The sequence below is a fragment of the Eupeodes corollae genome, chromosome 1 (genome assembly GCF_945859685.1).
Source record: "Eupeodes corollae chromosome 1, idEupCoro1.1, whole genome shotgun sequence".
In the NCBI taxonomy this organism is placed as follows: Eukaryota; Metazoa; Arthropoda; class Insecta; order Diptera; family Syrphidae; genus Eupeodes; species Eupeodes corollae.
The window spans coordinates 3648633-3785742 of NC_079147.1; the positions used below are offsets into that span (position 1 = coordinate 3648633).

At 32.6% G+C, this 137110-nt stretch overlaps 4 protein-coding genes, 1 long non-coding RNA gene and 1 other non-coding gene across 7 annotated transcripts; 1 reads left to right on the plus strand and 5 right to left on the minus strand.

Annotated features, from left to right (window-relative positions):
- Positions 1 to 19287: 19287 nt before the first annotated feature.
- LOC129943423 (uncharacterized) lies at positions 19288 to 20139 on the minus strand. Its single transcript, XR_008781241.1, has 3 exons — positions 19880 to 20139; positions 19680 to 19804; positions 19288 to 19593 (listed from the first exon to the last, which is right to left on the minus strand). It is a non-coding gene; the product is annotated as an uncharacterized LOC129943423 (long non-coding RNA).
- Positions 20140 to 39364: 19225 nt separating this feature from the next.
- On the plus strand, positions 39365 to 100564 carry LOC129942429 (acyl-CoA Delta-9 desaturase-like). Of its 2 annotated transcripts, none has more exons than XM_056051354.1 (6): positions 39365 to 39620; positions 88662 to 88966; positions 92167 to 92380; positions 92443 to 92565; positions 92630 to 92815; positions 98358 to 100564. In XM_056051354.1, exons 2-6 carry the CDS (start codon positions 88669 to 88671, stop codon positions 98674 to 98676), a joined length of 1140 nt encoding a protein of 379 aa, XP_055907329.1. In that variant the 5' UTR covers positions 39365 to 39620; positions 88662 to 88668; the 3' UTR covers positions 98677 to 100564. The 2 variants fall into 2 exon arrangements, with proteins under 2 accessions (XP_055907329.1, XP_055907328.1); XM_056051353.1 differs by lacking the exon at positions 39365 to 39620 and adding an exon at positions 82170 to 82234.
- Trnam-cau (transfer RNA methionine (anticodon CAU)) lies at positions 52070 to 52141 on the minus strand. The gene has a single exon. It is a non-coding gene; the product is annotated as a tRNA-Met (tRNA).
- Positions 58997 to 62141, minus strand: LOC129942428 (uncharacterized). The gene is made up of 6 exons (XM_056051351.1): positions 61171 to 62141; positions 60661 to 61011; positions 60336 to 60519; positions 60085 to 60263; positions 59534 to 59696; positions 58997 to 59454 (listed from the first exon to the last, which is right to left on the minus strand). Exons 1-6 carry the CDS (start codon positions 61270 to 61272, stop codon positions 58997 to 58999), a joined length of 1437 nt encoding a protein of 478 aa, XP_055907326.1. The 5' UTR covers positions 61273 to 62141.
- An 11529-nt stretch (positions 100565 to 112093) lies between the features above and the next one.
- Positions 112094 to 113187, minus strand: LOC129942477 (histone H1, gonadal-like). Its single transcript, XM_056051453.1, has 3 exons — positions 113014 to 113187; positions 112385 to 112953; positions 112094 to 112313 (listed from the first exon to the last, which is right to left on the minus strand). The coding sequence occupies exons 1-2, from the start codon at positions 113088 to 113090 to the stop codon at positions 112446 to 112448; spliced, it is 585 nt and encodes a 194-aa protein (XP_055907428.1). The 5' UTR covers positions 113091 to 113187; the 3' UTR covers positions 112094 to 112313; positions 112385 to 112445.
- Positions 113188 to 120163: 6976 nt separating this feature from the next.
- Positions 120164 to 121607, minus strand: LOC129938746 (probable enoyl-CoA hydratase). Its single transcript, XM_056046475.1, has 4 exons — positions 121374 to 121607; positions 121026 to 121309; positions 120483 to 120972; positions 120164 to 120418 (listed from the first exon to the last, which is right to left on the minus strand). Exons 1-4 carry the CDS (start codon positions 121465 to 121467, stop codon positions 120273 to 120275), a joined length of 1014 nt encoding a protein of 337 aa, XP_055902450.1. The 5' UTR covers positions 121468 to 121607; the 3' UTR covers positions 120164 to 120272.
- Positions 121608 to 137110: the final 15503 nt, after the last annotated feature.

Here is a 137110-nt window from a genome sequence, read left to right on the forward strand (position 1 = left end):
CCAGTTAAAAGGTCCGCTTGGATGTTCGTTTCTTGATAAAAAGCAATTAGCAATTTACTATTTAGCAGAGGGTTAAAATTATGGACTCACTTAGTAAATTGCTAACTACCAAATTGTTAAACCCAAACAGGTTCTTTTAAATTTTGCGGAGAAAACTTAACGTAGTTTAAAACAAGTGGTAAAAGGGCCATAAATCGTACGACTGGCCCATTTCTTCAGACATCACTCTAATCAAACTTACAGCCATATTATGTTATTCACGTGGATCGTGCATATATTCCATCCACCCGTTCGATTCCCTTCCATACTGCCTTTGCATTCTGCTATCCATCGGGTGATGGTCCTAAACCAATTTGACATTCACGTAAACAGCTGTTCATATGACAATCTTGAGAATGTTGGATAAATTGTTTTCATTCATACAAAAATCAAGTTTAATCAATCCAAAAAAAAACTAACAGAAATTATTGTTTTAATTTTTTTCTTTTTGTGTCCTTTTCCTTAAAATGTTAATAATCTTTTATTTATAAAAAAATATTCTAAATTAAGCAATATATTAGTTTTTACTTACGTTTTGTTTACAACAATTAACAAAGCAGACATCAAATAAATAATTCTGAATTGTATAGAACAAATGCGTTCACGTGAATAGAAGAATAGAGCGTATTATTAGCGGCTTTACCGACATACTACACAGTTTCACTTCAAATGAATAGAAGAATAGTGATTAGTAAAAATTCAAGAAAAATGTCACCCCAAGAATAGCAGAATAGTGCTGTTTATCTTTAGTTGAATGATCTTGTGTAGATTTTATAAGAACGCTGGTCATTTTCAGTAACGGGAAGAAAAGATATGGCCAACGATTTGTCGATTTTCGCCCGACTAATAACGCATATTTTAACCCACTGAGCCAAAAATGAGCTTCGTCACTTAAGATTGTTATCCTTATCACTGACACGGAATTTGTGTGGAAAATATTTATTTGGTAGTGAAAGGGTGCGTTCAAAAATTAATTTCAAAGTTGTCAAGTCAACATTGGAAAACCCGATAATTTGTCATATTTGTGAGCGTATCGGAATCCCACTTTTTAAAATCCCGTTTTAAAAAATCCCGAAAAAAAAGTTTTAAAATCACGTCTTCTTAAATACCGATTTTTTGAAATCCCGGTTTTTAAAATCCCGCTAATTCAAAATCCCGACCAATTACAATACCACTTTATAAAATCCCGCAAATCTCGACAATCCCGTTCTTTACAACATACGTGTATTAAACTGAATTACAATAGGAGTCAAAATTTCAAATGTTGATTGAAATTTTAGTTGAAATTACTTGACTAATATATAATAATTACAAATAAAACTTATGTATAATACTATCGTAATTTGTTTTTTGTTTACAATATTAATTATTGCACAAACAATATGCATCCTATAGCAAATCTACCTTTCGATAACGGTCTTACCACTATCGTTGACTTTGTTAATTTTTAAATCGAGTTTGTTGTTTAGTTTTAAAAGAATACTACTTTACTTTATATTTTTATTTTTTTGATATGTTGTATTTGTTAAAGGTTACAATAAAATGAATCAAGAAAAATACACCATATTTTAATTTTAATCCAAATTAGTTGTTTAATTTAACTAGTTTTGATTGCAAAATCGGGATAATAAAAAACGGGTTTATAAGAAACGGGATTACAAAAAGCGGGATTATAAAAAATCGGAATTATTAAAAGCAGGACTATAAAAGACTGGATTTTAAAACCGGAACTCGGGAATATAAAGACCGGGATATCGAACCCAACCCGTCATATTTGAATCAGAATCCCGCTTTTTTAAACCCCTTTTTAAAAAATCCCGGAAAAAAAAACATAAATTTGTTTTCGAAAATCGGTCGATTTTTTAAAATTAAAAAACTAGTTTTATTGCAAAATCGGGATAATAAAAACGGGATTATAAGAAACTTTTTTATAAAAGCGGGATTATAAAAAATCAGGATTACAAAAAGCAGGATATCGAACCCAACTCATTTGAACAAATCTAGCTATGTACCAGCAGCTAACAGGATACACATTCGTGGTTTGAATGCAATAAAGGCGTACAATTGATTGTAAAAAAAATATATATTTGTCTACATAATAAAAATAGTCTATCTATTAAAAAGGGTGCACGTTTAAACAATGTCAGTTCGGGGAAGTAGACAAACATGAATCTGTGTTTCGTTTTGCATACGAGGAATGTCAGAAATTTAAATTTTATATGGATTTAAAAAGTTACTTAAAATAAAATAAGATATTCCTTTATTATTATTTTTTAAATTTAGAATAAAGTAAAATGAAATACTAAGATGCATTGTTTAAGATCATTATAGTCATACTTTTAATAAATAGTAAATGAGTATGCAAATAACAAGAATGTAAATTTTAAAATATGCTTATAGGTCCCTATTCATGTGACATAAACACAAATGTTCTTTTTATTACCTTTGAAAAAACTGCGACAAAACTTGTTTTTTCAACTTAATCCAAAATAATATAGACTGAATACATACCTCATTCATTCACATTTGGATTTTTCCAAAAATCCTAAGGCAGTAATGGAAACAGGTGCTGAAGTACATTTAAAAGCTTTACTTGACCGCGCAGTAACTAGAGTAATAATTTCTCAAAAAGATGTTCTAGAAACACTAAGCAAAGAAACCTAAAAAAGTCTTCAATAAGAATGTAAATTGGTATTTGATGGAAGTACTGAACAGATCGAGTACAAGCACAATTTTTTGTGAATTTTTGTGAATCTGACGCGAAAGGCTGTGACTTGTTTGTCACATCTTACGTGCCATTGCAGCTGCGGTCAACAAAGTATACGCATGAGATAATTATTTGTCGTTCAATAAGGTTTCAGTTTAAAAAAGAAATTGCTGCTGTTTCTGTGTCTGAAAAACTTTTTAGAAAAAAAATCATTAGTTGCAACTCTTAACTGTAATGATCGCTGATGTTGAATGGTAAGTCCACTACAGGTGGACGGTAAAGTTTATAACGCCCTGAACGACTCCACGTTATTGAAATGTTACATATGTGGAGCTACTTCCAAGGAAATGAATAACAGCCTTCAAAATGTGGCCAATACCAATAGTTTTTTTGGGTTGTTCCCTTAACTTCACGCATGGAGCTGTTTGTACACATTTCGTACAGACTTACATTTAAGAAATGGCAGGTAAGCTCAGTTCCAAGAAAAACTAAGATTAATCATGGACAGACCGAAACCAGAAGTGCAAATGAACCAGAGTATTTTTTTAAAAAATCCTAAGACTGCAGCTGAAATAACCGGAATCGACCAAACGTTAATAGACAGATGTGCCACAATTAAACTCTAGGTTTAACATTGAAGCCGATAAATTCAAAGTTTTTGCTCTGGAGTCAGATAAGCAGATAACAAAAACCTATCCATGGTATTATTTACCAGCTTCGGTTTACAAGTTGATGTTACATAGTGTATCGGTCTTTGAACATCAAGGCTTTATTTCTATTGGTGAATTGAGCGAGGAAGCCGCAGAGTCCTGAAACAAGGATATACAAAATTACCGACTCTATCGCACAAGAAAAATATCTCGCATTGTCATAAATAACAACTTATTCAAAAGACTTCTATAAACTTCCGATCCATTAATATTAAATTTAAGAAAATTACCTGCTAAAAATTTTTTGTATCTAAATCTGCATTAGAGCTAATTAAAATTTAATTTTATTGATATTTTGTGTTTTTTTTTGTATAATTAATTACGCAAGTTTTGAAAATATTGTTTAGAAGAATTTGTGGAATTCTACCTTGGATTTTCCAAAAAGACAATGACCTCATTCACACTTCGAGGGTTGCTAAAAGTTTAATTCAATCTGAAGACGTGGAACTTTCATTCACCGCACTTTAAAATAATTGAAAACGTTTGACCATGATTTTCTTGTAAAGTTTAAGTGGCAAACAATTCGAAGAACCCTTAATCGAAGCTTTTTGTGATTTCTAGGTCCTAATTTCCAGTGATTATTCCAAAGCGTTTTATAGAGGCTATATCCGAAAATGGCGGACATAATCAATAGTAATATAATTAAATGTTGTTAAACCATAAAATGTAAATATTTCATTAATTTTTTCGTTTTTTGTTCTGAAATTTTGCATGTGGCCTCATCCTAGCAATTTCAAGCAATTTATTTGTTGATCTCCTCTAATATTACTAATTTGTAATGGTGAAATACGTACCTATTCACAGGTAGTAATAGTTTCCGGGTACAACACTTCTACCAGCTAAATAAATAAATTGGGTGGCGCAACAGTCCGTTGAGAACTAGGACGTAGCGACTTACAACTCTCAACCATTCCTGTGTGCGAGTACTGTTATCTTATCAGAGATGGAGGGGACCTACAGTTTTTTTTAGATTTTAGATTTGTCAATAAATCTCAAGAGGCAGTACCCGTGAAAAAAAAACTTTGGATGGCAAAGGCAGGGATCGAACCCAAGATCTCTAACACGGAAGTCCAACGCACTTACCGACAGATTTTTTTTATATTAGTTCATTCTTAAACCTATCTTTAAGCTAGACAAAAATTCATAAAACTAGCCTAATTATCCATAACTTACAACTAACTTAATGGTCCCATATGGACACTCTAAGTTAAACTATAACAATAACTACTAATGCCTTTCGGCCCTAAGATCTATTTTATATCAATTTAAATTTTATTTATTTCTGTATTTATTAGAAAATTTTGAAAAAAAAAACTAATATCAAGATCATTTTTTTATTTTTACTTAAAAACTACTTAAAATAACTTAAAGCTAACTTAAACTACCTATTCTACTTACAAACTACTTAAACCTAGAACAACCACAGCAGCAAATCTAGCTGTCTAACATTTTTCTTTTTCATATTTTGTTATTTTTTTTTATTCCATGTTTTTTTTTTAAATGTTTTTTATTTTATTTTTTGAATTTTTGTTTGTATTGTTTTTTTCTATTTCTTTTTGTGCCACCATGCCTATTCTACTTAAAACTAAATCCTAAAACTATAAAACAAGTATGTAAGCCGGCCAAGGCTTAAAACCCCATCCCGACTACCCACTATCAAGTGCCGATTGAAGCCATCAAAACTGGTTCTCCTGCTTCACCCTATCAGTTCGGTCCCGTTCGGACACAGCCCTACTGAACCGAAGAAGCTCTGCTCCGCCTTGTGTCATGACGTCCCGGTTGTACAGAAGTCACCTATCCACGGTTCTTCGTCTGACGTGGTAGGTTAACGGAACTGCCAATCTATCCTGTATCAAACCGCATTTGTCTAAAAAGAGGAATGCCTCTGGTGGAATGAAGCCGCTCAAGCGTGCACTCTCAAAATACTCTTCGTTCGGATAGAACGCCCCGAAAATTAAATTGTTGGTCGAAGACATAGCTCTGAACGAGTTTTATCACGAAATTGTCAATTCTGTTGATTCGATTGTATAGGACCTCGTTGTAATAGTAATGCACATAAGAAGATTCGGCTGTTCGATATAAGCCGGTACAGCGTCGTAAACACTGCCGCTCGAACACCCGAAACTTCTCTATCTGGGAAGGGGCAACGTTGAACCACACAGGACAACCATAAACGATCATTGGCAATATGAGGGCCATGTAGCAAATTACCTTCACTCTGGGGTCAAGCCGACTGAAGGTTTCGTCAGAGCGAAGGCTCCTCTGGCCCTGGTATGTCGAAATATAAATACTGATCTAACCAGATACCGAGGTACTTCACTACACTTTTGCTCGCTAAGTGAAGATCAACGATAACCATCTTGCGCCAATTCTTTCACGTATCACTCGTGGCCCCAGCCAACGGAGTCCGGAACAGAATTGTCTCCGACTTCTGAACATTTATTTTCAGTTTCCAGTCGTCGCAATATCGCTGAATCTTGTCGAAATCACGCTGCAAGAGAATTCTAATAACCTCAACCTTTCGGGCCGTTCTGTAAGCAATTCGATCTTCGGCGTACGCAATTGCCTTTGTAAGACTACCTATCAGATCGCTGGTGTAAATGCTGAAGAGAATCGGCGAATTCACCGCTCCCTGTTGAAGACCGTTTTTAATTGAGAATGTGTGGTAGAAGTTACATAGCCACAATCCAACGTACTACTCATCATGCCACGGGTACTACTTCTACTTCTACCAGCTATAAAAGGCGAAAATCGATTACAAAATGTGCGACCCCATCCAAATGGTTAGCAGTGTAGTATATGTAAATGTTTTTACATGATATGTAAATATTCATATAATTATTTAACGTTCTTAAATTCGACAGGGTGAGTTTTGTTTGAACTTCTTCAACTTACTTTGAAGTTAATATCAACTCCCTACCTACTTTTTGCTCATGATGTGTCCACTTCTTCCTTGTGTAGCTTTGAAGATTTTAGGTACCATGTCTTACCTACAAGTTCATGAAAGGTAAGCACTTAAACAATAACCTAAAAGTTTGAGTTTACAAATCAAAGATAGCTATGTACTCGAATGTTCCAACCTGATTTAACTGTTTGATTGCCAACGTAGCCCTAAGCTTAACTCTTGACTTGACTTACACATGTCGAAACACAAATACAAACCATTCACAAAAATAAAAAAAAATTTTTAAGATGGAGGTAGGTAGGTATGCCTACAAAGATTTCTTATGTTTTGTTATTATTATTTTCGCCGGCAACAATAAATTATTGTTCCAGCTAAATGTGGAAGTGGAAACCCCAAGTCTGTGAGCGGTTAGGTTTCTCTCTTATTGTGTATACCTACATAATGTTTGTCTGCAGGTAGGACGTGACGTCATTATAATCACGCCACAAAACATGCCACATTATTTTTTGCCACAAACAACCACTTTTTTTTTGTGTTATTGTTTTTCAAAGTAAGAATGAACGTAAAGAGTACACTTAACACACCAGGGATGTGAACTTAGTACTTTTTTAAAAATAATATTTTATTACTTCTATCAAGATAAAGATATGGTGAGAATTTATTAAGATAGATACAAGAATTTATGATTTTGTATTCGTTGTTGGAACAAATATTTTTAAATTTTTCCCTTCAATAACATATACGCATTCTTTTTAATCATATGCGTTTTAGTCAGTCGTAAAATAAGGTTAAAAGTGAGTAGGTAGGTGGTATAAACATATGACTTTAACTTATCTGTAATGTTTTTAAAATTATTGTTTTTATTATTATTATAATTTATTAACAGGTAATTTAAATATAATGGTTTACTCATTTAATGAGCTAAGCTGCTGAGGGTATTGGCACGAATGCTTTGCTTTTGAAAAACCAGCGAAATCTTGTTACAAGTATTAAAAAATATAAGTTGAACAGAATTAATTTGCAATTGATGTTTTTTATTGTTCAAATATTTTCTACATCGTTTAAGCTTTCTTCAAAGAGAAATATTCCTAATTTTTTTTTTACCCATAAATAATTTTACCCATAAGTAATTTTTGTGTACCTTAAAAATAAAAAAAAGAGGCTGGGATGCAACCCACACTGATAACTTCTTATCCCGTCTGTCGATTTGTCTTGCTTAAAAGTTTGCAGGTTTTCTTGTTGGGTAAAAAAGTTGTCAGTTGCATTGTTCTTAAACATTTTAAAATTACCAAACCAAATTTTGTTATAAAAAATAGTTTAGTTTGAAAATCTAGTTTTGTTAAATAGATTTTTAGTCGGAAACTAATTTTTACCACTTTAAGTAATATTTCTTAAATGTTTACAATTTGGACAATTGAAATTAATTTGAGAGATGTCAAGAACCGAACATCAATTTTTACCAAATTTGCTTATTATTTCTTGTAGATTTTATTTTTTTTTATGAAAAACGGACTGTTGGATTTTTATAAAAAAAAACTACTGAATATCGAAAAAAATATTTTCTGTGAAATAAAAAAAAAGTTTAAAGACAATATTTGTAATTTTTGAAAAGCATTATGAGTCGAAAGTAAAGTTTTACCAAGTTTTAGTATTGTTTTTTTGTTAGGTTTTTATTTTTTGTAAAAAAACTCAAAATTTAACTTAATGATGACCACAATATATTTAAAAAGATAAAAGTAGTTTAAAGCCAATATCTTAAAGTTTTCAAAAGTTGTTTGAATATTGAAAACAGTATTTCTTATAAGTTAAAATAATAAGCCATAATCTCAAATTTTTGAAAAGATATTTGAGTCGAAATTCAATTTTTTCCAACTTTGAGTAATGTTTTTTTAGGTTTTTATTTTGTATAAAAAAAAAATCAATTTGATTTTTCTCAAAATTTTACCAGATGTTAAAAACGTTATTCTTCTTGCACAAAATTGTTTTGGAGATGAAATCATTTTGTATTCGTAAAATTTTCGTTAATTGGATTTTTTTCAAAAAAAAAAAAATTTAGTTGTTTGCTATCACGTTACATTATATTATATACAATTTTCTTTAAGCTCTAGCGTTTTTGGTTCGTAAGATATTTAGGGTTAACCGAAATTTTCACCTTTTTTTTAAACTGCTATGGTACAAAACCACCCATACAATTTTCTTGAGTGCCCTTTCTGCCTTATTATCTGTATAAAAAAAAATATTTGAAGTATATATCTCTTCTGGCGAACGTACGGACGTACGGACAAATTGGACCCATTACAAAAACTTCTTATGGGAAGTTAAAAATCGCTAATCGTGTTAACCGAGCATCGACCTTCTATTTAAACTTTGAAACAAAATATAAATATAAAATATTTTTGTTCATAATATTTCTTTTTTATTATAAAGTTTGAACGTTGACACTATTTGATAAACACTCTGCATCATTTAAATAACTACCACGCGAATTGTTGAAAGCATCAATTCTTTTGAGGTAATTTACGACTTTTGACACATATTGGGCGTTACGTCAGCCATAACTTGACGAACGTTGGTTTTCAAGTCCTCAAGATTTAAAGGCTTAACTGCATAAACACTGTCTTACACGTAGCCCCACAAAAAAAGTCCAGCGGTGTCAATTCGCATTGATATCGTCACGACGAGAAATTACGTGGCCAGAAAATGTCTTGCAATAAAGCGATATTCGCTCGAGTTGAGTGGTATGTGGCATCGTCTTGTTAAAACCATATATTCCCCAAGTGGTTATCATATGACCATAACGCTCCGAATCGGACAGTCGTTCCATCGTCGTTTTAGAAAAAAGTAAAGCCGAATTACACCTCCGGACCAAAGAGCGCAACAAACACTGACTTTTTGTGGATGAAATGGACTCTCTTCAATTACTTACGGATTCTCAGAACCCTAAATACGATCATTTTCTTAATTACCAACAAAGCTTCGTTGGCAAAGAAAATTTTCTTCGAAAAATCGCCGTCCACTGCCTGTTGGTCAAGCACCCATTCGACGTATCTACTATGTTGTGAATTGTCAGATGAATTCAGTTGTTGTGTGAGCTGGTTTTTATATGGATAACGCCATAATTTGATGTAAGACAATCCTTATTCCTGAGAACGATGACTATTTATATTCCGGTTTCTAAAATTCCGTCTTTTATAATCCCGCGTTTTGTAATCCCGTTTCTCATAATCCCGTTTTTTACTATCCCGATTTTAAAACTAAACACATTTTTTAAAACTAAACAACTAGGTTTGATTGCAAAATCAAAATTATAAAAAATTAAAACAAATTAAAAAATTAGTTATTTTTCTTGATTCATTTTATTGTAACAAATATAACATATCAAAAAATAAAAATAATAATATAAATTTTAAAACAAAACAGCAAACTACAAAGTCAACGATAGTGGTCCGTTTATGAGAGGTAGATTTGGGATTGGTTTCGATATCCCGATTTTTATATTCCCGTTTCTTAAAATCTTGATTTCAAATTCTCGTTTTTTTATAATCCTTTTTTACTACCCCGATTTTGCAATCAAAACTAGTTGTTTAATTTTATTGCAAAATTGAAATTAGAAAACAAATACAAACATGAGATGTGTTTCTAGATTGATTTGCAACCTTTAACAAATATTCCATATCAAAAAATAAAAATATAATGCAAAACAATTCCAAGAAACAAACGCTAATCAATTAACAAAGTCAACTAGAGCGGTAAAACCTTTATTGAGAGGTAGATTTGTTGAAGGAAGGATGTATTTTGTTTGTGAAAGAGCTAATATTGTAAACAAAAATTAATGTTTATGTACAGTCAAAATGTTAAATTCCACAGCACTCAAGTGCTACATGAATTTGTCTATTTTTCTCCAAAGCATTTATCGAAAAATTTGTAAATTCAACCAAATTTGATACAGTGGAACGTCCTTTCCAAAATCCATGTTGAAAATCACTTACATGTCCCCTTAATAAATCGATAAAAATTTCCTTAACCAGACAATCCAATATCTTTGGGATTATAGATAGTTTAGTTATAGGTCTATAATTGCCAATATTATTTTTCTTCCCTGATATAAAAATGGGATGGGATCGAGATTTTCCACTCATCAAGAAATGTACCGGTAGATAAGGATTGATTAAACAATTCTTTTAATGGTACAGAGAGAATGTCAGCACAATGCCTTAAAACAATGGGGACAAATCCCAGTCGGACTGTTTTATAGGCTCAAGTCCATTTTACAACTTAAGTATTTCAAACATTATTAATTTTGATATTATAGGAATCAAATTTCGAAGGAAGCGATTCAAAATAATATTTATCTAACGTAACTGCACTGGTTGAATTTTAAATAGATTCAAAGTGGTCAGCAAACATATTTGCAATTTGTTTAGGATCTGAAGACGATTTCTGATCGAAATGCATCGTTTATGGAAATCCAACACTTCTGCGCTTTGTGTTGATATAATTCCAACATTGATTTGGATTAGATTTCAAGTTCGATTCAATTAATTGTACATAATTGCAATGCAAAAATTTAGACAAGAAAACAAACTCTTTCCGCAAACGACAAAAAAGTGTATAGTCAACCATAGAATTTGACTGCTTAAAACGTTTATACACAGAATTCTTTGCGTTCTTTAACTTCTTAAGCCTGCTATTATACCACTTAGGACTAAACTTTGTTTTTTTTTTCGGATAAAAGGCACAACATTATTCAAAGTGTCGTTAAGAATATTTTTAAATGTACCAAAATTTCAGATAAATTAGAATTTTTGAACTCAGATAACCAATTTATATCATTTTCGTAAAAGTCAGACATCATGAGTTCAATTTCAAAGTTTATTAAAACTTTTATTTTATGCACGTAAAACGGGATTGTCGGGGTTTGACGGGATTTTAAATAGCGGTATTGTTATTGGTCGGGATTTTGAATAAATGGGGTTTTAAAAGAGGATTTCAAAAAATCGGTATTTTAGAAGACGGAATACCTATGAAACTTTTTTTTCGGGATTTTTAAACACGGGGTTTTTAAAAGCGGCATTCCGATACGGTCCCGGTTTGAACAATTTATATGCGTTGTGCGATAGCTAAGCGATCCATTTTCGTAAAAGTCAGACTTTTAACTGACAAAACAAAAATAAGTTTGACATATATCGAATTAAAGCCATATACTTTTGAAACCGCAAAATGGATAACCCATTACTTATTCAACTTTCAAACAAAGTTAAAAAATATCTAAATTTAAATTTTCAAAGTTTTGATTTTCACCATTAAACTTTAAATATCAATTCAATCGTTTATTAAGTTTATTGCCCATTATCATTATTTTTTATGTGAACTAGTTTATTGATTTATTTTTAATCGTTTTGAGACACCTGTATTGTTTATCTATCTTAAACACTAAAACATTTCTCAAGCACCTACTTTACAAATCCTTTTACTGACATCTCAAGCTTAAGCCTCTTAACTGCAGATATGTAGGTACTTAAAGAACACAAATATTTGCAGCAATAAAAACCTGCTAAATCAATATGTTTGTAAAATTAAACTTGAGATAATTTTGTTTATAAACATTCATCAACCATAAATAAGTGCTGTTCAATATTAAAGTTGTCAATATTAAAATTATCAAACAAACATTGATGTCTCTAGAGTTGCATTCACCTCAGAAAAAATGGATAATGAAATGAAAATGGATGCAGAAAACGAAGAGGAAAGTGGGGCATAATGGGCCCTGTTTGCATTTCCATATCGAATAAAATGGCAGCTTTGAAATGCAATCAACTTGCTCAGACATCGCTCGCTATTGGGGGAAGACCCTTTTTTGATTTGAGATCGCATTTGCTTTGTGTTTTGAGCAGAATAAGATTTTCCTTAGTGTATAATTAATGTTATCTAGAGGCATTTAAAAGTGTATTTTTCTGAAAACTGAACAAATGAATATTTGATTGCATTTATTTTTTATCAAGGTAAGTGAATATAGGTTATATATATCAGTTTTCTTTTCCATTTGTAACTTACTTTTGCAAAGTGTCCATAAAAAGTGTTTTGGGGCAGAATGGGCATTTTGCTCCTTTGTTTTGAACAACGGTCCTATCAGCATTTTACTTATTTTAGATGGTTCGGAACTATGTGAGGAAGACCCAGCGATCAAGCAAATACAGAATGCTCCGAGCTGTTCAAGGTGTAAGGCCAAACAAAAATGAGCTGTAAAACTGCTGGTCGAAACTACGAAATTCCTCGAAAGACCTTACAAAGATTTATATAAAATCTGATCAGAACCCCGACCTTCCACTCGTGATTACAAAAGTGGGAAACTTTAAGTTTTTTTTCAGAAGCTCAACAAAAAGGAGCTGGCCAAATATGTTACAGACATGGAAGGCCGCTTATCTGGCTTCTCGATAAAAGAATTTTGTGAATTGGCATATGAGCTAGTGGAGAAAAATGGATTGGCCAATAACTTTGATGCCGAAGCACGAATCGCCGGAGAAGACTGAGCAAACAATTATTTGAAACGTATAACAATAATTTCATTAAGAAAGCCAGAAGCAACATCTGCGGCTTGGGCTAAGAGGTTTAACCGAGTCCCGGTGGCAAATTTTTATAATTTGCTGGAGGAGTGTATTGATAAATATGGGTTTTCCTTAAGCAGGGTATTCAACGTAAAAGAAATTGGGATCACTATCGAGTAAAGAGGAGGAAACAAGTAGGATTGTTACCTTCTTCAGCGCTGATGGTTTGTATACGCCGCCAATCTTTATTTTCCCTCAAAAAAGAATAAAAGCCGAGCTGATGGATGGAACATCACCATCATGCTCTGCTTTCCACCACATTGCACATATCGAATGCAACCTTTGGATGTGACGTTTATAAAGCCTCTGAGCTCATATTATGGAGATGAAGTAAAGAAATACGCACTACCAAGTAGGACAATTGTTCGGAAAAGCCTATTTAAGTCCTGCTACAATGACAGTTGCGATAAACGGCTTTCGGAATACAAGCGCATGGTCAATAAACCCAAATATATTTGAAGACCATGACTTCTTACCTTGCAAAACCACAGATATGTTACATGAAGAGCTCTCCTTACAAAGAGCAGCTGGAGGCTGAAATCACCAAGTCCAAGCCTCCAATGGGCAAATTGAATGATGCAAAACAAATATTAAATAATTAATTTTTAACAAACAGTCTAATTTAAACCTTCTTTTAAATAAAACATTTTCAGATATATTTTTTTTTTTTTTTTATTTATTAATATCATATTCTCCTAACAATTTTTAGATATCTTATTTCTAATTTAATAATATATGTATTTTGTACACTTAATTAGAGGGAATAGGTTGTAGCATTTGAATTTTAAGTTAAAATTGAATTAATGCCACATTTACAAATTTTTATATTGTGGGGTGGACAGATTATAAATAACGAATATGATTAAAGAACAGATACAGAGAAAAAACTTTTTTATGAAATGATCACTATGATTGATTTGAACTGCATAAACAAAATTTTAATTATTGTATACGTAAATAAACAAAGGGAATAAATATTATCAAATAACGTAGTTTAACAAAGATTCAATGTTATAAGTATCGAAATTAAGAAGCCATAATTTAACTGATTTTAGGAACTGTGGACGGTTTCTAATGCTTCGTAATTCAGCTGGAAGACTATTGTATAATTTGCGAGACACAATAGTTTAAGAATTCCTAAAAAGAGTAGTTCGAAAAATGTTTAATCGTACCGAGTTAGAATTTCTCATATTATATGTATTACCATAGACTAACTAATAATAAAGACGGGACACTTCATAGAAAGAAAAAGAAACCAATTTTAGATTGCCTCCACCGAGATTGCCTCCACAGCATACATGTTTTGTTCGAAGAGCGATAATTTGTTTGTTGTTATGATTAAAAGTTGCAAGTTGCAATGAATGATCGAACCACACACAAGTCAAAATAAAAAGAACACAGCGCAGACGCAGATACGTACATATTCACTTTCACAGTTCGATCCGTCAACTTCACAACAACAAAAACACACGCAACGAGCTCTGTTTTCTGCATCTATTTCATTGTGCTATCACAGCGCAGACGCAGATACAGACATATTCAAAGCGTGATGTACTCGTAGGTATCCACTTCACAAAAAAAACACACGCAGTTTTTTTTTCAGTTTTAATTTTTGTTGTGTCTTTTTTTCAAGATTGCGATATGCCGTTTTATTTGTTTTATTATTCATTAGAAATTCGTTTTCAATTAATACAAAATAATTTTGTATTATTTTTATTTCTATAAGTGGTAAGAAATTACAAACATATCTGATAAACAATCTTAATTATTGTCAAGACATTGGGCTACGGGTCAGAAGTTTAACATGCGATCAAGGTTCGAATAATAGAAGGTGCTTCAATTTTCTAGATATAAGACTAAAAAAGCCGATCTTTTATCACAACTGTCAAGGAATTTTCGCGTTGTATGACCCTTGTCATCTCATTAAAATTGTACGCAATACATTATTAAAAAAAGAGGCTGGGATGCGACCCACACTGATAAATTCCCATCCCGTGTCTGTCGATTTGTCTTGCTTAAAAGTTTGTCTATATGTACTCGTATCAATTTTTACCAAATTTGCGTACTATTTTCTGTAGATTTTATTTTTTATGGAAAAACGGACTGTTGGATTTTTATATAAAAATTACTGAATATTAAAAACAATATTTTTTGTGAAATAAAATAAGTTTGAAGCCAATATTTTTAATTTTTGAAAAGCTATTTGAGTCGAAAGTAAATTTTTACCAAGTTTTAGTATTTTTTTTTAGAGTTTTATTTTTTGTAAAAAAACTGACAATTCGATTTTTTTAAAAATTATACTGAATGTTGAAGCAATATTTTTATAAGATAAATTAGTTTGAAGCCAATATTTCAAATTTTTGAAAAGATATTTGAGTCGAAAATCATTTTTTACCAACTTTTGTTAATTTTTTTTTAGTTTTTATTTTTTTTTTTGTAAAAAAAACTGTAAGTTCGATTTTTCTCAACATTTTTCAAAATGTTGAAAACTATATTTCTTATAAGATAAAATAATATTGAAGCCCAAATTTCAAGTTTTTTAAAAGATATTTGAATCGATATTCAATTTTTACGAACTTTAAGTAATGTTTTTTTTTATTTTTATTTTTTATAAAAAAAAAACTGTCAAAATTTTATCAGATGTCAAAAACATTATTCTTCGTTGCACAAAATTGTTTTAGAGATGAAATCATATTTCAGTCATAAAATTTTAGAGGTGACAAATTTTTTTTTCAGTTTTATTGAATTATAAAAAAAACCGAGGAATTTTTGTCAGAAGATGTATTTTCCCAATCAAATCTTGATAGTAGTTATCAAAACGATAGAGAAAATCCAAATTTGCCTGGAGAAGTCAAAGAAGAAGGTGAAGATGAAGATGTTGACCTTCCAGAATTTAATATTATAGAGGAGGATATTTTGATAGAGGACCTTTCTCTAAGGTATTTCATCGGTGCCGCAATTTTGAAGATGACTGAAAAAATATCTTGTAAATTATGCCCAACTGATATGAAAAGATGTGGGGAATCTATTAAAATGCAAAAGTCTTCTGAAACATTTTTGTTCCACAAAAATTTCTCAAAAACATCAGATTTCGGTAGCATAACTGCTCCAACTGATCTTTTTTTTGAAATCTCTAAGGTTCATGTACAAGTTTTTTAAAAAGTCATCAGCAGCACTCCACATATAAAAAAAATTAAATCCACAATTACAGAAATGTGTATTCTAGAAACTAATAGGATTCCACAACGTTTGCAGTTCTCACCACATTTTAATTCTAGATTATATAATTTTTTTTGCTTAAAAAGTTTAGTGTTTGGGAGAGTGCAAAGCCTACAACGTCATAAAAGGAGCTGAAGCAACACCGGAAGCTAAAAATATTACAAGCATAAGAAGGCTGAAGGGATTTTCTTCAAATTTTGTATATAATGTTGTTTGTCTAATATGCCCAGGCGTTTTTTTTAATTTTTTTTAGGACCAAAAATAACGGTACATACCAGCCATACAATTTTGTTTCGCTAAAAACGAATATGACATTTTTCTCAAAAACGGGTCCGAGGATTTTTTTAAAAAAAATTCAAATGAATTCAATAAAGAAATGCTACTTTTTAATTACGTTTTTATTTTCATGAACTTAAAACTTTGGGTACCTTCACTCTACAGTACAACCATGTTTCTTAATCCAAAAACAACGGTACCTCCCATACAAATGTTGAAAACCGTTAAAATAAAAAACTTATTTTTCTCAAAAATGCCTCCAAGAATTTTTATAAAAAGAAGTATTTTTATTTTTAAAGTTCTTGTTAATACTTTTATAAAAAAAAATATCAATAACGATTACTACGGGACCTGTCATATAAACCGATTTTTTGGTTTTCAAATTTCTCGTCAACGGCTTAACTGATTTCAACCAAAAATCGTATGCGAGTTCTCCTTTACCATTTAAACAATTTTGCATATAAAAATTTTCAAAAAATTTTTGGATTTTTAAAAAATATTGAATTTTTCTTTGTGAAAATTCAATTTCTTGGAAAGGGGCCAATGAATATTTTTTTGTATTGTATGTAAAATTGTATTTTATTAAACACTAAAAGACTTCAACAATTTTTGAAATTATTTTTTCTTAAATTCATATTTATCAAACACATCAGATGGCTTTCTTTATTTTTAGCTCTAAGGTTTTAGCCATTAAAATAACTTAATCAATTTATCTAATTTTATTTCTTATTTTTTTTTAATAATATCACAATATTTTTGAACAAATTAATATGTACTTGTACATCATCAAATTCTAGCTGCGTTAAAGTTGTTAGCTACGAGAGCAAGTTTGTGCGATCCAGTCGTGCCCATTTTTTATTATTTTGAAGAGAACCTTTACAGCTAACGAATGGAATTTAAAATTCCCAAATTCGTATTCTAATAAATTATTTTGTATTAATTGAAAACGAATTTCTAATGAATAATAAAACAAATAAAACGGCATATCGCAATCTTGAAAAAAAGACACAACAAAAATTAAAACTGAAAAAAAAAACTGCGTGTGTTTTTTTTGTGAAGTTGATACCTACGAGTACATCACGCTTTGAATATGTCTGTATCTGCGTCTGCGCTGTGATAGCACAATGAAATAGATGCAGAAAACAGAGCTCGTTGCGTGTGTTTTTGTTGTTGTGAAGTTGACGGATCGAACTGTGAAAGTGAATATGTACGTATCTGCGTCTGCGCTGTGTTCTTTTTATTTTGACTTGTGTGTGGTTCGATCATTCATTGCAACTTGCAACTTTTAATCATAACAACAAACAAATTATCGCTCTTCGAACAAAACATGTATGCTGTGGAGGCAATCTCGGTGGAGGCAATCTAAAATTGGTTTCTTTTTCTTTCTATGAAGTGTCCCGTCTTTATTATTAGTTAGTCTATGGTATTACTCATAGGGCTTTACAAATAACCACTCCTCATAAAAAATATTTTCAAAACCTTAAAATAAAACAAGTGTCGCGGGCAGCGTTGCAAATTTTTCTTAGGACAGTTTTTTGAAGAACTGTTAATTGTTGGATTTTGTTTAAGTATGCACCTCCCCAACAACTGATACCATATTGTAACTTCGAGTGGAAAATACCATAGTAAACCTTTTTTAACGTGGAGAATGAACAATATTTTTTTAACCGATAAAAGCATCTTACGGTTGAAAAAAGATATCGCTTTAAATCCATAATGTGCTCAGTCCATTTTAAATGTTGGTCAATTTTGACACCTAAATACTTAAAATCTCTCACTATTTCTTTATTGATGCATGAACTGCAGCAGTTTGCTTCCGAATTAAAGGTATTTATTAAATGAGATACTAGACATTTGCTATTGAAGAGTTTGAAACTAGAACAAGACGGAGCATGGAACAATAATTTTATGTCATTTAGTCCATTGGTGAACATCATAAGTTTGGATTTGTTTTCCTAACAAATGTTTGAAATTTGTATTAAATATAATCCTTATATGACCCATTATTCCCCGGTTTCCCCTCATTATTATTTATTAGTTTAATTTAAAGCGTTTGCGATAATTTAATGCAGCACTCGGTCCAAGACGAGACTTCGACAATACTTTGGAGACTTTTGATGACTTCACGCGAAAGTAAGGTGACTTTCTCGCGAGAGAACACTGACGTGGCTTTTCGAAATAAGAGCTGAAGTTATAACCTTCCTTCGTTAGTTATTGGAATTGGAGTATCTGTCAGTTATATTTAAAAAAAAATTATTTGAGTGTATCACTTCAGGGAAAGGCAATAACTGTTTTCGATGCCAGTGCCAAATCAAAAGCATTTAAAAATAAAATCCAGTTTTGGGCTGAATCCATAAAAAATCGAAACCTAGACAGCTTTCCAATGCTCAAAGAATTTAAAGGAGAAATAGCTTTGGACATTCCCGATGATATTTTAAATGAGTTTCACATCCATATAGTAGGTTTGCTAGATAGCTTCCCCCACTATTTTCCAGACGAATTCCACCTGAACATTAAGGAAAACGTATGGGTATTGGAAAAACCACCCTCCCTCACATCGCTGCAAGCTGGGTGCTTGTATGACCTGACATCAGATTCTTCGATAAAAGAACTTTTTGCAACAATGAAGTCCTTATCAGAATTCTAGTGTAAGTTAAAAGACGACTTCAGTTAACTGTCAGATAAAGCTTAAATAATTCTTCTGCCGTTTGCAACAACATACCTGTGCGAATAAGGGTTCTCTGCATATGTTGGAACCAAAACAAAATATACATAGATCCCGTGTCGATGCAGAGCCTAATATATTTGATGCAGTTGTCCCAAATTCAACCAGATATTCCAGCTTTATGCAAAAATAAGCAGCCTCATTATTCCCACTAAAAAGAAACTCCATATAATTATAATGCATATAATATAATTATGTAATTCCTTATAAAGTTAAGTTAACAATGTTCTTGTGTTTTTCGTCGTAAGAATTGTTTCCTGAATTCAAGAAAATAAACGAAATTAAAAAAAAAGATATTTAATTTGCTACATGTAACTACGAAAAATGGCCTATGCGCTTCAAAGTTCTCCGCGTTTAATTTCCAACGCAAATAGTGCTCCGCGACTAAAAAAGATCTGATCTAAAATCTGAAAACGGTGGAAAATTTCGGTTAGAAATGAGGTTCCAAGTTATCAACACTAATCGCTCGAAAGTCAACATATTGATTCGTTACCTATTCACTTTCTCACGCTTTATATTCGGGTTGTTGTTGTCCGTGCACAATGTCAGAAACAACATGAGCTGATAACATTCAATTTCAAACTTTTCCACTTTTCTTTCGACCAACAGGAACTGGAACTTTTAAAATTAAATATAATATTAAGTGATTTTGTCTTCTAATTCTAAACCAAAAGTAAGAAGGTAAATACCTACCTATTTTCAATGTATGACTTTTTAGATATTCAAATAAATGCCCCTAGTTTGATATTACTTTAATAACAGCCTTCCCATAATAAGCAATTGATTTATAGCTTACCACATGAATTAATTTATTAAGCTATGAATAATCTTATGCTGACACTAAAATCGTTTGTGATGATGAAATAAAAATAGAAATTTTCCATAATACTACGTTCATATTTATCAATCATGTAATGATGATGATGATTGCAGTCATTGCCCCAACGAACTAGTTTAAATTTTAAATTCAAGTGCAATCAAATTATTCAAAGCTCATCTCATCTCAATCATCTACAATCTAGAATCTTCTTAATAAAATAAAGTGCGCTTGTGAAGCTCTCATAGTCATCGGATGATGACGGACGGTTTCGCGAACATGCCACCAAAGCAGAAACATTCAAAGCGCCAATAACACGTGACTCTTACTGGAAATGAAAATGAAATAAGGCATAAGAGCGCAGTTTTCAAACACTGGAAATAGAACGATTTTCATCATAATAAAAATCAACGTGGCCGAGAGCTAGACGAGCCGGTCACTTTCGACGACGAACGTTGTCGTTGGCGTTGCTGACTGCCTCATATCCCAACCTAATACCCGTGACGGCGGCATGTTTTCAGTTTCTCTCAGCACTCTTGCACATTTTTTCAAGTTGAAGGAAGGAAGCTTGTGATGTGAACAACATAAACAAAGATTGCAATGATCTCGAATAACAGCTGCTGTGAAGAATCAATAGAAATGATGAGGTTATAGTCAGGTAGGTAAAGTTCTATGAGGCTATTGCGAGTGTTTCAGTGCAGGAGTTTGTAAGTGCGATCTTTAAAAAACTTTTGTATAGACTGTCCAAAGCAGTGTTGAAAACTACTGTTTTAATTTAATTTGAAACACGAATGGGTTCTGGAAATAAGTTTAATGCAACAGAAAGAGCAGATGATTTTAAGGACTTAAAACTCTAAGGACGTGAAATAACAAGGAGACGTAATAGAAGCCATAAAGTTTTAAGCAATCATATTACTGATCTACAAAAATATGAAGCAGAACCAACATAACATCATGGGAAAAGAGGTTAATTTTACGACTTGTCTCAAATTCCACTCTATTAACTACTAAAATAAGGACCAACAGTTGCGTATCAGCCAGAATGGCATAGGTTAAAAGGATAATACCTACAAAAAAGTGTTATATGGAGCATCGGATGAATGTTGCAAGAGAGCATGTTACTTGGAGCAGTGAGTGGAAACGCGTTGTCTTTTCGGGTCAAAACCAGTCCTACCTTGACGACCTGTTTTTTAACAACTTGTATTTCAATGATCTGTGAAAGGATAAGCTTATTTTGTGAAAGATATCATAGCCGTTATGAGATGTAATGGTGTGGGGAGCTATAACCTACTATGAAGCAATCGACTTTTAGTTTTTGCGAAACGCTAAACGGGACGAAAAATAATTGACTCTAACGGTCATTGCCAATTTTGAAAAGCATTTTTGGACTTCTGCCTTCGAAGACAATGACCCCATTCACATTTCGAGGGTTGTTATAAGTTGAATTCAACACGTCTAACTTTTGCCATGGCAACCATTTTTCCCGCACTTTAACATAAATGAAAACGTTTGGCCATGGCTTTATCGTAAAGTTTATGAAGGTGGTGAACAATTCAAAGACACCTTAATCGAAGGTTTTCGTGATTCCTGGGTCCAAATTTCCTCTGGTCATTAAAAACATCTATTTCAAATTGGCAGATATAGTCTTTCATTAGTGTGTAAAAAATGTTATAAGTAAATGTTGTTAAGCCATAAAATGTGAATATTTCATTATGTAATTTCAGAGTTTTTTCCTTAAAAAACAGTTTAAATAATCCAAATGTTTTGCCTTCTACAGGACTTTTTTTTAAAAAGTGGATGGGATCCGACCCACACTGATAACTTACCATCCCGTCTCCCGATTTTTCTTGCTTAAAAGGTTTGTGGGTTTTCATTTTTGCTTAAAAACTTTTCAGTTGGATTATTCTTAAAAAAATTTAAAATTACTAACAATACTTTACATCTAATGAAATAGTTTGATTTCAAAATTTATATTTGTGAACAAGATTTTTAGTTAGTCGAAAACCAATTTTTAACAATTTTAGTAGCATTTGCGTACTGTTTTTTTTTTAGATTTGCATTTTTATGAAAAAAGAAATGCCTGTTGGAGTCTTATTAACAATTTACTTCATGTCGAAAACAATATTTTCTGTGAGATAAAATTAATTTGAAGCCCATATCTTTAATTTTTGAAAAGATATTTGTATCCAAAGTAAATTTTTACTTCGTTAAAGTTTTGTTTTTTTTTCTAGGTTTTATTTTTTGTATAAATACTGTCAATTCGATTTTTCTTAAAATTTAACCAAATGTCGAAAAGAATATTTCTCATAAGATAAAATAAGTTTGAAGCCATAATCTGAAATTTTTGAAGAGATATTTGATTCGAAAATCAATGTTAGTAATGTTTTGTTTAGGTTTATAAACAAAAACTGTCAATTCGATTTTGTTCAAAATTTTACCACATGTAAAGTTTTTCTTTATAAAAAAACTGTCAGTTCTATTTTGCTCAAAACTGACCACATTAAAAAAAACGTTTTTCTTCGGTGCATTAAATTAATTTGGAGATAAAACCATTTTTTGTTCGAAAAATATTCAGGGTGACAATCATTTTTTCTTTCAGTTTTTTGGATTAAAAAAACAACCGTTAGTTGGATTTTTTTCCAAAAATATTTTTGTTTGGTATCATGTTACAATACAATCTAATTCAAGTCGCTAGCGTCATTGGTTTGTGACATATTTTGGGTTAACTATAATTTTCATTTATTTTAGCAATTCAATAAAAAGATGAAAATTATAGTTAGACAATTATAGGTATAGAAAACCACCTATATTTTTGAAAGTCATTTCTGCATCTTTCTGCATTATTATCTTTAGGAACAAATTTTAATATTTAAATACGATATTACTACTGGTTCTTGAGCTAGGAACTCCGAAAAAACTTCTCGAACGGACGCACGGACGTACGATGAGGGATTTCTTCATTTTTCTATTTATTTCTTTATTTATTCGTCTTAAAAGCTACACACTGTATTTTTATTAATGAACTGAGATTTCTCGAAAATGTCACAAAGCTACATTTCTTATTGTTAAAATAAAGCGCATTGATATTTAATTAATTTATTTAAATCAATTTGAACTTTTTTTGCATCGTTAAGTGAATTTATGGAAGTGAATATTTTCAAATCGTCAGCAAATAGAAGACATTTAGAAAAAGTAAGATTCAATGGTAAGTCGTTAATACAAATGATAAAAAGAAGTGGTCCAAGGTGACTACCTTGAGGGACACCCTAGAAATTTATAATTTCCTTAGACAAAGCATTATCAATTTTAACCAACTCGTTTTAACCACATTAGGAGCTGAAAGTGAAATCTGTAGTAGTAGACATTTGTAGTAGTGGATCTACATTTTAAGAAACCATGTTGGTAAACTGAAATGTTATTGTGAATAAGATTCTAAAATTTGTTTTTTAGCACAGCTTCGAAAACCTTAGGAATTAACTGCAGTATTGCAATTAGTTTTTAATTTTCAGTCGAACTTTTTGTACCTCATTTATGAAGGGCAGTTATTATAGAGTATTTCGATTCATTTAAGAACTCACTATTACTTAAAGAAAGGTTAAATATTATAGAAAGTGATGAAGCAAGTATATTACCAGAAGTATTAAAAAGAATTGGTGGAAAATTGTCTTGTGAAATAGAAACCCTTTTTCTAAGATATAAAAGTACTTGTAGAGATCAACCATATGATCTGAATATATTTTGTAAGCATAGTCTAATTTGAGATTAATAAAATTAGATTCAAAAAACGACGCGAAGTTATTGCAAATTATATTAATTTATCGGACAATTATTATAAGTCATACTAGATGGAACCCCATTTGAGTTTCTTTTCGTGTTAATAAATGACCAACACTCTTAGAGTTATTCTTAATATTCGATTCAAGAGACGAGATGTATTGCTTGTATTAATAATAATAATACTTGGACTTGTAAAGACTTTATATTTTTAGCTGATCGCATGCAAGTCCAAGTATTATTATTATTCATACAAGCAATACATCTCGTCTCTGACACAATTTCATTCAAAATTTCTCACAGATAAGTAGATGTTATGTATTGTACTCGTATCTTCTTTTAGAATTTGAAAACCCTACACGCCAAACTATGACACTATTTCTGGTTTTGTCTTCCATCTTCCTGCTTGGTTGAGGATAAAAGTTTGGAGAAAGTGGTTTTGTAATTTTTTGTCTTCTTGTAGTTTTTCGCAAAAATAGTTTCAAATTATTTATAATTTACATTACATAACATCTTGATATCTTGTAATGTGTGTTAGTTGGAATAAAAGTACATAGTATAAGGTTAATTAAATCTGGACCGACACAAATGCCATACAAAATTGGTACCTAATGGATACGCCTAGTCTCTTTTTATGTGCTCATATGGAATAACAAAAATATAGCAAACAGCAAATTGATTTTAAATGCATTTAAAGATAATGATGTATTATGAGTTTATGACTATTTAAAATTATAGCTACAAATGTCCAGTACATTACACTATTCAAAACTTATTTCGTCTTTATACCTATTATATGAATGTACCCACTGCTTTTTCTTAATTCAGTGAAAAATATTAATTTCAAAAGTAATTTATATTAACGATAAGTAATATCGTAAATGAACTTTAATCTTCGACCTACAGACTATAGATAGATAGATTTTGATTAGATTGTTTTGTTTTTATTTTTAATTTCGATAATCGAAAATATTTTTATTAACTGATGTCTGGTTTATTTTTGGCATTTTAAATATTGATTGAATAAACAAAACTGAAACAAATTTAAACAAGGAATTTAATTTATAGAATTTTAGCAACATTGATTGCCATATAAATGAAATATTGACAAATTGAATTGACAAATCCTTCAAGAGTATTTCTTGTCAGAAAAGTTGATTTTATTAGCCGTTCGGATTAGGCATACAAACCGTTGGTCCCCTACATCCCTGACATGGCTCGCGCTCAGGAATTATTGAGATTTGTAAGTCACTAGACCCTAGTTCTCTACAGACGCCATCAATTTTGTTGTCAAAATAATTTAAATTGTTCGAGTTTTTAAGTTTTCAAAATATAGAAATAAACTTCAATGTTAGAGTTACATTGTTATTATTTCTTTCGAGTTTTCTAATGTACAATGCACGTTATTTAATGTATTTCATTGAATACATGTCCATAAACATAATTTGAAAGAAGTTTTTGACGTTGAAGTGGATTTCAAATCTAGGAAGTCATTAAAATATAGTTCACCTTGGGCTAAGTCAAATGGGACTCAAATTCAAATTAAGTACATATAGTCTTAATATTTTGTTAACAAGTTGTTTTATCTTGACATTTTCCTTTATAAATCAACACTCTCTTATTTTTAAAACTATTTATATTTTTGAAAATCTTTGAAATCTGTAACACAAAATTGTCAAATTTCCAGACGGCACGGTCAAGGCCATAATCCAACGTTTTGTTTTTGAAAACCGTGTGAAAAATAAGGGAAGAAATGCCCCGAACAAAATATTTACTGCGTCAGATGAAATATACATTGTGCGCAAAGTGAAGCTAAACCCCAAGTTGTAGGCACCAAAACTGACTAGTGAGCTGGAAAACGAGCTCGGAAAGTCTTGCTTTCCCGAAACCATAAGATGCATTTTGAGGAATAACGAGTTTAATGGAAGTTTTGCTCGAAAAAAGCCTTTCATTAACAAGAAAAACCGAGATAGTCGTTTAACACATTAAAAAGGATGCTAGCTTTTGTGACCAAGTTATATTTGCGGACGAATCAAAGTTCAACATTTTCGGATCCGACGGGCGATCTTATGTCTGGCGCAAACCAAATACAAAGCTCCAGGACAAAAATCTCAGAGCAACTGTGAAGCATGGAGGTGGTCATGTTATGATTTGGGCCTGCATGTCAGCAGCCGCAGTTGGGAAGCTGGAGTTAATCGAAAACCAACTAGAGTACAATGGATAAAATAGTGTACCTCAATATCCTCCAAAAAATTTGCTCCGAAGTGCAGAACAATTAGGCATAAGAAACTCGTTTCGGTTTTATCAAGACAACGACCCGAAACATACTTCAGGAATTGTCTAAACATGGCTGATTTATAACTGTCCCCACGTCATTAAACCCACAGCACAGTCTCCGGATTAGAATGTTATGGACCTGTGGTCCATTTTGGATACAAACATTCGAAAACGACACATTTCAAACAAAAATTACCTCAAAACTGCATTGACTGAAGAACGGCCAAGAATCACTCCAGAAACAACAAAAAAATTGGTGGATTCTTATCAAAATCGGCTTAAGGCAGTATTAGAAGAAAAGAGTGGACATACAAAATATTAAAACTAACATTAATTTGCGTAATCTTTTTTTATTAAGTGTTTATTTAAAATGGGTCAAAGAAGCTATGACGCTGAATAATTGATTTAATTTTGTTATGGAATTTTAATTTTAGTAAAATAAATGAAGAGATTTGTTTACGTTATTAACTCACTGGACATTTCTGCGTTTTTATTTTTCTGATACCTTTCAGTTTCAAGCCACTTTTGAATGTGTCGTTTTTTTTTTGCTGTTTTTATTTGAAGAATTTTCGTTTCCATGACTTTGGGAGCACAATATTATCTTTTCTTAAAGTTAAAATTAATAAATAGTGGTATTGTGGGCTACCAGGAAAGTTTAATGCTAATCGGCTGCCAAAATATACCACAATATCACAACACTTCCCCTGATTACAAAATGTATGTAAAAGACGCTTTGGTTGCAGCCTTTTGCTGCTGCATTTTTCAACTTAAAACCCTGACAACTTTTTTTAAAATACAAGGTCAAAAATATAGTTACATGTTGAAAAAAAGTTACGAAATGTTCAATCAATGTTTTGGACATTAAGATGGATCGATGATAAAATTGTTAAACTAAAATGGTTTAACAGAATTCTGGCCCCAGAAACCATTGAAGATTTCTTTGTAAACGAAAATGAAAATGAAACACATTTGGCTTTTTTCTTTTTAAGTTCAAAGCAGAGCTCGAACTGTCAACAAAATAATTGTGTTTCTTTTTGAGCTCTGATCGTTCAGAGCTTCAAACTCGTGTTCCTTATTTAGTTTTTCTAGAACATGTTCAGAGCGGGCTCTGTGAGCTCAGAATTAATTAACAGAGTAAACGGAGTAAAATGCTGATCAAAAACAATTTAATGTTTGAAAGCAGAGAAATTAAAAAAAAAAAGAGGCTGGAATGCGACCAACACTGATGACTTTCCATCCCGTCTGTCGATTTGTCTTGCTTAAAAGTTTGTCTATATGTATTCGTATCAATTTTTACTTAATTTGCGTACTATTTTTTGTAGATTTTATTTTTTATGAAAAAACGGACTGTTGGATTTTTAAATAAAAATTACTGAATATCGAAAACAATATTTTCTGTGAAATAAAATAAGTTTGAAGCCAATATTTTTAATTTTTGAAAAGATATTTGAGTCGAAAATCAATTTTTACCAACTTTTATACAATTTTGTTTAGATTTTTATTTTTTTGTAAAAAAAACAGCCAATTCGATTTTTCTCAAAATTTGTCTGAATGTTGAAAACAATATTTCTTTTAAAATAAAATAAGTTTGAAGCCTAAATTTAAAGGTTTTGACAAGATATTTGAATCGATATTCAATTTTTCCCAACTTTGAGTAATGTTTTTTTTTAGGTTTTAATTTCTTATAAAAAAAAACTGTCAGTTCGATTTTTCCCATATTTTATCAGATGTCAAAAATATTATTCTTCGTTGCACAAAATCGTTTTGGAGATAATATCATATTTTAGTCGTAAAATTTTGGAGGTGACAAATTTTTTATTCAGTTTTATTGATTTATAAAAAAAACCGTTATATTGATTTTTTTCAAAAAATATACCTGTTTGGTATCACGTTACAATATATTATATAAAATTTAATTCAAGTCTCTAGCGTCATTGGTTCGTGAGATATTTAGGGTTAAATAAAATGTTCACCTTTTTTTAAAATACTTTGGTAAAAAAAAACTACCCACGCAATTTTCTTGAGAGCCCATTCTGCATCTTTCTGCCTTATTATCTGTAGAACAAAATTTATTTGAAATCGATATCTCTTCTGGTTCTTAAGCTATGGATGACAAACAAATGTCGCGAACGTACGGACGTACGAACGTACGTACACACGCACAGACATCTTTCTAAAAATCTTTTATTTCGACTCTAGGGAAAACGTCGAGAAATGTAAAAATTTTCAATTTGACAAATCGTCAAAACAATAAAAAAGGTGAAAGAGGCTGGTCGCTCTAGTGCAGAAGGAAAGATAATCTAGAAAAAATAATTGCATACAGCATTTTTATGAATCAAATTTATTTCAGGGGTCAAATATACCAACGTTTTTTTAAATTAATTTAATGAAAGAAAATTTTGAACGCCTTCAAGGAGACGACATTTTAAATCATGACAGTTTAGTGCTCAAGTTGTTTCATAATTAAATCCGAGAGCTCTGAATCTGAACATACTCTGCTCAGAAATCTGCTCTAATCTTCTCTGTTTGCTCAGACTCTACTTAGTGCTCAGCTCTGAACTAAAAAAGAAAAACACCAATTAATAGCGAAGACATGACTTCGAATTCTTCATCCGATGAATCAGATGCTGAATGATATTAAGATTTTAAGTTAAAAATTAATTTAAAAAAGCGTAAAATGCGTTATTATTCAATGCAACACGAGTAATATAAATCAATAAAACTCAATATTGCTAATGTTAAAACCATTTTTTGTCTAACTTTTTAAAATTCAACAAACCTGCAGAAGGCAGGTATATTAAAAGTCAGGCTTTTTAAAGACTAAATAAACAAATCTTTTACCTTTTGTCATATAAAATAGACACACGTTTGGAGTTTTTAAATAGATTTTTAATTTTAAAGCACAGAATTGCATTCGAGTGCAAATTACATTAACATACATAAGTGGCAGCAAGTTCAATGGCATAAAGTTAATGCTCTGCAATAAACGAAAATATAAAAGTAGATATCCAAAGGTAAATTGTGACTAATAGGCTCAACAAACTTTTCAAATAAATAATGTATTTGAAAATTGTTTTGCATTTCAATCAAAGGAGTGAATTTATGTTAATGTTGTATTTCGGAATTCAGACATTTTAGTAAAAATAATACATGAATTACTATTTGTACCCGGCAAAACACTTAAAATTATGAAATTTCCCACTCTTACATGTAATGGTTAAGTTTTTCTTAACATCTCTAGTAATTTAGCTACAAATTCAAACTTTCTTCGACAGACATTCTATTAACAATGTACCCAATTGAATGAAATGAATCAGCAACAAAAATACTAAAATAAATTATTTATGTACATTTATTAACACTTTATACTTGTCCATATAATTTACATTGTGACTAAAAATGCATTGGAAGAGCGTCTGACTTTAAAACGAAAAAGAAAACTTGCCTAACCTGACCATTTGTCATCAAACTTAATTGAATGTCTATCTTGCGATTCATTGTACATCATACGTATTAAAAATATGAACAGCAATAAATAAATAGAATGTATACGCACGAATGTTGTTATTACACAAAGTATGATCATTGTTGTTTGATAACAATTCCATTGTCAAGGTCAAGGCCGTCGTGATGTCAATAGAAAAATATATGTTCTATTTTAAAGAGCAAAACAACGTCAAGAAATAGTGTTGCCGGGTTATTGCTTTCTTTTTTTTAATTTTATTCTTAATATTCCTAAAGTACCCGTGTTTTTTTGGCATTCTACAAATAGTATAGTAGAAAATTCCTGTGGTGTTTGTTCTATCTAGCTAATTGTTATTATTCTACTTTGTAAATAATTGTTTTATATTCGATTCTCTACTTTTTGACATTATTCAATTTTGTATTAATTAGTATTATTCGACTTTTTGATTTAATTAAATTAACATCTTATAGTTTTAGTTTGTTTAATAGTTCTTTGTTTTCTTTAAATATACAATTATTTGACGACGAGAGAAAAAAAATAGACTCCAAGCAATTGCATCAAATTTTACAAGCTTTCCAGGATCAACAGAAGGTGATAACTGGCCTTGTTGCACAGTTGCAAATACCTTCAGGTCATTCAAATATTCAATCTTTTGAAAATTACAACGCCGAAAAAGAAAATTTTTTTAAATTATCTAGAACGTTTTGAAAATTATTGCAGCATAAAAAACGTTGCAGACGAAGCACAACTGCTATGCGTTTCTATTGGTTCGCAACATTACAATAACCTAGCTGTAAAGAACCTAAATCTTAAGGACCTAATCGAAAACTTCAAAAAGATGCTAATTCCAAAGATGAATGTGGTGGTTTTTCAACATTACTTTCATAATGTTTTTCAAAAGTACAATCAAAATATAACTGATTTTATATCCTCGCTACGAAAAAACATTGTTGAAAGTGAATTCAACGTGACATGTGAATGCCAAAAATCTGTCAATTTATTCATGGTTTGAGATATGATTGGCTACGCGAACAGGTTTTACAGTCTGAAAAGATTACATTCGATGAAATTCTACTCAAAGCAACGGCTTTTGAAGCTTCAAAAATCGAAAGCAAGGAACTGCGACAAATTTCAAGAATTTCCAGCTCACACACTGACATCAATACAATTTTTAACTCAAGAAGCAAGACAACTGCAAAGAGTCATTCGAATTCCATGTGTTCTTCAAACAACAGCCAAAAGTCATACGGCTATTCCAGTTCAAAACATCAATTTATCAACTACAAGAACCTGGGTATACAAAACTGCTGCTTAAGATGTGGACGAAACAATAGCAAAGTTTCCTTTTGCAAGTTCAACAAATCACAACTCAAGTGTAACTCTTTCAATACTTTTATCTTAAAATAAAAATTCTAGCAAACATTGTACAAATGCCGTTAATGTCCAAGATTGTGCCGACGAATTAATTGAAGACGGAATAGTGGATTTATTCGAAATCAATAATTGCGACAAATACCTCATTGATGTGACTCTCAACAATAAGACTCAAAAATTCGAAGTAGATTTAGGTGGAAAATACTCACTCCTAGCCAAAAATGATTTTCGACATCTTAATTTAAACCTTCCTTTGACCAAATCCCAAATTGATCATACTCAGGAAATATTATCAAACCATTAGGAAAGCTTTCGCTAAATGTTGCTTACGGAGGAAAAGAGATGATTGGTGAGTTACATATTGTCCATGATGGTCAGATGCTCTTCTAGAAATCGAATGGATTAAAGGTCTAGGTATCGAACTCAAGACAATTGATTCAAATATGTTAAACCCGTCAACCGTGTTTCAAATTCACCTAAACAACTCAATCGATGACATTCTCAAACCATTTTCTGCAATATTTGAAGAAAAAGTCGGTTGTGTTTCAGATTTCCAAGTTTCTCTTCAACTCAGAGATGGTGCTAAACCAATTTTTACTAGAGAAAGAAACGTGCCCTTAGTTTTACGAGAACGAGTCGACAAAGAACTTAATTCACTTGAAGAAGATGGAATGGTTTCTGCAAGTGACTGGGGTTCTCTTCTGGTGATACCGAAACCTGATGGTGTAGTACGTCTCTGTGGGGACTACAAGTGTGGCGTTAATGAACGATTAGTACAAGCTAACCAATAATTTCGACGAATTCGACTCTCAATATTTTTGCAAGTTAGACCTGTACAAAGCTTACCTACATTTGAAAGTCGACGAAGAAAGTAGAACAATTCAAACCATATCAACACGAATCAAACTATCCACTTGCACTTCATAAGAAACATCGAAACACCATTTGCATTTTAGAAAGTGCTGTCATACTTAATCATTTTTAAATCTTCTCGTGCGTAGGAAACACCAAAAAGATTTATTTAATCTAAACTGAGGTAACCCTTTAGTGGAAACATAGCAAAACTTTATTATCATTTCTATTGTTTTCTATTTCAAAATAAGCCCAGTTAGTCCATTTGCATTAACAAAGCTAAATAATATCAACAGTGACAGATTGATTTTTTTTCGCCAATGGAAAACACATGATTCCAAATGCACAACTACTCAACAAACACAACCATCGAGATACAAATGCAAAATCAATCGTACCAACATTTGAAAAGGAAATCACATAAGATCCATTCAAGTCTCGTATAAATGTCGAAAACAAATTCGTAGTAAGATTTTACTTTAACTTTTATCAGTAGTATTCATACTACGGATATTGTTTTTGTTATTTGTGTAAAATCCTACTATACTACTACATTTCGATATTTGCGATTTTCAAGTGATTTGAATTCGACCAGAGTTTGTGAACCCAATTTCATTCGATTTTCAATTAAGATTTCGATTTCATTTCACTCGATTTTGGAATGTTAGCTGTTTGTCTTTTGAATTATTTATGTAAAAGCAAAATTGGAAAACTGCAATTAAAGTTTTAATTAAGTCTAGAAACATTATGTGTGCTCTTAAAACAAATTAAGTTAAAACGTATTTTCTATTAAAAATCATGTTTTAAAGTGGTAGCGGAAGCGAATTGGTGGCATAGTAGATACAAATTACTTTTTTTAATTATACAGCTCTTGAAAAGTTCAATTTTCCACAAATGGCTTTAAAATAAACTTGTAGGCAACACAATTTAAAATGACGTACGTTGATTCATTCCGTTCAAATTTAACTTTTTTGTCAAAATAGGGACTATACGCATAGTCCAAAATGTCTCCGTACAGCAAACTTATTTTAGGCTTATTTTGTAAAAAGTACTAGAAATAAATGTTATCACCAAAGTGGTTATATTGAAAAAAAAAGTTAGTGTCCACCTTGACCTTTGTACCAAATTTTTAAATATTGTGATTGTGATTTTTAAAACCTGTTTTTAATATATTATATTGTTATAATAAATATTTAATCTCAGAATCAACAACAAGAAAGCTGCTGTACTGAGACTTTTTGGACTATGTGTAGATTTGGTGTTGTTTTGTAAAAAGTACAAAAGTATCGTAAAGTTTCAGATGTTTCCACTTACCAAACCTTTTAAGTTTCAGTATATTTTTATTTAAGGCTTTGAGCATGCATTAACCATCAAGTTAAAGTAAGAAACTTTAATTTATCGCAGTTGGAAACACTGAAATGCAGTTAAAGTTGTTATAGTTAATTTCAAGGGTCGTAGTTTTCCTTTACACTGAACCTAGGGTAGATACAACAATAATTATCTTTAAATGAATCGCATCGCCTGACATATACCGGATTTAATTCGGATTAGAAAATGACCCTTTGAACTACTGTGCGTGCACTTAGAAAAGGTTCGCTTTTAGTTAATTGAGCTTCATTTGAACAGTGCGCAAATGTCTAAATGGAGATAAGAAAATTAATGCATTATGCAAAATAATTAGCCAACAAAATAATATGTGCTTGCAATAATGGAGACAGTGAAGTCAGTATTTAGATTTAAATTGTATTCACAGTGGTTATCGATATTCAAGTTATAGATTTTTTGATTGAATTTTTCACGTTTATTTTGATTTATTTATTAAATTATGTAAAATCATAAAATTGCTACTCTAACTTTTAGTATTTGCTAAGTTTTTGAACTTTCTAATTGATAAGTCCATTCGTCATGTTTTCTATTCTTTTTTGAACATTTGTTAACCAAGGTTGTTATGTTGTTGGAGAGGTTCAGACTATACATGGGATTTGAAAGTAAGACAAGTTTGTAGTATTTGGCTGGCCAGCTGGAAAAAAAATCCCTTGCAATTAAGGCAACTTATGGCTGAAACACAAACACGCTTCGAGGTTGCTTTGAATGACATTTTTAAAATGGCACTTTTGTCACTAACAGCTGTTATTTTTTCTCAAAAGTTAGTTTTTATTTTTCTTGCAGTAAAAAGTATGAATTTTCAAATCGAAAAAAATAAATTTATCGCAGTAGTAGTTAACACTGCCCATAATAACCGATGGGAATCCCTCTAAAAGCAAATGTATTTTGTTTCTTGACTTTTTTACAGCTTTTGAGCTGACAGACAATAGAAATGTTTAGCAGATTTTAACTAGAGCTTCCGATTGGAGTCACAACGCAACATTAAGTTATTTCCTTACGTTTGTCAAATGAAACGTGAGGTCGAAGCTTCATTGTGATATAGCATGTATTGAATTCCTATGGCTGTGTGTTTGTGTTTCAGCCATTAATTGGAAAGTTAGTGAAACTCTCCCTAATTATCAAGTAAAATCTATCTATGTCAAAATGACAGTTGATCATGTTTGTTCATACAATTGCAAGCTGAACTTTATTACTCTTTTTATTTATTTAGGTTCTGCACCATTCCATTTAATATTTTGCAAAAAAGGGTTCCTTTACAAACTGAAAAACAAATAACTAAAATATCTTTACAATACAAACTATAAATCGTGATGGACTTGTACCTTGCCTTCAAAGTGTTTTGTAGACCATAATGTATTTGGTACAATGAACTGAAGGTAAAGGTTAGTGCAGTAAAATTCTGAGACTTTGAAATTAAGTTGTAGCAAATTGTTAGGAGATAGTAAGATGTTAAATTATTTAAAATTAGGTAAATCATCTTTTAGGATTGGGAAATTGCTAAAAATGGTCTCAAAATTTTACTAAATCGTTTAAATCGTTGTTTTCTCCCAAGCCAAAAAACAAGCAATAGCCTGTCTGACAGTTTAAAACTTGCATTGTAACTATTAGAAACTTCAACAAGGCGATGAAGTGATATCATATTGTTACAAATAGTAACAATTTTGATATGGAGGAACAACAATAACTTACACCTGTCATGACCCTAGAAATTGACATAAATGACAAAAACGGACAGTGTCCTTCTCCACTTAAGTCTACGTTCGTAGGGGTCATGACCTCCCCTAGGAGATAATTTGTTTGCTTTTTCATAGGAATTCTCTTCAATTCAAATCTAATCGTTTTGCGTTAAATAATATGACCCCCATTATATTTTGAATTATTTATTTTTTGTATATGAAAACAACTTTTTACTGAAGAATGGACCAGGAACATAATATGAATCGCATATTCTTGACCAATTGACGATCCAGGGGGGGGGGGGGGTCATATGAGCCAAAAAGCTTATACAGTTAAGTTGTATAAGTAAAGATTTATTAGTAATTTAACGACATTCACCCAAAAGTGGTTTGCTGTCAAAAACAACTCAAGTTTTGATTTTCGCTCAATTTAGAACGCGAAAAAACTTTAGTCATGCTATAAATTATTTTTTCTTAAACTAGCCTTAAATTTTTATATTACATTTGTTTGACACACATAAATAGTGATTATTGACGTGATTTTTACTGCGACATATAGGAACTATATAGCAAGTTTTGCATTAGTAAACAATTTCAAACTAGAGTTTTTAATCAAATATGACATTACGAAGAAGTCGAAAAAAGTGGGTACCTCGATTCCTTCCTTCCGTCTGTCTGTCTTTCCTGGCCCCTAAAGTCCAAACAATTGTGTTAATTGAAATTAAAATTTTCAATTTATTAATGTAAGGAGTTTTTACCATTTTATTAATAAAAAAATAACAGAAGTCCTACACAATTTTTTTGGTTCAAACATGTGATTTTTCTAAAACTTTCTCTTTCTACAAGAAAAACATATTTTCGTATTGCTCCAGAAGGGTACCCCTCAAAAAAATCTTTATTTTGTTTTTAAGTTTTCTCAAGAACTAATGGAACAATTTAAAAATTCTTCTTTTTCTGTGCAAGCTCTCGGCAATGATCAAATTGATGAAGATTTTTTATGATCAAAAATGTATTTTTTTATTTTTAATAAAATACTAATTTTGTTTACAAAACTCAATATCTCAGATAGGGACAACATTTTTTACGATATTTAAATGTTCATATATTTATCAGCTCTTAATTAAGTGCTTATAAAAAAACTATTTTTAAGACAAAATTTAAAATGATCTTCGAAAAATATAAGTTAATCTAGATTTTTTGACAAATAAAATGGAATTTAAATTTTTGAGAAGAACTTATTTTGGATGCACATTATTAAATCTTAAAATAAAGGCAAACCAAACCTTTTTGTCTCTACAATTTTTAAGTTTTGTTGACGCCTTTATAAGATCCAAATACGAGTAAGCAGATTGACAACGATAGTAATAAGAGACTCCCGGAAATTGAGTTAAAAAAAAACTACGTCAAAAAGAGCCCGACATTTTAACATATCAGATCCTCTCTCTTTTTTTTTTTAATTTTTTCAGCGTTCTTCGCATTAATAGAAATGAAAACAAGAAAAGTGTGTTTTGTTTTTGAAAAAATGCAACGTTTCAAAACAATTTCCTATATTTCTGCGCGAAATGCACCAAAATCCATCTAAGCTATTGTATTTCAGCTCTTAAATATGGCATATTTAGACAACTGTTCAAATCTTGGAATGCTTTCGTATGAGTCATCCAAATTAAATAGTTAGACCATAACTTGCAGGACAACAGTGTTCTAAATAATTTGATAATCAAGCAATTATAAAATTTTATTAGGATCCTTTACAAAACATTAAAGAACATTTTTAAGCGGTGAGTAAGAACTCATCTAAGTGTGTGACTCCCCCCTGATGAGAAGTCTGGATCCGCCCTTGATATATGCATATTTTTTTAAAGCATAAAGTACATATTTTTGAAATAAAAATAAAAATTCTGGCTTAAAGTTTTATAATCGCTGTTTTTCGGCCCAAAAAGTTAGTGCAAGAAAATATAAGAATTTCAAAATTGAAAAAAGGGTAACTTTGGAGCCCTGAATCTTTACTTCTTCTGAACAAAAATTGCTCAAATTTTCAAAAATCATGGACCAACTTAACTGTATCTAATAAAAAGTTCATACTAACACTTTCATTTTTTTGATTTTTCCGCATTTAAACAACTGTGCGACCTAAGTTGGACTCGAGTTTTGAATACCAAAATCAAATAGGTACTTACAGTGCCAGTCAAAATAATAGCAGTGTAACCTCCCTATTAATATATTCTAGTACGATGCAATATATGAACAATTATTTACATTCTTTAACTACTTTTTTTGGTACTAGAACATTTTGTCTTCCATTTCCGGAAAAAAAAATTCCATGACATAACGGTTTTTTCCCAAATGTTACTCGAATGCTCCTAAAGTGTATATTTAGCAAGCTTATATTATTTTTATATTGTTTTTTGATCCTGTTTAAATTATAATTATCTCAAGTTTCAAGGTAAGCTTTCAATGCCTCATTCTATTATCATATTTATACTCAGATACACTTACAGTATGGGCCGTAGTAAACACTGCACTCCGGAGAAACGCCGAATCATTCGCCAACTTCTTTTTGAAGGAAAAACTTATACGGAAATCCAAAACTCTCTTCAAATCTCGGCAAAAATGATTTCGAATGCAAAAAATATAAAGAACAACCTGAAACCCGCGGCAGGAAAAAAGTTTTATCTCCGAAATCGATAAGGAGAATTGTAAGATGATCGAAAGCCTTACTCTACTTGCCTGCTACTGAGATAAAAAAAGAATTAAATTTGAATGCAAGTGTAGGAACATTTAGAAGAATTTTAAGAAGAAATAATCTCAATTCCAGAAGCCCCAGAAAAGTTCCACTTTTGACAAAAAAAACACATTGCCAAAAGAATTCAGTTTGCCAATACCCATGTTCATAGGCCCCTTCAGGATTGGCGAAATATCTTATGGACGGATGAAAGCAAAATCGTTTTGTATGGCATCCCTGGTTCTCGTAAATATGTGCGACGCCCAACAAATGCTGAATACGTGCCTAGGTATACGCGTAAAACCGTTAAACATGGTGGCTCTAGCATTATGGTATGGGGTTCCTTCTCATACCACGGTGTAGATCCCATATACCGAATAAATGTTGTGATGGATCAGCATGTTTACGTTGACATTCTTCAGGGAACCATGCAGAGGAGGAAAAGCCAATCAGATGGGTCTTTCACCAAGACAATGACCCGAAGCACACCAGCAAAAAAGCTAAGGAGTGGTCTCGGGTCAATAATATTTCTGTTTTAAATTGGCCTCCCCAATCACCTGACCTCAACCCAATAGAGAACCTTTGGGCAGTTGTTAAAAAAAATGGTTGCAGCATCAAAACCGACCAACAAGAATCAGCTTTGGATAACAGTTGAGACTCCATGGAAAAGTATCCCATTGGAGAGATGTCAGGCTTTGGTTGATTCTATGAAGCGACGATGTGACCCCGTTATAAGCAATAAGGGGTCTACAACCAAACATTAATAAATTTTCTTGAAATTTTTATCAACATTTTATTAATTTCCTTAATTTTTGTGAATACTGCTATTTTTTTGACCGGAGCAAATCTTTACCTTGAAGGTAAAATTTTTTTTATTTTTATTTATTTGATAAAATCCAAACTTTTCTTGTCATAACCTGGATTAAAATTAATGTAGCTTAATAAATATAAATATTTATAGCGATTAAAAATCATTAGGTATTTATTAGGTTCAATTTTGTCAGTATTCCCTTCTTACTGCTATTATTTTTACCGCAGCTGTAAGTTTTTGATAGCCAAATATGTGTTCTAGTAAGGGTTCGAACATATGAGAGCTTTAAATTGACAACATCGAATATTTGACCATTTCATAAGAAATCATAACTAAAAAACACTAAAGTTTTAAACAATGTTGCAGAAATTAACAATACTTTTTTTCCCGCATTAATTCATTAGCTGATCCGTTTTAAGATTAAATAAATAAATCCAAGGTACATATGAACGTACAATGTACAAAATTACAAATAAAATATGTTTATGAGGATCTTTTTTATTTATTTTTTTGTTTAATGCGTTAAACGACAATAAATGAAACAAAAACAAATCTGATGCCGTCCATGGCCTCTAAATTAATAAAATTTATAATGTTTATGTATCTCTTCTATCTATGAAAATGAAGTGACGAGAAATTGCAATATTTTTCTTCTTGTTTTTCCTCCACTTAATAAGCTTTCTAATTTCTGTCAATGGAAATGGAATTGATGTAATTTTCTAAAACGCTTTTTTCTCTCTTGAAATCTTGCAGATTTAAAAAAACTCTCTTAATTTAATTTCTGTAGAAAAAAAGCACATCGAAATGTTGTTGTTATTGTTTTATGGTTTTGTGAGAAGTGAAGTGAAAAATTACTTGATTAACTACTTTTTCTCCCTCTTTTTCTTTTTGTACTGTATTTGTTTTTGTATTCGATTCTCTGTTCTGTTCTCTTATTCGAATAACAACAAAAACAACAACGAAAACTCAAAAACAGCTTTATTAGAGATTTCTTAGAAATTCCGCTTTTGCATCGATAGTTAGATCAGTTTGAATTTAAACCGCGACCCGTTTACGTTAACTCTGAACTGTAGGTCCGTGCTGTGTGAGGTGAAACTCAACTCGAAGCCGAAGCAGACTCCGAGAAGAAAAGAAATAAAAATCTTTATTCAAATGGAAATATTTATTCATTTGAAAAATACATTTTTTTTAATTTAAAAAACAAATTTTAAATTTGCATCGTACCTACTGGAAGGAAGGAAGTTTAACCCCCTAAAGGAGAAACGTCATAAGGAAAAGGGTGGGTATTTTCTTTTTGCTTTTTGTTTGTCCTTAAAATATAAATGATTTTTTTTATTTTGTGTACCTATACCTATATATAATATATTGTGCATGAAATCATACGATTAAAAATTCTGGAACAAAATTTGCCAAGGAACATCGCAACGGGAGCAAATTAAAGACTCGCCAAAAAGTGATGATTTGATGACGAAGTCAATGTTTGCATATATACCTCTACGTTCACGGCTCTACGCTCCACCTGCCTTTTAGTTGGACAAGCCATGGAATGGATAGAAATTGACTTTGTTCGCCTTCGCGGTCGTTCGTGGTTTCCTCCTCCAATAATTGCGTTGCGATGGCGATTCCCGAATAAAGAATTGTGCCGCTAAAAAGAACTGTTCTTTCGCAATATTAATAATTATTATGCAATAAGCGTGCAAAAATATTTTGTTGTTGTGCTCGGTTGACCATTATTTTTGGTGTTTTACTTAGAATTTGTTTTACATGAAAAGTGTGAGCAGAAAAGTCAAGGTAAAGGTCAAAGTTAAGATGTCCCAGACTCATAAATTCTTCAGACTGATGAACCTATAGTTGAGTTGGCATACATATTATTCAAATTCAAGTGCGAATGTCATTGAAGCATACATCGTGGTGGAAAAAGTGGGATACACTTTTCGTGCCGATGCCGACTGCGACTGCTATGTATTTGTTAAAATGCCTAATAGAAATAGTGACAGATGTTTTGGCTCATATTCGATGGGATGGGTACCTACCCAACCAACTTTTATTTATATTTTCTCCCCTTGTTGTCCATTTGGTTTGTTTAGCAAAAGTAATGTGATATGTATCTATATAGCACATAAATGGGGAGAGAATTACGTTCTAATTTGTATGTTGAGTCATTTCAATTTATTCTACGTCTTATATTACTTTCTGTGCAACTCGACTTGCTTCGAATTATATTTTCATTGCGAACTTATAACGTTAAGCTATAACTATGGCTATGGGTTCATAAACTTTTTGTTCTTCTCTAGGAAAATTGTTTAATGCAACTTTCCCGGAACGTGACTGCATTGTACCTACGTTCTTTTCCTATACCTACAAAGTAATATGTATCAAGTGAAGTGACGTAGTTTGTCGATTAAGTTGTTGTTGTTGTTTTTGATGTTGTTGTCGGAACCATTTTCAAAGAGAAGTAAAGAAAAACATACGATTACATTTTATTTACCTGTCATCAATATTCTGTTCCAGTTATTTCGCACTATATTTTTTTCTCCTACATAAAGTACAGTACATAGAACCTACAGTGAGTCAAAATCAAACACGTACATCACATACCAAAGTACTACCTGCGTACTTGTAGGTATGGACTAATTACGAAACGCTTTTCTTTTGGTATTTGATAGATTTGTGCAAATAAATAATAAATTTAGCAATTTCAGAGCGAGAAAACATTTAGGTATTTCTATTTTAAATTAATTTTTAATGTTCACTTTTGCACATAAAAAAGACGCAAAAATGGTTGATTTTGACATTTTCGTCTATTTTTTGGTCAGTGCTGACATTATTTATTTTTTTTTTCTGGAGATTTCTTTGATTTTAGTGCCTAAATGCAAAAAGTACTTTGCATATACTGTAAAGTGGGATTACATTAGTCGTGTTTTTTTTGTTGGCATTCTAGTATAGTAGAACATTCCCAAGAAAACGCATCGGCAGTAGCCAGATTTTTGCATTTAAAAATTGGCACAACTGAAAGAAGATATGTCAAAATAATAAAAAAAATAGAAGAAAGTTTTGTGAAAATTAAAATTAACTTTAGTAAATCAAAAAATAACTAAAACTAATAATAGGGTTAATTTTCATGAAGAAATGGAAAGAAAACATCTGGAAATTGAGATTCTATAAAAATAGTTCATTTAACAATTGCAGCTTTGACATAAACTAAAAACTTCAAGAAGGGCGTTTGTTCGTAGACTACTATATTAACATGTGGTATTGAAGCGAGCTTGAAGCTCTTCTCAATTCTGTATAATAACTGAATCAGCGTTACCACTTTACTTCAATTGAAGTAGATCTACTTCTTTTTTTTTCAAATAAATTAAATATCTACTTCCTACTTCGCACCATCATCAAAATATTGAAATCTACTTCATTTTTAAGATCTGTGTTTCTACCTACTTCAATTTTTATAAAAATAGACTGAATTTACTCCTTTTTTCTATTTATCACTTTTACATGTATGTAGTCTCAAAATTTCTAGGGAATTAAAAATCGCTTGAGTATTTTCATTTGCGGTGAGGTTCCGTTTTATCATATATATTTTAGTTCAACCCTTTTGTCATTTTTACTTTCGACATAAAGGACCTGCATAGCAAGTTTTTCATTCGTAAACAAATTCGAATTGATTTTTTTCAAAAACGAACCGATAGATTTTTTTTTAAATTCTTCTAAAATTTGTGTTCTTGTTTGGCTTCTTTCAATACAAAAAAATATATTTGTTTTGCTTCAAAGGGTACCCCAGATAGAACAGTTATTTTGTTTTTAAGTTTTCATAAGAACTAAACTATTATTTTCTGTCAAAAATGTAATTTTTTTTAATTTGATATCTTGAAAATAGGCCATCATTTTTTACAAAATTTAAATGCAGGACGTCTTATAATTAGTTTAAAACTATATACCAAAAATATGTGTATAGGTACTTAAATTCAAAAACGATTTTCAAATACAAATTTAAAAAAATTAAGGGTTTCTTGTAAATCAAATGGCGTTCATAAATATTCTTAAAATACAGAAAATAGTTTTAAACAGATTTTTTTTGATATATGTATGTATAAGCGAGTTCTCTTTTGTTTGCGTTGAGTTGTGCTCTAGTGTCATTTTGGTTTTAATTTTTTGTTTTCAATATGAAAAGATATTTTCAAGTTGTCCAAAACCAAAGGTTTGTTGATGAATTAAAATTGTATTACGAATACAATAACTATTTCTTGTAGAACTCGTCCTTTGCAATCAATTCATCCTAAAGTCATTTCATTTTACCAACACGAGCCCATTCTTTGCGTTTTTATTGCCAAAAACCAAGAATTAATTTAAGAAACGTTACATTAACTATTGAAGGCTTAAATAATTCTAGTTTTTTTTTTTTATTTTTATATTGAAATAATTTAATTTAAAAATATGTAGAATAATACGGAAAAGTTTATTTTTGAAATCTACTTCCATTTTTCTCATTCTACTTCACTTTTTTCCTACCTCCACTTTTTTTTGAGAAGTGGTAACTTTTTTTAGAAAGTGCTGTCAAACTTAATCATTTTTAAATCTTCTTGTGCGGTGGAAACACAAAAAGGTTTATTTTATCTTAACTGAGATAAACCTTTTTCTATTCTTGCAAAATAAGCCCAGTTAGCCCATTTTCATTAACAAAACTAAATAATATCAACAGTAACAGATTTATTTTTTTTCGCCAATGGAAAAAACATGATTCCAAATGCACAACTACTCAACGAACACTGCCATCGAGATACGAATGCAATTTTAATCGTACCAACATTTAAGGACGAAATCACATAAGATCCATTCGAGACTCGTATAAATGCCGAAAACCCATCCGTAGTAAGATTCTACTTAAACATTTATCGGTAGTATTCATACTATTTTGTTTTTGTTATTCGTGTAAAATCCTTGACAGATTTTCCAACAAAACTCTGTTTTTTGCACTATTTTCAGAATCTCTTAAAAGTTGTGCTAAAATAATTTGTATCTTTTGTTTTTCAATGCAGTAAGTTGGAAAAGAATGAAAGGTCTGAAAATCGTTTAAATAATATCTGAAATTCTTTTTTGTTTGTGGTTGAAAAGTGGGACAAAGTCGTCCAAGGGATGGAGTTACTTTGCTATATTTGAAAGTTTTGACTATATTTTCTTTATCTAAAGAGCTGGAGAAAGGTTTATATTTTATTTAAATAGCCCTGATCAAAAGGATCATATCTGCAAAATAAGGAATTCAAATTTCAAGCAACTTTTTTTTAACGTAACAACCTCTTTTTATTCCTTCAAAATCTTTAAAATTAAAGCTTAAAAAAAAAAAATAGTATTAAAAAATTGTTATTTTAGAAAAAATATTCGCCAGTATTTATGGGAAATCCATAGTCCGACAAAGAAAGTAGACAATCCACAAATTTCACCTCTTCTTCTGAACTAAAAACAGGCCGTTTTCCAGGCTTCTTTAAGAGTTCTCCCTTGAGTTTGTTCATGATTGTACTTCTTGGAATTTTATATTTTTCTTCGGCCTTCCAATGAGAAATTTAACCCCTTCTAATTTCTTCTAGACAATATTGGAGCGTTTTGTGCGAGTAGTCGGCATACCGCCTTGTTCCCAGTCTCCTTTTATAATTCCTTAGAATTTCTAGATAAAAAAGTAAACAAATTTCAATAAATATAAACATAAAAATGCAGTAATCGTCAATTGTATGCCAAAATCAAAGCGTTTTTTTCAAAAAAAAAAAATTATAAATAGTATTCATTAACTAAACAAACAAAAGCTTTGCTTAAATTATTGCAAAAACAATATTATAAATAAAAAATCAGTACTAACTTCTTTGAAGTTCACCCAACTGTTGCACGACACCAAATTTTCCACTAAAAAAATCTGACGTATTTTCTGCGTCAAATTCACTCGGAAACTACTTTTTATTAAATGCAGGTACACGGTCCGTTGCAACATGTAACTTACATTGCGGCAGATTCGGTTCTTAGAATGTAACGTACCTGAGCGCGAATGAAAAAAATAACTCTTTTCGTCATTGGCGCAAAGTAACCCTTTCGGGGGCAAAGTAACTCCATCTTACTGTACTCACACTCGCACCAAGCCCCCTCTTAAATATCTAGTTTAGTACGCCCGCCGTACTATTGATTCAACAAAAGCTTGTTTTAAAATCAAAAAACGAATTACAAAAAAAGTAGGATCAAGTCCGAAAAAGAAAATATTTGTTTGTATAACTTAAAGGAGTTTCCCTTAATATTTAAAAAGTATTCTATTCTAAAAAACAGAAAGACATTGTTGCTGCTGTAATGGAAAGTCACCCCGATTTATTAATTTTAAAATGCTAAATTTTGCAAACAAAATTGAATAATCATAACTTGAACAAAATGTAGCAAGACGATCAATGCAATACAATTCAAGTTCATGGAATTACTTCATTACAGAATAATTTAAAAGAACAACAGTTTAACTTCCAAACTTTTTGTCTTTTAAATAATGCATAAGTAACAACAAATACATATTCTTGATTTATTTATTTACTTCATCTGTCGACTTACATCTATCAGGCTCACATTGAATCACTTGACTAAAGTCGATTACATTGGAAATGGAGTTAAACGCAGTATAAGATTTGACTAGTGCCATTACGGGCATAGTTTGTTCTATGATACTCAATAAGTGCATAAATATTAAAAAAAAGAATGGGAGGACATACAATATGGTTCATAAGAACATCTCTAACGAACATTATTAAAAAAATATTTTCTTCTAGATTGAAGATTTATTAGCCCGAGAAGATTACATCGGTCTTTATAAGAAGGAGCAAAATCCCAATCCAGCTTTCCGAAAGCATAACGTGTAAATCTATGACTCTAACTAGATCAGAGTTTGTGATAGAATATTTAAATAAAAATGGATGACGAAGCATGAAAAACGAGAGAACATTACATTTAGAAATATTAATTTGCAATCTATTAATAGCACACCAATTAACAACATTATTAAGATCCTCTTGAAGAAGACTGCAGTCATCTATACTTTTTAAAGACTTAAAAATCTTGAGGTCATCAGCATAAGGCAGACACTTTGAATTCATAATATATAAAGCCAAATCATTTATGAAAAGTAGTAAAAGTATAGGTCCTAAATGACTTCTCTGAGGAACTCCAGATCGGTTTAAGATAACCTTTGACGTTTTGTTACAAATTGCCTTCGTCCAATCAAATGACTGGACAACCATGTGAGCAAAGAAGAGTGAAACCCCATTAATTGTAATTTTCTTATAAGTATTTGATGTTGAACCCTGTCAAAGGCCTTTGCATAGTCACATCTACCTGACAACCATTCTCTAATTCAGTTCTTAAGAAATTAGAAAATAAAGTTAAATTTGTGGTGGTAGATCGACCGGTAAAAAACCCATGTTGCGGTTCGCAAATGTAGTTCTTAACTTCATTATAAATTCTTCGTTTAACAATTGCTTCGAAAAATTTCGGGATCAATGGCAATTTAGATACAGGGCGATAATTAGAAATATTTTGACTTGAAGCTGATTTGAATATTGGCGTTATTAAGGATACTTTTCATGAATCCAAAAATTCCCCAGTTTGTAAAGATTAGTTGAAGATTGAAGTAAGTGCTATTGCCATAAACTCAGAACAAATTTTGAAAAATAAAGGTGGAATGTTTTCAGGACTACAAGCATGGATTTGTTATATTATTTTCACCAAGATATGTTATATTATTTCCCCTATAAATATTACCTTTAAGGCTTGAAGCGTCTAAGTCTTTCACAAAATTTGACCGAAATAAAGAACTGAACATATCACAAATATCATCCTTTTTTTTCGATAACCTATCGTTTTTCTTTGACTATTAAGGAACAACCAGAATGCTTTGAGGTTGGATCTTATATTTGATTCAACTGAGAAAAGATACTGTTTGTAGAAGAATTTTTTTTTAGAATTCATATTCCTTTTTTTGTTCGCAAATATTCCGAACGAATAGATGGATTGAATTTACCTTCTTATATTTTTTATTCATAGCATTCTTTGTCTCTTTGTCTTTTTTATCGGCACATAGTTAACAAATGCAGTGTTAATTGTATTTAAGAGGAAATTAAAGCTTGCAAGTAAGTTGCTATTAAATACAATATTCCATTCTATATGAGAAAAAAATTGATTAATCGCACTACTGCGTAAAGATGTTCAGCTACGCAAAGTTAATAACAATATGAAATTTATATTGACTACAAAAATACATATCATCCTATAGCAATATTAGTGGAAACAATTTTCGAAAAGATGTAGTTCTTGAAGTATTAAGTCATGTTTTGTGATAAATTTAACCGCAAATTAATAATATAATTGGAAGAACTTAACTTTTACGAACATTTTCACGATACTCCAAATAAATTTGTATTGATATTGAATATATTTAAAGCAAGAGAATGACTGATTTTTTAGAGGGAAGTGGCTTTATAAAAGTTAAAGCATGTTAAATTACCTGTCTATTGGTCAACTATCATTTAAAATACATATAAAGTTCAATCTCTTGCTTTGGAAAACTTAAACAATTTTGTTTGCACAGACACAGTGTCCGGGAGTTTATTTCAAATTAAGTGTGCTAGTATCGATGCATTTATCCTACATTCTATATTAAGATTTTTAATAAAATCATTACTTGACTTTAAGTATAAGTGCAACTCTTTTACCTCATTTTACTTTGTAACTTACAAACTATGATTTTAAAAATGTTATTTTGATATTGTATAATTTTTTATATTAACATTGTAATATTGAAGAATTCCCATACGGATTTTTATGTTTCTTTGAGATTTTTGACTGTTTAAAAATGTAAAATAAGGAAAATTAGGACAATTTTGAGAAGCATTCCTGTTATATTACTTGGTTTTAAATTTCATACATAAGACTATAATATGGTATATTGGAGTTTCAAATAAACTCTTAAGCTCATGTATGTCAAAGGTTAAATTAAGGTCAAGGAAACATTGCTTCCAACTTTCGTAAAGCATTCGTTTTGATCATTGTTTATGCACAGCCATTAAACAGTGTGAACTCAGAATTACAAAAAAACAATTGCATTGTTTTTCTGAGGCGTGTGAAAAAACGTATGATGTTTTTTCGAAGCTGGAAGGTTTAATACTTTTATTCTTAACCACCAACAGATTATCGAATGTTAACTTTTCAATTATCATTTTTGTGCATTAAGCCAATTTTCATTAAAATAAAACTTCGTTGGTTTGGACATTAAATAAATTTAGTGGCATTTTTGTTACGTTTTTTATTTTTTTTATTTTACCAAGTGTTAACACGAATATTTTTTTTAAGATGAAATAAGTTTGTAGTCAAACACTCAATTTCATTCAAAATATATTCGGGTCCAAAATCTATTTTTACAGTATTAAAGATATTGTTGTATTTTTCAATTTTTTTATTAAATATTTTAAATCATTTGAAAATAATCGAAACCATATTTTGTCAATGAAAAATTCAAATAAAATTTAGAATTTCCTTTCTAAAAATGTATACGCACAGGTGGATAGATTTGTTCACAATTCCAAAAATGCTCAACAACAGTTTATCTTTGTTTTTTTTTTCAAAATCCTAATTTCCAAAAAAAAAAGTCTTGGATGCGACCCACACTGAAAACTTTTCTTCCCTTCCCGTCTGTCAATATTGCTAAAATTTTAACAAAAGATTAATAACATTTACGTGTGAGATAACAAAATATGAAGCCAATATCTTTCTTTGTTCCCATTATATATATCGAAAACCATTTCTTATGAGTTCTATTGTTATTTTTGTAGGTTTTCTAAAATATGTAATAAAAGTTACCAACAACCTTTTGCATTTTGGTCGAAAATGTTTTATCTTCTTTTGTTTTTCGATAAGACCAAATAGATCACAAGTAAGTAAGTAGTAGAAATTTGTGATCAATTTTATTAACAAGATAATCACTATGCAAAACAATATATTGGCACAAAACGGACACCTTAATATTCCTATTCACAAAATGTTTAATATAATCTTGGTGAACTCTTGATCCAACCAACTCATCAGAAATATACATGTAAGCTTTGTTCTTTATCATGTCATGGATACCTAGAAAATTTGTCCAAAGCTGCCTCTTATAATAGCACATACCCCTTGAAATGACTGGAGGTGGCAAGGTTTTCATAAGATCAAATGCAATTACGGAAATGTCATTACATTACTCTGCTTTTGCCGCATCATCTCTAATGCCATTTCTAGCAGACTCCGCTTTTCTAAGATGCAGTTCATGTTTGATTTCGCTTATTGTACAATTTTGGTGCAGAAATGGAGTATGTGTTTGGAATTGATTCATTTAAAAAAAATGCCATATTTGCCGTACGAAAAATTGCGTGCAAAAACAATATTTCAACAATTTTGTGTAGGTTTATGAACAAATATAAGCTGCGCCACTTCTGCATAGAAAGAAAATTTAATGTTGGTCATGTAAGTGTAATAAACTCAAAATTGAAAAAAATGAGGTTAACGCCACTACTGCTCTCAATGCCTCCTGTAGGCTTAAAAAATGGAAAAAAATGTTCAAATCGAATCAGCTCAAAACATTAATTTTCGAATTTGAAGACCAAATGGTTTGGGCCGTAGGGGCGGGGTCCACTTTTTTCGACTTCTCTACCATCGAAACATCGTGTTTGATTAAATTCTCGGGTTTCGAAAGTTTTACGACTACAATACGAACTTGCCTTATGGTTCCTATATATCGCAAGTAAAAAGTGAACAAAATGAAAAATTACTTTCAAAATACAGGGAAAAAGATCCCGAAATTGATAAACAGCTAATAATACAGAAATGTAATTACTTGCGCACCAATTATAGAAAAGAATTTAAACTAAATTCGGATTCTGGAATATTGAACCGTTTGGGGCGTCTAGCCAATAATATTGTGGAATATTTAGGGGCCGGTTATAACTATCAGTAAAACTCATCAATAAAATTTTTGTTTTTAGTTTTTGAACATGTTACAGATTTATTTCTGGCAAAAGATTGATGCAATACGATGAATCCTATATTCAAGTTTTTTTTTTTTCAAAAAGAAAGAATACATTAAAGTTTTATTTAATTTATAAATCCATTTAATTTTTTTTTGATGATGAACTTTCATTTTACTGTACAGCTGACTGCCAAAAGTAAAAACAAATTACATTTCGTTTTACTGTTGGTATTCCAATTTTTTACTGTAGAAAGCAACAGTCAAAAAATGTCCAGGCGCAAAGCTCGATGTTATGATCGAAAAAAACAACAAATTAATGACGTAAATTTACTGATTGCTATAAATGCTCATCAGTAAAACTTTTCAGATTCCACCTGTTTCAAATTTTACCGATGGATTTTACTGATAGCTATAACCGGCCCCTTACCATAATAATATGGACCGCTTTAGAATCTAACATCAGTTTTTAGCATTTTTTCATAGTATTTTTTAAAAGATTCTTATTTTTTATTGAAAAAAAGTATCACTTGGATTTTTCTAAAACATTTTAATACATGCAGCTGCGGTTAAAATAAAAGCACCATTGCGAATCAAAAAATCTCTTTGAAAAATAAACTTAATTCTAATACATAAAGAATCATTTTGAATGTGTCATAGAGTGAAATAAAGAAAAACACTATATTACAAAAAGAAATAATTTTTTATTTAACAATTTAAGAAAATAGCACCACTGCTTTTTATGCAAATTAAACCTAAAAAATAATAAAAATTCTATTATTTTATAAAAATTATTTGTCTTAAACAAGTGTTCATTTCATTAATATTTAGTTGAATAGCTTTTGTTGGCTTCACATCGCCTGGTCATTGAATTGATCAATCCTTGACACCTTTGGACTGAAATAGTCTCCCAAGACATCTTAACTGCATCCCAGAGTAACTGATTGCTCGTTGGTTTAATTTGGGAGACAGATTTCTTCACGTCAGCCCATACATTTTTAATGGGGTTTAGGTCAGGTGATTGCGCTGGCCATTCCATTACATTAATTATGTTGTCCGCAAACCATTTTTGGGCTTTTCTGCTTCTACGTTTGGGGTCCTGTTGGAAGACCCACAAAAGCGGCAATTCCTCCTCAGTATAAGGGAGCATAACATTTGGAGAATGTCAACATAAACATGTTGATCCATAACTGTCTTTATCCAATGCATGGGCCCAACTCCATTGTATGAAAAAGATGCCCATACAATTATGCTTGCTCCCCCATGCTTCACAACTTTGGTTGTGAATTTGGGGTTATATTCGGCTTTCGCGGGTCTTAGCACATAGGAACGAGACCCCTTTTACTCTCGTCCGACCATAAAATGTTGCGCCATTTTTCAGTTGGCCAATTTAAATGCTTTTTAGCAAAATTTAAACGAGATGAAAAAGGGACTTTTCGTGAACTGCATGCCTTAAATTGTTTTCCCTCAGTCTAAGTCGAACAGTTTCCAGGTTTTCGTCCACGTGTTTCACCTTTGGGAGCATATATTATTGCGTTGCTTATCATTTCGTTGGAGCACCCCACTAAACGCCGAACTTCACTGTAGGATTTACCTTCTAGAATAAGTTTTTGAATGAAAGCTCGTTTCTCGTCTGTGCAGTGTTTTCCCCGACCCATTTGTTTTTTTTTTTTAAATAAATTTTGATTTTGAAAGACAATCAAAATTTGATATTTAATAGCCTTACCTTGAAAAATAATAATGAAGAAAGTATTTTTCTTGCGGAAACTCCATCGGTGCTATTTTTTGTACCAACAAAAAAACAAATTTTTCGTCAATATGGTCCCATACACTTCAAGCAATAATATATTTCGGTAAAGACCATAAATATTTTGCTTGAATTTTGTTTGTATGCTTAAAATAAAACTTTGACTAGTAAGTTTTCTTTTTTTTATCTACAACAATATTAAAGGCAAGATCTTTAATTGTTACTTCGATATTCGAGTCGAAAATCAATTTTTTCAACTTTAAGCAGTTTTCTGTTTAGGTTTTTATTTTTGTTAAAAAAACATCAATTTTTCTCAAAATTTTCTTTGTCGCATACAATTGTTTTGGACGTACAACCATTTTTTGTTCGCAAAATATTCTAAATGACAAATATTTTTCTTTTCAGTTTTTGGAATATATACCCATTTTATATCACGACACAATGTATAATATAACATTTAATTGAAGCCCCTTCCGTTATTGGTTCTATCTATATTTGGCAAACCACAACCAAATTTTTCACTTATTTTAAAATAGTATGTTAAAAAAGCACGAACCGGAATCGTTTAAACGCCCTTTCCGCACATCTTGATATTATTATCCGTAAGACAAAATTTATTTGAAGCAGATATTTTCATTCGTTCTTGAAATATGGAAGACAAAGAAATGTATTCCATGCGTAGGAACCTTGCAAGACAAATTTCGTCGAGTTAGAAAAATTAAACATCTCAAAACAATAAATGCCGCCATTCTTATGTAATATAAGGAAACATTTATTTATATAGAATAGAATAGAATTAAAACTAATATGCGCTAAAACATTAAAGTTCATAAAAAAACATTGTAATTTAAGAAAAATGAATGCCATCAACCTCCCTAAAATATTATTCAATTTCGGCAATTTAGGATCAAGAAAAAACTACCCTTAGTATTTGTTATAGACAAAAAAGCAAATTAAAAAAAAAACTGTTTAGCAGAACATGGTTTCGATCCACGGACCTCTGGGTTATGGGCCCAGCACGCTTCCACTGCGCCACTCTGCTTGCGAAAATTGCTGCCAAATTATCTATAAATACTTGAACAAATACCAACATGGCAAAAAGCTGCAGGTTTTGCCTTTGGCTTTAAATTGCTTATCAAGAATTAAAAACGAAATTAATTTAAAAATATAAAAAAATATTATTATCTTATTTCTTCTGGCAAATTCAAATTATGCAAAACCTATCGTATTATCAAGGTAAACATTATGTTTTTTAATTTGAATTTTTAAGCATTTGCATGATTATGTGAAGGTATAATCTCTTAAAATCTCTTCAATTTAATGATTATTTATTATGCTTATATTCAAAAGTCCATAAGTTCAGTCAAACATTTCCACTTGTTATTCCATCAATGGCTATAAAAACCGGCTAAACGATTCTGTGTTTGTTGTAATAACTCAATATAATGCAAGTTCATGATCTTTGGTACCTTCACACTAAAGACTAATTATTGCATCAGGTTGTTTTCAATATATTTTTGCCTTAAATAATAACTTTAATTAAAAATGCATGAGTCGCTTTTGTAATTATGATAGAAACTTTGGAATAGACTCTTTAATATTTATTCCTGTTATTTTTCGTATTATTCAATTATTAGAAAGTGGATCCAAAACTTTTTCACTTTTTTATCAGGAGCTTATTTCATCAAGCTGTATTTTGTTTAGAACTGCTTGAACTATTGAATGAAACCCCTAAACCCTCTCTATCGAGGTTAAAAGCACATCCATTGGCTCAAAGTTAACGAAAACTGTTCAATTCTTTTAAGCATGACGTGGTTTTAATACTTTCTGAGTAATGCTCATTTTAATTTTGAACTTCCAGCGTACTCGTATATCCCGTTGAGTACTTCTTGTTGTTTTTATTAGATCAAATAAAAGTATGGCATATTCTCTAGATTTGAAATACAACTAAAATTCCTTCATGTTTCTAAATATATATGCATATAAGATTTTATGACAAGTATAAACTTAATGAATTATACATATTCAAAACATGCAGTTTTTACTCTCTTACTTAAAACTGAAACACAATTAACCTATTGTTAAACTGATTTGATTAATTTTGAATTTATAAAACAATGCTTGGCTTTGAATCGGCCTCGCTTTAAAGGGTCTCTAAGCAGTTATGCCAATGCACATGGCTTAAATAAAGCGTAATTAAAGCAACACAAAAATGCATTAAATTTGAATAACAAGTGCTGATGCTTATTAAAAACAAAAGACGTCACTTAAAAGCAAAATCGCCGCTATTTAAAGACGTATAACAATTTATAGCGTCATTTATTGACGAACACTGCTTCATCACCAAACAATGGTTTAATATATTGAACCTGTCGGTATATTTTGTTGCATCGATTAAAACCGTCTGTGTCGTGTGAAAATTAAAATAGTTATGCATGGATCTGTTCAACAATATCTACCGCGTTTGCAATAATTAAAATAATCTTAATTGACACAAAGAGTCGCCCTGAGTTTTTCGTTCCTTTTTTAAATATGTACTTGCTATAATCAAAATATTAATTTGTCTCTTGCATCACATTTTCTTTAACTTGTTTTTGATTCATGAAATTGTTATGCAATATACTTGATGAATAAACTTCCTAACTTGCCTGCTGTAAGGTGCTAATATTGGTTTTACGATAAAAAAGTATACAATCAGAATCAATTTAATATTAATTGTGAAAAAATGATGTTTTTGCTTGTCGTTGAATTAATTATTTGAATAGCAGTGTTGGTTTTTAAATATTGAATGTTTATTTTAGTATCACCTATTTTTGAAAATCCATTAATTTTATTATTTAAACAGTTATATAAAAACTCTGTTTCTTATTTATGCTTACAGTAACCCATAACACTGTTTTTGAAAGCTTAACTTTTTGTCCACTTCTAAGGGTGCTGATCATGTTGAGATCATTGTAATTTTTCTTAATTTTGTTTTATTGAACTTATGATAAATTCACGTTTGTTGGCACATAAGAGGCCCAACGTCAGTTAACTTAAGCCCAGTGTCTTAAGTTAAAAAAAATTATAGAGATATAAATTACATGTCAAAAATAAATTTAAAAAGTCAGCTGATTTATCGTTTTTTTGGAAGTGGTAGAAAGCTGGCCCAATGCCAGTGTAGAACGAGACTGCTTCCCAGTTGTCCATGATTATGGTGTCATCAAGAGTTTCCTTCACACTAAGGTACCTTTGGCGCTGGATGGCGTTCGGTGGTCGATGATGTTCCGTACAAGTCTCTTCGCCGACAGTACTAGGTATTTTTCAAGAGGGATTATTTTGGCTTCAGAGTATAGATGTTTGTTCCTATAGTGTTTCCGTCGCTGCCGGTCGAAGTAGAGGCCGGTGCAAATTCTGAGAATTTTCCTTTCGAATACTAAAAGCTTCATCATGGCTGCCTTCGAGATTGAAAACCAGACTGGGAAAGAGTAGTTGATGACTGGTGTTAAGAGCTGCTTGTAGATGAGTATATTCGTTGGTTGACTTAGGCTGTGGAAGGCCAAACTGTTTTTTTTAAGAAAATTTTTTGAGTGTTGGTTGAACCTTTGCAACTCATTGTAGTGGATTCCAAAGTTCTTCACATTCTGTTTGGCAGCTATGGTGGATCCATCAAGTAGTCTCAAGACCAGGTTCCTGCAATTCGCAGCGGTGCGGCTACCTCTACCAGATGAGGGGCTCCTAAAGCAGACAAGTTCCGGTTTATAAGTGTTGATCAGAATGCACTATTTCTTTTAGAAATTAAAGACTCAGCTGATGTGGGTCTTCACTTTTCGGAGAGCGATGAGTGGTGACATGGATGGCGCATAGGTAAGCGAGTCATCAGCATATAGGACGTTCTCGCATCCAATCGCTACGGCTTGACCGGATGTCATCAGGCTGTAGAAGAAGGGGCCAAGTTTTGAGCCTTGGGCGACTCAGGCTCTTATGTTCTTCATGTTTGATTTGCAGTTGTCCAGTTGTACGAAAAATTTCCTGAAAGAAAGAAAAGAAAAAAGAATTTTTAATAGTGGAGGAGGTACCTGTAGTAGATGAAGTTTATGAATTAGGTCTTCTATCCAAACGCTATCAAATGCGTTCTCAACATCCATAAAGCAACCGACACGATGACTGTTGAGGAAGGTAGTGATGTCATGTTGGAACTTCATTAGAGGATGCAACGTTGAGTGCTTTTCTAGAAAGCCGAAGTGCATGTCAGCGATGATGGAGTTTGCACTGCAGAATTTCTTCAGTCTCCGGAGGATTACTTCTTCCAGTAATTTTCTGATATTATTGAGGAGTGATATCGGCTTGTAGTTGGATACTAGGTTGGAGGCACCTTCTTCACAATCTTCGCTGTGTAACAGTTGTTGAGGATGATTGTGAGAAAAATCATTACTGCTTGTGAAAACCTTTTTAGGATGTAATTGGAGACACCATCTGGTCCAATTGATTTTTTTTGGCTTAGAATTGCCTACGATCTCTGCTACCCCCTCTAGATTGCATAGACACGGAGAAAAAAGACTTGCTAAAAACAATTGGAATCTGAATTAAATTAAGTGGATTTCTGCATGGTTTTTTGCCAAGCGGACTTTCGGCTTAAAGTAATTGGACAAATCACCTTGATTTCGGTAAAGTTATATTTAAGGTGAATCCGTTTAGTTTTATAAGAAAATCATTCTCTTTTGAGTATTTTATCAAGTCGAAAACATCTTATTTTGAAATGCATTTGCATACAAATAATGTATCTTCCACGTTAATACAAGCCGTTTTCCGATTGATTTTATTCTAATCACATTTTTTTAAGACTTTTTGAAAGTTGATATTAAGTGAAGCATATCTTAATTTTAAGTGCGTTCAATTAAAACTAAAATTTTTCGCACTTTGGTATCACACGTTTACGAATATATTTTACAAGAAAATCTGTTTCTTTTTAGACTTCTCCTAGGTAAAAATTAAATGAAGTTTTTCTTAATTTCAAGTTCATTCTTCTTAAAGTAAGATGTTCACCACTTAAAAATCATAAGTTTACCAGTAGATTTTACAAAAAATAGCTTTTTTTTTAAATTTTAAAAAAGATTATTTAATTTTGCATTACCATAAAATAATATATACGGAACTGATCTTTGTGTGCCGAATATCTTTTTATATGGGCATGAAATTTCGTTTCAGTTTCCTCTTCAACAAAAATTGAACAAGTCTTACCTTTTTAACCATTTAAAGTTTGGAGTTTAAATTAAAAGATCACAGCAGCAAATCTTCTAAGAAAATTAAGCTTTTGTGAATTTAGTACTCTTAAAATACAAACAAGTCATTTGTAAATATATTGTTCATAAGCTGCAAAATTTCCAAAAAATAAAAAGTAATTTTATAGTTTAAATAGTGTTTATTTACAGTGTTTATTTCTACAGAATATTTTACATTTTCTTAAAAATAAAGCTTAGGGCGAACAACTTTGAGCCCGTTATTTAAAAAATAAAAATGAATAGGTGGTCCATCCACATTTTTGATATTGATTGCAAAATAATTTTCATCTAAATCCCCTACTTCAAAAGACAAATAATGATTGAGATATTTAATTAATTTCCACCTTTTACAAATTAAAAAAAGTTCTTCACTTTTTGGTAAAAGATTTTCAATTTCATAAACAAAATTAGATGACTTCAAGCATTTTGTTAAAATAAAACCAGGTTTATAAGTAATGCCTTTGAAAACAACCTGATTTGCTTGTTCCATTGGCAAATCTGATATGTCGCAATCGTAACAAATTAAATTTGAAAAATAGTCTTGATCATTAATATTAAACCTGATAGGCTTTGAAGCGTTTAATTCTTTTGAAAAAAAAGAGTTTGACATCTTAAGTGCAGCAAATTTCAAAGCTGCTTTCTTAGATAAAGTTATTGGTATATTAAGTCTACTTGTTATATTGCGAGCATAATTTTTATAAATCTGATGCACTGCTTCATATCTAAAACAGGACATATACTTAATTGGTCCTAAAAACCGAATGACTCTAGGGTAGTGTACCAAATTATGAAATTTGGGCTTAAGACTTTCGTTAAAAAGGATTTGAAATTGTTCGTTGTGGGCTTTTATAAGAGCTTTTAATTCGTTTATCTTATTTTCATCAAAACAAGAAGTTAGTAAAATGTCTATAAGATTAATCAAAAGTTTTAAAAAGCAATATACTTCATCATCTTCCTTGATAAGGTCACCTATTATGAGTGGCAAAAAATGTATGAATGTTTTCATTTCCTTCGCAGTCATTTTAAAAGAAACATTTTGGATATGGTGTTTTTCAATTCTGAGGCTCAAATTTTTCATTTCAGTTTCGCCATATTTAAACAACTGTTTTCTTGAGTTAAATGTCTCGATTGAAAATAATTTTTGTATGTAAATGAAATAATTCAAAATTTTAGATAAATCATATTTACAAACTCCACAGAAAATATCGTGCATCATGTCACAAGTTATATTATCTGTAACGTGAAAATCACTTAACTCATTGAAAATAGATATATCAATTATACCAGTCATTTTCGTGTCGTTTTTAGAAACATCTGTTGTATAATTAGATCTGTTTCTTAATTGATCTGAGTATTCAATTACGTCGGATTGACTTTGCAACTTATTTCTACAACAAATTCTGCAAAAATGATTGGAATTAAACGATTTGGTGTAACCCAATACTTCATTCAAACCAAGATTATCGCCTAATATTTGTGCCATTTTGAAAAAAACCTTAACTTCGCCATCCTCTGCCTGCAGAGTTATACCTTCGTTTTCAAGTGACTTAATTTCATCAATTAAAGGTACGAGCGAACGATTGTATCCAAAATTATCGATATCTTTTTTCTTTATAAACCCTGCAACGAAAATGTTACTCAATTTAGAAAGATGTTGAACTGGTATAGTTGGGAAACTATAGTATATGCCACAAACGGAATGATGGCCTGATTTTGAGCCTAACGGATCATTGACTTCGAAAGCATCAAAATAAATAAAAAATGGTATAACTATTTTCGAACCAAACGAGTGTTTACTCCAATACTGGCCATTCAAAATGTTATTAAGTTTATTACAAGTTTTTATATTTTCCATATTGGCCAAAGTTAGTTTGAGTATCGAAGGACATTCAAAATATTTAGTAAATTGAAAAGTGAGACTAAGGAAACAACCTTCAACTTTTGAAGCATTAATTGTAGGATTTCTATTTAAAACTCTTTCAGATAATTGATTTGATATTGTAAATTGTATTGGTTCCTTGTAAACCCCTAACTTTTCTAGATGTTTTAAAAATGTATATTCTGTTTTAATGAGGTCAAAAGGATTACTTATACATTCTAGTACTTCATTTGAATTTGAAACAATAAATTCAGAAGGTTGACATAAAAAATCACGGATTAATTCAGAAATTGGCGTTGTTATGTGAATTGCTGTAGCAGTTTGTATTTCATTAACGACTTTTCTTGAAAAACTTGAATGTGAGTGTAACTCCAATGTAAATAAAGTAACCATTTCATTGATTTTTTTTTTTAAATCATACAACCAATTGGCTCTAAATTCATCGGGGAGTTTATCTGCTGAATTATTGTGCAAACAAATATTTTCCTTACTAACTAAATCAACATTTTCACTTAAAATTTCTAGTTCAGTATTGTTGTTTTCTATGCTTAACAATTCAACTTTATTAATAGTTCTTTTAGTCAAGTGTTTAATTAAATGTTTTTTAAAACCATAAATATTATTAAATTTTTGTTTGCAGTCATTTTGTTTACATTTAAATGTAAAAATCGCAGGTACTCCATGAAATATTTTTAAATGGTTTATAATTTGTTGTGCAGTGAAAAATACGTTTTCGCACATGAAACAAGTTAGCCTGTCACACATTTTTATTTTTGATTTTTAATGCGGTTAATGAGATTTGCAATTTCAGAAAATTGTTCGGAAGACAAATCAAAAAAATATTGCTCAAAAAAAGCCAGACTAACTTGCTTGTGGCCGAAAACTTTAAATCGAATACGTACGTTAACTTAATAACTATATCAATACATTTGATAAATGTAGCTGGTTTGTACTTAATACCATCACAATAAACAAAAAAATCGGTGAGTTGAGTCAAATCAAGACCTACCGCGATTATCCTTGGTTGAACTGTTGACTTGTTTTTTAAATGTTCATCCCTTAAAGTGTTCAATTTTGGAACGACATCATTAATATTGAGAACATGTAAAATGAAATCACTTTGAGCGTCTTCAATTGTAGGCTTTACTCCTGATTTAATTCTATGTGGTTTAAGCACAGCGTGTAGTAAAAGTGCGATTACGCAGTCTTTTGAATCTAAAATAAAAGGTATATATGTAGTCAATAATAAAAGTTTTAGAATGAGAAATATTTAATATTTTTGAATAGATATTACCTTTGTTAACATTTTCGTTTTTTATTTTTTCAAGAAGCTGTTTGCTGTGTTTGTCATTAAGTTCCAAAGCGTATAACTTTTCAATTTTTTCAACAAAAATGTGATATTGTGATAACAAACAATTTGACTTGTTGGGATATATTTGGTCAAAATCTATATCAATCTGTAAGAACGTGAAACAAAACTTGGAATTTAGCTAGGTTCAATGTGGATATACATATATGTATGAACAAACATTAATTGTAAACATTATTGTTAATGAAAATTAATGAAAAAAAAAACTTTTAAATATATTTTTTTTTTTAAATTGTATAAGTATTAATTTATTCAGTCTTCATTAAATTTAAATTGGAAATTATTCAAATCTGTATGAACATTTCAAAAAATTCTCTTTTTTTTAAGGATGAGTTTAAATTTTTTATGGAGATTGAATAAATAATGCATAGGACAGAAATGTTAGAACAAGAAATGTTGGATTAGAAAATCAGTACTTATAAATCATTGTTATTGTGCACTAGTATACACAAGAAAAAAACAGAATATCAACATACCAACGAATATCCTAATTCATCGTTGTAACGCGGCCAATCCTTAAGCAATTCGCCTAATGATTTGTCATTATTCTTCAGAGATTTAATGCGAAGGTTGCTTGTCTTCTTCCAGTTGTCAAGGACAGTTTCCCATGGAGCAACATGATTCGCTAACCAGACAATACATTGGTCTAACTCATCTATAAATAAATATGAAATTAAATAAATATATAGTTGGAACACTTATATATAATAATTTAAAAAAAAAATACCGTCTTCATCACGATTGTCTTTATCAGAGTCGGAAGTATTGCCTTCTTTGTGGGATGTGGACGCAGTACTGCTGGGCTTAGTTCTCTTCACAAACTTAATGCGAATTTTACTATTCGCCCACTTGGAATGAAGTTTTCCAGTTCGATTTTTTGAGCCTTGCTTCCTTGGCATATAATATGTCTCCTAACAATTGTTTGTTTAAATATCAATATGATTTTTTAAGATATTTAAGAAAAAAATAGGCATGACTGGATCGCTTTTTTACGAATCCAAAACTTGCCCTCTAAAATACGTTGTTTATCGCAAGTAAAAAATTATACATACCTTTTTCTCCGTTGGAAAAAGTCTAACAATACTTTCTGAAATTTGTTGCATTAATTTGTAATTTAAGACAACTCTCTTGTTTAGGCACTCGTCTACTATGCATTGGACCAAGTCCTTTTGACATTTATTATCCAAGATGTTATTTTTCTTGTAAAACTCAATTATGATCTGCCCCTTTATCGTTTTTTGTAACACACTTTCGATATTCAGTACATCTATGAGATTCAGTGTTTCAGAAGAAGAAGTTAAGGGTGATGAAGACTGGTTTAAATTATCCAGCCAACTTGTAACAGATTTGGACATTGAGAGTGTGTCTCGATCAACTAAACTTGGTCCTGACAACGGTTTGCCCTTAAAACCAGATAAAAACAAAAATATTGTCAAAAATGAATAAAACTTTCGAATAAAAAAATAATATTTTTGTTAGATCGCACCACCACACCCCTCAGAAAGTAAAGCTATTTTCATAAAAAAAAAAGTATTGATAAAATGGAAACTTTTAATACTTACCTGTGAAATGCGCCAATTTAACAATCCGTCTTTAAACAAAATATATTCCCGAAAATCTAAATTAACCTTTGAAAAAAGTACTTCAATATCATGACGCTCCATTTTGCAGAGTATATTTTGATCGACTCCTTGCGCATGAAGCAGTGCAATCGAATTTTCACATAGACCCCATTAAGAAAGAAGGCCTTCGATTGCACTATCGCCAGTTGTATAAACAAATTGATATATCATATTTTCTTCATTGTTTTCCGACATTTTTAGTCACTTACGTTATTTAATAAAACTTCAACACTTCACTGGAAAAAGAATAAAAACACAATGCGTCTACTGAACGAGTATAAGATGCAACAAAACTAACAAAAACAATGAAATTGTCTTATAAAAAACGGAGTCACAACTTAAATTAATGTGGACATCTGCTTAAAATAGAGAGTCACCACTTCATTTAATGAAAAATCCGTTAGTTTGTCTACCGTACCTACATACACATGAACATGCACACTGTTGCAAAGACAAAACCAAAAGCAACCAAAAATTCTGTTTTAAGATGTTCGCTTTAGTTTAAAATGATTCTCTTCTTAAATTCATAGGTAGATGGGTTGATTGGAACTGTTTTTTTTTGTTGTTGCAAAGATCCTCTTGCACGGTAGCATGGAACGTTTTTATCACTGCATGTATGTATAAGTGGTGACTTTTGTTTAAGGAGATGTTCAATTTAATTTAAAATGATGCACCTTTTCAAGAAAATTTTATTGAATCAATAAGTTAACACATAGAATTATTGAGAAGTCAGTTAATTTTAAGCGGAAAAAGTATGGTTTGTTTTAGCAGAAAATTCTCTTGAGAATGAAATGATGAACTTAATTGAATCTAAGAGCGTTTAAACGGAATCTATTTATTTCGATATGAAGTCCAGTTGTGTTAAGTAGATTGGTATTAAGATTACCATCACCTTATTTTAAAGTGGCTGATTTTTCTCCGTGGATGTGGACTATCGGTAGGATCACTTGCTGGATTAGTGTCAACGAACTGATTATATCCGGGTTTGGCTGTAGGGTATGCTAAATTGATGCCTCTACTTTTTGTAGGAACGTTGGTTCAGCAGGTGGATTCGGCTTGAAGTTTCCTTCGAAGTATCTATTTGGCGAACGCTTCCACTTTGTTCTGGGTTGAGGTTGCTTCAATGGTGTTGCTGATGACGGAAACGGGAATTTGTGGCTGTTCGTTTTTATATTTAAATAGCAATTTGATTATAAACGCTAACTTATGAGTTAGACCATAAAGTCTCTAAAAATAAACTACGAGTATACAAAAATCTTTCAGATCAATGTTTTGCTCAGTGTTAGTTATTTACATCACCTCAACATTTAGTCATATAAATAAAATAAACCATCTCAAAACCAGTGACGTGCGGCAGTCCATTTGACTGGGTAGACACAAATTTTGATTCATTATTTCGCATTGTAATAATGAATTAATAGTTATCTTATCTTCTATAGGTACCATTGAAAATTTTACATTTGTATCTTTTGAGAAATACTCAAAAATATCATCATTTCCTGAAAAATCCATTTTACAAATATGTATTGATTTACGCAATACAGGTTGGCAATCTCAAAAATTTACAACCTTAACTTGTCCTGTCAGAGTTCAATATCAAAATGAAATGAAAATAATTTAATTCACATGTAAGACGCAACGTCTTCCGACAGAGCTCAATATCGATAATTCGATTTATTTTCAAAAACAAACCGATAGATTTTTTTAAATTCTTGCTAAAATTTGTGTTCTTAGTTTAGCTTCTTTCAATATAAAAATATATAAAGGCTATCCCATCCCAGCTAAAACCGTTATTTTGTTTTTAAGTTTTCTCAAGAACTAAACTTTTTTTTTCTGCCAAAAATATCATTGGTTTTTATTTTTAATTTAAAAACAAATATTATTTTTTTCGAAATTTGATTTCTTGAAAATGGGTTATCATTTTTTACAAAATTGAAATGCCAGTCGTCTAATAATAAGTTCAAAATTATATTCCAAAAATATTTTTAAACTAAAATTCAATAACTATTTTCAAACGAAAGTTTAAAAAAATTGTATTTTTTCTTGAGAAATCAAATGGCATTTACATTTTTGAAAACAATTTTTTTTGCAGGTACATTTTAATTTAATACAGGAAATAGTTTTAGACAGACATTTTTGAATACATGAGCAAGTTCATGCGAACCAGTCGTGCATTTTTTTTTTTGTTTGTTAGTTTTCAGTTATGCCCTAGTATTATTTTGGATTTGATTGTTTGTTTTCAATATCAAAAGATATTTTCAAGTTGTCTTAAAACAAAGATAAAAGGTTTGTTGATGTACTAAAATTGTATTACGATTCCAATAACTATTTCTTGAAGAACTCGTCCTTTGCAATAAAAACATCCTAAAGTCATTTGATATTACCAACACTATCCCAATCTTTGCTTTTTCGTTTCTAACAAGCAAGATTTAATTTAAGAAATGTTACATTAACATCTTGAAGTATATGATATGAAGCCTTAAATAATTAATTTTTTTTTCTATTTTTTATTGAAATAATGTAATTTAAAAATATGTAGAATAATTAAGAAAAAGTTAATTTTTGAAATCTACTTCACTTTTTTCCTAAAATCTACTTCCACTTTTTTTTGAGAAGTGGTAACACTTGCCTGCTGCCGCTGCCGCTGCGTGCTGCGTTGATCACATTCACTGTGCTGCTCCTCCTGACTGACACTCGTTCTCTTCATGAAAAATTCGAATTAAGAATTTACTTTCAAAACAAACAAGCGATTAGACAGATTCAATTATGTCTACTAGCTTCCATACAAAATCAGTTTTTGGGAATGATAAGCTAACCTTTTTCCCTTCATATAACTTTAAAGGGAAACAAAGACACTGTCTTCGTCTTTACTCGTGTCGTGCCATTCGTACTTTCGGTATTCGGTGTTCGTTCGGGAGGTTAGTTAATAGAAGTCAGTCATATATGTAGAGCCAAGCTATCCATCATAGCATAGCATGATGTTGGTATATGTGAGGTAGTGATAAATAAAAGTAGAAATAGGTGTGAATGTAGATTGTAGATACACATATAAATGGGTTAGACAAAAAATGACAAGAAGTAGGTACTATGGGATAGGAAATATTATTCTTAATGAAATCAAAATAGGAATTAGTATAATTAGGTACAAATTTTTGTTTTTTTTCCATGCATATCATTTTTAAAGTTATGTATTTAGGTACTGTAGAGAGTAAAGTATTGTTTCAAATCTGAAGGGTAGACACTGTCTAAAACGTCTTATTGACGCACCGTCACTGCTCAAAACTCAAATTCGTCAGAGCAGATCTCATTTAACCAATAATCGTCAACTTTATGTACAAAGAATTCACTCTTGATATATTTTCTTCTCCGAACACATACTTGTCCCAATTGATAAAGTAATAATTGCTTTTTAAGTTCTGATCACAGTTAAAAAACTGTAAACATTACTTTTTCACTATCGACAAACCTCTATAAAACATGTTAATTGAAGATTGAACACGATTTTAAAAACTGTGCATAAACATTAAAGCTATTTCAATCAAATGCATACACGTGTTTGTGGTGCATTTATTACCAAAGTGTATTGGCACAAAGCTAAGTTCCCAGCCGTTTAACGAGTTCCTAACCTACAGTACAAAAATGAATGTTGTTGTATACAATTTTCTGATTATTAATTGAACAACCATGGTGAAAGCTTATTTCTTGGCTGATTAAAATTCAATATAATGCCTTATTTTTATAAATTTAAAATTCAAGTCAAATACTGTACCGTAATAAATTATTAAATTGATCATGAAACATGTTTCCTTGTCCTACTCTCTATACCGTAAATGAAATAGATTTTATAAGTTCACTGACTTATCTGTCATACCGGTTTCTTTTTGTTTCAAAACCGGCATTTGATCAAAAGTTTTTGTTTACTTTTTTTTTTGTTGTTTTGAAAAGGGTTGTTGACTTAATCTGCGAAGGCAAACTGTCATCCATTTCAGGTGAGCTTTTTGTCTATTTTCTGAAGAAGAAAAAAACATCCACATTTCTAATTAAATGATGTGCCTACAAAAATGTTTACTTTTTAAATATTAAGTTTGCAAAAACTTTGAGAGCTTTCATTTTGTGATAAAAAAAATGTATAGTTATATTTAAACAATTGTGTGAATGTACGTTGTACATGTGTAGATAGCACCACTTTCCTACAAAAAAGTGAATTTGAATTTTATCAGTGTTTGTACAGACAGTTTTTTTCCATAAAATCTATTTTTAAATATGTACATATGTACATACATAATACATATTTACAAACGTATGTATATGAAGAGACATATGTATAGTCAAATAAAATATAGGTTTTATTCTTTTTGGTTTTTATTATCTCAAAATTGCATTGAAAATTTTCTTTGCGGAAAAAAGTGATATACAGTGAGTGCCATTGATATTCGTGTTTTTTTGTTTCTTTCCATAAAAACACTTTACTTTTCACTTTAAACTTTAAAAAAGTTTAAAACCAGTTTTTCTTTAAAATATTTTATATTTAACAATTTCAATATACAGTACATAACGCTTATAAGAAACTCAAAATTTGCACAATATTTGTTTCTTTTAACCGAATTTTTCTTATATCCTTACAACGGATATAAGAAACAAGTTCCTTATACGGATATAAGAAACAAGTTTCTTATACGGATATAAGAAACAAGTTTCTTATACGGATATACTCTGGAATGCCAAACATTTATCCTAGGCTAAATAATTGACTCAATTCAAACACGGTCTTAAAATTTATTAGTATATAAATTAATTTTATTAAACGAAAAAACACAAAAATAAAACAATTAAGTCTATATGTCGCACCTCCGGTGCAATAATGACGTTAATGCAATTTTCTTAAATGTTCAGGAATCACGGTTAAAGTTTGCTTGCTTATTGAAAATACTATATCGCCCTAAATTAGGCCTACAGAATCGACTTCAAGAGTCCTAAAAATAGCTGACTATCCAGTGAGTTAGAGTTCATATTCTTACCTTTTATATCTTTCACCTGTTTCTTTTTTGAGCTTGTGAAGGGTTTGAACTATTGTGGAGCGCAAGGTACATTACGACTTTGTTGCTCCGAAAAATTGTATATTTTAAACTTATGTGTCAAACAAAAAAGTGGTCTCTTTTGGGCACTTCCAAAGATACAATCACGTCAATTTTACCACGGATAAAACATTTGGGACATTATGGCGTTCTTAACTCAATTTCAGAAAAAATTGCAATTGCGTCGATATTGCACCGGAGGTGCGATGTATCTACCTAACTTTTCAAAATAGATAATCATCCATTGTTGTTTGAATCACGTCTTCCTTGCGCTTCTTGACAAGAATATCTTCGATGGTATGTATGATGTCATCATCACCATCTAAATATCATTTCAAAACGAAAAAGCACGCAGGGCTTCATTTCTTGTTGGTTTTGGCAATGGTATTTGGACGGTATCGTCCATCTCCCCAAAGCAATTTTCATTTTCCTCACCATCAAAATTTTCACCGAAGTTAAATAACTGTGGTTATGGTTCATTGCGCTCTATTTAATTTTGAATTGAAAACTCATGTCATAATCCAATTTAGATGATGTAACAAAACATTGTGCATACCTTGGTCTTCTTCGGTACTTTTAAAAATTCCAGACTTTTTATAGCAATTTTGTATAGTTTGCGGGGTAACAAGCCACCAAGATCGTTTTACAATCTTCAAAGCATTCAGTAAATTAATTTCTCGTAAGAAACTTTTCATATCACCGAGTTCTAGAGCAAGAATTTGCTTCCTAAGCAAACACTTTCGGTAATGTGATTTGAATGAGTGAATGATCCCTATTGCAGGTGTGCAGGTATGACAAACAAAATAATTTGTTAAAAATAATTATGTGCATAAATGACATTTGCATAGTTTTTTTTTTAATTTTTCATGTTTTTTTTTAAATTTTGTGATTTGTTTGCAAGTTTCTTATATCCAACCAACTTTGCATGAAAAATAAAAGTTTGTGTTTGAGAAATGTTTCTTTTATCAGTGTATTTCTTATAAACGTGTTTCTTATAAACATACAATTCAACATTAAAATATATGGGAAAGTTCACGGTGCTTTTGTTGAAGTTTCTTCTAAACGAGGTTTTCTTATAAGCGTGTTTCTTATAAGCGATAAATACTGTATATACATTTTTTAGTTAAAATAGCAAATTAACAAAATAAAATAAATAAACAATACGACAATTCAAAAAGTACACTTCATTAATATTCGTTTTTTATATATTTTTATATTAACTTTTTAATTAATCTTTCTTACCATTGATTTTAATATTTTGTACGTCGCTTGGGCATATTTTTTATAATTGTTTGAAGGTATTCATGTCTATTTTGCATCATTCTTCTTGAAGCCATTGCTTTAGTGCACTTATTGAAGAGCCAAGATTTTCGCGAGATCCGTGGTCCAATTCATTCCACAAATTATCGATTGGGTTAAGGTCAGGAAATTGTGGAAGTGTTTGAATAACTTTTGGACAGTTGTACAGAAGCTATTCCCTTACAACATACGCGTTGTGCTTCGGGTCGTTGTCCTGGCAAAATTTTAAATTCCTTAAAATGGCCATTTTCTCAGCACTTTGTTTTAAGTTTTCTCTTAGAAACCTCAAATAGTATTCCTTTTTCAATATACCGTCGATGAAAACTAAATTTACCATGCCTCTTGCCGAAATTCACCCCAAACCATGATGTGCCCGCTTGCATGCTTCACTGTTTGCTTTGAGTTCCTGCTTTAAAGCTCTTCATTTGGCTTAACCATAACTCTTCCATTCGATCCAAAGAGGTTGAACTGACTCTCGTCAGCAAATTTGCATCCTTATTTATGTGTTACCTCGCAAATTTGATTCGAATTTGCCTGTTGCGCATATTGGTAATTGGCTTTTTTCGGCACACGACCATTTTCTTTATGGTTCGGCGTACCGTTGATGCAGATATTTTCTTTTTGCATTCCAATAACACTTTTCCCACAATTTTCGGTGCACTTAAACGAGGATTTGCTTTAATTTTTCTTACTGTAAGGCGTTCTTCTTTCTTTGTTAACTTTTTTGGTTGACTCATCTTCTTCTTTGGTTCGATCCTTCCTTCTCTCCGAAAGTGTTTGGCTTCATGTCTAAAATATCAGCAAAGTTTTTTTGTATGTTTTACCTTTTCATCAAGGTCTGCATTTTTTCCTTTGCGCCCTAAATCGCTTAAAAAAAAAAAACTTCTAGCCAACATTTTATTTTAACGGTACTCTTGAATAGACAAACTGTTAATCGAAGCAAATGTCAAACTCAGCAATGAAAACAAAAAAACAAATATTAATGAAACGCTTACATGTGTCCTTTTTTTCTTTGTTTATCGTATATCTTAATGCAGTTAAGTGATTGCAAAATTTTGTTTGATAAAATATTTAGGAAATAATATACTAATTTATAAAATAACCAAATAATTAACATACCTAGTCCAGCCATAAGTTCTGTTACATTTTAAGAGCGCAATGAAAAAAAATCTAGTACATTTTATATCATTAAATTTATTTTTTAATTAGTTCACAATATTAGTTTTAAGAAAAAAAAAGTTTTACTCAAAATGGCCGCCTTTAGCCTTAATGCAGGCTTTCAAACGTTGTGGCCATTGGTCTATAGCGGCACGCTCTGTGTCGTTGGGTATCGATGACGCTGCTGTTAACAAAGCAGCTTTTAGGCTATCCAAATTTCGATGGGGAGTCTTACAGGCCATGTTCTCCAGTTCGGACCACAAACTGTAATCCAATGGATTCAAATCTGGACTCCCTGATGACCAATCTGCAGCTGCAATAAAATCCGGGATATTTGTTCTAAGCCACTCTTGTGTCGTTTTTGCCTTGTGTGCTGGAGCAGAGTCTTGTTGGAAGATCCATCTTTCAACGTTGAAGAGAGTATTTGTTAATCTCTAAACAACACCCTCGAGAACATTCTCCTGATACACTTTTGCACCGGTTTTCACGCCTTTTTCACAAAAGTGCAGTGATGTGACATCTTTATGGGAAACCCCCTACCAAACCATTACTGAAGCGGGGTGGTGTCCACGCTGAACCCTTGGAACAACTTTTTTGGCTTCTTTGGATGACGTCGCATAAATCTTATCATTTTGTTTATTATAAACTTCTTCTATTGTGAAGATTTTTTCATCCGTAAACAAGATATTTGTATGGCCATTCACCGCGTGCCACTGCAAAAGCTTTTTGCTTCTTTTAAGTCTAATTTTTTTAAGACTTGGAGTTAAAAGATGTCCTGTTGCTCGACGATATGCTTTCATGTGAAGATCATCTCGGATCAGCCTTGACATGGATCTGTCGGATATATCCAATTCTCTGGACATGATCTTCTGCTTCCGAAGAGGATTCCTACGAATTCGTTCAAGCACAGCTTTTACTTTTGCGCTCGTTCGAGCGACGCGTGAACGACTACTTCTTGGTCTGTCCTCTACTCTTGACAGTTCATCAAAACGTTTTATAGAGTGATACACAAACATTCGCGATAAACCAAGTGTTTTTAAAAGTTCGAAAATTTGATTTGAATTTTTTCCACATTTATGTGATGCGATTATCGCGACTAGATTTTCTTTAAGGCCCCACTCCATGACTTCCGATCAAAAGCTGAAACCAAACAAGCTTCCATTTTAACTTATAAGATCAAGTATATGCACAACGTATTAAGAATTACTTACTAGTGGTATAAGTTGTTACAAGTGATATAAGTTGTTGCTAGTGATATAAGTTGTCAATTACGAATATTTTAGCTACGATCATAAAGGGTGGTTTTTTAGCAACTATCTTTTTGGCAACACTGGTTTAAATAGCTGACGCACGTTTCGTGTTTTGTTTCACTGTCAAACATCTTCAGTTTGGTCTATAATTTAACCATAAATTGTCTTACAAACGAACAACGCTTGCAAATTATTGAATTTTATTATGAAAATGCGTGCTCTGTTAAGAAAGTTCATCGCGCGCTTTTTACCGAAAAGTTGTGTTCAGCGACGAAGTTGATTTTTGGCTCAATAGGTACGTAAATAAGCAGAATTGTCGATTTTGAATATCAGCCAGAAGCATTGCAAGAGCTACCAATGCGTCCAGAAAAAGCAACAGATTGGTATAGTTTATGGGCTGGTGGCATCATTGGACCGTACTTCTTCAAAGATGATGCGAATCGTAAAGTAAATGTGAATGGAGTGCGCTACCGTAAGATGATATCCAAATTTTTTTTTGTCCGAAATGCAAGAGCTTGACTTGCATGACATGTGGTTTGAACAAAACGGTGCCACCTGTCACAGCACGCGCAACAATAGACTTTTTGAGAGGCGAGTTCAGTGAACATTTAATTTCACGTTCGGGGCCGGTCTATTATTCGCGCCTAGATCGTGCGATTTAACGCCCTTAGACTATTTTTTGTGGGGCTATGTTAAAGCTCATGTCATTGAAAGACAACATTGAAGCATTTATTTGTGGGATACTGGCCGAATAGTTGGAAAGAGTATGCCAATATTGGACTAAGCGGATGGACCGTTAGAAGCGCAGTAAAGGTCAACATTTGCATGAAATAATCTTGAAACATTAAATTATATGGACCGTACTATCGATTCAAATAAAGATGTTATGCATTTTTCTGAATTTTGTGTGTATTTATTGGAAAAAAAAACTTTCCTAAAAGCTTTTAAAAAATCTTCTTTTATTAAATAAAATAAAATTACTTAAAAAGAACCTAATCAAACATATGGTGCTTCCCCTTGCATTTCCTTCTAAAGCAATAAGAAAGTTCTTAATTCAATTCTTGTTATGTCATCCTCAATAACAGCATTCCAATTTTGAGAGGAATGACAACACTGACTTTAGAATGACTACCAATAATTTATTTTTTGGCTTCCCTATTTACATGTCACCTAATGCTTATGTCATTGAGGCTTTTTATGTTTTATAAATAAAAATTCTTGATGTTTTGGTATACCATTCCCTTAACGTAAGTTAAGGAAAAAAGTTATCGGGGTGTTAAGTTGAAAAATGAATGAAAAAAAGCTTAAAATGCGTTTGGCAAGCAAAAGACTGAAAGCAAAATGGCTTAGACACACATCTTTGTAATCATGGGATTTGACGTGTCACTCATGTGGTTATCATTTCGACCTCAAGATCGAAAACATTACCTTTTTTGAACGCTTACGGCTAAAAACAAACCCGCCACAAGGTAAGATTTAATATAATAGTGATTTTGGTTATCGCTCCATTCCAAAAATTTGCCGCCGGATCTAGGTCTAATAGGTACATACATAATATGTGCGGTAAACCATAAATTTTATGCAAATGTGTACTAAATTTTGAATTTTTGGAATTATAAACAACTTTTTAAAGCTACCATATTAATTATGACTTTTGCTACACATTTCTTAAAGGTTAAAGCTTGGGGCCTGAAGTTGAAGTTGCTAAATATGAACTAAGTTAAGGTTAAAATTAGTAATTGGGGTAAAAAACAGTTTCAGATTTTGAGACTTTTTAACTTCCCATAGGAAGTTATTGTAATCGGTCCAATTTGAGGAATTAAAAATGTTATCTAAAATCTAAATAGAGGACTTTTTAGATAGATGTCTTTGTGTGCGTGTGTATGTATGTTCGTACGTTTGTATACAAAATTATATAAAGGTTAAAAATAAAAAAAAAAAAAACATTACCTTACTTTTTTTTAATAAATCAAAAATATAAAAAAAAATTGCCACATCGAATATTTTATGAACAAAAAATGATTTTACCCCAAAAAAAGTAATGCAACAAAAAATAACGTTTGTTAAAAATGGTGAAATTTTGACAAAAAACGACTTGACACTTTTGTTTACAAATACAATTAAAAAATTGATCCAAAATTATTTTTGAATCAAATATCTTTTCAAAATTTCAGCAGCTTTTCTTACAAAAAAGAAAAACCTAAACATATATTACTGAAACTTCCTAAACAATTATTTTCGACTCAAACATCTTTTCAAAAATTAAATACAAAATATTGTTTTTGACATTCAGTAATTCTTTTATAAAAAATCAAGCCCTCACTTTTTGCAAACAAATACCTTTCTAAAAAAATATTATGCAAAATTATTGATATTCGATTTTCGTGATTGTTTGACTTCAAAATGATTTCATTATTTATGCTAAATTTTATATAAAAACAATCCAATTCAATTTATTTTCGAATATAAACCCGTCAACAAAAATAGATTTTAAAATCAAATTACTTCATTATATTTAAAATATTGTTGTTAATTTTTTAGAATAATTCAACTGACAGCTTTTTAAACCAAACACGAAACGTACAAAAAACTGATAAAAAAATAATTTTCGACTCATGTATTAGGAGAACAAAGAAATATTTTGACTTTAAATTTTTTATCTCACACAAAATATTATTATGAATATTTTAAAATAATATATTGTTATTATATTTTATTTTTAAAAGGCATAAACGATTAGAAGTTATTAGTGTGGGTTGCATCCCAGTCTCTCTTTAATAGTTACATAAGTTCGAAAAAAATAAAAACGTATGCAGATATTTTCTTTTAATAAAATATGAATATTATTTAAATTAATTCTTAATTTTAATTATTTAAAAGCTTGATAGTAAAAACGTGAGAAGTTCAATAGTTTCTTAAAATATTGAATAGGCTATAATTTCTTAGCAGATGAAGTGAATACTATTAATTTGATGGCTACTTAACATACCTTGCGAAAAAACAATAAAATGTTAATGTGCCATAATATAAAATGAATACATTTACATGCTATGATGTAATACAAAATAACGTATGTTAAGAAGAAGGATTAACCCATCCTTAAAGAATAATAATAAAATTTTCTAGAGAAACAATTTTATAAACAATTCATCAAAGTGTATTTAAAAACAAAATTAGAAATGTAAATTTGCCACATTCTTGGTTGTGACTCACGGGCCTGGTGGTGTGGTGTTTATATCATTTTAAATTTAAATATCGTATTTGTTTTTATTTCTCAATTTGTTTATCTACTTTAAATTATTTTCAACTCTTACAAAACAAACAAATGATGCAAAGCAAATTAGAACCAATTGGAAAATGTATTACTATGTTTATATGCATATGCATATTATAATGACAACAATCATCAAAGTAAAACAAGGCTTTAATATTCAATTCGCACGCAGTGCTCAATTTAAGATACTTAAGAGACATCAAACTAATTCGTTGAGTGAATTTAGATTTGATTTTATTCATTGCCGCATAATTTAGTTATAATGCAAACAACAAATTCTCTAAATTAATCTATATGTTCTGAATATCATTATGGGGTTGGGATGTTTGTGGATATTTATTATCAATGCAAACAGTGAGTTCAAAAATTGCGCATTACTTTTGTTGTTAATTTATTAATACATATTTGTATCGGTTTAATTTAGGGAAAATATATAGGTATGTAATAAAAAAACAATGTTTAACTTAAATTTTGTTAAGGACGTGACAAGGCAATAGCTGCATTCATAAATGCATTACAAATTTAATAAGGTTCTTGAATCCCAAATTAAACTACGAACTTAGTCAATCCGGAGCTGTCACATTAATGACAAATGCGAATATACCAAATAAGAAACATTTGTGTTTTGAGAACTTTACATAATCTTAACCGATAAAACCAAATAAGATAAAATAGGAATTGACAAATCAACCAAGATTGTTGTAAGTCACTTGGCCCTTGTTCTCAACGGATTGTTGTGCCAACTAATTTTGAGTTTTACGATAAAATATAAGTGATTTATATTTGTACTTAAATACTTAACGACTCATTTTATTATAAACATTTTTGTCCTTACTGAGCAGCTGATTTTGAATATGCCTTGGCTACGTAACCACTACCTTCGTGAATGCCCTCAATTACTCCTAAGCAACAAAGTTAAAATATTGAGAAGGCACGGAATTAATTTGTTAATATCAGAACGCCCCATTTACTTTCGTAATAATTGACTTATCGATTTCTTTTTTAACCTTAGGAATCTCTGAAACTACCAATTTATTTTTATAAATAGTGTTGCATTGACAATGCTAAGTGCAGTTTCCCCTTAAAACCATTTAGACGTAATACTCGACCTCCAGAAGTGCCCATCAGTTAAACGTTGAACTTCATTTTGAACTAACAGAAAAGTATAAAGATTCTTTTTCCAGATTGGAATGAAAAAAAAAGGTCTTAAGAACATTGGTATTTCAGAATTTCGGGCTTAAGTGAGATTGGTTTATAAGACGAAAGAATTTTGTGCCTTGCAAATTACCTCATATTGGCTTTTTTAAAGCTAAGTAGTATCCACTTCTGTCAATAACTGACCAAACACAATACATACAAAATTAAAAGAAGTTAAATCATGGAATGTTGCCAAATTCAAAGTGCAGGTTAACCCAACTTTACTTCTTGCTTATATATAAGCTTAATGTCATTGTCAAATGACGAAATGTATTGAACGCTCGTTTCAATACTTTTTTATTAAGAGCACAGATAAGAAAATATACAGATTTCTCTGAAAGCTTTTTGACGGTTGATGGCCAAGGAGCAGTGGAAAAAATATGAGACACTTTCTTTTATGGGGATGAGACATCTGTATAGTTTCTTATCTGTGATTAAGAATTGTCCACAGTGTCTTCAGATTGTGCAGGTTCAGACAGCATAAGGGACTTTCTTTGCAGTCGCATTCTTTGAACGTATATTTTGACCAAGGCAGCTAGTTACTTTTTCAAGTGTCGTAAATTTGAAACTTGAACTTTATTTCACTAATCTTACTTTCAGTTCATCGTACAACTATCAAAAACATTATTAAAGATTTTTAAAAGCTATAGGAATTTTTTTCAAAAAAAAAACATACGATTCAGGAAAAATCATGAAATCTTTATTTGAATAGATAGTACGGTCCATATAATTTAATGTTTGAAGATTATTTCATGTAAATGTTGACCTTGACTGCGCCTCAAATGGGCCATCCGCTTAGTCAAATTTTGGCATACTCTTTCCAAAATTTCGGCCGGTATCTCACGAATGAATGCTACAATGTTGTCTTCCAATGTGTCAATTGAAGCTGGCTTGTCTCTATAGATATGAGCTTTAACATAGCCCCACAAAAAATAGTCTAAAGGTGTTAAATCACACGACCTAGGCGGCCAACTGACCGGTCCTGAACGTGGAATAAAATGTTCACCGAACTCGCCTTTCAATAAGTACATTGTTGGGCGCGCTGTGTGGCATGTGGCACAGTTTTGTTGAAACCACATGTCATGCAAGTCAAGCTCTTGCATTTTGGGCAAACAAAAGTTGGATACCATCTCACGGTAGCGCTCACCATTCACACTTACGTTACGATTCGCCTTATCTTTGAAGAAGTACGGTCCAATGATGCCACTAGCCCATAAACCGCACCAAGCGTTGTTCATTTTTAAGACGTTTAATGGTTAAATTATAGACCAAACTGAAGATGTTTGACAGTGAAACAAAAGACGAAACGTGCGTCAGCTGTGTTGCCAAAAATATAATAGCTATAAAAATCACCTTTATTAAATGGAATTGTGCAGAAAATAAATAAACCATAGAGTAAGTTTCAGTGAATAAAAAAACATGATCAATTGCCTTTTGACTTGATAGTTTTGGAAATTTTTCTTGACTTACTTTCCAGTCAACTTTTGCCTTAATTGGAAGGCAACTTTTTGGCAGCTGGCCAATCAGACAGTAGAAACTTGCCTTGGAAGTCCAAGTCCCTTATGTCGCCTAAACCTACCTATTTTGTGTGCAGACATTGCCAAAAAACGTCATTGTTAACATTAACCATAACCATTTCCAGATGGACTTTTAAATTTTCAGAGAGACTTTTAGTTAACTACATTTCTTGAACGCAAAATTACACTTAGGTAAAGCTGATTCATTTTTTAAGATGTCATTAATTTCAAACATTTTCCTTCACTATATTTTACCTTCAGTAGACCGTAAATAAAGTACCAACAACATTATTAACATTTAAAAGCAAAAACTTTTAACACTAGGTTCAAAATAAGTTGTATTCTGCATTGTAACTTTTCCAATATGTCAAGGAATATTTTTACACTAAGCTTGCAGTAAAAAATTAATCACAGAATTATAAAGTTAAATACATTTTCACATTAGTGGGCTTGACTTGATTTTAAGGGAGATATATTTTGACTAAGTTTCCAGTCAATTTTTTGGCATCTGGCCAATCAGATACTATCTATACAAGCTGGTTATGTCGTATGAACCTACCCATTGTTCGAGACTTCTAATAGCTGCTTGCATTTTTTAAAATTTAAATCCTACTACTACTCTACTTTTAATTTACAATTCCACCAAAATTTCACACAGTCTGTTTTGACTCACTGTACATTTTACTTAGATATTTATTTTACTCAAATAAAATATACCAAATGTACTTATAGATACCTACCTAGCTTTTTGCGAGTTTACTGATGATTATGTTTGTGTGGTTTTTGAGACGGTTCTCCAAAACAGAAACAGTGCCAAAGCCAAAACGTGTTCACGAAGTCAGAGCGTGCCACACAATATTACCGGTGCCTAGTATACACAACACTCAATACCTAACCTATGTATCTAAAAAGCTATACAGCATCAGCTGTTGTATGTGATTTTTCTGGGTGTTCTTTTTATTTTCAAAGTACGTTCCACGTAGCATGTTGTTGGTCTTTTTTTTTACGATTTCCCCACATCGGACGATGTTTGGCTTGGCTTTCCCGCTCTTTAACTCTGGTAAGAGAGTGAATGCTTTCTGGTTTGGTCTTTCGTCTTTGGCTGCGCTTCCGTCGAAGTCAAAGCCGATGATGTCTGGTGCTGGTCTGATGCCGGCACAAGCGCTTTGGCTTCGTCGCTTTGTGAGCATTTGATACTTTTGTTGTCTTTTCATTGCACTCTGTGGCGTTCTTTTTTCTTTTCTTTTGGATTTCTGTCAGTCGAGAGAATAAATCTTCAAGCTTTCGGACATCAGCTGTTCGTTTTGGTAACCGCGTGTTTAGTTCTCCTTGGTTACACGTTGTTGGAGCTTTTTCAAACAGATGATGAAATTAGCACTAAGAATGATGGTTTGATGCAGGAGGCATCAGCGCGGCAGCGGCGAGTAGAGTAGCGTAAACGACACTAAGAATGTGGCATGATTTAGAGGGGAGAGTAGTAACACTGCCAGGTGTGCCAAATAATGTGTATGGTAGTCTTAATGTCATGGTTTTCTTTTTGGGAGGCACTTGATAGTTTTTTTTCTCTAAAAACGAACTTAAGCCATTGACCTATAGAGCAATAATCACGCCATACCAATTATCTCGATTTCAATCTGTAGTGGGCTGTTCGCGGTTAATGATGGTGGTGTTTAAATTTCTATAAATAGGGAAGGTCTACTGGATACCTAGTTAAAGCAGGCAAAGAGATGTAGAAATAATTGTGAACATATAATTTGTGAAATTTACCTATAGGTACTTTGAATGAATTTCTTGTATAAATTCTGTAACTAACTACGTTGCTTAAATAATGTTTTCACAAATTTATTGACTACAAATTATTGACTTTATTTTAAAGGATTAAGGTGCCTTCACTGAATGCCGCCTGAAAATGTATATATTACATCATTTTAAAATATGCCCCTTTAAAAAAGCTAGCGAAAATCAAAGCGGGGTTTAAAGGCTAAGTTAAAGCACAGCATATCCCTTAAGTTATGTGATAATTTTGCAAACTACAAATCTAGATACCTACAGTTTAAATTATTTGTTCATCTTACTTAATTTCTGCAAAAATTTCGTAAGTTATTAGTCCTTATTTAACTCTATAATGAAGTTTTTAGCAAACCTTCATTTTATTCTTGATTTAATGCTTTTATATTTTTGAAGTTGGGTTTTAGTGCTGTTTGTGAATCCTAATTTCAATGTAAACCGTAATACTCGCGATTCTAGGAATGCTCATCACTAACCCTGGAGTCCAACTTCGTCCGTACTGTCAAATACAATGATTCGTTCCTTAGCCGTACTACGAGAATGTGCAATGCATTACCACAATCTGTCTTTCCTAGTCATTGCAATATTCAGGAATTCAAAACCAATCTGTACCGATATCTCATCTTAAACCCTCTCTCCTCTTCCTAGTGCTCACACTGTTCCCCTTGAGTGCGTGCTTATTATAAAAAAAACTATCTGCTCTAATTTTAAAAATACAGTCGTCTCTCCCTTTATCTACTCTTATTTTTTTAATTTTAAAAATATTTCAAAACTTGTACAAAACTCAAAACCGCTTTACCTTTTTATGTTGAAAACATTTTAGGCAGAAAAAGTTGGATGTTTCCTAAAAATTAACTTGAGACGCGTCAAAACCGTTTGAAATTGTGCAATTTGATTGCCAGGAAAAAAAACCATATGCGATAGGGCCTACCGTACGCCCCTGATTCAAAGTCGCGACCGTGTCTTGTAAGAATAAATTAATAAAAGCAACTCAAGCTTTCAATTTGGACAGACACGGATTATTCCCGTACCGTTCGGTAGAATACGCTGTCTATGATAATGGAGGATTAGCGACCGTGCCTTCGCATACTTATTACTGGTCTACGTGATTACAGGGATTTTAACCGTCATCATTTGTGCCACAGGCCTTAGTGTTACGTCACGTGACGGATTCCGTTTCATAGTTTGTAAATATTTGTTCCCCAAAATTGTCACATACCATTATTTTGGTTGTAATTAAAGGTTAATAATTTTCAAACGCCTTTTTTTTATAAATAAAAAAAATTTTAAGAATCGAATTAAATAAAAACAATATATAAAAAAACAATGAAAAAATTTTACTCCTTGGGTGAGATTGCGATTTTCGAAAAATCACTTTCCGGTTTTATTCATCTTTTTTAAGAACTTGCATTTTATATGTGGCTACCGAGGTCTTTGTTAGTTAAAAATTCATCGCAAACTAATAAGTTAGTGAAATGTTTCGGTACCGAGTTCAATAGCTTCTTGATGTTTGTGAACTGAGTTTTTAGCTCACGGCTTCAACAGCTTTATGGCTGAAACACAAACACGCTTCGGCCTTGTCTGCGTTACGATAGGCCTGCTACGATGTTGCTTCTGTCAATAGCAGCTGTTAATTTTTTCCTAAAAGTTTGTTTTAAAATTTCGTGCAGTAAAAAACATGAATTTTGAAATCGAAAAAATTAAATCTATCGCTGAAGTAGTTTACACGGCTTATCGTGGGTATGTTCAGCTCATAGAGCAAGAAGAAGCGCAGAGTGAGAGACGTCTGTGTTTCCGGGAGCTCAATCTACGGAGTTCTTCAATCTATGAGGAGTGCTTCAAAACTCATTTTAATATTAATAACTTTCCTTTTTTACTATTCCCATTAACCACAGAAATCCCTCCAAAAGAAAATGTATTTAGTTAGCTGATTTTTTTTTACAGCTGTTGAGCTGTCAGACAAAGCAAATGTTCAACAAATTTGAACTAGAACTTCCTTTTGTGTTTGTGTTTCAGCCATTAGAGTCACATTACGTAACACTACGTTATTTTCCTTACAATTGTCAAACGAAACGTGAGGTCAAAGCTTCACTGTGATAGCATGCATTAAATTCCTATGGCTGAAGTCGTAAACGTCAGAGGAAGCCGAAGCTGAAGCGTGTTTGTGTTTCAGCCATTATTCTTGTCTGTGTACACCATTGTTAAAAGTTATCCACTAACAAATTAGTCGTACGAACATTTTGCACAAACTTGCGAACAGCAGGGTGCTTCATTTCGCACAAAACTTTTTTTTAACACTTGTTAGAACTACTCAGCACTCATTCTGAAAATGAGTTTTCATTGGCCGAATTGTCAAAAGTCTTCCGATAGCATTTAATTAAGTGAGAATTGGCAACTTCCTATCAAGTGAAAATTGTCCTTTTATAAAGTTGGTTGATTTTATCCAATTATAAGATAATTTTTGGTAAAAAATCGGCTAACGATTGTCAACATTTGTGTGTCTTCCAATTAATGATTGTCTGTTTCAATGGTTGGAAGACTTTAAAAAACAAACAAATTGGTAGACTCATTGGAAGCCATTTTCTTAAAAGATGACAGAGAGTTTAAAAGTTTATTATAGAAGTGAAAACAATTATTTCTATGCTGTTATTTTCCCAAATGATGACTTCTTTTAAAGGTAATTTATTAGCTATTATCTTTTTGGCAACACTGGTTTAAACAGCTGACGCACGTTGCGTATTTTGTTTCACTGTCAAACATCTTCAGTTTGGTCTATAATTTAACCATCAATCGTCTTACGTATTATAAACGAACAAAGCTTGCGTGCTCTGCTAAGAAAGTTCATCGCGCGCTTCTTCCATTTTATGGTCAGTTACGTAAATATGGTCAGGGTACGTAAATAAGCAGGATTATCGATTTTGGAGTGAATATCAGCCAGAAGCATTACTAGAGCTACAAATGCATCCAGAAAAAGTCACAGTTTGGGCTAGTGGCATCATTGGACCGTACTTCTTCAAAGATGATGCGAATCGTAACGTAACTGTGAATTGTAAGCGCTACCGTGAGATTATATCCAATTTTGTTTTGCCCAAAACACAATAGCTTGACTTGCATGACATGTGGTTTCAACAAGACGGTGCCACATGCCACTGCGAGTTCAGTGAACATATTATTTCACGTTCGGAATCGGTCAATTTTTGCCGCCTAGATTTTGCGATTTAACGCCTTTAAGACTATATTTTGTGAGGCTGTGTTAAAGTTCATGTCGATACAGATAAGCCCGCTTCAATTGACGCATTAGAAGCCAACATTGAAGCATTTATTCGTAAGATACGTGATATATGGACCGTACTATCAATTCAAATAAAGATTTCAGACATTTTTCTGAATTGTATGTGCTTTTTTGTGTAACTTTCCTGTAGCTTTTAAAAAATCACCCTTTATTTTCGATGTTCGTAGTTTTCAAAATCCTGTAAGCTTTTTGTGTTGTTTCCTCCTCAAAACCTTTCTACAAATTGAAAATTGGATGATGTTTTTTGAAACTTACATTTTCTAATATCACAATAATGGACAATTGTCCAACTATTTGAAACACAAGAATTTGGGTGTTTAAACGAGTACAATTGATTGCAAGAAGTTAGCCAATTTTTAGATAGAAAATTTACCTAAAATTGACAGTTTTTGTCATGGTTTATAAAAATTGGTTAAAGTGTTAAAATCTGCTAATATTTAAATATCATCCAGTCGTTTATACTTAACTTTATATCAATGATCGGGAAACAGCTGTCAGTGTCAATAAAACCACTAGATGGCCCCATTCCCTAATATGATTTACAATGAAGTACTCTACAAGTTTGGCGAACAGACGGCCAGTTTGGGAAATACATTTCCAGCCTATTCTAGTGTAAGTCAAAGCAACTGTAAATTAAACGCATTTTATGACATTTGACAGTTGGTTTGACAGTTCTCCTTATCGAAAGTGATATAGCTCTTCGAAAAACAACTGTTACATTTAAATCCTTCCAGTCCTTTAAAATTAAGAGAAATTCTCTTAATCGTATGTACCTACCTTAATTCTCTTTGTAAGCGCAGGACTCAGTTAATTTTTCAATACTGTCTTTTTCCATGTTATCCTTAATTTTGTTTTTCGATGTGTTTTGGTAACCTTCTTCAATTCGTATTGAAGCTTTCCCTTCAGTATACTTTTTCCGACCGAATGCATTACAACAATCTAAAAAAATCGCCATTTTTCCGAACAAAACAGTAAAGAAAACAAAAACAAAAATACAAACAATTTTATTGCTGTCTTTATAAAAATAAAAATATTTAGATTTTTAAATAAAATCATTTTAATTAAAAAGTGTATTTGTTTTTCGAAAACGCTTCTATATGTAAAATGACCGTTACACAAACAACCTCAGCCACAACTGAACGGAAAATTTTAAGGTGCGTGAAGAATGTTAAAAAAACAACAAAAACAAGTTTTTTCAAAGGACTTACTTTTTTTAAGATTTTTAATGAGCGAAAATATAATAATAATTTATTAATGCTTATAAAACTTATTTCTTTGGTATCACGTGGACATTAAAGATGCGCACGTGTACAAAAGAACGCAGTAAATGCTCAAGAAGTGGGATAAATGTGTGTTACTAGGGCTTCCAATTATCAGGATTTGAAAGAAAAAAAAACAAAGAAACAAAAACAATCTTTTGGATAACATTTTTGTATTGATTAATCCTACGACAGCGAAAAGTATCTTTAGAAAAATGGCTCAAGCTGTCGTCATCCTTTTGCCTCCCTCTGTATGTTGTTGTTTTTGTTATTGTTAATTAAGATAAACATAACCTTGTGAGGGTGAAATGTTAAAAGAAAAAGTGTCCTTCCCTTGAACCAAGCAACTTGGCATTATAATTTCATAAATTGAGAAGCCTACTTTTCCAAGGTGCCTCTGCCCGTCCGTATACAACTGTTGAATTTTATTCGGATTCTTTTTTAGTTTGTTGTTGGTAATTAAAAAGTTATTGTAAACATAGTCGGGCCGGCATTTTGTTGATGCTTAATGGGGTTCTTTTTAGTAATGCGTTTATTGATTTGTTAACATTTTATTTTTGTACATTTTGTGCAAAGATACATATTTACATATGTATAGGTATGTATATTGTTCTTGAAAGAAAAGAAGATACTTTATGTGTCAGTCTTAAGTGGGTGCCACAAAGCATATGTCTATATGGATGGAGTGATTTGTGAAATATTTTATCATAACTAAATCTGATTTAATCTTAATTGGAATATATAAATATACACATACGTACTGAACATTTGGAGACATTGCGCACTCTGTTATGAAAAGAATTGTCAATACAAGGATTCATTATCCTTTGACAGACAAACAGAAAAGGTCGGTAGGTAGGTTAGGTACGAGTGTATGGAAGAGTAAAGTGTCTGATTAAAGTTATAAATAAATCCATTGTGATGGTTTCTCCTTTGTGATTTATGATTTATTTTTTCGCAACCTATTCAGAAAACTTGATGAAAACCAAATTGCGTTTTAAAAGTGTTTGTTGTTTGTTGATAGAGAGCAAAAGAAAAACACAAAAGGGTCTTTTTCTTAAGAAGTAAATTAATTTTGTTGGATAAATACGAGAATACAAAACAGTTTTTTTCGAACAGTTTGATACAATTTGATAACTTTGGAAACCTTTGTTATTTTTGTTTTCTTCTCTAACTTTTGACCTTATGTAATTGATATTTTCTTGTGCAGTGTGAGTTTGTGTTTTAAATTGAATTTGTACATACTTACTTTTGTGAATTTAATCTATTTTTATTTCATTCAATTTATAATACAATGTAAGAGTACATTTTAAAAGTATGTGTTGTTTTATAAAGAAGAAGATATTCTGGACAAAAATTAGAAATGATAAAGATGCATCACTAAATAATAAATTATTAGAACTGCACGAATGCCAATCAGAATTTGCATTAAATATTTGTCCCACAGTATTGACTTAAAATTAATAATGGAGATACCCAAATACGGAAGATTACAATTAAAAAACTGAAATGCTAATATTTTAATGAGAATCGGGAGAAGTATCACTTTTGTCTTTGTTTAAATTAAACTTGATTAATTCAATACCTTTCATGTGTTTCGTCTCCTTTAAAAGAGTTGTTATGTATTTATCGATTCGGTCTAGTCGGTAAATACAATGTTTGTTAAGTGTTTTCAATATGCAGCTTTAAATCTTTTAAAAATATTTTAATTTGATTGAGATATTTCACTAAGCGAAGCATAAATAAGATTGTGTGACAATGTCATGCTTTTTATTTAAATGTATTGATTTATATTGACTTAGTTTAGTTTCCGTTCACTATGGCGTATGTGCGATATTTTTTTTTTTTGCGAATTTCCTCTTTGTAATGCAGAATGGTAATAATTGTCAGTTTGTGAGCAAATATAGGGTCATTCAATCGTTGTTTCACGTTGGTCATAAGGTATAATGTAGTTGAATGACATTTACCATTTGAGAAAATGGATCGGTGGACAATTAAACAATATTATTATTAATATATTCTTTATTTCTCGATAATTGTTTACATTTTGTTTGTCAGAAAAAGAGATTTAAATTTAATTTAACCATTATTTAATCTAGTTTAGAATACAATCGATGAAACTGTTACGGTAACCTAAGGCATGATTCACATAGAAGCAAAGAATGTTCCAAGCTGAGCAACCATTTAAAAGATCCTTTGTATCTTCAAGTGCAAGGAAACTCTTTGAGAAGTGAAGCCTGTGGATTTCTTGTAAGATTGGGCACATCGCTAGAAAATGATAGGTCAGGTTAGGTTTAGGGGCTGACAGTTGATGTATTTACCGTCACACTAAGATCAATACAGATCCATTGTGATACCCGTGAGTTTTGCTACTCAAAATAATAAAAAAAACATATGTGTTTAGTTAGCCATTTAGAGGCTTAGACGAAGTTCAGAATATTCGTACCTAGCGTACTAGAGCTTCTAAATCCCCAAAGAAATAGTTGCCAAGCAGTTTCTTGCTTTGATGGGAGAGTGCAGAACAGTGACACAGAAAGTGCGGAGTGTCTTCATGCACCTTCTCGTCACCGCATCCTCTGCATAGATCATTTGAACTGATTCTCATATTTTTCATATGATAACCTTACAGATTATGTCCGGTGATTATGTTTACAAGAGATCGAAGTGATCCCTTGTGTAGCTGCATAATTCTTTCCGTTCTTTGTTTGTTAAAACAGGGCCAGATCTTTCTTGTAGTGCCGCAGGTGTCAAGAAGGTTCCACCTTTCATCGGCCTTGATACTTATTCTTTTTGAGATTTCCTGTTTTAAATAACAGGTGGGGGTGCTACCTAGCTGAGCTTGGCTTACGTCAAGCATTGACCCTAATCTTGCTAATTCAATGGCTTTCTCGTTGCCTAGTATATCGCTGTGGCCTGGGACCCAGCAGAGTCTAATGTTGTGCTGTGCGCCAAGAACCTTAAGCTCTTCGCGGCAGCATGAAGCAAGCTTGGATTTTACCTCAGTTGCAGTAAAAGGTGATATCAGCTCGTGGTATCGCCATCATTGATACATTTTTAGCAGATGTTGTCACTGCCAGGACCTCCGCTTGGAAGACGCTACTGTTGTTTGGAAGCCTAAGCTATGAAGGATCTGGGCATGTCCTATGGAACTCTTTATCCAGATTATAGTTTTACTAAGTTTCAGGACACTTTTGGCCGCAGATTCTTGAACAAGGAGGTCTAGGTTAATTAGATTGAGTATAACTTCCAGTCCCTCAGTTGGAGTGGATCTCATTGAAAATGATGCACGTTTTCGGTTTCATTTCGGTTGCACAAACTACATATCGGGCGAAGGTCAGATCTATGAGTTCTATAATTTAAGCAAAGCATTTCAGTCCTTGCTTTAAAGATAACACTCATTTGATTAAAAGAGTTTTTCGTTTAAATAATTTCGAATAAAAAGTGTGTGGTTTAATTCTTTATATATAAGCCTAGTTGTCAATGTTTGCGCTCTATTCAGACATTGCAAATACAGGGAATCATCTATTTTAGCTATACAGCTGTAGAATAAATCCTGCCAATTAGTATACTTACTAACTTAAGGTGGCGCTACAGTCCGGGGCGGACCTGAGCCTCAACCAACATGCGTCTCCAGCCAGCTCGGTCCCTAGCTAGCTGTCTCCAGTTTCGCACGCCAAGTTGGTTGAGGTCCTCTCCCACCCCCGCTCTACATGACCTAGCCATCTAAGCCGTTGGACTTTGATTCTGCTAACTAGGTCAGTGTCGCTGTACAGCCCGTACAGTTCGTCGTTATATCTTCTCTCCATTCTCCATCTATGCATACGGGTCCAAAATCACCCGAAGAATTTTTCTCTCGGAGCATCCTAAAACGCTGCCAATTAGTATGGGCTGTTTTATTGAGGTCGAATTCTAGGCTGTGTCTAAAACCTAGATCACTCCATTCTTTGAAAGGCGATATTTGACGTCTAAGTGCATATTTTAATATCTGATTTGAGTAAGGCCATTTCATAACTTTTACTATGTTATCAACATTTGTTTTAGATTTTTTTTTAAATACTTGTGACTTACCGGATTCAGTGTGGATTGCATATGTAGGTGTTGAGTTGTCTAGTTCAAAGATGAGCTTGAAAAATGAGCGTTGAATTACTTGAAACTCTTCTAAGTTTTGACAGCCAAACACTTGATTTGCATAGCACAGGCATGTTTTAAAAGATGCATCAAACACCAAATTTAGCAGTTGCATCTACATACTTGTTGCAGAAGAAACTACTCCACGTAAGATTTATTGCCGTTTTGGCAGCTGCGTATTTTTCTTTTAATTGTGTGCGAAAACCAAGGTTACGAGTTATCAAAAAAACGTTCACGTTCCAAAAACCATTTCTCTTGTTAAGTTGTTGTTCGTTGAGTATTTTCAAAAACCATGATTTTCGACTTTGCAACATTTATACTTAAATCCCATAAATCACAAAAACGCTTGAGCTTGTTTATTTGTAACTGCAAAGCTATGGGATTATCAGGCAATAGTACAATGTCATCCGAGTATAGGAGCATTTTTATTAATGTTTCACCAACCTTAATACCACCAGGGAAATCTTTGGATATATGTACGTCATCAACTTATAGTGAAACATTAATGAACTGAATCCACAACCTTGTGGAACACCCTTGAAGTGAAGAAATTAGACATTCTACTTCGATTCCATACTGCAGTAGAGGTATCGGTCATAAGAAGCTTTTATAAGTTGAGACATTTTTTGTTGATAAGCACTCCTGTTAACCGTATCAAAGGCCGCTTTTAAACAAAAAACGTAAAGTTTTTTTTTGTTCTTTAAAAACATCTTGACTATAGTAGTGAGTGCAAAAATATGGTCAACAGTTGATAGATCCGATCGAAAACCGACTTGGAAAATGTTAAGTAGTTGATTCTCTTCAACCCATTTCGTCAACCTATGGTATAGAAGATGGGTGAATATTTTCCGAAGGCACGGTAAAATCGATATGCCCCTGTAGTTGTCTAGGCGCTGGAGATCACCTTTTTTAAACATTGCGCAAATACATGCTATTAAAAAAGATTTCGGAATAGATTCTTCCTCAAAAATAGCCTGTTAAAGAATAAATTCATATGAACCAAACAATTTTCTGATGCGGTTTTGTAAAATTCAACGGGAATACCGTCAATTCCCACAGACTTGTCATTTTTCATTGATTTCAAAGTATCTTGCAACTTTTTCATTGAAATTGGCCCATCAAGTTACGGGATTTTCACTACATGTAGAGCATATTCAAACGTTCGGTGAACCGATAACGGGTCCAGACGAACTTTGCAGTGATCAGCAAGTTTTTCAACTGCCAACACCGAAGATGCCACACTTACAAACACCTAACAACCTCACCTTTGACCAAAATGTTTTTGATAAGTTTCCGTTTTTGAACTAAAAGCTGTTCATATTGTTAGTTCGCTTCTAAGTAAAGTGTTTTAAAAAACACGGAATTGTTCTTCCTAAAAAGGCCGAAACACTTTTTGCGAAATTTCATGCATTCCCAGTCAAACCATTCAGCCACGAATATTACGGCCATAATCGAACAATATTATGGCCATAATGGTCGACCAACTTGAAAGAAACTGCAAAATATTAAGGCCATTCCTTCTTAGGCATATTCCTCAATTAAACGATTCTCTCTTAAGTGGAAAACTATGTCATTTTCGTGATGTGAATGTGGTTGTAGTAAAACGTTCGACTAATTTGTTTTAAATACAAAATTTAAAGTGCCACCAAAAATTTAAATATTGAGAAAACATCGATACGCATCGTGGCAAAAATCAAACTAAACTAAACTGAATCAAGTAAATTTCATAAGATTGTCGATGACTGGGAAAAATATAAATTTTTCTATTTTGCCTGAAATTACAATAAAACCCACGTAAATAAAAAGGCATACGATAAAGGTTATGTAAATACAGTGTAGACATACACTCAATGACGAAGTGCATAAGTTGTAATTTGATGTCACTAAAAATGTATTCGTGGAAAAAGCTAATAAATTCAAGTTTTAATCTTTTCCAATCATCTTAATAATTCTAAATTGGTCAATAAAATTGTTTAAAATAAATTTGACACAATTTTGTCCCTGCTTATTATCTCAAAACTATAAGTTAAAGTATTATCGTCATCCTTTGAAGTATATTGGAAGTAGATATAAATAATTATATTTATTATAATTTAGATGATTAAAATTTAGATGTCACGCACGCAAAATGTTATATAGAGACCTCTCAAACTAAGAATATTTAATTTATTTTTATTTTTTATTATCATTTCAGTGATAACATGGCCCCAAACGCAACATCAGCAACACAAGTTCTAGGCGAGTCGCTAGCATCATCCTGTGGAGCGGGAGGTGAATCGGCAAATAGCAAAGTTGAAGCAACAGGAGTTTTATATGAATGTGATGCTGAGACAACTGATGGAGGACTAGTGAAGGATCTGGAAAAGCTTAAGCACGCCGATAGGCGAAAAATAAAATTAGTTTGGAGAAATATTATCGCATTCACATACCTGCACTTGGCGGCTGCTTATGGAGCTTGGTTAATGTTAACATCTGCCAAATGGGCTACAGTTGCCTTTGGTAAGTTTCATTGTATATAATATTATATTGACAAACAAATATTTAAGTTATTCGATATTTTGATTTGATTTGATAGTAATTCAACACTTCTCCTCAGCTTAATAATAAATGCTTAACTGCTTTCGTAATTCTGTAAATTGAGCTTTAGGTAAAGTCTTTGTCATCATACCTGCTATCTGACTCTTCGAAGGTATGAATGATATTTTAATTTTTCCGAGTTGAATCTCTTATAAAATTATATTTTATGTCAATATGCTTCATGCGTTCATGCTCTCTTGGTTCTTCTGCTATTTTGATGCATGGTTGGATATCTTCGAATTTGTGAACTCTGTCAACTTGTATACCAAGATGACAAAGTAGTTCTTTTAGCCAGATTCCTTCAGCTTCCGTTGAAGACAAGCTAACTGACTGTTGTTTTCTGGAACACCAAGAAACTATACAATTATAAACTTTGAACTCATAATCTGAAATACGAGTAGATTTTCGGTCAGTTGTGTCATTTATACAATCCGCATCAGCGTAACCTTGCAAAGGCAATCCGTCATCTGTCTTCCAATACACCAGTCAAAATCTATGGTTTTCTTCATATATCTTAAAACGCGTTTCAAATGTTTCCAGTGAGTTTCTCTGTAACAGCTTAAATAGCGACTGAAGTAATTCACCGATGCACTCAAGTCTGGACGGCAAGACATTATCGCACACATCAGCAAGCCAATGAGTTCTCTGTAAGGGTATTTAGTGTCTATTTTGTCACTTTTGGGCATTTGCAAATTGTATTTCATTGACATCTTGCATTTTAAATCTTGTCAACAACTTCTTCTAATACTCCTTTTGAAAAGGTTCCACTTACACTTCGTTTGATGCCAAGGAAATGTAGAACTTCATTGATGTCTTTCATTTGAAATTCCTTGGATAGAACTTTCTTTTCGTCGTCTATTTCTTGCAAGTCTTTTCCAACGATTAATAGGTAATCGACATAAATCAATATGAACAATTGATTTTCTTTCTTTATTCTTTTATAAAGACAATAGTCTGAATTTGTTTTTCTAAAACCAATTGAAATGATAAGTTTATGAAATCGCTCACTTCTTGAAGCTTGTTTTAAACCATACAACGATTTATTTAATTTGCAAACGAGGTGGTTGCCTGTTTCAAAACTTTCCGGCTGTCGCACATAGACTTCTTCATTTATGCTGCCGTTCAAGAATGCCGACGTCCATCTGATGAACGTTCATGCCAGTTTTGTTCGCTACAGCTTAAAGTGCTCGTACAGTCGTTAGTTTTGCTACAGGTGCCTATGTTTCGGTATAGTCAAAACCAATCCGCTGGGCAAACCTTTGACAACCAAACGAGCTTTGTACTTACTGATATTTCCAAATTGATCCTTTTTTATTTTGAATATCAATTTGTTGTCAATAGCTTTTTTTGAAACAGAAAGATTTGTTATAGTATGATCTTCTTTCAAAGATGTTAAGTCCTCCTCAATGACACTCAAAAATTGTCTTGATACCTTTCGATTACAGCAGTACTTTTTTTCTCATTAGCGTACAAATTTCCTCCATTCTTTGCAACTGATATTTGAATTGGATGTTCTAATGTCTTACACTTCATCAAATATTGTTCGTCATTGATCAAGTGGTCGGTTGCTCCGGAATCGAAGTAAAAATGCAAATAGCTTTGAGCTTCAGCTTTTAGACTTATTTTTGAATGTGCAACAAAAGTCAACTTTTCAGCATCAGTTGTACTTATTTTGGCTTTTCCAACATATTTCTTTTCATTTTGATGTCTTCGATTTATGCACCCAAAACGCTTGTGCCCAAGCTTTCCGAAATTAAAGCATTTTATTTTGCTCTTCGTATACATTGCCACTGATTCTTGATTTTCTGGATCTGATATTTTTTCAGTTTCATCCAAGATCCGACTTTTGCAAAATCAATTGTCAAATTCTCTACTTCCATCGTCAACAGTGTGTTGAATGAAGGGGCATTGTACGTAGTAGGTGACCAACAACGTCAGCATTTTCTAAATTTGGTCCTGTTGAACGCAAATCTCGAATCATTTTGTCAAATTTAAGGAGATGTTGATGCATGTCTCCTCCTTCTGAACACTTGAGGCTCAGTAAGCTGTTCCGTAAAAAAACCTGCGAAGCAATTCTCCTCCTCTCGAAAGTTTATTCAAAGCTTACCAAAATGTCCATAGCCGTTATGGATAATCAGATAATCCATGCGATGGATAATCAGGGATTTTGCATTTCTTTTCTCTTCTTTTAATTGCATTTCTTTTTCCTGTATCTGCCGCTTCCAAATATTTGAAAAAAATTCTTCGAGCAATTTATAGCAAGTGTAATTATTCAACAAAGTATCCTTTTGTAAGGCTACGGTTTTATTGAAGCGCTGTAAGACTCTTGGAATTTCACGTAAATAGTAGATAATGTGCATAATATTGCCTTGTTGAACAGTTGTGTTTACTGATTTCAATAATTAAGTAAACTTCTCATGAACTTGATAACTAATTCAATTAACTTAAATCATTAACTCTCAATCGTAATCATCACCTCATAATAAAAATATGAAATATCAGCTTTCTGAGATCTATTCTGACATTTGACAAGAAAACTAACCCATTGCACTCTGTTTTGCGCTGACTCTTTATTTTTCAATTGATTGAGATACTTTATCATACCTATCAGCAACAGCCGGTGAAAGTCACCAGATCATTTTTTTATTTTGTATATGATTTAATAAAAATCTTCCACGAGCCACAATTCAAATAATGATTAAAAATGTCGACCTTTGTAAATGTTTTTAAAGTAAAACATCACGGTTCGAATAAAGCTCAATGCATGTTCAAGTGTTCATTCGGTTCATGCTGTTGTTATCTTCAATAAATTTCTTTGTCATAAATTTGATTCGCAGACATAATAAGTAATTTGTATGAAATTGATAAGATAGTAATTTTATTCGCGTGCCATAATAATTGTATATGTACAAAACACAATTAGCAATAATTGTAAAAATGTATACTTTTATTGGTCTTGTTTTTTCGGAACTTTGTTCTTAACTTTTTTTCTTATACGGAAGTACAAATTATAACATCATATGCAAATTTATTAAAAATGTTTTTTTGATTTCTTACCAAATTAAAATTTGTTAAAGAAATATCAGTAATAAGGTAAATGTTTTTTTTTTTTTTAATTTCAGCATTCTTCTTGTATATTGTATCAGGATTGGGCATTACAGCTGGAGCACATCGTTTATGGGCTCATCGATCCTACAAAGCTAAATGGCCACTACGAGTCCTTCTTGTTCTTTTCAATACAGTTGCGTTCCAAGATGCCGCGTATCATTGGGCCCGTGATCATCGTGTACATCATAAATTTTCAGAAACCGATGCTGATCCACATAATGCTACAAGGTAAGACCAAATTTGTAAAATGTTTTAAATTTCCTTCAAATTGTTGTTGTTTTTATTTTCAGAGGCTTCTTCTTTTCACATGTGGGCTGGCTGCTATGCAAGAAGCATCCAGAAGTTGCTGCCAAAGGAAAAGGTGTTGATTTATCGGATCTGAGGGAAGATAAAATCCTTATGTTCCAGAAGAAGTGAGCTAAAAACTATTGATTTGATAAAATATAAACTTATTCATTTTTTTTTGTAATTCTTTAGATACTATATGCTTCTTATGCCAGTTGCATGCTTTATTATTCCAACATTTGTTCCAATGTACTATTGGGGTGAATCATTCCTTAATTCATGGTTTGTAGCAACTATGTTCCGATATGCATTCATCTTGAATGTTACATGGCTAGTTAACAGTGCAGCGCATAAATTCGGTGGAAAACCATATGACAGGTAAGTTGTTCTTTCTATTTGTATTCAAAACGTTATTCAAATTGATTTCGAGAAGTTTTTGTAATTTATTTATTACTGTTGTATTAAATTTAAATGTATAATACTCTCCTCGTTCTGTAGAAAATAGTTTGGTTAAATTTAAACCAACAAGAACATTATCCTGGTTTTTACAGTTAAAAAACTGCAATCACATTTGTGTTTTCTAAAACTTATTACAATAGGAAATGTAGTAAATAGGTTTAAAAATAAAAGATGAAAATGCATTTTGAAATTGAAAAAACCGGCTCAGTGAGTTTCTAACTTCCTGGAAATGTATTCAGTTTAGACATCATCACTCGTATGTAAAAAAGTCATATGACCTGCTTAAAAATAAATTTTAGATTTGTTTTTATATATATTTAAACGCATACTAAATTTATTAGTCAGTATATTTGAACATGTACTTTGGAAAGTTCTCCTTCAAACTAAAGCTAAATTATTATTACATTATTTAATTTGTTAAAAAATATAAGTTTAACATGTTTTTGAATGAGTTTCTACTCAAATGAAAATTAAAATCTATATTGTGAGTTACATTTTTAACCTCCCTAACACTGCGAGTTATGGGTTCATTAAACGCATAATTTACTCAATGAACGTTTTCCCGGAATAAGGTTCGAACTCTTAGTTCTCTAGAAGGAGCGTAAAGATTAATAGTAAATAAGGACAATCATTATGATATAATAAAATATCACGGACAAAATTTATTGCAAACATCTTACGGCGGTTTTCTAATGTCTGCATACCAATAAGCTGACATCTAACGTTATATGAAGGCATTTCAAAGTTCCAGCCTAGTTTGTGTGCTACAAATGTTGTAAATTTTCCATTCTTGAAATATGAACATTGTAATGACGATTCCACACTAAGCAGCAATATTGCAGGATTGATCTAACATACGCCAAATAAAGGGCTTTTAATGAAAGCATACAGCTGTACAAAGTTTAGCTTGTAAACAAAAATGACTCCAAGGTCTTTTTTAATAGAAACTCTATCAAGGACATGATTTTGCATATTGTAATCGTAAACGATAGGTAACAAACGACGGGTAAACGAAAAACATTGACATTTGGATATGTTAAGGGCTAATTGGTTTATATTACACCACTTGATAAGATTTGTCATCATCATTTTGGAGCAGTGTACAGGCTGTTAAGTTTTTACACGTCTAAAAAATTTTAAATCATCCGCAAACATAAGACGCATTGAGTTTGTAGGACATCAGGAAGGTCATTAATAAAAATAAGAAACAGCATTGGACCTACATAAATGACTTCCTTGTGGAACGCCAGAAGTTACAGAAAAGAGATGTAAGGTAATCGAATCAATTGAAACAAGCTGAATGCGTCTTGTAGGATAAGCTGTCAGCCATTTTAGTATAATGAATACTTATGTTCTCTAATTTGTTTAATAAAATTTTATGATGCACTCTATCAATCGCTTTTGCAAATTCGGTGTAGATAACGTCCACTTGGTAACCCTTTTTTAATGATTGAGAATTCAATTCGTGAAAATGGTTAGGTTAGTTTAAGTTGATCTACCGGATAAATAACCGTGTTGGTACGGGGATATGGTTTCTTTTGATAAAAAATTCAATTTATCTCAAACAATTTTTTTAAATACTTAAGGTATTGCGGACAATTTACTAATAGATGGGTAGTTTGTTATTTGCTGTTTTGGATCACATTTGTGAATAGGAGTAATGAAGGACGTTTTCCATTCTGGCAAAAATACACCATATGTTAACGAACTATTAAACACAAAACATAAAACTCTAGACAGAGCGACGGAACATTTTTTTTTTAAAACAATAGGTGGAATTTCATGTGCACGTTGAAGAGTCTTTTTATAAGTTATGTATGTGCGGTCATTTTTAGAATACCGCTGCATCATTTGCAATCGTTTTTATAACATCCATAACCGTAGAATAGTAGCAATTCAAAAAAGATTCACATGATATATGTTTAATAAATTAAGGTGAACATTGAAATGCCCTCTTTCATTGTACGATGTCAACTTATTGGTATTCAGTCACTAGAGAACCGAAGGAAGGTGTATGCGGTAACTTTTATTTATGATATCTTTTCTTACCACATAGACTGTCCTTTTTTTAGCTATCATAGATCTATACGCTCCTTCACGTGGGTTGCGAAATCATTTCTTAATTCGCGAAAAAGGTCATAGAGTGAGCAATACCTTCAACGAACCATTAACTTGAAGTGTTAGAGAAATTAATAACTTATCAAATTATATTGACTTTACTTTTCAAATTGAAAGAAATACATTCCAATATACAGTAGCGACAAAATAAATCGCACATATACACTAAGATCTGTTTCATGAAAGTTTTTCGCAGTTTCTTAATTTCAAACAACTGTTTATTAATGAGGAAGCAAGAACAAAGATATATTTGATTTATTAAAAAAAATGTATTGAATTCATACAAAAAAATAACAACAAAATCATTAATACAGTTCAAGATTTTCTAGGACAAAATAAATATCACATTTCATAAATAACGAAACAAAATAACAAACATTTCCACACAATTAAAAGAAAATAGCTAGTATTTAGTTGTTAAACCTTTATATTTAATCACAGCAGCACACCGGCGGCGGCGGATCACAGATCAAACAAGACTAAGGCATCGTTCAACAGGTACTGAGTACCAAGCTTGTTGAAGCTCCTGCCAAAGTTTGTCCAAATTTGAAATATCAGATCTATTTATCGCTTTTTCCACGTCACTCCATAAATTCTCAATAAGATTGAGATCTGGGGACTGGGCTGGCCATTCCATAGCACTGATTTTTTGGGCGGATATCCATTGCTTAACAGACTTAGTCGAATGTTTAGGATCGTTATCCTGTTGAAATGTCCACTTCATCGGCATACGATAGCATTGTATCTCTAAAGATTTGCTTGTATTTAATCTAGTCCATTATACCCTTTATACGATGAAGTGGCCCCACACCATTCCAATGAACACAAAACAAAAAAGCTACCCCCACCATGCTTAACACTCACATTCCTGGTTGATTCCCCGTCGAACATATTTTTTACCATCTGACCCGAAGCGATTGAATTTGGATTCATCCCTCCATAAGATATTTCTCCATCAATTTGGATCTTTTGAAATATGTTCCTTTGCAAACTGCAGTCCAAACTTTAATACCAAGATCTTGTTCAATGGAATTTTTTATTTTTGGAGCAGTCATGAATGCATCAGCTTTGCTCAGGCGGGCGATGGCAATATCAGTTCGAGGGATGTTTTTTTTTGTCCGATTCTTGCAAATTTTATTTTGAACACTCCCTGCTCGGCAATGTTTAAGGGCATTAATTACCTTCTTCCTTGAACATTCTAATTTTCGCGATACCTCCGAGTTTGTGTGTCCTTCTTTCTTAAAATCAAGAACTTGTAGCCTGAAGGCTTTTGTTTAGTGTTTGCCACGTTCCATACTATAATTTATTAATTCAAATTAAAGAATCTACCAAAAAATTTATAAAAAATTCTGAACTTTATCAACTTTTTAAAAAGTAAGAATGTGTATTAAAACAATTTGTGTTTTTAAATTGACTTAGCTTGATTGCACCTTGGTACCATTTGAGTTCCATTTGGCTTTGTTTATAAAATTGTTTGTACATAATTGATTTACCGTAACTTTACATTGAAAGTACATAGACAAAAACCTCTTACTTTATTGGCAGTGATAACTGCGCTTTCTGTTAGAGCCATAAAGAGAATTTTTAACATAACTATTTATTGGTTGAGGTCCTCATCCACCTGAGTCGCGGTCTTCCCCTACTGCGCCAACCCTCGGGATTGGATTCGAAGACCTCCCGGGCTGATGCGTTGATGTCCATTCGCTCTACATGACCCAGCCATCTAAGTCGTTGAAATTTTATTCTTTTAACAATGGCCAGTATTACTTGACAGTTCTTTGTTGTATCGTCTCTACTCGACGTCTATGAACATGAAGACGGAACCAAAACATCACCCGGAGAATTTTTTTCTCTAAGCACCCTAAAATGCTCTCATCTTTCTTGGGCAGGTACCAGGCCTCGGCGCTATAAATGAGAAACGGGATGATAAGTGTCTTAGGTCTCACTATGTAATTGCCATATGAGTCCAAAGAAGCAAAGTATTATTCTTCGTTTGATTTCAGCGCTAGTGTCATTGTCTGGATTTATAGCGGTGCCTAGGTTAGGTAGACAAAGTCCTTAACTACCTTAAAGTTATAGCTGTCCGTGGTGACGTTTTATCCAAGACTTCGTCGTTCAATGCCCTTTTTTTCAATGCTCAAAAACGTGTCAATATCATCGGCGTATATACGAGTATACAGTTTTGACGGTTGAGTTTAACACAATTCTTTCCAGAACGATGTTGAATTTAGTGAAGTAAAGCTTCATATTTGATGTAATGGACACATCATAAAGAATATCTATTGTAGTCAAAATTTATTTGTTACAGTTTTTCAGGGACTTTACTATGTAACTCGTTTCTACAATGAAATTTCTCGAATTCGAAAAATTGGTAATATGTATCTATTTGACTACTTTCAAACTAACGAGAATTGAATAGTTCCAGTAAAGCCAACTATATTTTTATGAACTTTCAAATAGACAAGGAACCACGTAACTCGAAAGTAGAATTCAAAACATGGTTAAATCAAAAATAATCACTACATCAAATGTGCAAGAGATTTTCACTCATAGCCGGGCGAATCAGTTGAATATGAGTTCCGTCTACCACCCCAATTACACCGGGAATTCGTGATTTTTGCCAAAAATAGCGTTTGGACTTTAATTTTTTGTCGTCATTCATTTCAAAATTCATCATTAGTGGGCACATGACTCTTTCTTGAAGTCAAAACTTCGGTAATTTTTGTTGACATTGTTGCTGTGCAAAAGAATAACTTGAACCTAACTTGACTTACATTTACATTCAGTAGTTCGCAAAGAAAACACCAACATATTTCTATCTAAAAAAAACTCCTCACAGAAGCCTTAACTCTATTATATTGTACGTTTATTTTTATTTCTTTTCCAATTTTACAAGGAATCCTTATACAAATTTAAATGAAAAAAGTTGACCAGTTGGCACAAATTAAGAAAGATATTTCTTGACTAACATTCCAATAAAGTTGCCATTATTGAGTGGCAATTTTCGGGTAGCTGGCTAACCAAATACTAGAAACTTGCCTTACCTTTTAGTTAGTTTGTTATTCAAGTTTCTATTCCAACTCAAAAATGTACAGATTTAATTGAAAAATATCTAAATAATTTACTAGCTTAGCAATAGTTAAATAGTAGGGTCCCTGATGATCTTAACAAAGTCACTTAATGGATAAAATTGCATATTCTGTTGTAATCGGGAATTTGAAAACACCTTATGAAAAAAAAAATATATCACTTGCCACAACTAACTATTTTCATTTTTGTATATTTTTTAAACTTTTTACAATTTTAAATATCGCCACTTAACTCTCAAATTCAATTTTAACAGGTTCATCAGTCCATCAGAAAACCAATCTGTTGCAGTTCTTGCCTTCGGTGAAGGTTGGCACAATTACCATCACGTCTTCCCCTGGGATTACAAGACCGCCGAACTGGGAAATTACCGTCTAAATTTAACAACAGCCTTTATTGATTTCTTTGCCAAAATTGGTTGGGCCTACGATCTTAAATCTGTTTCGGCCAACATCATCGAAAAACGCGTCAAACGAACAGGAGATGGAACACACGCAACTTGGGGCTGGGGTGACAAAGATCAACCCAAAGAAGAAATAGAAGATGCATTAATCACGCACAAGAAGGATGATTAAATCTGCGAGTAGTTCCCAAGAATCAAATAAAAATCTTATAATAATAGTCTAGACATGGTCCGGTTGAGACGTTGAACAATACAAACAAAAATTAACGTTGCACCAAGTGTGTCTATTCTATTCTCTCCCTGACTGTGTTAAAAAACATCTCTTTATTTTTTTTTTCTCTATAAATATAAATATTGTTAAATGTAAAATTACACAACTCATATTCTCTTCATTTTATTATTTTTTGTACTAATAAATTATTATTTTTTTAAAAATTATTTCGGCCAATTAATTTTAAGCTTTTTTTCGGTTTTTTTTTAAATTAAAATTATAAAACTATCATATTATTATAGTTTTGGTACGGATATAATCTGAAGAGTGGTTTAACATCATTAAAATAACAATTATTTTTTTTAAACAAATTTAGTATTTATATGTGTGTTAAATAATAAAATTAAAAGAGAAAATAATAAAACAAAAATATCTATTAAGTATTCTAGGAAAGAAATGCTACGATGAAAATAAAAATTGATAAATGATGATGGCTACCTTAATTTTGAGTGTCAAATGCACTTTAACAATGGTTTTTTTTATTTTTGTTTAAATGTTTTTTTAAGAAAGTGATGTGCATGAGAAGAGAACTGGTGATTGAATCCCTTTATAGCATTAAATGCTTTTTAAATATATATTTATATTATTTTTTACTGTATCCAAAATTGTATAAATCAAAAGCATGTTCATAACTGCAATATTTTAAAACAGCGGAAATATCTGCTACACATATTTATCAATCGTACCTAGTTTTAAATTACACAGAAAGTAGTAAGATCAATAGGGTATTGCAAAAGCAGAAATATCAAAGAATGTTTTAAAATTTACTTAAGTTTTTTTAAAAACCACACATTCGAATGTATATGATCTTGTTTATTTCGCATGTAAGTACGTAATATCCAAAACATATTACTTTTGAAAACGTACCCTACATTATCACTATAACCTAACCCCAAACCTCGGTTTCTTGCGTACAAACAGAGCTTAAACATCTTATATGTATATTTGTTGCAATAAATACAAAGAATAAAATGTTGTTCGGAATGATAAAACTAACTTTATAGTTAATTATTCTATTGTTACCTTATTAAACAAAAACAAATCACTGAATAAGCTTTTAACTAAAACTTTAATGAAGAAAAACAACTACAAAAAATATTACTTACTACACGCCTATTTTATACTTAAGAGGAACAGTTGTAAATTATATTTATAAAAAAGAAAAAGATCTAATAAAATAAAGTTACTGGATATACATATATATTTTTTTGAAATACACAACAATTTTTATTTTAAGAACATAAAATAAAATATAAATTTGTGGAAAAGTATGCGTCTAAAAAAATGTTTCTTATAAAATTCGGCATATGTATATTGTATGTGTCCTGACTGTTTACAAAAGTACGAAGTATATTTTACTTCAGAGTACATTTTTTGATATCATTTTATAAAAGAAAACAAATAAATAAATATATGTATATGTTTGAATTCTGTAAAACAGACAAGAGCATATAATATGAGAATAGATATTAATATTGCTTAAATATTAATAAACAGAAATTTTTGTTGAAATAAAAAAAAGAAAACAAAAACAAAGTGTAACTATATTAACGATAAAAACTAAAAAAATAACAGAAGAGAAAATTCATGTAGCCAAAATCTGTAATTTAATATGTGAAGTTATTAGATTACCTTTGTTTATTATATATGCTTATATAAATATAACGAGACAATTTGATCAAACACACCTTAATCAAAAGAAATTGTAAGAAGGAAATACCAAAAACAATAATAATAAAATTATTAGGTATACTAACCATGAATCAATTAAATGTGAAATGGAACAGAATCGGTGTTTTTTTTAAATTTATTTGTATAAATATAAAAAAAGATTTCAATTCATGTCTAAGGGGCCAGTCTTATTCCGTCTAATTCTAAGTGTAATAGGGTTCCTTGTCAAATTAAAAAAGATATATGTAAGTAGTATTCCTGTACATTACAAAATCCAAATCGTGATGGGCTTATAACTTGCCTGAGTGGTATTTTGTAGACAATAATGTTTTTGGTAGTTTTTATACGATTTTCTTAGAGTAGAAGTTATTGAAGTTAAATTCCAAGTTTAAAATGTATGACACTTGAAATCTAACTCTTAGTTCGCTTGTACAAAATGTCCTTTCAAAGAATTCAGTTGACTGCAAATGAAGTTCCTTATGTTGTTTGAACCTGTTTGTTTTTTAATGACAGACACAGACGCTATATACAACCTGTTGACCAAAATTTAAATGATGGGGCAGGTTCAGAGGACATAAACGATTTGAAAGTTATGCAAGTTTCTGGTATCTGATTGGCCAGCTGTCAAAAAATTACCTTCCAATTAAGGCAACTTTAATAGAAAAAACGATACATTCATCAAGAATGTCACAATCAAAGATTGCTTGAATGGGAACACTACAAGCACCACTACAGCTTAATCAACCCCAAGAAAATTCAGCCTAAATTCTCAACCGGTGTACCCAAATCTGACCTTAGAACATTCATCCGACTACGCCTTGGTCATACCGACTTCACTCACCAACACCTGCTCAAAAAAGAAGCCCCACACACTTGCCCCAGCTGTTTCTTATCAGGACAACCTCAACAACACAACAACAACTACCTTAACATTTTGGAACTTCTTAAGGAACCGAAGCAAAGCAATATTTCAAAACTAAAAGATATATTCAATAACCTTAAAATTTCTATTTAACTTAATTTTTAAAACTAGAGCCGAAAGCCTTTGCTGCTGTTTGCTCTTAGCCTATACATATATTAATAGCAATTTTTTTCAATTGTATATTGATATTTTAATAAATAATTAAATAAATAAAATAGTCAAGAAAAATTTCCCTAGCTTTAAGTCAAGTCTACTTATGTTGATAATGTTGAATGAAAAACTGAATGATGAGGTGGAATCGGCTAAGGTGATAGTTGACTATCATTTTTTTGATAGTCAAATTGACTATCGTTTTCATTCCATCTGTGTAGGATGATTCAATTCAATTCGATTAAACAATCTCAGATTCAAATTGCCAAATTCGTTGTTGCCTTGGTGAAATTTTAAATTGATTCTTATAAAATTCTAAAAAAGAGTTTCAAATTGGATGATTTTGAATAAAATCGTTACTTTTCTTGCTTTTTTCAAATGTCGTAAGTAAAGTGAACTAAGAAAATTTGTCAGTCGTTTGTGTAAGTTAAAGGACGTTCTTATCCCTCTACCTTCCCAAAATCATCATCCATTCCCACATAAACAAGGCATACCGGCCTACGCTTATGTCACCAACTCCCATCCCACCTCCCACGTTTGTAATGGCGAAAAAGCTAGCAACGATCCTATCTCCTATACTCCTTCTCACTCTAGGTAACCTAGCTGAATTGCTGTTACCGAATCCCAATCTTTTCCTTACAAGTCAGAATGATGAATTAACGTCAACTGACTCCTCACCCTTTCTCTTCCTCCCCACCACCTCTCATCATTATTGGGCTGGATCTAAGGTGTTAAACGACCCGTGCCGATGATCAGCCTGGCTGGGGGCCCAATTCAAAAATAGCCCAGTCTCTAACGGAGTATCCGGATACCTGGCGACCTCCGGATTAACTAGCCTTATCTGTACATGCGAATCTCTGTGCAGATGGACCTCTTTTCTTCGCATCTCGTGGGACCAAAATGAACAAAACCAACAACAAAAACAAAAACACATGTGAGACCGGTATCACTTCAGGACCGGGCGGCAGCTTGGTGTCAAAGCCTGCTGTCGTATCTCTTGCGGCCAACACAGAGAAGGGAGTAGTGGCTAACCATGGACCCTCCTCTGCTGTTGGTAGCAACGAGAATAAAAAGGTAGCGATACCTAATTTCAGTAGTGGCAGGGTTGTGATAAATGGCCCTACCACTACTACTGAGAACACTTCCAGAAATGGAAAAATCTCTAAAGGTCTTTATAAACAAAGGCGGCATGCGGCGAGAATCTTGAAGGCCTCTGGTGCATCATCGGGGGCTGAAAAGACACCGCAGCAAACCGCTAGCGTCGAATGGGCCAAAAGCATAATTGCTACAACTAGATCCAATAAGGACTTTACGTCCAAAAGAGAAAGATCTCTTGAGGGGGCCGCACCGACACCAAAACGGCCTCGGGTGCATAACACGAGCACCCCCCTCAAACCCATCAGGAAACAATCTAGTTTCAGTGACGTCACGAAGGGCAAAGTCGTGGTTGCGGTCATTGACAGGAGCGATGATGATGGCACAATATCGGCTGATCGTTGGCAGTTGGTCAAGGTTAAGCTCTCGGGTGGCTTTTTGAGCATTTTGAGAGAGCTTCCAGGACCACTTCCTTCCATAAGCGATGGGGGTTGGCATCAAGGTTTGTGGCGACCAGAGATCTTGTGACCTTTACAAGCTTGCTGTCAGCCGGTTAGGTGAAGTTTGGCCAGGTGCGAAGCTCGAGGTTGTCGCTGTGGAAGACATTCCCAGCAAACCTAGAGCCCGTATCTGGATACCGATTGAACCTGCTGGTATCGAGGACATTCTCGAGATGGTCAAAGTGTGTAACCCGTCCCTTCCGACGCATAACTGGAAAATAGCCAAGCTAGAGGAGGTGAAGGCTCTTTATAGGAGCGCCATTGTGGTACTCAATAAAGAATCCTTGGCTCCTCTAGCCCTAAACGAGGGCTCCATAAACTATGGTTTCGAAACCATTAAAATTCGAATATATAAAAAAGATGAGGTTAACGCGGAAAGCGGGCCTCCAAAAACTACCGAAGGTGAACTAGCGGTTGGTGAACCTGGGACGTCGTCTTCTCTCCTAACAGAGGGTGACGATGCACTCTTGTCCTCTCCAATCGCGAATGCACCCTCTACAAAAGTCGTGGACAGTCCATCCTTAATGGAGACTGAGGACGACCTTAACATGATCCTTCTGAGCGAGGACGAACTCTTGGGTTCATCCTCAGACACAGAGGATCAAAACAAAACCGTGGTGGAGGTTGATCTGCCTAATTGTAGCCAAAATGCTGCAGTTAGTACAGATTAATCTCCAACACTCCATAAAGGCCTCGGCCTCACTTCTTCTCCGTCTGGCGACTAACGGGGAAGATATTGTCCTGATCCAAGAGCCATGGGTTGCAGGATCCGTTGTTCGAGGACTCAGGACTCCTGGATACTACACACTTTGTGTGACAGATAAAGGTGAACCTAGATCTTGCATACTAGTGAAACGTAGCATTAATGTATTTTTACTCCATCGTTTCAGTGACAAAGATACCACCGTAGCTAGGCTAGAAACAACCAAAGGAAGTTTCTGGCTGGTATCGGCGTATCTTGGGCATGACCACCTTGGCCCTCTCCCTGGAAAAACCCTGGAGAAAGTCGTCGCTGAAGCGGAAAGGCAAAGGATCCGCCTAATTATTGGGAGCGATGCTAACGCTCATCATACTGTATGGGGCAGTACGAATATCAACGACAGAGGTGAGTCTCTTTTTGATTATATTCTTGGTACTAACCTCTTAGTAAGTAATGTTGGTAATGAACCAACCTTCATAACTAAAACTCGACAAGAAGTCTTGTCTCAGATAGTATACACCATATGATCTTGGACTGGAAAGTATCCAAAGAACACTCGTTTTCTGATCATAGATATATCCAGTTCAATATAAATGTGGATGATAACCCGAGTCCATTGACTTTTCGAAACTATCGGAAAACTGACTGGGCTTTATACAGGAACTTATTACAGAGTTTACTAGAACCTGGACTATCTAGTCCTTCCTCTAACGCTAACGAACTTGACAACAAAGTCAATTACCTTACCTCAGCTATGAACAGATCGCTAGAAATTTCTTGTCCACTTATACACATAAGAGGAAAGAGGAAACCACAATGGTGGGCCTCAGAGCTTGACTCGCTCAGGAAGGAATGCACTCTTACAAAATGCCTTGGACAGACTAATACTCTGGGCTGATCGGTGTGGACTGGGTGTTAACCCACACAAAACCGATCTGGTCTTATTTTCGAGGAGATACAAAATTCCATTTGTCAACCCTCCTTACATTAAAGGAATCCAATTAAAATTCTCAGACGAGGCCAAATACCTAGGTCTTGTCTTAGACAAAAAACTAAATTGGAAACGCAACGTACAGGAAAGAGTCAAAAAAGCTACTGTAGCTCTCTTTTCTTGCAAAAAAGCTATTGGTAATAAATGGGGTTTACAACCCAGAATCACGCATTGGCTATACACATCGGTAATCAGACCGATTTTAACGTACGGTGTGGCAGTATGGTGGACTGCTTTAGAGAAAGGTATAAACAGGGATAAGTTGAATAAAGTTCAACGTTCAGCCTGCCTATGTATAAGCGGATCGCTTCGCACGACCCCGTCTGCGGCACTGGACACCTTGCTCTACCTTACACCTCTTGACATATTTAGTATAATAGCTGCAAGCTCTGCTATCCGCCTCAATGCTTCGTTGCAGTGGACTAACAACAACATTGGCAACTCCGTAATTCTAAGGTACTTAGAATCAATTCCAAAGCACACAGACTACACCATCCCCCAACTACAATTCGATAGGAATTTCCAGATTTCTATACCTACCAGATCTTTTTGGGAGGATAGGACATTCTTAGAGGATGAGTCAATCCACTTTTACACAGATGGCTCAAAGACCAAGGAAGGGGTTGGTGGTGGTGTGTACTCTGAACGACTGAAATTAAGTCTCTCATTCCGCCTTCCCAATCATTGTAGCGTGTTCCAGGCGGAACTTTTGGCGATTAAGGAAGTCTTGTCTTGGCTCAAAGAAAACGTGATATCAACATCTGATATCCGTATTTTCTCCGACAGCCAGGCCGCTATCAAATCTCTGGACTCAGTCTCTACAAACTCTATAACAGTCCATAACTGTCGATCATCTCTAATGGAGATGGCGCAACAGTTTAATATTCACCTTTGCTGGGTGCCGCGCCATAGAGACATTCCAGGTAACTGTAAGGCAGATGAACTCGCCAGGAACGGTACAGTACAACCCATCCTACCACGTCTGGCAAGTACTGGCATACCAATCGCTACTTGTAAACTGCTACTAATGCAAGACGCTGTGAGGAGGGCAGGCACCAGGTGGACCAACATCACCACGTGTCAAGCCACAAAAAACATCTGGCCAACACTGGATTTAAAACGTTCAAGGTGCTTGCTCTCTCTAAGCAGATCGCATATAAGCTCGATAATAGGTGTCATAACCGGACACTGTCTAATAGGAAAGCACGCCATGAGACTAGGCGTATTCTTAAATGACTTTTGCAGAAGCTGTATGGACGAGGAAGAGGAAGAAACGGTTCTTCATCTTCTCTGCACATGCCCTGCTCTAGCTCGAAAACGCAAGAATTACCTAGGAGAATTCTTCTTTAACGATCTAAACGATCTAAATCATATCGGGATAATCAGCCTCTCACGTTTCGTAAGAGACTCTAACTGGTTTCATTGAGCTTAGGAGGAAGCCTCAAGATTCATGTGGTATCACAATGGGCCATTAAACTGGCCTAAGTGTGTCCGTTCCATCTTGGACAGCCACTATAACCTAACCTAACCTAACCTGTGTAAGCGTCTGGTAGCTCTATTCGGAATAAACATATTTGTTTAAAAACGACTATCAATTGTGATCAGAGATGGCAGAAATGCGATTTTTTGTGATTTACTACATTTGCTACGTCTGCTACATAAATGAGGTAGTTAATGGTCGCATTCGAAAAGCTAGTGGCTACGTAGTCAAGGGGTTCTGATTGGCTAAATCTAGCTACAAAAGTAGTTGAAATTTCCCCTCCGACGTAGTGTAAAAATTTCAGCTAAAAAGTTAGTTGGCACTGATTTTGACGTTTCACAATCAGCTGTTGAAAAAATTTAAAAAAGATACAAACATTTCAAAATGAAACTTATTGTGCAGTATTTAGAAATAAATTACGAAATAGAGGCAGATGAAGAAATTTGCAATAAAATCTTAACAGGTAATGTTTTTTAAGTGCAATAAACAAAACAATTCACTTAACAATTTTGTTTCAGATCCAGTGTATGCCGCAGCATTCATGGAACAAAATTTGAGTGCACAAAATGCAGAACATACGGAGGAAGGTAAATTTGAGTTATTTTGAAAAATCTTAAATTATTTCAATGTAGTAAGCTAAAAAATATATCTAACAATATTATTACAGATTCAGTGTCTACTCCAACAAATCTTGATTATGCGCAAGAAAACACAGGCAATATAGAGAAAGGTAAAATTAAATTGTCTCTTATTTAAAAAAAGAATACCCTATTCATAAAGATTTAATTTTTTAGAATCTTCTTGGGAGCACCGCACCGTTCACACTTGAGATTTCCAATCTTTGTCATAAGATCCTTTAAAGAACTAATTAATAACATACTTATATAAACAAAAAAAAATTACCGAAAAACAACTTCGACTCATTCGAAAATGGCACCGGAATTCTTCTAAACTGTAATCTGGAATTACTACTTCATAATAGTTCGTATTCCTTACGCGATCTTCTTTAATGTTTTCTTGAAGTTGGTCAGATAAGGAACCCACTGCGAGGAGATCGTTTACGACAATCACAGCTCTAGCTATTTGGCAAATATATGAAGTGTCTTAAATTGACCACAATTAAACTATTTTACATACCTATGACTTCATCTTCTTCCGAATCGCTCATTTTATCTAATTTTTTGTATTTGTTTTTATTTAATTTAAAAATATTGTTGTTATTTGTTTAAAATTCTTAAAACTTTCTCAAATGTTTCCGATTTTGCGTTTGTTTACTTTTGCATCTGTCATTAATATGACAGCTCAGGATTGACTAGCTTTGTAGTGAAGTTTTGCATTCACAAATCTAGTTGAATTTCGACTACGTAGCCACTAGCTTTTCGAATGCGACCAATGTAATTAAATGTAGTTAACGTAGTTAAATGTAGCAGACGTAGCGATAGACGTCAAAACGTAGTTTGAAATGTCCATTCAACCACCAAATTGACAAATTGCATCTAAAAGATAACCGTGTAAGTGTGAAAAACTAACTCTCGTTTAATTTGCTTTTTTCTTTCATAAAACTTCGAATTACTGGATTTAGTTCATTTACGCAAGATATTTGGTTCTTATGTATAGTTCAGTGTTTTTCACTCATTAGTCGTTACTTATTCACTCGTTTTTTTTTAATTCTTTTTGAAATTTAACGTTTTTTGTGAAGGTAGCACACGTAACAAATGTAGGGTAGTTAATGAAACAAATCAAACTCGTAGTTTATCTAATTAACTACACGTAGTTTACCGAGTAGATTACCTGACGTAATCTACTCTGCCATCTCTAATTGCGATCAATTTGACGATCACCTTATGTAGATCAAATTTGATCATTTTGATTGTCATTTATCAACAATCACCTTTGCTGATTCCACCGCTGATCTTTATTATTCTATGACAACTTCATGTAATGCTTTCTGTAAAAGTATTCCTTGTCAATTTGGAAAAGAAATAACTTACAGCCCTATTGTCAATTATCAATACTCTAGTTGACATTTTTCAATGAAATTGATGAATTGGTATTATCGTTGTCAGCAATCAAAGTTTTTGATAAACTGTGAACGCTCTTCAGATATTAGATCTATTGTGAATGATTCAAAATGACAGTCATGGTATTATGGTTGTCGAATTATTTGTTGATTATCAAATTTTCAGTCAATCACAAATTCTTTGTTGATAAAATATTTTACGAATCGCGAAAGACAAAAGCATGTCTACTATTGAACTATTTTATTTATAAATTTATAAATTAAGAAACTTAAACAAATTCATAAAAAATCAAAAGTAAAAACTAATAACATAAATAAAATAATTCATACATATGTATTTGTGCTCTGCGAATCCCCTCAGCGACTTCCTTATAACACCATTCAGAAGCAACTCAGAGCAATTGGACAGTTCAAAACGAAAAGCATTCAATTTACGACACAGCAGATATCGAGTAAGAGTGGAACATTGCTTCGGCCTACTAAAAGAAAAATTTGGCAGCCTAAAAGAACTAAGGATGCGCATTCACAACAAAAACAGCCACAAAATGTGTTGCAAGTGGATAATAGTATGTTGTATCATACATAACATCTTGTTAAGTGAATCTGATTTGGAATTGGGTAGATCTTTTCAAAATGAAGACATTGGAGAGGAAGAAGATTGTCCTTATGAAAATAATACAAATAAGAAAAATTCTGAGATAAAAAGGCAAGGATTGTATTATCTCATGTTTGAATAAGCAGTACCTATCTTTCTGTTTTAAGGTATTTTCTTTCTTGGAGACAAAAAAAGTGAAAAGAAATTAAAAATCGAATTCATTTGCTTTTTTATTTTTTATCACATTTGTGAGTTATTAAAATTAAGACAAAAAAAATATAATAATAATAAAATAATAAAAAAAAATAAACCTTTTTTTCATTAATATAACTTATGACATAAATCAGTTAAAAAATAATTAATATTAACAAGAGGTAGGTACACATTTTGTAAATATTATCCATTTTTGTATTTCAGTTCAATTTCTCTCAATGCAATTCGTTCATCTTTTTCAATTTGGAGCTTTCTTATCTCAAAATCATTTTTTATCTTTTCTTCTTCGAGTTGAAGTTTTCTCTCCTCTATTTCTAATGCTTTCTGCATTTTTTCTTTTTCTAGATTAAGTTTTTTTTCTTCAAAATCGGCATTTTGAATGAGTTTATCGGTTTCTAACTTTAATTTTTTTTCCTGGAAGGCTTGTCTTTCTGCATGAAGTTGGGACAGCTGGTTGATGGCTGTTCTTGGGGCAAATTTCCGAAGTTTATCGGCACATTTACGAGGATTACTCAATGGCTCTTCACCAGATTTACCGTTTTCTTGTGTAGTTGGTGTGATTGGTATTGGTGGCTGTGGTACTACACAAGAAAGCTCAAATAATGGACTAGGAGGAGATTCGATGGACACAATTGGATCATTTGAGGTTTGTTCCTCGATTATCTCAATAATCTCATATCCAAGTTGATCCGGGGTTTCTTCGTCTGAACAAACGAAATCTGGAAGCTCATATGTTTGGAAAGAAGTGCGGCCTTCGGTTTTGTCACAAAAAATCTCCTTCAATCTGTCGTAGTAGGGACAGATTTTAAGAACTTTTGCTAATAAGAAAGAAACACAAAATTGTTAGGAACGTATACAAAATTGTATCTAAATCTCAATTGTTGTCTCACCTTGAACAGTACCAAGTCCCTTTTCTGTTTCCATGAGACCAGCACCAGTTGATTTTTGCCACTCTGTAGCTTTAGAAAATGAAGTTTTCAGGCTTATCATTTTCCACCTGATCAACTCCCAAGTGGCGTCTAATGGCTTCTGTTCTAACAGTTTTCTGTAAAATATTTGTGCTGTTGGCTTCTAAAATAAAATGTTTTTTGAGCAAAAAACATTTTGAAACATTTTGATTATATCTTACCTCGAAGTTTCCAGCTTCTTGAATGTAATCTAATATAATTAAAGTTTCTTTTTCCGTCCATTTTTTACCGCTTTGTCACGTCGACGGCACTTCTTTATATTCCTTAAATCTGAATCTTTTTTTTCCATTCTTTTTTCTGATTTTTGTCGTTGGCATAAATGCGGCAATAACTTCAAATTCAATTTAAACTTAAAGCCCACCAAAATTTCTGATAAAATGACAGCTGCCAAACTGTCAACTACAACAGACAAATTTTGCACCGTTGTATTTTTGTGTTGCAATAGGGTTCGGGTATAGCAAAAGTGCAAAAGTGTAACAAAATTGCAGTCTGTATATTTTGTTGTTTTAGTGCAAGAAAATGTTACACTTTTGCAACGATACAAGACCACTTGCATCGAATCGTGAATACCCCTTATATATTCTTTTTTAAATTCAAATTTGAAGATACAGTTTTTCTTTTTTAAGTTTAAGTATTTCTTTGTTTTTTTTTTCATTTTTTAAATTATAGTTTTTCTTAGTCTATGTTGTTCAAACTCTTTTTAATTTCAGAAATATTTTGTTGCGCACTGTTCATTATTTCAACCATAGAGCTATAAAATTTGTCCTGTGCAGTAGTTTGATTTTCCAAGAGCTTTAAGCGATCGCGATCGATATCATTTTTTTCTTTTTGGGTCTTACGTGTTGGAACTTTTTGTTGGCAGAAAGATGCAGAAAAGGCTCTCAAGAAAATTGCGTGGGTGGTTTTTTTACCATAGCAGTTTATAAAAACGGTGAACATTTTGATTAACCCTAAATATCTTACGAATCAAAAACGCTAGAGACTTGAATTAAATTTTATATAATATATTGAAACGTGATATTAAAGAAATATATTTTTTGAAAAAAACCATTTAACAGTTTTTTTTATAAATCAAAAAATCTGAAAAAAAAAATTTGTCACCTCCAAAATTGTACGACTAAAATATGATTTCATCTCCAAAACAATTTTGTGCAACGAAGAATAATGTTTTTGACATCTGATACAATTTTGAGAAAAATCAAATTGACAGTTTTTTTTACAAAAAATTAAAACCTAAAAAAAATTCATAAAAGATGCTAAAAATTGATTTTCGACTCAAATATCTTTTCAAAACTTTGAAATATTGGCTTCAAACTTATTTTATCTTATAAGAAATATTGTTTTCAACATTCGATAAAATTTTGAAAAAAAAATTGGATTGGCAGGTTTTTTTTTACAAAAAATTAAAAACCAAACAAAATTTAACAAAAGTTGTTAAAAATTTATTTTCGACTCAAATAGCTTTTCAAAAATTAAAAATATTGGCTTCAAACTTGTTTTATTTTATTGAAAATATTGTTTTCGATATTCAGTAATTTTTATATTAAAATCAAACAGTCCGTTTTTTCATAAAAAATAAAATCTACAAAAAATAGTACGCAAATTTGGTAAGAATTGATACGAGTACATATAGACAAACTTTTAAGCAAGACTAATCGACAGACGGGATGGGAAGTTATCAGTGTGGGTCGCATCCCAGCCTCTTTTTGTTTTCATTATATCTCCATCGAGGTAGATTGCACACTGTTCATTATAATAACGTGTCCGAAATAGTCCTTCTTCATCGTAAGACATGCATGTCTCGAAATTAGACTGATAACATGAACACAACCATTGCAACGAACTAGCAACAACGATATAAAAAAACAGTGTTGAAAATTAAAACAAATTATTTATTCAAAAAAAAGACTAACAAATAACAAAATTATGTACAAAATATAAACAAAAAAGTTGTAAAACATATAATTTTACAAATTTCATCAATTTTGAACAAACAAAATGAACAGTATAACTTTCTCAGTGATAAATAACATATTCAAACTTATTAAACTTAACAAGAAACTATTAACAATTTGTTTTAAACCAAAAAAATATATACTTAAATATGTTATCTGGTTCATTTCTTTTGTGAAAAGACAAAATTAATGAAGATAACTCAAACATATCAAATAATGAATAAGAATTAGCTTCAAAAATATGTTGCACCAAATTCAATTTTCTTAGACACTGTTTCCTATAAAGAAAATGAAAAAGTAGTCTCCTTTTAATGAAATCCATAATAATGTACTTTAACTTTCAACTTACCTAAGATATGAAGGTGCTTCGCAATTATTTCTTATCTCATATAAAGCATTGTTTTTGTTTATTAGACCCTCATCCGTGTTACTGAGGTCTTAGTTTGTCGGCTGTCTGCTTTTGAAAGCTTCTGCTCCTCCTCCTTCTTAGTCAGCTTCGAAGATGCCAGAGTTGCATTTTTGAAGGAGCGCGAATTGTATACCCTGGAAGATCGCTCCTTCTTTTTTTGTAGCCTTTTTTGCACAACGCTAACCAGAGCGAATGTACCGTTGGCCCCAGACCCTGTCATCTGTCTTAAATATCCGCCCTTAGCCGTAGCCTCCCGGATACATCTGCAAATCTTTTTAGCTGACTTTTTGACATCGACGTCATATTTCCTTTCAATAAATTTCTTTATGGTATGTAACGAAGCGCCCTTTCTTTTCACGTAGTTCTCGAAAACAGCTTCCTCGATCATTTTCTTATAGGTAGGCCGATACTTGCGTTTAATGGTAACTGATGTTTTGTCTATACTTCTCGAGCCATTAAATTGACTTCTTGGCGTTTCAATAATGGGCGATTTTGGTGTCCATCTGAGGCTGTTGATGTATGATATAATGTGTACAGCTTTATATTTTCTTCTTATTAAATTAACTTACTCGGATTGTACTTGTTCATCAATCATTTTATTGGATAGGAATTGAGGAGACGGTTCTAAAGGCAATGATCGGGTCATATTAATAGATTTTCTTATATAAAAACGAAGAAGAGAGACGCTCCTATTTTCGCTAATTTCTGTTATCCCGGTTCATAATATAACTAAAAACAAGAGACTTAAAAGTGACAGGTTTTTTGGTGTTTTAAGCTCCTGTCTTTCGCGATACCGTTAATATCATTGTTTTGGTTTTCCCAAGTTTGGAGTTCTAAATTATTTTTAAGCATTGCACACACCACAGGCGGCGGCGGTGGTGCGGCGGTTAGAAATGTGATCATGGCAAATACGTGGACTGATTTCATAATTACACTCAAAATTACTTTTTTTTCAGTTGTACAAAAAAAAAAAACAATACTTTTTTTTAAATGATTAAGACGTTCTAAATTTGAAACTTGTCTTAAAATTCTTGAACGTTAGACAAGAAGGCATAAAGTCTAAAATTGTTCACACGGCTTCAATGCACTTAAAATTTGAATATCAAAATCAATATTATTTGTTTGTTTTATTTTAATTAATACGATATTTGGCAGTTGTTTTAGACCTCAATTAATTAGTTTTAAACGAAATAGCTAAAAAGGCCGTTACACCAAATCCAAAACCTAAAATGCAATTTCTTGACATAAGATCTTTTTTCATTACTAAGGGTGGCGCTATAGTCTGGGGCGGACCTGGGCCTCAACCAACATGCGTCCCCAGCCAGCTTGGTCCCTAGCAAGCTGTCTTCAGTTTTGCACGCCAAGCTGGTAGAGGTCTTCACCCACCTGCGTGCGCCACCTGAGATGCTTTCTCTACTGCGTCGTCCCTTTGGGACTGGATTCGAAGACTTTCCGGACTGGATTGTGTAATGTCCTATCGCTCTATATGACCTAGCCATCTAAGTCGTTATATCTTCTCCTTCATTCTCCATCTATGAATACGGGACCAAAAATCACCGAAGCATTTTTCCCTCGAAGGGTCCAGGCCTTAGCGCTATAAATAACAACCTGGATGATGAGTGTCTTATAGATGATAATTTAAGATGCTCGAGAGTGGACTTTACTTCTCAATTGCCTTCTAAGTCCAAAGAAGCAGCGATTTGCAAGAGTTATTCTTTGTTTGATTTCAGCGCTGATGTCGTTGTCTGTGTTTATAGCAGTGCCTGGGTAGACAAAGTTCTAAACTACCTCAGAATTATAAATGTCCATGGTGACGTTTTGTCCAAGACGTCGTTGTTCAGTGTCCTTTTTTGATGACAACAAATACTTGGTCTTGCCCTCATTTACCACTAAACCCATCTTCTTCGCTTCCGTCGCAATGCTCAAAAACGCTCCACTGAGATCACGCTTTGATCTTCCAATTATGTCAATATCATCTGCGTATCCGAGTAATTGGATAGACCTTTGATAGATTGTGCCTCGGCTGAGTTTTGAACAATTCTTTCCAGGACGATATTGAAGAAGTCGCTTGACAGTACATCGCCTTGTCTTGAACCTTTTTTGACATCAAATGCATCGGTAAGATCTATTCCGACTTTGATAGAGCAACGTGCATTCCCCATCGTCATTCTGCACACGCGGATAAGTTTGACAGGGATGCCAAAACTAGGCATTGCTCTGTAGAGCTCTTTCCTATAGATGCTGTCATACGTGGCTTTGTTGAGGGACCTAACAGTACAGATCCAAAGTTCGTTGTCCTTATTTCTTTTCCGTGGATTGTCAACAATAAATCCGTCCGTATCTGAAGTTCGTTGTCCTTATTTCTTTTCCGTGGGTTGTCAACAGTAAATTCGTCCGTATCCGAGGCTTGTTGGTGCTTCGCAACTAAGGTATTTTCTACGTGGTCAGGAATTCACCCCGACGACGGTACAACCCTCAACCTGGAGGCCCAGATTCTTAGTATAACTCCAACGACTGGGAGCCGGATAAATCGCTCCTTATAGGCTTCGAATAAGTCGTAGAAGCACTATAAGGTGTTCATTAAGTAGTTCTAGTTCAGCCTTAAGGAAACTGTAGACGCCACCGTTGATTCCATCTCGGGAGTTCCTCCGCTGTCGTCTGGAGAGGAGAGGTGCCTTAGTGAAAACAGCTCTCCCCCTCTCTCGTTTGCTACCCCAACAACTTTATACTGGGGTTGGAACCCAATCTCCAGTTGAGTTACTAGGCACCCGATGTTCACCGCGGAGAGATGAGAGTAGGAGTCAATAGACAGAGGTGGGTTTTGAGAAAAACCTGTTGACGCTTGTGTCCTCTTGAATGCAAAATGGGATTTTGAAATTTATAACTCAAGAAATCCCTAAACAATGATAATCTGATAATTTTGCAGAGTGCAAATCTTATTTTCTAGATACAGTTTATGTATATCTTTTTAGAATCTTACTTAATTACTGGAAATATTCTCATGAATCTTTATTAGACTCTAAATGAAGTTTTAAACAAACCTTGAATTTAATACTTTCATAGTTTAGTAAAACATGTTTTGCAGTTAATTTTAAGTGCTGTTTGCGAATCCAAACTTTAATCTTAACTATCTGCTCAAATATTAAAAATACCCCTTTTCAACTTTGTTTTTATGTCTTTTTTTACATACCTTTTTTCAAAAACTTGATATAATTGAATTATTTAGACGACGGATTTGTTGCAAGGATAAAAGCTGCCTTTAAACCGCTTTGGTTTTTTTTTAAGTTGAAAACCATTTAAGCCTCACAAATGGTTAAGCGTTTCATACAGATTGTATGTAAGACTGGTGAAATCTAACAACTAATGAAATTTTGTCGAAAATTTTATGAAATACTATGAATATTTTTTGAGGAAATTTATTATTGATTTGGAAAACCATCACGAATTTAATTGACAAAAAACTAGTTTATGAGTTTAGATAGCCTCAAAAAGCTTTTTATACGTGTTTTTCGAATTTTAAAAAGTATTACCTGAAAAACCTTACGTGAAGTACTCGTATTACTTTCGAAGTTATATTTTAATTAATTAATAAATCAGTTTTAGCCCTTGCACTTTTTCGCTATAAGAGAGGGAATCAATTAGGGGGCAACAAATATGATCTTTATTCTCTTATTTAAAATATTGTTCAAACTGTCAATGCGCCCTAATGTTCCTACTGTGTTTGTCACCCCTATCAAGGCAATAAACATAGTGAGCAATTTCTAATCGGTAAAAAGTTTCGATAGTGTTCGTATACTTCCCTTAAAGTCCCAACAAAAATACATTTTGTGAAAAAAGTTGATTTGATTGTTTTGACATTAAGTTTGGAAATTTGGCAGGTTTAGACGACATCACGGACTTCAAAGTAAGATAAGTTTCTAGTATCCGATTGTCCTGACTAGCTTAAAAATGAACTCCATAGCTCTTTGATTACATTTTTTAATGACAATTTATTTAAAGTTTTTTGAAAAGGAATAAGGAAGTTTTTTTTTACAATTCAAAATACAACTTATGATAGACTTGTACTATGTACATGTGTAAGGAGTGTTTTTGTAAAAAAAATGGTTTTGGTATTTCTTGCAGGTTAAATACAGTAAGGTTTGAATTATGAAATTAATGAGATTTGAAAAATTAACTTACTACCTTGGTCTTATTTTGCGTAACCGTTGAATTAAAATTAAGTCACTTATCTTGTCTAATCCCGACCTTCAGCTCATTCAATCTCATGTTGAATAAGCTATCCTGTATAGGTGAATTTTTAGTAACTTTTTAAAAGCCGGTTAGCTAAATTTAGAAAGCTGCTAAGGAATAAGTACTTTTTAAAGCTGTTCAACCATAAAAAACATATAAATTTGGAATCAATTTTCAGACTTCTTCCTTCAAATTCAACTATATCTTGAATCACGGGTTCACCAGAAATTCTTAGATATCAGTTGTTCTTTTAATCTCAAGTGCGAATTTTTAAAAACCCGTTGATATAACTAATGTCACTTAAATTTTCGATTACAAATTACGAAACATATTTCGAAACTCGTATAATCGTTTTTGTTTGTTTTTTTTTTGTTTGTAAATATTATCAATATTAATTATTTTCATTTAGTCTTTTAACCAACCCCAAAGTCCCTTCTACAAAAAACCATTATCAATTTTTGGCGCGTTTTCATGTCCCACTTTTACCCATTAAATTACAAGTACTCAAAAATTTTGCATTGCATCTCATTAAAGTATGTATCTTAATATCAGTGTCCATATCCAAGAATGGATTTCAAGTTATAATTACATTTATCAAAAAAGTAAAATCGGCTGCCACAATTTAAAAGTGTTATTTTAAAGGTAAAAATTGATTTTTTTTTAATTTGAACATATTTTAATGTTTTATTTATCGTTTTTAGAAATGTAAATTATATATATTTTCAGTATCTTATTTTCATTTCAAAAATGTTCACTAGTTTTCAGTTTCAGCCTATTCCACAAAATAACTTATCAACTTTTCACATTACAATTATTAAATTTTTGTTTATATATTTTTTGCTAAATTTCGCTTCACACGGTCTCTTATGCAAAGTGAAAAGTAAATATTGCAAAAAATAGGTATACTGTTTCGTTCCACAAAAACTTTTAATTCCATTTTTGCTAAGCGAATTTTTATAAGTTTCGCAAAAGCTTAAAGATGAAATGATCGCTTTGCAAATCCATACTATTCTTATTATCAAATGTTTCAAGTTTAAAATGTAAGTTTTTGTTTGACAATAATTTTCAATGATCTGCAGTCGGTATTTCATTTCCTTATCCAAAGTTTCCCTTGGATACTTGTTAGAGCTCTTTCTCTTGTTTGGAATTAAAAGTTTGGTGCCGAGGTGTTTCCTTTATCATATTTAGAGTATTTGATTTCTAGAAAAATAACTTTACCTTCCTCGAATTAAACGAAAACAAAATGGACTTTCTTAAAATGTGGCTCAAATAACTTTGATTCTGCCAGAATCATTAATGAAAAAAATAATGATGATAAGTACAATTTTAAAATGGTATCTTATTATAACTACTTCGACAAATGATTTACGACAACCCAATATTCCTTCTACTTTCTCTTCTGCAGGTGAAGATATTCTTTATTCTCGCGCAATCAGGTTCTGGTGTTAACAACGCAGGAAGTGTAATTGACAAACAAAAGAAAAAGTCTAAGAAAAGAAGCCGAGAAACCTCTGAGCTTGCTAGAAATTCTAAAAAAGAACAAATCTCAACAGCACCCCAATACTTACAGATCCTACCGGAACTCCCCATATACCGCAAATTTCTGACTCAAATTCAGATACTAATAGGGTCTCCGTTACATAAATAAACATTTCAATCCCTATCAAAGCTGTCTTGAAACCAAAAATTATTTTTATATCTCGCCTGGACCCAGTACGAGAACGCCAGAAGATATACAACTTCGCACTTAGTATCTACCAAAAGCATGCCTTGTAGCTCATCCATTAGATGTACTAATATCAGTAAACCAAATAGCTTTGCTTTTTTTGACTTGAAGCCTCTCTATCTTCTTCACAATTGGAGCATCTCTTCGCGAAAAAATCCTTCTTACTGACTTACAGCAAACAAGCTTTATTAAAAACTAAAAAAATCGAGTACTCGATTTAGTATATTCTTGTGACGCTATTAGTACTTTTGTTCTAGAATCTAAATCTACTAATATTGATAAATATCACCCCCCGTTTGGACATTTTTTTTGACTTAAGTAATCACCTTACTGAACACAATAATGCCTTTGATTGCTTATTGAGTTTCGATTTTATAAGAACTAATTTCCAGTTATTTAATTACTGATACTTTAGCATTTTCTAATATTGACGAATTAGTTTCAAATGTTTATAAGATCCTTACTAATTGTTTAGAAAAATATGTACCTTTAGAGAAATCAAGAAATACAAACTTTAGCCACCCTTGGTATACGAAAGAATTGCGTTTACTGCGTAACAAAACAAAATAAGGCATGGAAAACTTATCTCAAAACTCTTTCTAAAATGAACTTCTCTTTTTATGTAGAGCTTTTTAACGAATTTAAGTCCCTTTTTAATTTGCTATTTATGTTACTGATGATGTTGGCACCTCTTTGAAAGAGAATTCTAAAAAATTTTGGAAACTTGTAAACTTAAAGAAACAATCAGATGGCTTTCCAGTTAGCTTCACTTACAAGAACCTTTCGATAGATAAAACTTTTGACATCTGTAACGCTTTCGCATCAAATTTCCGTGAGTCATTTGTTAATAGCCCTGAAGAAGTTAATGAAGTATATGTTCATAATCTTCACTCCTTTTCGCAAACTAGCTGTAGTCACATCCCAATGCTACAGAGTACGGTCCTTGATCTTTTATCCGCGTTGAATGATGTCTGCTCGGTCCCGATGGTATTCCCCCGATAGTACTAAAAAAGTGTAGTAATGCTTTAGTTGAACCCCTTACGTTCTTATTTAAACTTTTTCTAAAAACAGGCAAATTTCCCAGTACATGAAAGAAGTCATTTCTAACACCAATTTTCAACAAAAAAAAAAATAAGGCGGATATAACAAATTACAGGCCCATTGCAAAGCTTTCTTGCATTCATAAAGTGTCACATTTTTAAACATATTTTCAAACGTTTGGATTAAATAATGGGCGCATTCACAAAGCTAGTGGCTACGTATTCAAAATTCAACTAGCTTTGTGAATGCAAAATTGCACTACAAAGCTAGTCAATCCGGAACTGTCATATACCTTCAAAACTGATCCTATGAGATAAAATTTATAAATTGTCATTTTGAACCTTTTGTTGTTCAATCTGGTGTTTCCCAGGGATGCCAGGAGGCATCCTGTTCATCCTGTGTATTAACGATGTATCGTTATGTCTACGCTCAAGGAAAGTTCTCATTTTTGCTAATAACATGAACATTTTTAATTTTATAAAGTCCACCCATGATCGTATCCTTTTACAAACCGACATTGTTAGTTTCACATTTTTATTGTTAACAAAGCAAGTTCTATGCTTGGTTTTATAAAACGGTTGGCAAAGGAGTTCAATGACCCCTAAGTAAATCTTTCTTTGTACAATTGTCATGTTCGTCGTTCGTAAAATGTTCTAAGAAGAAAACATTAACCTTGTTTACAGAGCAGCAGGTAAATACATCATAAGTTAAAGAGATCACAATTACTTTCAACTTTTCTTTGGCTTAAATAATTTATTTCAATTCGACTTCGGAGCCTTTGGCTTATCAAGAGTCAACAAATGCAAGGCCGTACTGGCGTTAATAACAAATCTAAGAATCTTTCTTGTCCTTTCCGTTTCCATTCTTTATTTCCTCTCGTTCCTTTTGTATTTCTTTTTCGATATCGACTTCACTTCTTTCCCAATCGGCCATAGACTTCTCTTTGACATTTTCAGTTGAGGCGGCACGAACGTGTCCTTAAAAATAATAAAATTGAATAATTTATGTTTTTGAGTAAGATTGAAGAAAAAAAATATTTACCTTCATTGAATTTCCTTATTCCTTCGTGCATCTGGTCAATCACAGCCTTGGACGTGTACATGACTTCATTCTGAATTGCTTGATTGAAATTGTGTGTTTCGAATGTAGCCGCGTACAGTGAATTCCGGTCGTGGTTCAAGGCAGCCTGTGGGAACTTTGCAATTGAAAAGGCCAAATTGACGGCCTGGCCGAGAGCTGTACCAGTGGCGACGATTCTATTGGCGATTCCCATATCAAAGGCTTCTTTGGCGCTCAGTTGGCGACCAGTGAGGATGAGATCGAGTGCACGTGAAAAGCCAATCATGGCTGGAAGTCGGGCAGTTCCTCCATCGATGACGGGAACTCCGAACCTGCGATTGAAGAAGCCCATGATAGCGGATTCCTCCATGACTCGCAAGTCGCACATCAAGGCTAACTCCAGTCCATTTGCCACGCAATATCCATTTACTCCGCAAACTACTGGTTTCTTGATGTGTCTTCGTGTAGGTCCCTAAATGTACTTTGTTTGAAAGTGACGCAATAAAGTGCAGCAGTATAACTTACCACAGATCCTTCTGCTGCCATGAGGATGTCTGTGCTTATGTTTTTGCCGTCTGCTCCCAGCTCTAGGATATCATACCCTGAGCAGAATGAGCCCCCTATCCCGTAGAGCACTGCCACTGGTGATGTATCATCGGCTTCGAATTCCATGAAAGCTTCGCATAACTTCGCTGCGGTTGAAGCATTTATGGCATTTCTCTGATTGGGACGATTGATGCCGATCAAGGTGATGTTAGCATCTTTCTCCACAAGAATGGTTTGTGGCCCGGAATCCTCGCTTTTTGTTTCTTCATAGGAAGAACCATAATTATTATGTAAAATATTGATATCTAGGAAAGAAATGAAAATCACCTTTGCATAGAGCTCCTGTGGAAAATATACTGCGACGCGAAACTTGGGGGATATCAAGCACTTTGGAGATGTTCCTGGTCAATGTTCGAAACATATTTGTTTTATTTTGTTTTTAATTAAGGAACAATATGAATATGTTTAGAAAAAATAGATAAACCGGCACAGCTGCTCCTGGTCCTGGGTTGAGCTTGAAAAATTACTTCGTTGTTTTTTTTTTTTCAATTTTCCGAAGTGAAGTTAAAATGTCAGGAATGACAGCAGAGCTGTCAGTAAACAGTTTTCATAGTTGGAACCATGAAATGATGTTGAACATTGAGTGTACACAATTGTAGGGTATATGAACAAGCATCTTATTTTGAAATATTGAACCGAACATAATTTTAATAAGATAAAATTATGGTTTTGTGTAAAAGGAAATAAAAGTGGATTTACAAGCATCTTCATATGCACAACGCCGAAAAGTTGAGCAGCCAAAACCTGAAAACTAGACAGAATACACCAGTAGTAACTCTATTTATTTCCTATAAAATACTATAACTTTTTAAAAGTAGTGTTGCTGCAAGCATAGCGAAAGTATAATGAAATAAATACAAACAACAACTTTAAAACATTGAAAAATAGTTTTGGACAACCAAAAAACATTGGTTTAATAGATAAAAGGTGTTTTTTAACAGTCTTGTTATGAGAGTTAATACTTTCTTTGAATTTTTTATAAAGCGGATTAAAATTCAAAACAGTAAAAGTTCACTTATAAAAGAAAAATATTGCAATTAGTTGCATGAACGTTACAATTAAACGGAAATTTAAATGTAAAAGACAAAACGTAAAAAAAGAAACACAGTCACAAACTTAAAAAATAATGAAGAAATTTTAAGCTTTTGTTAAAATTGCAATATTGCAGCAACACTGGTGCAGACAAAGACTACAGAAAAGATGAACATGTTCGTCTTCACTATAATCTTCGTTCGATTTCCTATAATCTGCATTGACTCTCTTTATCAAACCAGTGTGATTTCCTTAGTTGGCATCTTCTTTCCTTGCAATTTGAATTTGTCTGTCACAAGAATGTGTTTTTGTACCTAAAAAAGGTAACTGGACAAATTTTCTATTCGTTTTTTGTAAGCGTCTGGTAGCTCTATTCAGAAACGAAATATTTGTAGGAAAATGACATTTTTGTTGTAACAGCATATTAGATATCAATTCGACTATAACCTTCCATAGATTAAATTCGATTATTTTAACTGTTATTTATCAACAATCACCTTAGCCGATTCCCGGTTTCAATATAATGATGCTTTTGACAGATACTATTTAGACTCCGACCAGAGCGATGGGGATTTGTACGAAATTTTGGGTTCAATACTTTTGAGAAGAAAAAGACTAATCAGATCGCAACCAATTCGTTTTAAACTATTTGGAGAAAATATTTAAATTTCGTTTATTCATTTTGAACAACTAAAGAAAAACAACATATAAAGCAGTATTCACATGAGCGCGATCAACGAACGACGAATAAATTACAAAATGTGAGTTTATATATACGTTTGAAGACATATTTCTACACAAATTCTTAACAAAACGATAACAATAAAGTTTCTATTTGATGTATGATGCATACTCTTACTTTTCCATATCATATATTAATAAATTTAAGAAAACAAATTTATTCGTCCCGAAAAAAATTGTAGTTGATACGAACTGTCAAACTTTATTCTCGTTCCACATTCGCAACAAATAAAATAATCACGCGTACTTAAAATAAAAAATCATTCTTGGTTTGGTTACGGTGGTGAATGGTGTTCGGCTGTGGCTCCTTGTCAAACTTCATTCGCGACGAATTAAAAACTCTCCTGTGAAAGAATTGTCAAATTCGACGAATATTAGTTCATTCGTTGGTCGTGCTCATGTGAATAATACTTAAGATTAAAAACAACGGCTGCTTTTTGACAACTGAATCGATAATTTTTCAGCGACGCCAAATTCTATACCACTTATGATGCTAACATTAAACCCCGTCTGAAAAACTAGTTCGTGAGTTAACCTTGAATTTAGGATTAACAAGCTCTGAGTTCAACTCGGAGTTAACTCAGCATTGAAAAACTGGGCCTTAGGCGCCAGTTATAGCTACCATTGGTTTTCATCATTGAAAACAAACATTCAAATTTTTTTGAAAGGTCTTTTATTGCTATCATTAAAAATTTCTGTCATTGAAAAATTTTTCCTAGTTGAAAGGAACCGACAAATTTTTACTGACGGAAATCTGTTATTGGTATTCTGTGAAATTGGAACACAAGTCAGTGGAACGATTCGTTTCACTTTTGAACATAAAAGTATCTGCTGTTCAGGAAAATGAATTTCCGTCCGGAAAATAGGAAAATACATTTTAGAGATAAATAAATGATTATAGAGATAAATATATAATTTGTATTCCTAAGCAAAGGGAAACACCGTCAAATGTCGATTCAAATTTTTCCGGATCGATTTCAATAATAGCTATACTGTCGTCTTAGAAACAGTTTAGACAGTTTTTCAACTCCTACTTTAGGAAAACTTTTCTACTATCGATTAAAATCTAATATAACTATAAGAAAACACATTTTGCTACTGCCTGCTTCTTAAATAAAGGAAAGATCCTTGTTTTATGTTTGGCGAAGATATAAATATATTTCGGTTTGTTAAGTCATTGTGTTATTGTTATTAAATTCCAATACGAGTTTATTATAATAGGGCCAATTTGTCGAATTGAAAATTTTGACATTTGTCTACCTTTCCTCTAGAATCTGGTTTTTGTTTATGGAAATTTAAAAAAAAGTAGACATTTTGGTTGACCTCAAATATCTCACAAAACTTGTATTATATTAATTTATAATGTAATAAAATTAATATATAGTTTTAAAAAAGAAACTTAATAAAAGATTTTTTTAAATAAAGTTAACAAAATAAAAGGAGAAAAACTTATATTTCCTTCAGACTTATTTCAAACTCTATCAAATGCTTTTGAAATATCATGTGCAATAATCTTACTTTCTTCAAAACGTTGTAAGGATTTGTTGCACTGTTCGGTGAGATAAACCATGAGATCACCAGTGGACCTATTGTAACGAAAGCCATACTGCTGGCCATTAAGAAGTTTCCGTTCTTCAAGAAATTTCTTAAGCTGAAAATTGATCAGCGTTTCCATGACCTTGGAAAGAAGGGATGTAAGTGCAATTGGACTATAGTTGGATGGTGAAGAGGATTCGCCTTTTTTAGGGACAGGCTGGACAAATGCAGTTTTCCATCCGCTCGGAAAGATACCTGTAGAATAGGACAGATGGAAAATCTTAAGCAGTGGTTTTGCCAGCGTTGAAGAACACCTCTTCAGAACAATAGCGGGGATACTATCCAATTTTTAATACTGTCAAGATTTGTAAGTACTCAAGTAACTGAACGAGTACGAAAGAAAAGATTCGTCCCATAGAATCGTTAACGCTTTCAAGTACAGGCAGAGTCATGTCACTCACTGGTAGAATCGAATTAACAGCAAACTGCGCTGCAAGCAAATTGGCTTTATCAATCGAGCTTACATAGGGAGTGTCATTGGAAACAAGCGTCGGAACCGACGAAGACGTAGTGTTACGTACATTTATTACAAATGACCAGAAATTTGTACTACCTTTTTTGAACTTATTCCGGTTTTCCTCAGTTGGGTTGGCTTTGTAATTCCGGAAACTTACATTTTTGATCCTAATAACCTCTTTACAGCTCGAATCAAACCCTGAGTTTTCTTTGGGTTTGATAGATTTTACCCTATTCGGGATAAAATTTCTCATTCCCCAAATAATTAAGTTTGTAATCATATCTGCACTGGAATCCACGTCACTATCGAGGAATCATAGTGATCAGTTAAAGTTCCTGAAGAATTCATTGATACCGTTCCAGTTGGCTTTCTCATATTGCCAAACGGTTCTCGTAGGGGTTTTAACTTTAACTGGCGTTTTTTGGCATGAGAAATTTGCAGATATGACAAAACGGTCTGATGTGCCTAGAGACGAGTGTGTTGGCGGGTTAACCTGCAACGTCAGGAATCCGAGTTGGCTCATCAACTAACTGAGTCAGGTGGTTTAACTCAGCAAAAATCTCAACATAGCTTCCTTCGGATGTTCTCTGACCCGAATAACGCAGCCACGAAGAATTTTGTATATTGAAATCGCCCGTAGCAACGATCTCACTGCGCGGAAAATGGGATACAATTCTCTGGATAGAGTCGGACAGTGCCTCGAATTCGTTTGAAGTCGAATTACTATCCAAACTTGGGTCATACTGTGGTAGAAGCTGGTAGGCAACATCATTACGTAAACGGCTAGACCATGGTGAGAAAAGAATAATGGCACTAAGCTATAACCATGAAGGTTAAACTCCGTATGATCGGTATATTCGCCAACCTGGGTTTCACTTAGTGCCACAACAGCTGGCCTGTTTAAAACAGTATAGACGTATACAGAACACACATTTTTCGTAGCCCCCGTATGCTGCTATATTCGGCACAAAACTTCGGCAATGCGGTCAAGATTTGTTCTTTCACCATACTTAGCGAATACGGAATGCCTTACCAAACTCTGTCTTTCCCAGCCAGTGCAATATTCAGGAATTAAAGTATTGTATAGACTTTGTGTTTTTGCAATATTAAAGAGTATGCTACGATTCACAATTTTTAATTCCAAGAAGTTCATTGATCGATTATACTTTGATCTCTTAGAACCTAGAACAGCAAACATCAAGTCTGTAATCTCATTTACATTTTACATTACGTTTTTGGTTCTTTTTTTTTTTTAATTTTTCTATCATAAAGCCGTTTTTAACGTTGAATTTTGTAACAGCTATACAATTGTTTTTTAAACAAACGTGATTGCAAATTTCGAAATGCATTTTAGATAAACGTATCTGACAAAAATGTTTTTTGATCCATATAATTATTAAGATCTACTGTACCCTATTTTTGCATTTAAACCTAACAACCTTATGCGTGCTACTGCTTCCTTAATGTTTAAAATAAAATCGAAATAAGTAAATTGTCCGAGAAGCTGAAAGGATTTCAATTGAGAATGCATCACGTATTTACTGGCGAATTCCAACATATTGGCACCTGTTTCTGTTCTTAATCAGTAATCTTGTGATGATCCACAAAAAGAAAGGTAGATATGTTAAAACTAATGCATTGTTTGTATACATATGTATATTGTGATTAATTGATGATTAATACATTTGTAAGGGTAGGACAGTGATAATTGTAAATTGAATGCGGTGAGTAAACTGACGATGAGTGTACCAGACGGTAAATTAGTCATGATATGTTTTTTTTGGTGAAATGTCGTCTGAGTTCAATCAAACTATACACCAGCGTTTTTGATGACAAGAGGACTTTATTAATGTTAAAAATACCTTATTCACGTGTTTGGTTATCTCTTCGTGACAGAAACAGAAATTTGGGGATGTATATTTACCATCTATGTATGCTAATTAAATAACGCAGACTTGATATTCAAGAAAGTGATAAGAAATACCTACATCGTATGTAAATTGATAAAATACCTATGCTAGACCTTTAGAATCTCATAAAATCTGAATTAATTTATTTTGAAATATTTTGTATTGTATGTTTTTTTTGGGTGATCTTACAAATAATGTAATGCAAAAATATCAAAAACAAGTTATAAGAATTTAAGATCCTTAATTTAAACATACGTTTAAAGGGTAAATGACGTTTAGTTTGACACAAGCGCTTATGGCTAACTTAATCTATTCAACTTTAGATTAAGGAGGTGTGTCAAACAAGCAATAATCACGACAGTAAACTTGAATATTTATAAGATTCTGAACCTTTTGCGTCTTTAAAAGTTCAATTTTTTAAGATAAGTTCCCAAAAAATGTATTTGCGTTTATTCGTATTGATGCTAAAGTTTGTTTTTTTAAAAACAAAAATTACATCAATTACAGAATTGAATAGATGTGCATTTCTTCAAAGTTTTTATTTCTTTTATAAACAAATACAAATTGAACGAATGAGATTAACATTTATAATATAAAATTTAATTGAAGTGTCTATTGTTATTGGTTCGTGAGATATTTAGGTTTTTTTTTTTTTTTTTTAATTATTTTTTTTTTTATAATAAGCGCACACTCAATGGGATATAAATATTACCCTTATTATGTAGACACAATGTGAGCACTAGGAAAGGGAGAGTAGGGTTGAAAGGAGATGTCGGTGCACATTGGTTTTGAATTCCTGAATATTGCAATAGCTGGGAAAGACAGGGTGTGGCAAGGCATTCCACATTCGCATAGTACGGCTAAAGAACGAATCTCTGTACTTGACAGTACGACCGAAGATGGGCTCGAGGGTATATTGATGAGCATTCCTAGAAGCGCGAGTATTACGGTTGAACTGTTTAAGGGGAGGAATGCAGCTGGCTATTTCTCTAGAGCAAAAACCATTAAAATAACCGTAAAAAAGGGTGAGACAAGAAACATTTCGACGATGTTCAAGTGACGTAAATGATCTTAATATCACCAATCAATCTAAATGCTCTACGTTCAATACTATCCAAGAGGCTTAAGTAAGTTGCAGGAGCACCAGCCCAGATATGGGAGTTATACTCAAGCTTTGGACGTATATAAGTCTTGTATATAACAGCCAGATCAGAGGGGGAGAAAAACTTCTTGCATCGCCTTAGAAAACCCAAACATCTTGTGGCATTTTTGGCGACATCGCGTATGTGATCGTTCCACAAAAGGTGGTTGGTGATACACATACCAAGAATATCGAGATGTTCACTTTCCTCGATGCAAGTGCCATTTATGGATAATGGCAGGGGGGGTATATTTCGCTTTAACGATACAAGACAGCATTGCGTTTTCGAAGCATTAAATTCCACGCGGTTTTTATTCCCCATTGTACAATGCTGTTTAGGTCGGAATTTAATGAGCTTATCATATTTTGTCGTTGCAGTTCCACATCCGAAGAAGAGGGGTGTGAATCTGAAAACGAATATGAAAAGCTAAGAGTACTATCGTCAGCGAAACAATGTATTGGATTAGATGTTGCCGACAGGAGATCATTAATAAAAATGAGAAAGAGTGTTGGAGATAGAACAGAGCCCTGGGGCACACCAGCATTTATTTTGTGGTTTTCAGACTTGAATCCATCCAATACAACTTGTATTGAACGATTCGAAAGGTAATTACTAATCCAATGAAGGAGGGATTCATGCAAACCGAAAGCACGCATTTTCGATAAGAGAGCCTGATGCCAAACCCTATTAAATGCTTTTGAAATATCTAGTGCAATAATCTTACTTTCTCCAAAACTATGTAAAGATTTTTTCCACTGTTCGGTGAGATGAACCATGAGATCACCAGTGGACCTATTGCTACGAAAGCCATACTGTCGGTCATTAAGAAGCTTCCGTTCTTCAAGATATTTCTTGAGCTGATAATTAATCAGCGTTTCCATGACCTTGGAAAGAAGGGACGTAAGTGCAATCGGTCGATAATTAGACGGTGAGGAAGATTCGCCTTTTTTGGGAATAGGCTGGACAAATGCGGTTTTCCATCCGCTCGGAACGAGACCTGAGGAGTAGGACAGATGAAAAAGCTTACGTAGTGGTTTTGCCAGCGATGAAGAACACCTCTTCAGAACAATAGCGGGGATACCATCCGGACCAGCAGATTTGTGTATGTTAAGATCTTTTAGGACTATCGCTACAGTACGAGTGCCCCATAGAATCATTAACTCGCTTAAGTACAGGCGGAGTCATAACACTCACTGGCAGAGTTGAATTGGCGGCGAACTGCCTAGCAAAGAGATTTGCTTTCTCTAAAGAGCTAACAAATGGAGTGTCATTCACAACGAGCGTAGGAACTGAGGAAGAGGAAGAATTCCTCATATTTTTTACAAATGACCAAAAATTTTTACTGCCTTTGGGACATTGCAGTATTTTTTGCCGTAATTTTTGGTCATGTAAAAATTTGGTCCTTCGAATATATGCGTTGCAGGCCTTCCTGGCTTGCTTGAACTTATTCCGGTTTTCTTCAGTTAGATTGGCTTTAAAACAACGGAAACTTACCTTCTTAACCCTAATAACCTCTTTACAGCTCGCATCGAACCATGCATTTTCCTTACTGATGCTTTTAACCCTATTCAGGATAAAAGTTCTCATTCCCAGGAGAATCAAACTTGTGATCATATCAGCGCTGGCGTCAACGGCATTATCGAGGAAGCATAGTGACCAGTTAAAGATCCTGAAGTAATTATTGAGACCGTCCCAGTTGGCTTTCTCGTATTGCCAAACGGTTCTCTTCGGAGCTCTTTCTTTAACTGGAGAGTTTTTACACGAGAAATTTACTGATATGACACAATGGTCAGATGTGCCTAGAGGAGATAGAACACTAATAGTGTACTTACCAGGGTCAGAGGTAAGAAACAAGTCAAGAGTGTTTTCTGCTCGACCTACCACGTCCGATATTCGAGTGGGCTCGTTGACCAGCTGAATTAGGTGGTTTAACTCAGCGAAGATCTCAGCACACACTCCTTCTGGTGTTGACTGGCCCGAATGTTGAAGCCATGAAGAATTGTGTACATTCAAATCGCCCGTAACAACGATTTCAGTGCGAGGATAGGGCGAAACAATTCTTTGGATGGAATCAGACAAAGCATCAAATTCACGAGAAGTTGATACTCTGTCTAGATTAGGGCTTCGATAAAGGAAGCAATAGTGAATGATTTGCTTGTTCACGGAAAATTTAAACCACATAAAATTGAAAAAAGAATTGGTGCAGAGACCATATTGTGGCAAAAATTGATAAGTAACATCATTCCTAATGTATATGGCGAGACCATGGTGGGAAAAGAATAATTGCACCAAGTTATACCCTTGAATAAAGAATTCAGTGGGATCGGAATCCTCACCAACTTGGGTTTCACTTAGTGCCAATACAGCTGGCCTGTTTAAAGCAGTATGGGAGTACACAGAAAGAAAATTCGATCTAAGCCCACGAATATTACAATAATCTACCCTGAAATTTCCAGCCATTGCAAATAAAAGAAACACAAAAACCAAAACAGACGAAGACTATAAGAAAAATATTACTGAGTTGAACCACAGAATGCTATTCGATACACGCCACTACTAGTGTTATGCCTTAGTAGTGACAAGAATCGAATCCGGCCCTGTTATTTCAAAACAGTAAAATTTTTGTTGTCAACAATCTGTTATCAACGATGACGTAGTCTGTGTATCAATTGCATTAGTTATTAAACACAATGCAATTTGATACACAAGCTAAGCCATGCGACTGTACGAGAGAAGGGGAAAGTGAAGGATGGTACTCACTGTGCTATCACTATGTTGAGTTGGCTTAACATGGTGATATGTATTATTTTTTTTTGTTGGTTGTTAGCTAGGTTAGGGTTAGGGTTAGCCAAAATTTTAATTTTTTTTAAACTGCTATGGTAAAAAAACCACCCACGAAATTTTCTTGAGAGTCCCTTCTGCATCTTTCTGCATTATTACCTGTGTAACAAAATGTATTTGAGGTCGCTATCTCTTCTGGTGCTTGAGCTATGGACGACGAAAAAACGTGCCGAACGTATGTACGTACACACGCATGCACAGACATCTTTCTAAAAATCTTTTATTTCGACTGTAGAGACCTTAAAACGTCGAGAAATTGACAAATCGGACCCATTACAATAACTTCCTATTGGAAGTTAAAAATGTATAAGCTTAGTAAGTAGATTAAGTTACATACGCTTTGAAGAAGTAATATAAGTTTAAGTAGCGGGCAGGTTCAATGAAGTGCATGGTATTTTCCGATACATCCATATTACATAATGTACATAATCCATCTGTATCTCCTTGGAACGGTCTTCCGCTTAAATTAAGGAGCCCGCAGCGATCTTTCAAAGTTATGGAAATCATACCACGTGAATAAATAAAGTTTCAATATTCAACCCGAAATTGAGACTGTGTCGCACTAACTGTAAATTCAGTCCAGTGTTTTTATTTCATTTTCAGTAAGGTGCCAGTTATAGCTATCATTGGTTTTTATGATTTTAAAAAAAAAACATTGTAATTTTTTGGCAGCTATCATTAGAAATTTCTGTCATTGAAAAAAATCTTTGTGTGATTTCCGTTCGATCAGTATATAATTTTCATTTCTAATCAAATGAAAACACCTCCAAATATCGATTCAAAAATTTTTAAGGATCGATTTCAATGATAGCTATAACTGGCGCCAAAGAGAATGTTATATAAGCTGGCCTATCAAGTAGATTTATGTCAACAAAAAATCCAACGAACAACCATGAAAAAGATACAACCATTCCTTAACCCCGAAGATTTTCTTGTTTATAATAGCTTTCGATAAATGTTGGGTAATCTATTATTAGGAAGATTTAGATTTCATGTTAAGAAAAAAAAATGTAGTTGGAGGGACGTTAGAAAACCCTTCGGTAAATCTGTTTCAATGTGAAGCATCTTTTCATGAAGAAACGCTGCAACTTTTCGACTTGGTAGTATTCGCGGTATTCCCAAACTTGAGCACAGTACAACATAATAGATTTTGAAGCGGCATTGAATATTATGAACTTTGTTGAGTGTTGGACGGAATTGGCTCGAAGCAGTCTTGACCAAGTTGCATTGATGGAATTTTTAGATCGTCCCAATCTGTTTTTTTAGATGCTCATTCCAAGACATGTTGTAATTAAACGCTACGCCAAGATATTTGTATTGATTAGACAACTTTATTTCAGAATTATTATAAAATCTTTTTTTCGCACGCTGTTCTTCTTCCACCATTGCTAAATATTACTATTTCCAACTTGGTAAGATATGTTTCAATATTCCGTTGAATGGAGTAAGTCTTAAAACCCTCAACTATCTGTTGCAAATTGGAAGGATTATCTGACAGCAGTACAATATCGTCCGCATATAAGATGGCGTTAATTTGAAGATTATCTAAAACAATACCGATTAGAAGTCCGCATGAAGATTATTTAAAAACAGAAGTAAAAGAAGAGAGCTTAGCACACATTCATGACGAACAACTTTCTTAGTTGGGAAGAACACGAACCATGACAGGTGCAGTAGTGTCCTTATAAAAAGACTTTATAGTAGCCGGTATATTCGAAGATATTCCCAGAGTCAATAGCTTATGTATAAGAGCATTCCTGTCAATGCTATCAAAAGCAGCCTTAAGATCGATGAAAAAAGCGTAGAGTTTCTTCTTTTGGCAGAGTTGAAGTTGAACACAGAACAGTTTTTTCTATATGCAGCTTGAAATTCATTGATAAGGCTGTTATTTTAAAAGCTGCGGAGTATTCACATTGCCAATTTTAACATTTCTTACACAGTACAATATCAATCACAATCACGTCAAATTCATCAACACAATTTAAAGTATTTTGACAGTAGCGATGAATAAAAAAGATTATTAAGAGAATACGAAAGAACTATTTTCGAACCGTATACTGGATACAAAGCTAAAAGTAGATTACACTTTTTAATTCGTGTCCATGACGAAACTGTGTACTTTTTGCTGAAATGTTCTAAACACTTTGCCAGTCTTCTTGATGAAGTCTTGCTGCGGTAAAATAACATTTTAATCAAAAATTCCAACATTTCAATGAAATTTGAATGATACGAATGGCAAAATGTGGTTCAATGTATAAATGCCATATTATATGGAAAATACGAAGAAAATATGAATTAATATATTATCGTTCATATTTGTATCTTATGTTCTTAAAGTTTTAAAACATTATCATAAGCTTTAAATTAAAACTAAAAACTTCTGAATAGAGTTTACGAAACGAAACTTAGAATAGATGATGCGATACTTTAAATTTAACTATTCACAAGAATAAACTAGACTAACAAAAGTCATATTGTGTTTCGCTAAGTGATCCGCAAAAATAAAATGCATAATTTATTCGTACCTAAGCACCAAAGAATGGGAAAGAACAACGATGTATTTTTAACAAACTTCTTAATCCATAAAATAGCAGAGGCTTCACATCCAATATAAAATAAAGAAGAAATTGGACTTCCGAAATTAAATAATTGTTAAATTAATGAATTCTGATAATCTGGCAGATTCACGGTAGAATTACAAATGTTTGGAAATACTTGCATGTGTGATTTTTATTTATTTATTGCATATACTGCAGTTTTCACCTACGACTTAAAAATATCTCTAGTTTTGGAGAAACTTGCAAAAACAGACCTCTATTTTCTCTCTTGATATACAACTATGGACAAAGAAATATCACACTTAAGGTGATTTTTTACGAATATTATTTTTTTGTTATACTTATGAACTCAAACATTTTCCTTTTTATTTCAGGACCTTTTACAACTAAAAAGGTTTTATCTAAATACATATATATTTAAAATTTTGAGCTATAAACTAGATTTTTAAAATTACTTTAATTTGTGGTGACTTTATTTCTTGTGGACAAAGAAATAGCACACATTTTTATAGAATTGAAAAAATAAACAATCTTTTAGCAAAAAAATCTTTTAATTTCAAACCTAACATTATTACCAAGTTAGTACTTTGTTGCGTGACCAAGATTTTTCAAGTTTCCTGGTACCTTCTTGCTAAACTTTCAACTAATTGTTGGTATTAACTCTGTGGAATAGAATACAACGTTTCCTTGAAACCGGTCCAAAGATCGTTAGAATTTGTTTTAAATTTTTCTGCCCAATCTTAAAATCTTGGTGTCTTACGAATTTTATTTTCTGTTGTCAAATCTCGATATACTCTGACAAAACCAATGGCATCATTAACCATTTTGTGGGAACAATTAAGTGTTTTGGCTATGCGGGACGGATTATTCAGCCCTATCATGAATTCTATCGTAATCGGAAATTTTTACGAATCCCGAAAAACTGTATCATGAAATCCGTTCGTAGTGGAAAATCTCATACAATTTTGCACTACGAACGGATTTCATGATACAGTTTTTCGGGATTCGTAAAAATTTCCGATTACGATGGAATTCATGATAGGACTGATTACCTTGTGTATGAAGATGGAGAATAATTTTCCTCTTTTCGGGACTACGCCGATTTTGTTAAAAGCTTTTTTTATGAAATTATGCACAACACAAAATAAGCACTTTCTCTCAAAACTTTCGATCGCGAAATAAGAAGTTAACGGCTAAAAAAGAATGTGCCAGGAGTAAAAGAGAAAGAATATAATCAAGAGGTAAATGCAAGCAGCTATCAAAAGTAACGGGACTATTAAGACTTTTTACTCACATCAAGTAATGTAGACGATATGCCTGGAAAACAAATTTATCACAAACGTTGGACATAACCGAAATCTTAACCCCAAGATTTTTCTCACAAGTGTGCTTTTTCTCTGTCCATAGCTGTAATTGTTTACTTCAGTCGAAATAAATGTTCTTTTTGGGAAATGTTCAAGACATCTCTACAAAATTTCAAATTTGTTGAAGTAATATGTATTTTTGTATCTAATCCTGGATTGCTGGGCGTATACGCACTTATTTTTAGATGAATTCCTTGTTTTGTTTATTCTCTCAAAATATAAACTTATGAAAAATTGGATAAACTAAAGTTCATTAGTTAAATGGAATATGTAACCTATCTGAAGACATATCATATGTAAAATAATTCGAAGTCACAAAATATCCTATGTGATGAGCACGCTTAAATCTCGCTTAATGCAATCGTAATATTATTACAAACATTTGATATTATTGTATTCGAATTATTCATCAAACTACCTGATAGGTTCTAATTAGCGTGGTTTTAGACTACGAAAGTCCACAGTTGATCAAATATTTACATTACGACAAATCTTGGAAAAACCCCCAACATGTCAAATCGACACGCCCCATCTTTTCATCGATTTCAAGGCCGCGTACGACAGCATCTACAGGGATGAGCTGTATAGAGCCATGTTTAGTTTTGGCATCCCTGCCAAACTTATCAGTGTGTGCAGGATGACCATGGAGATTTCGTACTGCTCCATAAAGGTTAAAAACAACTTAATAAAACCTTTGATGTCAAAAAGGCGAAGCGCTGTTATGGAATTCCTTTAACATCGTCCTTGAATAGTGCAGAGCTCCCACGCAACACTAGGAGCACTATCTTTCTACAGTTCGTCGAATTATTGGCAAATGCTGATAACATTGATATAATCGGAAGAACTTGGCGTGACGTCAATGGGGTTTTCAGTATTGAGGTAGAGGCGGCAAAAATAGGTATTGCGGTTAATGAGGGACATCAAGAAAGGACCTACAACACCAACATCTCATTTAAAACGCCACCATCGACAGACGTAACTTTGAGGTAGTTAAGGACTTTGTCTACCTAGGCTCCGGTGTGGACACAGAAGAAAACACCAAAGCTGGTGTTTTCTCTTGACCAAGCAAAGTGTTTGCTCTACAGATAACACTCTCACCATCCTCGTGTTGCTATACCGTACAGAAGCATGGACTGTGACAAAAGCGGATGAAAGCATCTTGGGTCGTTTCGAGAGAAAAGTTACTCGTGTGGTCTACGGTTCCATATGCATAGATGGTGAGTGGAGGTGAAAGTGGAATCACGAGCTGTACAGGCTGTGACTTAGACTTTTCTAGAAGGATGAAAGTCCAACGACTGTGATGGCTTGTTCACGTAGAGCGCATCGAAACAAATGATCCAACCCTAAAAGTCTTGGAATCCACGCCTACAGGGCAGCGCAGTAAAGTAAGACAACTTGGAATGCTTTAGACATCTTGGAAACTTTAGACATCTAGCTAGGGACCAAGCTAGAAGGAAAAGTTTGTTGGGTGATACCCTAGTTAACACAGGACTGTGTGCTCTACTATGTAACTCGATTCTACAATGAAATTGCTCGAATTCGAAAAATTGCTACTATGTATCTATTTGACTACTTTCGAACAAACGAGAATCGAATAGTTTTAGTAGTGCCAACTATATTCATATAAACTTTCGAATAAACGAGGAACTACGTAACTCGAAAGTAGAATTCAAAACAGGGCAAAATCGAAAATAATCACTCTACATCAAATGTGTTTGCGAGCGGAGATTTTTTTTGTCAAAGTGTAACTAAAATGTTATTAATTATTAATATGCAATTTGAATTTGAAAGTTTTTCATTAAAGTTTTTGTGTTTTATTATTTACACCGGGAATTCGTGATTTTTGCCAAAAATAGCGTTTGGACTTTCGTTTCCCTTCCTCATTCATTTCAAAATTCATCATCAGCAGGCACATGACACTTTCGATTGAAGTCAAAACTTCGGCAAGTATTTTTGATATGGTTGGCACGCCCAGCGTTCTTATCATCACCGCTGTGGTTTTAGTAACTTCTTATTGCCAAAAACTTCAATGCTGTTAAGAACTAATGATAATCGAAACAGCATTTCGTCTTTTGTGAGTAGTCATGTCGGATGATATGGTATTAAGTAAAAACATAACTAAACCAAATTTTGCCAATATACACCTCATCCGTCTGTGAACAAAAATTCGTTCCACATGGCCCGATAACGATCGCCATTGGCTGTAGCGGACACTCCTTGCTTATTTTCGAACAAAATTTTCCCAATTATGTCTCTGGACCAGAATCCGCATCAAACAGTGAATTGTTTTGGATGTATCTTCTATTCAATGTATGTGTACGGGTTTTCTGTGAACCAAATGCGACAATTTTGCTTGTTTACAT

Bases quoted from the DNA above. Each gene is read 5' to 3' on its own strand.
- LOC129942429 (XM_056051353.1), top strand. From the start codon at position 82,185: ATGACCGTTACACAAACAACCTCAGCCACAACTGAACGGAAAATTTTA. The intron at 88,967-92,166 runs GTAAGTTTCATT...TTTTAATTTCAG, and splicing joins ATGGGCTACAGTTGCCTTTG to CATTCTTCTTGTATATTGTA. The intron at 92,566-92,629 runs GTGAGCTAAAAA...GTAATTCTTTAG, and splicing joins ATCCTTATGTTCCAGAAGAA to ATACTATATGCTTCTTATGC.
- LOC129938746 (XM_056046475.1), bottom strand. From the start codon at position 121,467: ATGTTTCGAACATTGACCAGGAACATCTCCAAAGTGCTTGATATCCCC. The intron at 121,310-121,373 runs GTGATTTTCATT...CTTCCTATGAAG, and splicing joins CACAGGAGCTCTATGCAAAG to AAACAAAAAGCGAGGATTCC. The intron at 120,419-120,482 runs GTAAATATTTTT...ATTATTTTTAAG, and splicing joins AATAAGGAAATTCAATGAAG to GACACGTTCGTGCCGCCTCA.
- LOC129942428 (XM_056051351.1), bottom strand. From the start codon at position 61,272: ATGGAGCGTCATGATATTGAAGTACTTTTTTCAAAGGTTAATTTAGAT. The intron at 61,012-61,170 runs GTAAGTATTAAA...TCTGGTTTTAAG, and splicing joins TAAATTGGCGCATTTCACAG to GGCAAACCGTTGTCAGGACC. The intron at 60,520-60,660 runs GTATGTATAATT...AACAATTGTTAG, and splicing joins TTTTTCCAACGGAGAAAAAG to GAGACATATTATATGCCAAG.
- LOC129942477 (XM_056051453.1), bottom strand. From the start codon at position 113,090: ATGACCCGATCATTGCCTTTAGAACCGTCTCCTCAATTCCTATCCAAT. The intron at 112,954-113,013 runs GTAAGTTAATTT...ATACATCAACAG, and splicing joins GATGAACAAGTACAATCCGA to CCTCAGATGGACACCAAAAT.